This window comes from Plodia interpunctella, chromosome 2 (genome assembly GCF_027563975.2).
Source record: "Plodia interpunctella isolate USDA-ARS_2022_Savannah chromosome 2, ilPloInte3.2, whole genome shotgun sequence".
In the NCBI taxonomy this organism is placed as follows: domain Eukaryota; kingdom Metazoa; phylum Arthropoda; class Insecta; order Lepidoptera; family Pyralidae; genus Plodia; species Plodia interpunctella.
The window spans coordinates 4,938,886-5,056,691 of record NC_071295.1 but is presented as its reverse complement, the minus strand read 5'-3'; the positions used below and the strand labels follow the sequence as shown (position 1 = coordinate 5,056,691).

Genomic DNA, 117,806 nt, shown 5'->3' with positions numbered 1-117,806 from the left:
GATTCATTATGCCCGAGTCTAGAGTGGGGCGTTGTAAGAGGCAAGTTTTAATAATGTAGGGCGGTTGGCAAGACTGCGCCGTTTCCTACCATTCATCTCTCCCCTTCCGGTTGGCGCAATTAAAACGGCGGCTTGTTCCGGCACTTAAAAAACTTTGAAAGTATATATAGGCTCTAACAATTTGAGTGGTACCACACTTTTGTTGTAAGTTACGTTATGTAATCATTATTTAATGTTTTCTTTATAAGAGTTTGGGTTTGAGTGAGATGGTTCTTTTATCGCTGTCAAGCACTATATTTACAACAGTTAATTTCTCAATTTGAAAAAAAAAAATCAAAATAATTACAATTATGAACTGCCATGCTTTATTAGGAAAATATTAATAATGTGTCCAGAAAAATATCTAGAAAACCTGTTCATTTGTCCACGTAGTTGTTTATAATATGGTTCAATTAAGATATATGCCAAATAATATGCTACATTTGTACTAAGAAACAGGAAATGACTGCTATTCAGTTGGTTACGTAAACTATTTTTAGTGAAATTTTATTTGTAATTATTCCACCTATCCCAATCCCAACTAATATTATAAATGCGAAAGTAAGTTTGTTTGTTTGTAAACTCTTTATTGCACGAAGAAAACACATACAAAGAAAGCAGTGAAATAAAGAAAGAACGCGTACAAAGGCGGACTTATCCCAGAAAGGGATTTCTTCCAGTCAACCAAGTATTTGAAAGGAAAAAATTCAACGCACAAAGTAAGGTAGCGTAAGATAAACGTGCAAAGTGAAGAAAAAAGAAGTACACGAAACATCAAGTAACAACAAGCAATGAAAACTTAAATAAGTATACTATATTAAAACTACACACAATAAGTACAAAAACAAAATAATAAAAATATAATAAAACCTTATATAAATACTAATATAAATATCTGAGGCCTGTTCATAGTGTCCCTTCAGCTGGGATTTAAAAGAGGCAAGTGAAGGAGCCACCTTTATTTCAAGAGACAGAAGACTGTTCCAAAGTTTCGCAGCAGGCACAGAGAATGAGAGAGCAAAGGTCCGAGATGCACAAGAAGGAATTTGTAACTTAGAAACATTACATGACCGTAAGCGACTATCAACATCACGGAAAGAGAATTTTTCATGAAGGTATTCAGGGAAAGACGGGTTAAAAAAACATTGTACAGAAGAGAAAGAATATGTAAGTTATGACGAAGACGGATGGGCAGCCAATTTAACTGACGACGAAAGTCAGAAACATGGTCAAATTTGCGAAGACCGAAAATAAAGCGAATGCCTTGATTTTGCAATCGTTCCAGCCTATCATACTGCTCCTCCGTTACATCCAAGACGGCAACATCAGAGTTGTCAAGAAGAGGAATAAGAAGACATTGAGTAAGAAGAGTTTTAGTGACAGTGGGAAGAAAAATCTACAACCGACGAAGAGCATGAAGTGAAGCAAAAATTTTGCGGCTAATCTCATCAATGTGCTGGGTCCAAGAAAGCGTCTCGTCCATGATGATGCCAAGATTCTTAACAAAAGGAGATAAAGGAATGGTTTTGTTGTCAAGAACAAGATCGGGCACCACCAGTTCTTTAAATTTATTAATATAAAAAGGACTACCTATAACAATGGCCTGAATGCCCGAACTGATTCTCATCAGTCGCAATTTTATTCAAGTCCGAATTAATGTTGGAGAAAGCGTCCTGGATGTTTTCTAACGGGGCAGCTGAGTATACTTGAAGGTCATCAGCGTATAAATGAAATTTTGAGGAGAGAGATGCCATTAATAAAAATCGAGAAAAGAACAGGAGAAAGTATGCCACCCTGAGGAACACCGGCAGAGAGATCATACCAGTCCGATAAACAGTCATTAAGTAGAACACATTGACGACGTCCGGTCAAATAAGACTTAACTAATTAGTGGGTACTAAGGGATAAAGGATAAAAAATCAGCTTATTCAAAAGGGCGATAAGAATGTCGAAATCTACAGTGTTGAATGCACTGGTAAAGTCTAAAAGAACAAGAACAGTCAGAAATCTCTTATCAATATTTGCCCGAATATCATCCGTGATCTTAACAGCGCAGTAGTGGTGCTATGACCATTCTTAAAACCAGATTGAAAGGCGCTCAAGTGGTTGAAGTAAGAAGATGGGAACTCAGTTGCTTGAACATGATGCTCGATGATTTTGGAAAGTAAAGGAAGGATGGAGATAGGACGAAGGTTACAAGGGCTAGATGGATTAAGTTTTTTAGGAAGGGGAATTATATGGCCGAGCTTCCAGGCGGATGGGAAAACACCAGAAGAAATTGAACAAAATCCAATTCCAATTGAAATAATTCCACAAAATATCCAGGTGAATTAACATTTGAATTTCGAAACTTTTTCAAAATATTGGATGTGATTCGTTTAAATAAATAAGCAGTTATCTATCACTTAACCCGCCAATCAGTAGGACGGATGGACGAATTAGTCTGGGAGCTGTTTGGTCTATAGGTCTGTAGCTTTTTTAATCATTGAAAAATCACAATTAAAACCGTTGCTTAGAATTGGGACGGTATGTAGTGTAACTAAGTCATATGTAAATAGGTATGTAAATTATATTGAAAACCATTAAACCTCCGACAATACTAATAAGTATGTATAGTTTTCTTATTTTAATTAATAGAACAATTGAATAAGTGCCTTTTTAGAGTTGGTGAGTTGGTTAATCACTTTGTTTATTTTCAGTATACGTATTCCAAATATTGAAATTTAGATATCAAATATTGAAAATTGGGTCCTAATAATTGACATATTTATCTGTGGCAAACCAAATTAGCTTCGATAATAGGATGATGTAATAAATGACTACGTTAAGTGACTTAATTAGATGAGTTATATTTAGATAACCCATCTAATTAAGCATTAAGCATTCTAACAGTAACTAGGTACTAGTTACTGTTAGAATGCATAATACTATTAGAATTAATTAATTAAGAATTAATTTGGATTCAAATAGGTATTGAATCTTAGGTAAATACGTTATAACCAACCAAATGTTATACCTAAATTAATACAGACTATTTAATTATATATTTAGTTTTGAAATGTAAAAATAATAATTATTTTATATCGTTGAGCATGTTCATGTGGTTTATTTTCCGTGCACCACAGATATACAATATTTCCAGTATTAATTTTTGTTATTACAGTATAAAACAATACTAGCGACCCATATTATAAATACTTACAGGCTAACCCTATTATTCATAAAATAATACTTTAAGCTTAAGTATGCTTTATATTTTTTATGAATAACAGGGTTAGATACTTAATTATAATATACCAAAAACTACAGAGTACTAGGTTGGTCACATGTAATCCTAAATTTTAATAAAAAAATTAGAATTCTTTTTTAATATTTTGATTTCAAACAACGAACGTTCACTTTATATTTAAAAAAAAACAGTTCAAATATTTTCATTGTTAATTTAATAGGAATAAGAAAACTCAACGGCTTTCAGGGACTTGAAGTTTGAGTTGAGACCAACTTGAGGCACAAGTGGCGCCATCAGTAGAAAAAGTCACGAATCTCTAGTATCCGGGGATTTAGTGGTTACCTCGGTTTCCGAGTTAAGAGGCAAATTGTTACTAACCTTCCAAGTTTGTAAGTAAACTGTTTATCTCTTTAGAATAGTTGTATTAGTAGTTAATATAGATGAGTATAAATATAGATATATATCTCCACTACCAATAGAACTAGAGTCACGTATGTGGAGTGGACACACACAACCTTTGTTGCTTAAATGGTGACCGTGCTGGACTGCTACGTCGCAAGTCCCAGATTCGATTCCGTTCAAGATGGTAAATTACGTTTCAAATCGAATTGGATATAGGAAATTTCTCTATATCTTCTTCATAGTCGTATTCCTCATGGCTTAGGGTCTAGTGTCTCTTAGTGGTTATTACGTGGAATCAAACACACACAACAACTTTCTTGGCATTATTAATGGAGTGGTTTGCAATTGTCTTCTCCATTTCACACACAAGTTAATAAGAATCAACCAGTGTGCAGGTTTCCTCACGATATTTTCCTTCTCCGGAAGCAAGTGGTGGTCGATGAAAACTACTATACATGAGTCAGATTGCTATGCAAACTCATGTGGCACGAGTAGGATTCGAACCTGGGACCTTTCGATCAACAGGCGGGCGTATTTACCATTACACCATCACCGCTTCTCTATATATGTATATTCTGTGATAAATAGTATCGTTGAAAATATACTTTATAATATAATACTTTAACTTACTTTAGAGCGAAATCATTCTGTATGATTTATCCTTATATATTCATGTCATTATCACTCATCGCTATATATATAATAATATATATTTTATAATAATGATAATTTATTAATTTAAAAAATCCAATATTAATATATACAAACTATGTATAAATGTTTAAATCAAAAGTAAGCAATAAAATAAAAGAACTGGAATAAATAAACGTTAATATACTATAAATATAATATATACTTAATCTAAATCTATCTAAATGAAAAACAACTGAAAACGTCGTATCACAGTCGACAAAATAACAATCGCATATCACATTGTATGCACCGTTAACAATGGCAACCCCATCCTATTGTTAAAACGTTAAAAACTTCGCGCCACCCGGCACAATGCGTTCCGTTACACGCAACAAACAATAGGTAATCGCCGTGAAACTTACTAATTGCACCCTCCAAAATAGTTTCGCTAACATTGTTTATAAAAGGCGGAATAAACGGGCCCCGTATTACCGTAGCCGCCTTATTACATGGCACGAGTACCTTTACAAAGCCTTTGGCCAGGAAATCTAACTCCGAACATTAGGTATGGCCGCCCGAACCCACGAGGGGTATTCGGGTCCAGTAGGGTTGCCGATGCCTTGTTAATATATATGCTAGGTGACACGGGACGCGAGAGAATAGAATATAAACTTTGTTCGTAAAACACAGGCATAAATATATATAAATATTAATAAAGAAACAAACTATACCTAACAATAAAATATAGAAAAAAGATATAAGCGAGTTTTACAAATAGGTGACGTTATCTCACGTCCGTGCCTTGTGCTTGTAATAAGCATCAAGCAAATACAGAGATATGTCTTATATTGCCATTTCTCTAACAGTCGATGCATAGGAGAATGGAGTAGGTAGCATCGGGAGTAGGTACAGCGTACGTTTAGTATGATTATATTTGGTCCATGGAAATAATCATAACATTAATAATTAGCAACCTCAACGTTTGAAATCCACCCGATAGTTTGTATCAGAGTGATCCTTCTGTATTGAGTAATATTATTTATTCTCTGCCCAGGCGTGCCTTATCTGTGGTAACGAGAGAGCCTCATAAGCCCAGTTGTTACCTCAGAACACATTGTAACACATTATGCGTCGAGGCGCTGTCGACCTAACACCCTCATCCGCACGTAATAAGAATGTGTAGTCTTATGAATATTTTGCTACACAATGCGATTACAGATTAAGGTTGTATACGCCATAAACCGGGGATAGAAGCAGATAACCTAGATAGCTTAGGTGAATTTTTGGGTAGATGTTAAAACCATTTCACTCGGCATTCTTTTCTATTTTCCTTGGCCACAAAATGTCATGTCAGAGCCCAGGATCTTCTTTTATACTTTTTCTCTTTCACTTTGCTCGGTTTGCATTCACGCATACATTGGCAGTTGGTACACATCATAACTATACTATTGCAGGTGTGAGATTAGTCATTTAACATAAAATGGTTAATATCATATCAAATAAACCTATATTTTAAGATTTTATTTACTATAATAGGATACATATATATTATTTCGACGAGTTAATAATCTTTAAACATAGCAATAAATAATTACTGAAAAATAATCATAGTACATAATCAAATACTGGGACAAACCGTTATTATATAAATAAACAAATAAAAAATAATAAGAGAAATAAAGAGACAATTTATTTGCAAATTTAGACAAAAAGAATAAAAACCCACAATTGGTTTTTGTATTTCTCCTCGCTATATAGTTACAAGTTAAATTCAATTTTGTATCATTTGAATCTATTATTCGATTCTCACTTCGAACTGAAAAGTTGAGTAAGCAAACTGAGTTTCAGCGTGTGCGATCCATAACAGACCCTGCACACGTTTAGGTACTTCTAACAACTTCGCCTTAACGACATCCTTTGATAGCAATATTCTACTCGTACAATGCATGCATGACAAGAAAATAGGAAGGCTAAACTAAAGATGTGGAGCAAGCTACTATGAATAGAAGCTGATATAAAAGAAAAATATTGTAATAAGTTCTTTTTTCAATTTTGAGTCGTTTGTTAGTTTAAAATGAATAATACAAATAGTAATAGAAAAGAAAAGAAACTTTTGATACTATATATATTATATTATATAAAAGAGTAAAAAAAATACCTTAAAATTATGAAGTTACGGCTTTAATTTTGTTACCTGCCAGACATTAACCCTATTTGGGAATGCTATTATTATCTGTTAGCTACCTGGGCTGCTAGGGCTATATGACCCTTAGTCACCTCGTATGACATCCACGGCGTTATATGGAGTGGTTCTATTCCAGACACGCATCATTGAGCTTGTAAACATTTAATTTAGTAACCCGATGATTTTTCATGAAATTTTTCAAACACAAACTAGGTCGCGGACACAAAGCAACCCATTCTGAAAGTGTGCGGTCGTAATCTGGGCTCTTTCGAATGCCACAGTAATCGTGGCTTGACGTCAATCACACAGGGCAGCGCCAAGGATGGAACTGAAGGGGTGGATTATAAGGGTCTGCCCTGCGAGGCAACAGGATTATTAATATTCAGGGTCGCGGATGATGGTCCTAATTTACTTTTATTTAATATTCAATTACAGGTTGGTTTCTGTAAGCCTATCAAGGATTAAATTATGCAGGATTACAGTATTGTTCTTGTATGTTTTTCTTTGTGAATATGGTAAAAGGTATCTTTAGAATGTTTGCAAAGGCATATCATGGTATATTTATTTAATTCATGCTATATTATATCGTCCTCGTTTGTATTACATGCTTATTATGTATAAGTATTATGGTTAAATGCTTTATAAACTAAACGTCTAAGTAAAGAAGGCCTCAAGATAAATTTAAAATATTCTAAGCAGTAAGGAGAATAATACTTGCTACTAACCGCTCCACACAGATTGTAAAAGTCAATCAAGGGAAAGGGTTACAAACTGGAAATGCTTCCAAGAGGCTAGCAACCTACTACTATTCGACTACAGAAATAAATGTGGCAGACGGACATCGCAAACCTCAGTTCTGTCTACCTCGTAGGGTGAAAATTTGAATCTTAAGGTGATTTGAGACTTCGTCAGATTGATATGAGTAAATTTAGATTTTTTTAGAGAGTACGAGACATGTTTATGAAAGCAAAATAAATAAAATTGCATTTAGGCCATAATGAACTGGCTCGTGTAACGTAAAGGAGACAATTAACGCCATACGCGAATTTATGTAATGAGAATTTGCAACGCGTTGCGAATATTAATGGGATGTTAGGTTTCATTATTTCTGAATTTTGGAGTAACCCGACTAAATGAAAATGTATAGCTAAATAACATGACTAGTATTCTTATATGCAATCCTAACTAATATTATAAATGCGAATGTAAGTTTGTGTATTACCTCATCACACTCTATCTATTTATCCAACCTTCTTGAAATTTTGCATACATGTAGTTTAGAAAAGGACATAGGGTACCTTATGTCTCGGAACGTATTTATTTTTTTAAACAGCTGATGATGAAGACAAAAAGTATTCATATTTCATCATTTCAAATTAATTTACATCTAATACACGATTAGCTATAAAGAAAAGTACGTCCGATGGGTATAAAAAGAATTATTTCTGCGTTCGTTATGTGAATTGCAAATCGAGCGGAAAATTGTATATTTACTTGAAATGATTCAGGGAAATTCTTCCCTAACGAATTGTTTGCTTCGCCCAAACTTGTGCAAATCGAAAATATTAAATTTTGAAACACTTTATTCAATGAATTCTTAATACTCGGACTTTCTTTTATTGAAACATTCCATTAGATCTTCCCGCATATATTAATTGTTCGAACGCTTCATAGTGTTTCCATAATTCCATTAACATGTTACATAATAAATAAACATAAATATGGATAAATCACATATATTGAGTTAGCCCCAAAGTAAATTCGAGAGTTCTGTTATGGGATATTAACTTAACGATACTATATTCTCTTATTCATATAGATAAGAAGAAATTGTTTCTATTTTGAGAATACTTTTCGTATTATATTTTTTGTGTACACATTCATGCACAATTATTATCCTAAAACGGACACCGCACAGAAGTAACCTAACTTACTTCTGTGCAGTGTCCGTTTTAGGATTCTAATTGAGGAACAATTTTTACAGGAAACGATTCAGTCAAGACTTGCATCTTGCGAGTTTTGCAAGACGCAAGTCTTGACTAAATCTTGCAATGTGCCTATTAACCATTCACGATATCGACAAAACCCAAACAAAACCAAACCAGCAAATAACAAAATCAGTCTAATCACGACTTTTATTTTACAATGCACCCCTTTTACGAGTAGGTACTGAGAAATTTTCCAGATTCTCTTTAAAGGCGCATTTCGGTGTTTATCGTAACAATCAGGCGGGAGTGTATGTCGCGCAGCTGCGGGTTAAGTTGGGAATATATAAGTAGGCCTGGAGATAGTAGAATGCTCAGTTAAAGACAAAGGAGTAGTACAAAGCTATTCCGAGCGAGTCTGTGTCTTTGGGGGTTTGCGGTTTGCGTTTGCAGAGCCGGTTTGCTTAGGGTCGCCTGTTGCAGGATGCGACTTAAATTTTCTTGTGTTATGGAACCTGTACACGTATGTACATTACCATTATACGAGAATACCTGAATATGTATTTAGGCCGCCTTTACACTAGTAAGTTATCACTTAAATTTTGTTCAAAAACTTACGAGCTGTTATATTTTTTTTTATCTTTTTAATTAAAATCACGTCAGTTTTGTACATATAGGAAGGGATATTCCAATTTTTTAGGTAAATTTTTGATATGTTGATAGTGAACTGGAATTTCTGTAACGGTTCTGTTTTTAAATTCATTAAGCACCTATTAAATTGTAGAGCTCTCTCCTTTAACACAAGTTATTTTTTACTGAAATAAAAAAGTATCTATTTCAATTTGAAAATGGGTATGGTATCCAAATATTTCGAGATTTAATTTTACAAAACGTTAAACCGCACTGCGGGCGGTCAAAGGAAATCTTAACTGCTGTAATGTTGTTCCCGTCACAAAGACTTAAATACCATATTTTGTGTACGTTTTACCTCAAAAGACATACACAACTGGCAAATGCGCGCTCTACATACACCGAGAAATATTTTAATAGGATATTAATTTATGTATACAATGAATTATTTTATAAATACATGTCTTATACCACATTGAAAAAGGCGATTTTATAATTTTATCTTTAACCAAATATATGTTTGACTTTCATAAACAAAAGATAGTCTAATCTAAATAATAGCCTATGACACAGGCTAATTCACATATGATTTTTGTTGATTCAGCCACCGTAAAACTAGTTTTAACTAGTTGGATTCACTTATTTTTGCCGCAGACGGAGCTACTACATCTAGTTATAAATATTGATACAAAAATTATTAATGAAAAACATTCACAAGCATTTTTCGTTAAAGGAGCTACAAATTTTTTCACGTTACAATTTAAACGAAAAAGTTTCTATTTGAATATTTCATAAAAGCCTGCTGTTTAACATTCTTCCATTTTTATTTTAACTGTAACACACAGTTGGAGATTGTTTTATTACAACTTTTTCGGACGTGGTTTTTCATATCTGCGCTTTGTTCCATGAATTTTCAAAATTTTAAACTCGTATATTAAGTAAATAAGAACTTACTTTGTAATTTAAGTATCTATAAAATGAAATCATCCAGAAATGTGTTTTAATTACTTTATTTGAAAGGATTTATAGTTTTCCATACAATATAGTCAAAGTTTACTAAATCGAATGGCAACCAATATTCGTGTAAGTGGAAAACATGGTATATCGGAAAAAGTCCTATACGATATTGCATTTAACATTTTCAGTACAGAGAAATCGATTCAGATCTTAGTTACTTCATAGGTATTTTGTTAAAATGTATTTTTTTTTTCATATAAATTTCCTTTGTTTCGTATTTATACTTACGAAGAATTATTTTGTTGTAAGTACGAACAAATAATAGCTCCATTCAATTTGTTATCTGTTCCCTTACACATTGTTTCATGAAAATCTAATCAAGCTGGCAAAAACACAATAGACCCAATTTCAATATCTGTTAATTAAAATCAATCCTTTCTTTATATTCGATTCGTTAACAATGAAATTTAAGCGGAACTGTGTAATGTATGTTTGTTTTAATTCATAAAAAAATCTGGAATTAATTAAGTAATTTATATACAAATGTTTGCGAGATTTTTATCTTTTGAAAAAAAGCCGTGGGTCATATCTCAATGTTTATTACGAGTTCATTTCAATTTCGAAATAAAATGTTATGTTTAAAACACTAACAATTTCCAATTATTATGATTATAACTCGCGCAATAATATTCTCTTCTATACGTATTCACCACTAAGTACTCAATCTTACTAGGCATTTTGGTAGCCGCGAACTTGTTAAATTTATAATAAAACGACAGCTAAATATCCGAACAGGAAATTAAATAGGAATCAGAACAAAACCCATTATAAAGTCTCATCAATCACTAAATTTCCCTTAAGGCTTGCTATGAAAAAGGTGTAAACGAACACGTCGACAGACGCAATGTGTCGATGGAAACGTATCCAAGTCGAAGATTGATTATTATTATTTATTTCCCGTAGTTTCACATAGATATACTACTATTAATGTGTATGTTTAAATGTAATTGTACAAAAATGAAGATGAAAATATACTCTTAGTATATATAGCCGGCTAGCATTAAATTCATGTAAATATTTGTGAATGTAATTATTGCTATTGGTGAGTTCGTCCAAAACCATTAGCAAAACCTCTATTATACCCCCCTTATAAAAGTGTTTCTACAAGTAGAACAAAAATAAAATGTTGTGAGCTGTCCAAATGACGCTGAGCTGTATCCAGTCGGCCTCGAATTGCTCATTTCGTTTGGTTTATGTAACAATTAGAAAGGAAAACAGCAGGAAAGCAGAACCCGCGCTCCCGTAATGTAACCGTTTCAGACCAAAATTAAGCCTTACTACGGCTTTCGTGTGTCGACAATTTACATTTATAGTCCGGACTTAGAGATGTACTAATTTAAATTATTAACGAATAAAATGAGACGTTACTGAAATGGGTTTAATGTATTAATTCGGCTTTATGTATGAAGTAACCAAACCATATGATCTCGCGTGTTTTGTTTTATCACAGTTTATATAGGTTTTTATCAATCTGTTTTACATGACGGATCGTTAGGCGATTTTACCACAAAAGCGTTTAAGTGTATTTAGACCATGGTCCTAATGAACCCATTTAGTACTTCAATGACTAGAATCGTGGACCCAGTTTTCTGCCATCCTAATCGCATAACGACATGACAAATTCACTTTCAAAATTCAATTTCACAAACAATGCCTTCTTAATACACTGCCCAGTGAGGGATAAAGACTTTGAGAATTTCAAATCAAAACACCAAACTTATTTCAATCGTGGCTAGCTGGAATATGCAATGGTACTATACTGCATATGTGTATTTATGAATGTGAGTATGAATACGCATGCACATTGATATGGAAATCAAGTGGTTATACAGCCGTCTGTTCAATTGCGCCAAATAGTTCGCAATTAGGCCATAGTCATTTCAATACACCCAATGTAGTCCAGTCTAATAAGTCTATTTATAGTGATTTACCATTTACAAAACCCAGAATAGATATTGAGATACCTTTTTGAAATGTTTAATATAGTTTATAAACTCCTAATACATAAATATAGGATAGTTTTTGAGCTCCTCCATCCATGCTCGCTAGATACGCTAAGCCGTTGGTCCGGACTATATTTGCAATAAGCATGGTTCATAGCTTATATTCCTTATCAATCCATGAGGATGATGAAGGTACCAGCAGTGGAGATTTTTAATTGGCTATTGATGATTATGATGATGAATTTCATCAATGAGATGAAAACATATAGGTCTCGAACCCACGCCCCTGCGTATCCAGGACAGTATTCTTAGGCGTACCTCATTATCTAATCTCATTATTTATCTATAGTATAAAGGTATCATCAGCAGTAAGGTGACATAATAATATAATATAAGAGAATAATACGAATAACTTTGTATATGCTTCCAAAAAAGGAAAATTTTCTTTCACGCAATAAAATTTATGGCCACTGTATTTTGGGCTTGATAAATAGAAATTACAAAATGATTACGGTCATTGAGAAAAATCCGAGCATATAATGGCGGAGAAAAATTGAATGTTCATTGAAAAGTCGGTGGGACACGCGTGATTAATGTGCCCGGGCTGAACTGAGACGTCGTGTTTTTATGATGCAAATCAGCGAGCCTGCGGCTGTGGCAGGTAAGGGACTTCGCACACTTCTCCGTTTTTCACTGAATTCACAACGAACTATGTTACATGAATTATGTTATAATTAAAATGGATACTAGTCAATACTTACTAATATTAATAAAAAAATGTTTCGTTGATTTTAGTTTGACTAAAAAACTACTGGACCGATTATGATGAAATTTACCACAGAGATAGATGAAACATTAAGAAGTAACATAGGCTACTTTTTTATTGTTTTACATGAGAGAACCCGGGGCGGACCACTACTATACATATCTACTATTTAAATAGGTACTAAATAAATATTTTGATTTAATTTTTGACGTGCCTAATGTATTGACTCATAATAATAACTGGGTAAGTAGGTAGGTATATTTAAATTATAATCTTCTTCTTGTGGAGTCGGAATGGCAATTTAAACGTTGTTTGACTATTATAATGCCTGCTTCTCACTGTCGTCGAACAGTTTGCCAAACTTTGTCGGATTTGGTAAAAACTTTGCGGTAAATTAAAGCACTCATATTAACTACGCAATGTTAACGCATTCGCGTTGGCATGTATCTGAGTTATGTGACAGTGTGGAGCTGACATAATAAAGACATAAATATAAATTTATTCTACGTGTCAATTTGTAGTGACACGTAGAATAAATTTATATTTTCTCAATAATTAGTATAAGTGACCGACGTCCTTTAACCACTATCGTATGTGCATTCCGAGACAAATTGTAGCGTCCCGTCGGAAACGTTCTACGCTTGAACAATCTCATATAAAATATATGTGTGGGAAACTAACAAAACAAATGAACATCCGGGAATCCTATTGTCTCCATGTCGGCATTATGATTATTTTTTCTGGCTGTATGAACATGAATTTAACATGTGTTTGTTTTATATCGAAATACTAATAGGAAGTACTGACTGGTAAGTAATGTATTATGTTAATTTTCTAAATGGTGTTCTAAATTCAAATATTTTTCCAACCCCGGTAATGAAATTCAATGCGTAATTCGAAAGTCGAGATTTTTTGTAGCCTCGATTTCAAGCCCAATGCATCCATATGCCCTGAGATAAAACCAGTGCTTTTTAGTTCTCTTTCCCACACTAGTTAGTAAATATAACTCAATTAATTAACCTTTATTTGTACAGGATTATAAATTAAACGTGTGCTAACATACCATTTATTATAAAATAATACTTTTGTTATTAAATATCTTACATATTCCTTAAAGTTACAGTTAAAGGTGTCACAAATAACAATGATACTACTAGTCTCAAGAGCTACATTGTGTACTTAATAAGTACTAGAGGCTAGTCCTGACTTCGCTTGGTTAAAACAATAGTACAAAAGTAGCCTATGCTTTTCTATGTGCCAAATTTCATCAAAGTCGGTCCCATAGTTTTTGTATTTATTAATTACAAATAAAAAAATAAAAATACTAATATTTTTTCTTTATAATACATTTCTTAACATTTTCGCTGTGTTCTGCTGTGCTTAATTGAAAATTCCTGTGTTTTTAAAAATATTGTTTGACTAAGCGTGTATTGATCTGATTGAGTTTATACTCAAAAACTACTGCCCGGATTTTCATGAAGTTTTCACCAATAAATAGTGTGACTGCTGAGCAAAGTTTAAGTGATGTGATAATATTTATTATATTTTACCCGAGTGAATCCGGGACAAGTCGCTAGTAAAATTATAATTATTAGCTATATCTTCCAATTAATCAATTCATTTTTCTAAATACCAAAGCAACAATAACTAAAGGGTAATACACCTAACTCAATTTGTCTCATAGCATTCCCCCTAAGTGTAATTGCGTTTCGTAATAAGTAATTCGGGAAATTCTCCCGGCTAAAGCTTGCTTCTACAGGGTTGCTCTGTGCATTTATCGATAGGTAGACGATAGGATAAATTCAAGATATCGATTTATCGGCTTGTTACAATATCACGTCTTCATTCGGGGTGGACATAGCCAAGAGTTGCGGGATTCGAAGGCCTCATTTAGCTATATATGACGCTTTTATTGGTGGAACTAGCTGTGCCCCAGGGCTTCGCTCCCGTGAGAATTTCGAGATTAAAAATACCTTATATGTTATTTAAAGTGTTATTCTACCCATGTACCAAATTTCATAACAAGCGGTCCAGTAGATTTTTCGTGAAAGAGTAACAAACAAACACACATTATATCTTCACAAACTTTCGCATTTATAATATCAGAAGGATTGAGATCAAAGTTACCTATATTAGTACAAGATAATGATAAACTGATCATTATGTAACGTTCTATCGATGTAAAGATATGAATAGACTTCTCAGGATTTTTCATGCAGGATAATAAATATATATCACACAAATAATAATACGAAATAAGAATATATACGTACGCAGTTTCTTAATTCTAATTATTTATTTTATTACAAGTTAATAATTAATTAATATTGCAAGAACAATTCTATTAAATCCAAAACCATAAAAAGAAAAATTGCAAGAAAAATTTCCGCTGGACTACAGTTTTCAGATATTTTACCTGTACAAATTTAGGTCGGCTGGCAACCCTGCCGACGATGGTATAATTAGATACGTCGTTAATTAGACGGCAGCTCCACAAGAGCACTCAGGGGTCGCTTTCGTTTACTTTCGTAAGCACTAGGTAGGTCTCTTTGGTGCACGAATTAAATCACCTTGCTCCCTGGATTGCTGACTTTAAAGTTATAAGAATAGAGAAGCCATGTAGGTAATGACGTCACTTCCTTTGAGATCCTTAAGATTTTTGTTTATTAATTTCAATACTCAATACTTTATTCGCAAATAGTGGAAATATTTAAGGACCCTTTCGGACAGAGCTATCGAAGAGGAGGACCAACAACATAATTTAAGTATTCATAAATAACATTTTTTACATAGTTAAAGGGTAAAGAAATGTAAAGCATTCAAAAATTCTTCGTCAGTTTATTTTCAAATGATTGTGAAGATGTTTTTGTTATTTAACAAAAACATCTTCACAATCATTTGAAAATTTCACTAATAAAACTAACAACTAACAAGAAACGAGAACGAAGTCATGTCCATTACAATTTCTTTTCTGCACACTAAATCAATACAGCGAAATGACTTACTGTCAAGCTGTACATCTCGGCAAAAGAAAAATGAGTGATATAATTTTGGTGAAACACATGGCGTCCGAGGGGAAGCCTATTCTGCTAATGGAAGCACAATGGAAAAGAAAACTCAATCAAGCGCACGAGTCGCCGAGATTTCTGCGCGTAACTACAGAAAAGATCCGCTTCTGTTGATACATTTCAATAGATCCTTACTAAATTTAAAAAAATATTATAAACAATAATATCCCGCTGCCCAGCAAAACGTGGACTTTGGGTATCGCGACTTTTGGCTTTATCTAAAGGGGTATTAAGACCGTTATGATAATATATGCCTGCATAAATAATATAACAAATATGATGTGCAATTACTGATATCCCTTTTTGATACAGCACGATTCTAGTGAAATTGACACTAGTGAAATTAAAAATTCAGTAGTGTAGTGAATAAGCAGCATCTAGTTAATTTTAAACCGCTGAGTTAGTCGCTCGGTGACCACGAGTCGTTGTAACAAAACCCGAAACGTCCGAAGCATAAAAGGTACATGGGGGTTTAATATCCCTATTATGCAATTAAGCAGTATCTTTAAGGATTTCTTATTATCTTTCAGGACAAACAGATAAATAAATATTTAGGAAAAAATGCACCAAGTGACCACCACCAGAAAACTAAAAAAGGATTGATGAATTGAGTAACTCCTCATTTTAAATTTGATCAAAAATCAAAGTAAAAAGTAAATAGGTACTGAATCTGTTTGACCATGACCTCTACAATATATATTTTAAAAAACTCGTAATAATTATGTCGTAACAGTGAAGCGAATTCTGTGGGCTAAGCAGGACTTTACTACGAAAGATATATCGTGGGACCCGGCGTCATTAGCTGGGAATGCCACATTACCCGCAAAGCGGCGGAAATTCTTCTAAATAACCTTAACGTAACTTTTCATATGTGAGCCTGATTTAGCGGCACACATTACCAGTTGAGTCCTTTTTTTACAAACGCCTGTTAATTGGATGTTAAACATCTGGTCTTTAGGCATCTAATTACGTTTTTATTGCCCGTCACTGGCTGGTTAAGAATGTATTTTTTGCATGTCTTCGTCTTCAATAGAAGAAAATGTAAACTAGTGACCTTGATATATAGGTATATTTAAAATACATTTACTAGGACATGATATATACCTACTTAAATATCGACATATGCGTGTAACATAAAAGGCAATATCACTACGTCTTTGCATTTTAAAGCCACTTTCAAACGTAAATTTTAAGTTCTAACGAAAATAAATAGTCATTATTGAAAATACTATAATTGGGTTTCAAGAACAAGAAAACTCTAATTGCAGTTTTATCGTTAAAACCATTTCGACTTCTTTACAAAAACAAGTAAAAAGGCGACTGCAAGTTCTTACGAAACTCGTAATCCTAAAATCGTCTGTTCCTAATTTCTTTTCCGATTTTAAAAGAACCATCTTTCATTTACGACGACATTTAGAACAAGAATTTCAGGCTTCGACACGAAGTTTTGGTAATTTTCGTACTTTGCGACGGCTTTTTTGTGTTCCACACTTTGTCGTTAATCTTTTGAACAAAAACATCTACTATGCTTGCGAACTTCACTTCGCTCGCTATATTTAAGACTACATCGCGACGAGTTTAAATTACCCATTTGATTTAAATTGCCCATTGAAATGAGGCGTCGATTAACTTTTTCAAGGCTATATATTATGTTAATAAAGTCATTACCGCAAATTTTGTTTGAGCAAATAACGTGCCTTTATAATTTTGTAATTAACGCAAAGTTACTCAATTATTACAAACCACAACTTGGAAAGCCATTTCATTGTTCATATTTCATCGCGTTTCCTTATTGGTGTTTCAAAAATGTTCCAAATTTTATTTATCTTAAATTTTGCAGTTGAATCTACAATGCATATTTATTTATGCCAAATTTATAATATATGCCCTGTCTGTGTTTCTGTTATTTCTAATATTTACATTTACATAACATTTTGCAGCTCCCGCACAATTTTATAATGGGACTCCACTCATATTGTCTCTTATTCAATATTGCAAAAGGGGTTTCTACTGGATTTTATATTAGGGTTATAAGGGATCGTTCAGTCTCACCATTCGAGGTTATATTCGACCCAAATTTGTCCAAATGCGGACACATTTTCGACGTCTACAGAACACTTTCCTTTTTATTGGAATGTATATTTCATAAAATTTCATCGCTACCTATGCTGTGCAACGAACCGAGTGTTATTGTAAATGAAAATATAGTAATAGCTGCTCGCTGCATCTTGTAAAACTAAATTACTTTGAAGAAAACAAAGTAAGCTTTTTTAATAGTCCATTCCCTACTTCCTTGAGTACTTTCACTGCGGAGTTGGTCGACTTTTGTTTTTTGTGGAGCATGAAGAAACGACGCCAAGGGAAAATTCAGTTAACTAAAGCTGGTAGAGATTGTAGACAGACCCGGAGGGTGCGTTCGTTTATATTTTTATATGCTAAATTTATTTAATATTGCATTTGACTTGACTAATTGGATGTTTCATTTTGTTCGAATGAATAAGCTGCGAATACATCTAGTTGTGCGGATTTTTGTTTTATTTGAGTGGGAATATAAAAAAATGTGAAAACTTATTAACGTTTACTCAATCAACACTTGTGTACGAGTAGGTAAATTCCAGGATTGATTTAAGAAAAATACGGTATTATTTGGGGGCAAATTTGATTTAAAACATACTTTTTTGTAATAAAATCTATAATATTAATTTACTTTACACGAAAATTTTTAAACACATCCCCTGATATTAAATTTTTCCCTCGGTCGCAGTTATAATTCAAGATTATCTTTCATACACGCATGCCTGTACATAATATTAAAATAAAATTCCGCACCTACGAGTTATTTAACATTATACGGCAAAAAATATCAGCGAGACATTAAGTAATATCGGCCAGCATATCGGAAATTGGTAATATATAAGGTACTGTGAATTTTATGTTCTCCGTACTTTTTATGGACTCGTATATTGAGCTTATTTGGTACTGAAACCATTTTTATAGCTTTAACGATCATAAGTAGGTGTTTTACGATGTTAAGACTTAAAACTATGTGTATTTTCTAAATAACTACAGATATGATTTATGGTATTAGTGCTGTATAAATATTTTGGTAGTTACAAGATTATAACACAATGTAATGGGGAATTTAAAAAACATTTTAAATCATAAATTATAAGATGGTGAAATATCAAAAATAATAACTACGTGACGCAGCTATTTATTTTAAAAACAATATATTTACTGGCCAGCAATGCAATTCTTTATTTCAATAAAAGTGTTAAGAAATAAAAATAAAACTTTTATATATGACTTGATTTTCTTTCAATATATTGTAACATACCGACATTTGGACATGGTGCCTAGAGATAATGCAAGTAAATGAAGCAACATAGCTGACATAGCACAGAGCCGAATACTATTGACTGGAGCCGACGACAATGCTATGCAGATGTATTGACCACACTCCGAATCATGTTAGGCAAGTCGGTGCTCTAGTATGTACAACAGGAAGAAATTATTAATATTTGCATGTAGTTATTATAAATACTGCACGCCACCGACGTTAAATCAAAATGGCATATTTTAACTGTAGGTAGGTGGGCCTAAAAATGTAAAATAGCCCCGGTTAAAAACAAGTTTGTATTTTTAGTTTATTAAATTTAAAAATGCAATAAGCAAATCAATTTTCCATCATACAGCAGAATAACATCTCATGAAACAGATATTGTTTTATCATAACCAGTAAGCCAGACAGTTCATTAAATTTCCAATGGCGGTTGTTTTTATTCAATTTGGCCGGCTAACAAGTTGGAATCGAGTTTTGGCTCAAATCTTGATTGATAGCCCAACGAGCCTCATCAATTTTCACACTAAAGCCGAATTTGCACTTTAATAGCTCAAATTATTGAGATTGGAAATAAGGTTGAGTTTTCATGAAAGCCAGAAAGAAAATTTATTGACTCTCATCTAAGAGACTGGTGGTTTCCGCCCTAGAATAGTACGACTCCATTATTTATGAATAATCTTCATATTCATTTATCATTTCGAGTTTTTATAGATTTATGTCTAAATATAAATCATTAACAATTCCATAGAATATTCTCGAAAACAATCTCAAATTCGGCACATCTATCGTTAGTGAACCCTCTTTTCAGAGATAGTTAACTGTTAACCTTTCTCCCATCAAATATGGACATAGTCGGTTTGTACCCGACATAGGTTAGAGACGGCCGTCTCCCGGGAAATGTGCCGGAATGTCTGTGACAAATGACAATCAAATAGTTCATATTCGCACAGAACACATAGCTAACGAATTTGCGGGGAAGATACCCATTACCTACGCCTGTATAAATGTAATATTAGGTACGCTTTATGACAAAATTCCGCGAAAATATCTTTACGAAGGATGTAGTTATTACATCAGATTACATTTTTAGTCATTACATTTATTACAACATACAAACATTTATTTGTCACAAAATATACGTCAATATTGGTTATTTTCTGTATTTAATCTTAAGAGCTCCATGGTTTCATTTAATGGCTGCACAATGCACACGATATTAAAACAATACAATTTAGTTACAATACACAGTAAACAATTACGCGAATTATTTTCAATCTCAGAAAACGTGTTCTATGTAAAAAGAAAGAATTCGGCAGCGCAATTTTATTGTTTTCATCGAAATACCATATTCTGCTGGATTTAAATTTTTATCGGCCAGATGTAGGTGCCGCATGTCGGCCGCACTTGTTCCGCTTAAATTATGGCCCAAGCAGACGCAAACTTGTTTTTGTTTCAAGATTAACGATGAACAACGTCCCTCGAAAAAACGTGTCACAGAAAACGGATATTGCCCGAAAGTTTACGGTATAAATTTTCTTTTGTTCACTTTTATGGCGTTTATGTAAATAATGAAGCAGCCCTTTTATGGCTTCGTTGCCTTCGCGTGGCACTCCGAGTTGAATTGTTAGATTATGAGGCGGAAGTTTACCGAGATTATGATTATGGTTGGGATATTTGGGAAAATTGAGTCTTTCGGATTTACGCCGCGGTGCCTGTTACAACTCAATAATTTATCGATCAATATATATGAAGAAACCTTATCTCACAAACACTCTTATTTATGCACTCTTGAATGCACCTATATCATTATTATTTTTTACATATTTTAAAATCACATGTGAGAATGTAGTCTTCAAATATTAGAAAATTGTTACCACCGAAATGAAATTAATTCCACCAATCTCGCAAACGGTATTGGCTAAGCTGATAATTTACTTAGAATGGCAGCCGATCTTGCGCAAACCGCAAACTGATATTAATTATAGAAGTGGATAACTGGAAATAGTTTATTGTTAATTTTAAACTAGATTCTGTATCTTTGTAACGACTTACTTTATGCATTTAAATCATAAAAATAAATAGTATTAAGTTTTTAGTACGCTAATAAATAGAAATTGGATTGGGTACTGTAAAATCAAATTTACAGATATTGAATATCTATAGTAACTTCTTGTTGTGTGTGCACTTCTGGCACAATAAAGTCATTACATACAAATTTTAACTTATATTTATTGATACATGTTTCAATAATTTTATTGATCAGTAAAGTCATTACCATAAACCGATTCCGGCTTTAAAAATGAAACTACAAAATACTGATGATACGAAGCACATACATAGGGCTGGTTATAAAAAAATAATAAAATATTTTCACCAGAAACACCGTTTTCCATCACGAGCGTTGGAATCAAAATTCGAGGGAAATATTATTGCATTTTTGTTTTCCATTTGTACGTTTTACGGTTACGGGTGCTCTGGTCTGGAAGCCTGGGGCTTGGAAGATGGCCGCCTGTTACATAGTTACGAATTCAAAAGGTGTAAAATACTTACAGACAGACGTACTTAGAACCACGAAGAATTTTTATTTTTATATAGTTTAAAAAGAAAGAAAATTCTAGCATGAAATATACTAATTAGAAATTATATTTTGCCTGCCACTTCGCCTCCGTGTTTTTCACACAGCAACTTATTCCGGTAAATAATTTTTCAATCAGTTTGTATTATTCCGATACATAAAAATATACTATGATGGATTTGAGTTGAAGTTATTTGCATTTATTTATAATTAAGCACCATAAAAAATAAAAATTAACCTGATTAATGTCTCTCGCTTTATTATTTCCTTCATTCACTCCTAACACAGTCACACCATTTAGTCACACTAGTGTGCCTCAGATTTTTTTCCTTCACAGTCACACCAAAGTCACGCAGGAAATTTTTTTATACCCGTGTAATAGAGAATGTGACGAATTGACTAATGATTATGACATTACGTTACAACACGGTGTGAGAGTCGGCTTCCAAGCAATAACAACACGGCCACGACGTCCGGTCGCGCCATTAACTACCGCATTATCTCGCTGCTTCTCTTTCCAAATATTTAACGTTTTATTCGCCATCACTGCTAACCGAATTCTGAGTGATTAAAATTTGTGCGCTCAAATATTTTAACAAAATTTTTGACGCTCGTATTTTTATGTCGAGTTTGTTAGTATAAATCAAACGATGACATCGTGTTTTAGCAGGATGATACTTGTCATACTCTCTCGTTAGCTTAATATTTGGGGATGTACTAAAATTAAAAAATCAAACACATATTTATTACGTAAATTGTGAAGTTTGCAAGTAAAATTCAAAAATGGTCATTGTTTTTTATGTTAGTTTTAAGAAGCTGACTTCGTACTTAGTGTTTATTTTTAGATTCATTTTTAAAGTTATTTTTTAACTCTAGTAGTTAGCCTTAGTATTATAACAACAGGACCCAACATATTATTCAGACTTGAAAAAAATGCAATATACTTTTAAGGAAAATACGAAGCATAAAGTATGGCAACAGGCAGCTATTCGATTACTGTCTCCTGAGAGGAAATCGGCAAGCTCGAGCCCCCTTTGAGCATCAAAGCTCTCGACCGTTCTTGACCTAAGCTTTCCTAGTCTAACAAAGTGGATAACACGATACTTAATCAATTGTTTTTATATAATTACAAGACAAGATAAAGAACACATATTTAGATAGGAGTTGTCGTATACCCTATTATTAAAAAAAATACAGTTGTTTTCAAAAGCAATGTACGCTCTTACATTAAATACAAATTTATTTCAATATACACGTATATTGTTATTGAAAAAATACTATCGATAATAGAGAAGCCAGTTCAAAAACCAACTATCAATCATCGTATCGTCACAAGCCATCCATCACTAACGCCAACTTTCGCCGGCTATTTGCTCACGTATTCGTGAAGCTACGAGTACCTTACTCTGGAAACAAATGAAATGGACTGGAATGTGTTGCGAAGTGACAGTTACACAGGACCAGTGAAGTGTCACTTTGTGGATGCAGGTACGTAACTTTGTAGACTCGATAACTACTTCGACTCGAACAACACTAGTTGAATTTGCTGCCAATGTCTAACTTCAGATGATTCACTCCCTCTTAGAAGCACACATAAAAAGTAAAACGGTAATCACCCACCAACGTGTTAAAACCCAGTTATTACCCATTTCATGTATTTATTGAACCCCAGATTCGGGTTTATTACCCATCCCATATTTAAGTAATTACCCATCACTGCAAAAAGCTGGATGTGTGTCTTTCTTTGACATTGGCACGCCAGTTATATAAAATACCAACACAGGGTGGAAAATAATCAAAAATAAATTTATGTACCGTACATTAAAATCACGTGTCCTTGAAAAAATACAAAACTACTTTGAATTATCTAAGTTCACACGGGACAAAGCACTGCTAGTAAATATAACGTATACTTGTTTAGTATATCATTAATTTGCTTTATTTATAAAATTGTTACAAATTAATATGTTAACTTTATGCCTGACGACGCAACCGGGAATACGCACAGATAAGAGAGAGTATGTTAAACTTTGATAAATTAGAAAAACGGACTCTTATTATCACAGGTAATATTATGTCTAATAAAATGTACCTAAATAGAACACTATCTACTAATACATTTAATGTAACCAAATCTTACTTCGAAGTTTAAGCCTGATAAACTGTAAAACAACAACAAACAAACAATCAATAAAACCTTGAACTTGATACCACAGCTTCAAAGTTCCGAAGAATCGCAAACAAGACTTCTTTGATCTTTATAACGATATTCACAAGTGGTACAGTCGGTAAATTAAATCAAAATTGATATAATAAACAAACATCATCATTTTAATGTTATATTAAACTTAAATGTTTTTTTTTTTCGTTTAATCTGCTATTCTATGGAACACAATAAACAATTTCTAACTTAATACGTCTAGATTGAAAATTGGAAATTTGGCAATTTCTACTCATTTTTATAGCCAGATTTCATGAGGATTTATAAATGTCCAAATTCCGTAACATGAAAACATTATATGGCGTGGTTCCGCCCTGGAATAGGACTGATCACTATCATTCCATGGATTCCATTAATTATGTTTGTAGACTTTAGACTGCTATGTAGTCATTAAACTGTATGGTTTTCAAAATAAAATAAAATAAAATAAATAAATACGGACGTGTATAGTTATTTCAAATTCATCATTTTAATCCAACTGATGACTGTACAAAGTGATCCCAGTGCTATCCCGAACTAATTATTTATTCGCCCGTCGTGTTTCGCAACAGGACGCTTGAAGTGGAAAATTGGAATTTTATACTGTCATTTTTCTGACAGGATATTAAAACCTTTGCGAAATATTTAATTTACCATCAAGAATTTCAGTCACGATTGTACGCTCTCTTCTTACCTATTCTACACATTTTAACTAGCTTTGATACTTTGTTTTGCAATTTCTAAAATACTTTATAATTTCAATCTGTAGCGCAGCAAATAAGTAAATATTGAGCTCGTTGAACCGTATAAGTATGTACGCTATAGTTATTTATCTATCTAGTTTGTACATCGGGTAGCAGTCAATAGTGATGTATCTATATGAGTGGGTATCTACCCAAGTTTATTGCAAACACACTTCTATTACCACAACATAAAGATCCACGCAGGGTGATTTAACATGTGGTCGACTTTCGAATTGCTAAGATTCATAACTAAGTAATAAACATGCTCACTTTCGTAACCATTTACAATTCACTGATATCATAGAGCCCAGTATCAGATAGTCTTATACATATTATAAAACAAAGTTCTCTGCCCTATCTGTCTTTCAGTTCACAATAAACGCAAAAACTACAACACGAATTTTCATGCGGATTTCACCAATAGATAGTGTGATTCCTAAGGAAGGTTTAGGTGTACAATTTATTATGCTTCTGCAAACGTTATTAGATGGACTGTTATTAGAAATATAATTTTATTCAAAATGTACTAGCAGAAAATAGCATTCACTTCAACAATGCCGGCTGAATACAGAACCCCGGCCCAGGAGGACACTCACAGAGGGTCGTCGGGCCGCATATGGGCTCGCAGCTAAATCTTCCACTCCTACAAACATACAGGGTGGCTTTTGAAACAATGGAGTGGACGTATGGTTATATCAGCTATAGCTATAGTGTATAAGTTAAAATATATTTCCTTTTCACTATAATTTTACATTCGTTTTCAAGGTTTGAGGCTATGATTTCATTATTACAATTGCATTTTGATGAGTGCATGAAACGGATTTGCAAATAGAGTGCTTAAAATTTCAATTGGTTTAGTTTAAAGTTAATAATAAATTACTTACTGTGGTCCAGGTGGGGGTATGTTTCCACATTTAATAGCTTGAATAATATTTTGAACATCACAAACTGTCACGTCCTCCTGCAAATAATAGATGGAAATTCATATATGAAAGTAAACACAGTATTTAAATTTGTAGTAATCTGGTCTACATTCTAATCGTTGCGTTGATGTCGGGTCAAGATCAACGCAACCGAATTTGTATGGATTTCTGAAGTACGTCGACGCACGTTAATGTCAAAACTTATGTAAAACAATGGAGCAGCAACGCGCTACGTCGATGTAATATAGCTGACGGAGCATTCAGGCCGGAGCCTTAGATATATAAAAAGTACATCTAAACCAAACATCTCATGGTTACAAACGAACATAATATTAGCCCAACATACATAATAATCATCGTCAACAACAAGGACCGGAGCGTTGGCGCAGGCGCCGGCGCACTGGACCGTGTCGACGCCGAACATGCCGTCTTCAGACAAACTCCCGGCGCAACAGCAGGTCGCCTGCTCCACAGCCTGCAGGATTATGTCGGAACCACGCAGCATACATGGCGTCGTCACACATACTTTCACGTTGTATTTGCCTCTGAAGCGCCTTGAAATTGGAATATGCGATAAACTTTACATCGAGGATTTCGTCGGCACCACAGAGCATTATATTGGTATCGTTACGAATACTTTAAACTTACCTCTTAGTCATAGTATAAAATGTGCACCATTCATACACTCTCATTCTGGGCATGCTCAAGATCTCGGCTATTTTGTGCATGGCTGAGATGGGCACCCAGCCCATCTGCCGCTGCACGATGTCGACACAGGAGCTGACGGCCGAGCGCTGGGCGCCTTCTGGATAGTTCTGGATGATTGCCGCTATTCTCTGTCAGATATATAAGTTGAGTAGCGCTTTAATAGAGCGAGAAACTTAGTTTAGATCTTTTATATTTTATTCAACTATAGTATGTTCCAAACCGGGCTTTAAACCAGAGGGGAAATAATAACAGAAAAATTCAACAACGAATATTGTTTTTTAAAATTCGTGGGAATTTTACAAAACAATATTCGTTGTTGACTATTCTCAATCGGAATTTACCTCACAATAAAATAAATTTCGCATCAGTTAAGCTCATTACAATTTAATTTCAGCCGGGCGTGCGCCACGCGTTTGCTTTTTGACCAATTAATCATAATTTTTAATTTGTGCGAAATGTTTACACATTAGCCGAATATTGTTTAGTTTGGACGCGGCCGGGCGCCGGATTGTGTTCAACTCAACACAAACACTGCAGTGAAATATTTGTTTTGCTTGGCTAATGGTAATTCGAATTAATTAATAAAATTTAAGTTTGCAAATAGCTTTTAATGACACCTGCTCGTTCACAAACGTAACTAATGCCGATATTCATCAGATATCACATTAGTCAAGATCGCGGTCTTTAGAAGTACATTGCTAATAATGTAAAGATTTGCGATCATATCAAACGTAAGGCTGACTTCTTTAAATAGCATCTGGCATGATTTTTGAGAATGGCTAAGTTGTAACTTACCATCATATTAGCTTCAGTGAATTCAAAAGGAGTATTGGCATTGTTATCTGCACTGTCTCTGTGTACAAATGATTCTTCGTGCCTCAATTGAGCAGAGGTGGAAATTCGGCGAATAAAATGCGAAATCTGTAATAATTTACATGTATCGTATATCGAACGTACAACCGACAAAATCATATTTTAAAATCACTACTTACATTTGGTAAAATAAATTGTTTTAATTTCAGCATTTTGTTAACTATATTTTTAAAGATATTATCTTATTATTTTGTATAAATATTCTTTGTATTTCTGTATTCTCCAAGAAAATGACAATTTATTTTAAAGAGTGACGTATGCTATTGTCATAGATGATAATATAAAGTTATCAACAAGTTTTTACCATATTTATTTAGTAGAATTTTAGAATTATTTTATATATTTATTTTAGAATTAGTACCTACTAATTCCATGGTTTTTACCATGGATTTAGTAAGTACTCCAATTCCATGTTTTTACTTAACTTCTCAATGATTTTCATGCTGATCTAAGAGCAAATGACAAACAAAGATTGTGCCAGCCGCTTCTTTTCCCTCGTATATTGTTATCGTCAATAAAGAGCTAAAAATAATAATTAAAGGCTCGTGATTTTTCTTAAAGTCGATAGTCCAGCAACCAATCACTATTGAATCTCAATTCTGCACAACAAGCCCGCTAAAAGTCAGTGACTTTTAGCTTTGTCTACCCCGTAAGGGATCAAAATATGTATATGTACCTAATCAAAATGTGTAAGGAATTGAATGTGGAAAGCCATAATGAATGCATTTGCACCTACGTCCTAGGAGCGCGGAACTCTCTTCACACATAAAATATATCCGAAATTTCTTTGAGAAATATATTGCAATACTTCGTACAATAATCAAAATTATTGCGAAACGTTCCCAGTGAGATAGGGAAACTGGAACAAAACGCGCACAAATAACTCACGACCCTTTCGACCCGCTCTAGGTAAACAATGAAATACGAGTGAAATATTTTAATTTGACAATGTTAATTTGTTTCGATTCAATATTTTTCGGCAGTGACCTTTATAAAATTGAAATATTCTTTAAATATTGAGAGGAGTTGATACTTATGTAAATATAATTAAATGAAGGTTTATTTGCAATTAATTAAAAACATTATACAATTTCAGAAAGATTCCTTATAATTTATGTAATATTACATAGGTACGAACTATTATCTGAATTTACTTTTATCGAAAAACTTACGAAAATTGCTAAAACGAGCTACATGTTTTCACGGATAACCTGCCAATGATCTGACTACTTGGGATGCTGAAGATCGTGCTAATAAAAATTAGGGAAGCGGGCCCCGGGATCCAACGAATTGCGGCTGAAAAAGAAACCGAGAAAACGTTCTGATGTGAGAGAGTTTAACGGTTAAGACATAAGAGAAAATTTCCTGAAATTAATAAATCAAAATTGCGCCTGGTTATCTAATATCCAAAAAGAATACAGAGGCAAAATATAAACTCCATGACAACCCGAAGCAGGTTCTATGTACGAGGAGACTCAGTGAAGTTGGATTAGAGGTAAAAAATAAGAATAAATTAATATTGCATAACCAATTCGACTCGCATAATTATTTTCACTTATATGCTATGCAAATTTCAGTTTTGTTATGACATACTAACATACAACTTTGCAAATATATTTGAATTTTCATAAAGGCATGGAAAGTGTTTGGAGCGATCTAAAAGTTGTTACCAGGCAAGCCAATATTAACGGATATTGGAAAAAGATGGCGAAAGATGGTAGTCACCGGATCAAGTTCAGTAGACACTAATATTCGCTGGGTGCAATATCGATGTTCATCGCCGTAAAATCGGTTGATATCTTGGTAGTTTTGACCTTACTACGTTTTACTAAGGAAGATGTCATAACATACAAGTTTAGCGTAATAGCGTGTAGTTCCGCTCTAGAAAAGAACCACTAACTATCCTCCCGTGGATGTCGTACGAGGTGAGTAAAGGACAGTCTTAACAGCTGATATGCAACAATAGCATTCTCAAGGACACCGGCCACCTGCTTTATATCTACATTATGAGGCAGGTGACGGTTGAAACTTCATGAAAATTTTAAGGCTTTTATTGCGTTGACTTTATAGTGTTACGTACTCGTATGTGATTAAGTAACACCGGGCATATAGGTAGCCTATAACATATTCAATAGAATTTGCAAATATGTGTCTGTTTTCTTCACCCATTTTATAAAGATGCAATAACTTCCAATTTCTTTTTCATGGAAAATTGCGAGTTAAAAATTTTTGCCGACAAATTTAATTTCTTGTTGACTGCGGCGGGCGAGCTCGTTAGATTGAAACAAACTTCAATCAGCCCGCAAAATTTATTGAACTTCGCTTTACGATAGCATACAGCAACTCTTTAATAAAAATGTGAATATAAAATTAGAACATTTCTCTCTATAAAAATAGGCAAAATCATAGATTTTATTTCGATATCCGTAAGATCATTAGAATAATTCCCTACTTCCATACTAATTATTCTATAACGCGTAAACAGGTGTGCTGAATTAAGTAAATCTGTGTAAGCTTTCTCTCTTTAAACTTAGTAATAAATTATTAGTGTTATGTATTTTAACTATACCCCAACTTATTCACAAATATTGGTAAGGACCAATATTTCCAAAGGAAAGGTCCTTCGGAGCGTTTAAGCGGAGTGATTAAGACCGTTCACCTGTGATCGAAACGTCTCAAGTTCGAATCCTACTCGTGCTACAACAATCTGTAAGTACAGTACTTTTCATAGACTATACCACTTGCTTACAGTGAAGAAAACCATCGTGAGGATAACCTGCACAATGGTTGATAGTAAGTTCACTTGTGTGTTGCGATTACTTGCCAGTAGACGCTGTAGTTAGTAGAAAAAGACACGTCAGGTGCCTTTAGGTGACTTGAATAACTTCGGACACTAGTGTTAGATATTTATAGACTCGAAAAGAAATAAATATTGGTCCTGTCTGAACCAAATAAGATTACTTAAGGTCTCACGGTCGACTATATAGTTGAATGTATAAGTATATAAACGCGGTTTAAATAACACGTGAGTTGCTTACTAAGTAACACCATTAAAATGAAGCACCCGTACCTATATAATGTCAAGTTAAGAGAAAGTTGTGAAGTACTTATAAATTAGGATCTTAGAGAAGCGCTTCAAAACAAAGTAAGAAGAAGGTCTTTCTACATTTATGCCTGCGATATTTAATATAGGTAGCATAACGGTATTCCCAAAGAGGGTTGACGTCAAGCAGGCGGCCGTTCCAAATCATCAAAATTGTATGGTTATTTTTTGTCAAATGTAATCGGGAAGACGGAAAGATGAGAGAGAGCATAACGGGATTTACATACTACAACTTACAAAAAGTTTAAAACATTGGTATTCTCTACTCATGAGTTTGAATAAGTACCAATAAAATATGACTCATGTAGTACTCTTCATAGATCATTTCCATCCAATGAACGAAAATGTCTCGAGGAAACCTGCACTCTCATTGGTGATTTATCAGTAAAATGGAAAAAAAGCAACGGCATGGCAACCGATCTAAGGAAGTCGTTGTGTGTTTTACTTATGGAGACGCGATGACATATGAGTTTCTTTGGCATTGGTTCTCCACAATGGTCGCTCCGAAATGCTATAATAATGCTCTTCTGAAGCTATGATAAATATAATTGAATTTAGGTAATACCTATATGACGGGAGAAAATGCCTGTTAAGAGCTATACTTCTAATAAAACTGTAAGTGGGCTTATGTCTGTAGTAGATATACATAATATATATAATTATACTATAATTATGGGGGTCTTTGTGGGACTGATAGAGGCAAAACATTTTTTTTTAGAATTTTGTACGTTCGCTCGCGCATCACGCAAAAACAGCTGGATGGAATTGGATGTGATTTTCCACAATTGTATAGCGGATGGTCTAACTTAAAATCTAATAATGGCATCTCGGGTTATTATATATTATAATAATCCAAGATATTGACAATAATAAATTGTGAGTGGACGCATCGAAATAAACGCGGGTGAAAGTCGCGGGCTAAATGTTATTAAAGAAATTTATGAATAAAGCATTTATTCTTTGCTGATTTCTTTGACATTGACCCTAAGGGAATCCCTACGAAAGTACCTCATCAAGAATCAAGCAGCCCTAAGCAAGAATAATTACGGAAATCCGCCATTTTAGTCAAATCCATATTTGGCTTAGTTCAGTGGAAACCGCTTTTGAACCTGAAGGAAACAATTTATATCGCGACTTTGGAATGAAAGGGAACCGTTGCAAAGGCCTTGACGTGACCCACACAATCCTTGGCAAATGAGTTTCGCGATTTGTCTCAGAGTTGAAAATTAATTTATTTAATTATTCATCATTTTATTTATAATTTATTGGACATCTTGTAATAATACAATGTATAAACAAGTTTGTAATGTTGCATTTCTTTTTAATCTGAGATTGTTCCCGATTGTATTCTAGGCCGTGTGACAATGCATTAAAGTAGGCTATAATAAACATGATTTTTTTTTGAAAATTCGGCTGTGGTTTATGACTGGCAGCCAGTCCTCTTAGGGGCATCCTTTAAACTTTTTATCCGTATTTTTAGCCATATGATAATACTGAACTATTTTGTATTACCTACATCAAGGTTCAAAGCGATTGTAGTGACGATTGAGTCAATTCCTTTAAATTTTCAAAAGATACCTATCCAAAAAACGAAGAGTAAATTTATCTTTTATAGTTATAACAAAACTGAAAGTAGCCTATCTATACATTAAAGAAAAAAATATGGCTTTCTTTTTGGGACTAACAGAAGCCAAAACATTTTTTTGTCTGTCTGTCTTTCTGTCTGTATGTTTGTTCGCGCATCACGCAAAAACTACTTGATGTAATTTGATGCAGTTTTCACGTTATATAGCGAATCGTCGAAAACTTAAAATCTGGTACAGGTTTCATTGCTCGTCGCTTGGAAGTCGAAATATAGACAGTAGTAAGAACACAAAGTAAACGGGGATGAAGCAAAAGCTAGTTACATAACAAAAGGAACATTTAAATGGCGCATTGAAATCCATCGCTTTGACTTCAGTCTACGAAGAAACAAGCTAAGCGATTTACGTCTACAAAATTAACTATCTTGCGACCCACAATTAAATCCTTTCAAAGAAGCTACAAGCATTTCAAAGAAAAACTATTGTTTCTAAGAGAAAAAAAAACTAAAACTATTTAACAGCGTGCTCTGTAAGTGTAGCCTCAAACGCGAACTTTTCCATTTAAACTTAGGGTTACTTCCTTTTCGTTGGAAACCGCTTCTAGTTTATTATTCTTGAAGACCATACAATTCATTTCCTTGGAAAAAAAATCTTATATTTATCTTTTTTTTTCTCATGTTAATAAGTAATAAGTTTATAAGAGCGCATTACTTTAACCTGCATTTTTTTTTCATTGACAAATGTAATGACGGCGTCGAATGGTGAAGTTTGTTTCATGTCTCTCTTGATTTTCCTCATGTATAGGTACCTAAATGTATGTGAACCTAAAAAGTCTAAATTAGCTTTTTTGCTAGGTTTACATAGATCTAAAAAAAAGAAAAGATAATTATCTTTTAAAAGCAACTATTAAAGGTATGCGCGTGCACAGACTAAAATAACGCTAAAACTGTTGAAATGTCTAGAAAAATAAAAGATTGCTTTTAAAAGTTTTAATCTAAATATATATCACTATCGTTACAGGTAAAATTTGCATTGTATGAAGCACTTTCCATAATAAAAGGGTTATTCTGTCCAAGAGCTATACGGTGTCCCTATCTCTTACACATTTGAATTTTTCATTTATGCACCGGGTTACGAAAACATTACGACATGTCACAAATTATAACACCCCAACATTAACGCGCTTGTTAAAAGGTTTTTGCTAAGAGTACAACCTTTTTGTGTCTTTATGTGACCCTCGTCATAAGTAATTTTGTTATGAAGCGATTAATTCTCATTTTCACAAATAACATTTCTTTTTGTCACAGCTAAATAACATATTTTTTTAAGTAGCTCCAGTAGAATAATGACCGTCAAAAACTTTCAAGTTCAATCTCATATTAAGTCCAGTTCAGACAGAAATGTGGGCGTTGTCGTCTTTTATTTTCTTTTATTTTCTTTTATTTCATTCATTTAAATATAAAATGATAGCTTAATTTTTATTCCGAATTTTTAGTTCAATGAATTTCGTTGCAATAAAATTTAATTCAATATATTATGGAAATGTAATTTCTGTAAAAACAATAAATTTCACTAGTATTCAATTTCTTTTTCCACAATAATGTTCAGTAATACCACGGTCCGGAGGTGAAGACATTAAATACCATAGGAACATATAAAAAGAAAAGTTCAGTGTCTCGAAGGAAATAAAATCATATAGGTCTTTGCACTACTTACAGCTTCATTAACCTTGATAACTCATAAGAGATAGCACCGTGCGATGTTGAAAGTGGACCCTGGTCTCGAATACTTTATGAGTTAGGAAAAATTAAAAGAAAACTAAGATGAGAAAACCACTGAAGATTGGTTTCAAAATGTCAGCGACGAACAAGGTACAAAATTAGGCTTTGGAAAATAAGCTTATCTTAGACCCTTATAATCCTAGCCCGCAACCTTGATCCTCTGAAAACGGGCAACCTTCAGAGATTGACGTTTACTACGTTATCTGTCCCACCAGACGCGTCGCTTTGAAGCCGCCCGTCTGTGAAATATGAACACGGTGTATTACCGAACTCTACACGAAATTCTCAAATTATACAAAAGAAAATTGATCACAAATTAATATATTATTTACTCTGAAACTGAAACATATTTACACAATTTTTTCACGTGTAATATTTGCTTATAGTTACAATTTTTCACTTTAGACTAACCATCTATGAAGAAGATTTATGTTCACTTTTTCGTAACTGATTATTTCCATACAAGTACATATTCCATATTATATATAATGTAAGTAAAATGAAAATTCTTAATTTATTTCTTATACCTAAATAAAACGTAAATAAGCCAGTTAATATGATTTTAAAAATAGATAACAAAATCCGAGAATAATCATACAGAGACATATCGAAACAGCCAACTTTAATGAACTATATGTCCATCCAACTAGATTTTTATAGTTGGAATTTCTATATATAAAGAGAAAGATAAATAATAGCTTCGTTATGGCCTAGGACAAGTGTCCTAGGCCATTAATATAACGAAGCATCACGATATAAGTATATCATATGGTTTTCAGAACACTTGGAAATATCATGAAAGCTACAACTAGTTTTTATTTTGAACGTTGAATAGGCTATATTTACCTACTGAGTGTTGTTCGTATAATGAAACCTGTCTGTGGTTGAAATAGCCCTATTTCGAAACCTACGCCTGTCCCAAGCTTACTACCATTGAAGAAAACAAGGTGAAGAAAACTAAACTCTAAATAGCTACTACAGCGTAGTTCCAATTTGCATTGTGCAATGGAGAAAACAATGGAAATCCACTCCATCGTTTGTGTATTGTTCCATAGTATAAATTAGACAAGAAACTAAGGGTGAGTTGCACCGTCAAATTTGACGTAATTTAAACTAGGGCGACGCTGAAGTTTAGACAAAATGACCCCAAAATGGGTTACTTTGCGTTTGTTTGCGCAAGTTAAAGTTAACGACAACGTTTACGCTGCAACCGAACCAAATTTTATCTGCCTATTACTTGAAATAAATAAACATACAATAGTACAGATATAGTATTTTTATATTAAAAAAATGGGAATCATTTGTGTTAATATACTACTATGTCTTTTAAATTTTGATAATTCAATCGAGAGTGTTTTAATCTATGTTTGCAAAATATATATTGACCGTTTGGCAACCGTTCTTTTCTAGCGGATGAGAGAATGCCAGCAACTACTTCGGTGTTAAAAAAAAGTTTCTCTAATTTTTAGTTTTATTTTTATATAATTAATATTCTAATTCTCTGAAAAAAATTATACAGATAATGAATGTTTTAGCTAGGTCAAAGTGATAAATATAAATGTTGACGTGTGTTAAAGCTAGTTTTGTGTGATATTCAATTACCGTTGCCATCCAAATGGCAGAGAAAACATGGAAACGAATCTATTTCACCGGTAGATTACACGATAGAGCTCCCTTTAATCCGCACTGTTTGTTTTGACCCAAACCAGGCTATCCCTTGTGGCTGCAGCGTTGTCTGCGCAAAAGGGCTTAATCCAAATCTACTGAGCCCTTCGCTATCATGGCTATAATAATAGTTACATTGAATAATTTATCAATCACTGATACTTGATAAAAATAGGTAGTTATCATTAATTTTTTTTGATAAACATTTTCTTGCCAACATATCTATGAATTTGTTTCTACTTAAAAAGAAACAAAGTAACTTACAATCGTAAAAGTCTTAAAAATAATGGCACTTTTAAGATTCCCGCAGAGACAACGGTTCCATTATGCCCATGCTGAACACTAAAACCGTTTTAATGGATTGCGTAGGATGACGTAAATTTACGCTAAAACATGACCACCGTACGAAAATCTCTCTTTTTATCTGTGTAACAAAACAATTTATGTTTATATAACTGAATAAAAGAGAAATAGAACCATTCTTTATAAATAAATATAATGTAAATATTATATATATATATTTACCAACGGGGTCAGCTATCAGCTATTTTTTTTCAAAAACACTCTCTTACGCTCGTGTAATCTCGGTTACCTTTGGAGCTGTTACGCCTCGAAGCCCAAGGTTCGCGTAGAAATCAACCATTAGATTTTAATTTGGCTAGGTATATGCTTTTACAACCTGATGTCAACCCTCTTTGCGGATGCTATTGTTGCTTATCAGCTGTTAATGCACCTGTTATACACCTAGTCGCCACGTATGACATCCACGGGAGAATTTGGAGTCGTCCTATTCTAGGGTGGGACCACAAGCCTGAAATGATTTCAGAAAGACTGATCAAGGTATATATATTGTGACCAAAAGGCTAGAAACTTCTTCGCCCGGTGACTAGGAATTCCTATATAAATTGCCAATACTACTTGCCTTTTGAATATGTTAGATAGAGTAAGTAGACTATTAAGAACCTTGTCCAGCAGTAACTGGACAGGTTCTTAATAGTCTATACGACTTGAGTTTTGGTCTATTTAGTTTAAATTTAAGTTAAAATAGATTAGTTTCACTTGTAAAGTTATTCCTCCTAACTAATTTAATGATGCGAAAGTAAGTTTGTTTGTTACCTTTATTCTTAAAATTACTTGTATACTTGTATGTAGTTTAAAGTACGGATAAGGACATAGGGTACCTTACATCGCGAAAAAAGAAATGTTACCGTGAGAAATTCAAGCGGGCGAAGCCGCGGACAAAATCTAGTGCTAGTAAATTCATAATTACATTTTTAAATTTTAAATACAGTATGTATCTGTTGTTTATTAAAATTCAAATATTGAATCTATACTTACTCACCTTGCTTAAATGCCAAAGTATTATGAATAAACGACAAAAGAAAATCGCTTCTAAAAGTAAGTTCATTTTTTTATGTCCACTTGAAGTGTTCAAAGTAAAAGTTCAATAAAGTCGGTAATTTTTGCCATTTACAAATCCCGTAATGGTGAAAGTCACTTAACGCTTAAAATAAAAGGGACATAGAATTGACTCTTTCCAAAATGTTTGCACTCAATAGTATACACTGTCGGAAAAATAAGATTTGTCATAAATGCTAAATTGAAGAAAAGACAGAAAAAGTCGATAACAGTATTATCTTACACGTGTAAAGCTGGGAATGAATTGCAATCAATTACCATCATTATTATTATATTATTATAATCTATCAGATAAATTAATTTGGCGACAAATTTATAAATGTCAATCAAGGGAAAGATCTATTAACTGAAACTTTGTCGTTGATGACACGCTAGCAATGTATTTTTTGTCACTATTCAATTTCAATTTAATCAAATAAGCCAACCATAAAGCTGTGTGTGTTTTTTAGTAATATATGACTCTGCTTTGTCTATAGTAGGGACTAAAATAATGAAACTGCATGAATCTGAACCAGTTTGCCAAACTTCAGAGAATTTGGAACACATTGATGATTTCTCATACAAATTAGGCAACGGTCAATTAATTGCGTCGGTATTTGTCTCAGTTTGGCGGCATTATATTTGTTCATTTATCTGTTGGATTTCGAGAATTTAGACCAGAATATGACAAATTACATTCCATTTTGCTACACTCTAAGGTTTAATTTAAATATTGATATTGATATAAAATAAGTTAAAAAAAACTAAAGTTAGAAATAGGCATTATTAATATGAATTTTCATATTCGGGTCACTCACGCTTATAGTCGACCTTTCCATCGGTAATCATACGTAAGTGAAGCGTACTTTCGTTAACAATACTTATAAATAGTACCTACCTAATTATTTCTCAATTCAGTGTGACTTCTAAAGTGGCAAGTGGAGAAGATGTGACCTAGGCAACTTCTGTACTTAATATAATTTGCGTTTAGTATTTCAACAGAGCTGCAGTAGCGACACTCCATTAACCAACGCATTATCTCGGCTGTTGCGAACGCTCTACTCTGTAAAATATATACTGTGGCATAATACTACAGTTTTTGATAGTGCTACAGTAATTCTTTTTTTTCTGTTGCTTTGGACCTGTTTAATCTAATAAAAACTATGATGGAATGAATGAGTGAATTTATTGATTTGAGACTATACACAAATACAAGTCTATATTATGTTCATTGCTACAACTATAGAATTTAAAATATGGGTTATTACCATGGACATGTAAAGAATTGGCTTCTTTACATGTCCATGGTAACAACATAATATGTATTTCAGAATTAGACTGTCCATATTCTGAAGGCTAAGTCCGTAATGGAAGTAAGTAATGGAAAAAAAAATTACGACATTAAATAGGTTAAAAAGCCGTCTACATAATTATTCTCTTTAGCGCATACATTGATACGAGTTGATACGAGTATTTATGTGGTTATATATATGTATTAAGATTTAGTATGTAAATAAAATATTTCGAATTTATAGTACAGTCGGGCGTAGATAAACCTAACCCCCATCTAAATAACTTACTACCACAGGTCAGGCTATTCTGCCCCCGACTGTACACCATATACATGTAGCGCCCGGGTAAACAATATAACTAAGAAATACATTAATAAATCACAAATGGTCTATAAGTAAGGCGATTTATACTCAAGGATGTTGCCTTCTTCTCACATCAATTAGATTCTTATCCCTTCCCAACTAGGATTATCCATCGTAGGTAGGCTTGTCATTGTTATTAATTTTGTTGTGTTACAAAGACTGATATAAAGGAAAATCTAAAATATTTTCGAATGAAATTTGAGGTTCATCATAAGCCATTGTCATTGGTTTAAATCGAAATAGTTATGTTCTTTTATACAAATTTTTGAAATAAAATCCTAACTTCCTAATATTATAAAAGCGAAAGTATGTTTGTTACCTCTTCATGCGTTATTTACTCGACCAATTATTATGAAATTTGGCATACATATAATTTGAGGTATGGAGAAGGTACTTTTACCAAGGTGCCTTACATCCCGGAAAAATAAACATTTCTGCCTGAAATTCACGCGAGCGAAGCCGCGGACAATAGCTAGTTGGTAAATATATCTATCGTTTCTAATGCGATATTAGTATTGTACTTATACCGAAATTAATATAAGTATTAACAAAGTTCAGACTACATTATAAAAGATTTCGCAAAACAGAACAGTCAAGTCCCAAGTCACCCCTGAGGTTTAACACGATCGTGCATATGCTCAGAGAAAATTGCTAGCCAGCAATATTTCTAAACTAGTCCAGTGTAACACGACCCGTACTCCGTACTACACTGTTCTGAGCCGTGTTTCAATTCACTGGCGAAAAAAAGTCGTTGCACGTGTAACAGTAGCAAAGACATAATAGGTGCCTTAAAACTGTGCACATAAATTTCAAAAGTTTTCCAATTTGAATTTAACTAACAACTTGAGGTTTTCTTGGTAGCATACTAAAAAGTTCGCGTATTTAAACTAAGCAGTCCAGGAAGAGACTATTTTGTTAACGAGATTTCCGTCGCAAAATTGTCTACGGGAAAGATTTAAACATACTTAAACAGTTGTGAAACTAGACAAGCAAGCAAATGTGTATTATTTTCTACTTTCTTTTTTATATAGAAATTTATTGATTCCGCTTTCGGTCAGCTCACAACAAATTTAATAAATAACGCAATCACACTTGATTGCGTTATTTATTAAATTTGTTGTAATATTCACTAATAAAATAAATATCTGAATTGAGATCAACACTAATTTCAGAAGTATTCGTTAATTAAAAATTTGCTGCCTTGCAAATTAAAACGGCTCATTTGTGTCAGGAAATTAATTCAACTTTTTCTATCGGCATATTGGAATACTTTTGGGAACATTTCGGAAAAATGTTCAGTGTAACTTTAATTTCATCTACCCTCGTCGGGAAGAATAATGTTTTTGAAGTTTCGTAAGTTATTTCATTTTACTACAAAGGTTGTAGGAGTTTCGGGAACCTTTTTCTATGAATTTCTATTTTTCAATAATTATTTTCTATTATATTGTTGCTTGACATTTCTGTCGTTACAGAGAATTTCAATATAAAAACACAAACTTCAAATATTCTTGAATGAATAGTGTGAATGTAACTTACACTGTATGTCTGTTGTGATAGGGAACGATAAGTTAAGTCAGATAGATATCCTCCATAAACGGTATATGTACGTTGGTGGACCCGTCGTTGTGGCAAATCTATACACAGCTTAGTTTGCAAACAAGGAGATATCGTTGATATAAGACAAAACCAAGCAATGTAGGTAGTGTAATATAGATACCTAGTAGTCTGGTCTAATAATGTGAATCGTATTCCAAGTTTGTTTTGAAACACAGTTCTATCACAATTTCAATGATTTCTGTATTTCTATAGCGTAACAAAAAAAATTACGAAAATATATTTGCTGAAAAAACAACAGAACCTCATGGGAATCCTAACCAAAAAGGTTGAGAAATCAAATCAATTTCAAAGTTCTCCATATTGTATTGATGTCAATTAGAACTTCATGTCTTTGAATCCCGAAAGATGAGCCTCTGTCTGCTCTTCATACCTATAAACATCAAACGTTCTTTTATTTTATGGAAAAGTTTTTAATACACTTAAATAAGTATTTTCTAGGTATGACATTTCCGTCTGGTAATGGCAGAAGGGGAAAACCAAGAAGTGCAGATATCCTTAGCTGTCAGATCATTGGCACGCATATCATTTTTACACACAGGTAAAATTGTTGCGATATGGCTTTGAAGTAATAAATTGGAAGGCGATGGAGAAGACCTTTGCCCAGTAGTGTGACAATAAAAAAAAATCATTAAAGTTTTGTTTCTTGTTTTTCTAAATACTTTTGATATTAGTAAATATACATAAAATAATAATCTATCTAAAAAGATTATCCTGATGATGTATCCTCCATGGTGATTTTAGTTAACAATCAGAATAATAAAGTGCATGAAGAGGCACCGTTAAATCAGGGAAAGGTTTACTTTGCCCTCACGGGAGGAAGCGCAATCTTCCAGCGAGGTAAGGAAACCCTTTTCTTTTTCAATGACTCTAAAATACCCTAAACAGTGGGAAAAGGAATATAAACGGCATTCGTTGAATTCGGCATTTGGTTTAAGAATATTTTAACGCATAATTTAGTTAAGAAACATTGTAAGTTGAAATTGGGAATACAGTTGTTTAATTATTGGAATGCTTTTTTGTTTGATTATCTTTTAAATGCTTGCCTCTTTTATGCTTGTTGTTCCCTTGATAGTCTTCTCCTCGGTTTTGACGCCTCATAACCGGTCGGTCCGAAAAATTAATTATTCTAAATTAACTTAAAATCGTGACCGAGACAATCGTTGCGTTGTAGTTAAATTAATTGGAAATAGTTGTCAACAAAAACTCTTATAAACCTGCTTTATCAACAAATTTCAAGAAATTAGATAAAAACAAATTTATATGTTAATCATTTCACATCACATAAATACTACGTAAAGCCGAGGGCGCGAGTCCTGAAGCATCAATTTAGGTAAGTTTATCCTCAGTAAGTAAGTTTATCCCGTTCTGTATTGGTTTAGAGGCCTCTCAGGCGGAAAATTACATCCACTCTGTGTTAAAAGATACCCAATTACTTTATAGTTTAATGAAAATTCAATATATTTCGTTGGTATTTTAAATACATCAAAATTCTATTATACATTGTTTCAATTTTATGATATAATTTTCTTTTTCCAAACCTCTAACGAACAGCCAAGTGTCCCAACTGTGCTCTCAACGGATTTCAATGAGAGGTATGGAGATAGTCTACGTTAGGTAATCTAGAACTACTTTATTTTTTCCATAAGCGGGCAGAAACTAGTTTGGCTTAGTTCGAGTTTACATTACATTACTCGCGGAGACACGTAGCCACAAATTTATAGCTAAAACAACTACCTATAGATTTTTATTCAAAACTATTTTTGACTTTCTTTGGTTGGTTTTGACTTTATATACGGTAAAACAAGTAGGTTTCATTTATCTTAACATCAACATACGTACTCATGTATTTGGCTAATAAATTTTTCTTTCTTTAAAATAAATTAATAAGTCTGGAACTAAAAACCTGCCATAAACTAGCGTTTACAATTTAGTTATACCTAGATACTACAAAAAACGCGACTGTTTTAACGCGTTGTAAAGCGACTAATGAAGCCCTTTGCAGGTTAGTAACCCTGCTAGTGCGAACACAACCCCATTAAAGCGATAAGTGAGCGCTTGTCACATTCAAGCGACATTCATTGTTCATGCCAGGAACATAGGAGCTCATAAAAGGGATCAGGACCAGCTTTACTGACTCGCGGGGCAAATGAAATATTTTCTTTACGCTCGCATGAAGCGCTGAATTTTTCCACAGGGCTCAATGAACGCGCATTCACGCTCGCACGGAAAATTTTCGAGGTGCTTATACGAAATGGTCTTTTTTCTTCCCGCTTTAAGATACAACACATTATATTGAAAATGGTGCGACACGTACTTTTTGAGAATTTCTGATTAACCCGGATCTAGGGAGCGGCAGTTGATTGTCGTACTTGTATTTTCTTTTATGTACCAGATATTGCAAACTCCATGAGTTTGTGCTTAAAATACAGTCAAAATTGCACACGTGTCACGACCGCTGCACGTAATTTTTAATACATATTTATTCGACATTACCACCAATACGTAGGTATATTTCCTGGCTGCCTCGGCACTCAGTTCACGCGGATTATAAATTCGATTTCATTGGTACGCGATCTGCTTTCTGATTCTGTGTATTTGTGCTCATACTTATGACTTGATATGGATATGTTGTTTCTATTCATGTTGAGTGTATTGTAGCTCAAAAGCAATCTTAATAAGGTAATTTGCTATTCCAACTTCAAATTTAAAGTGGTTTGGCGTAAATTTCCTAGCCTTCATACAACTTATACCTTCTAAACTTCTACTGCACTTCAACTAATGCATTATTTCACTATAAATCAAAGTGTTCAAAGTTTGCAAAAATCATTATCATACAGCACACTGCAAAACGAGTAAAGAAAAAAATAAAAAAGCCATACATTTGCATGCGTTTATATAATGACTAGTTGCGCTCCGGATCTATGTGAGAATTTAGGGTTAAAAAGTACCCTATGTGTTATTCCAGGTTATATTCTGCCCGTGTACCAAATTCCATAACAATCCACCCAGTAGATTTTGCGTGAAAGAGTAACAAACACATGCATCATCACAAATATTAGCATTTATAATATTACTAGCGACTCGCCCCGGCTTCGCTGGGGAAAAACCATAATAAAAAGTAGCCTATGTCACTCCTGACGGTTTTGCCTATCTCTGTGCTAAATTTCATTGAAATCGGCTGAGTATATTTTGAGTTTATCCATTACAAATAAAAAAAATATAAATCTTTTCTCTTTATAATATTAGTAGGAATTAGTATGGACAAGTAGGATAAGAACAGTTGATGAGGAAATTCGACTCTCACATGGCCAGTTTTTATTCCGCATGAAATAGAGAAATAGCAATCTCGCGCATCATTGGAATTCTCGGTCTAGGCGCCCATACTGCGTTCTATTCTAGCCCATTTATCACGTCACGATGAGAAAAAAATACTGATTCACTGACCCGATGCTTTCCATTCACAAACTGTTCTGGGTGATCTTGTCCGTATAATATTTAGCTACCTACCCTTATGTAAGAATTTTGACAAACTGAACTTTTAATTTTTTTTATTATTTATTTATTTAATTTAAGTATCGCAGTATACCTCATTACATTTATTAAGTATTACCGCGATACTCAAATCTCTAATAAATAAGGATGTATTTACAGGTGAGTTGCACTCATCTTTGACGTTGACTTCAGCCGATGCACGATTCTAAAATAATAAGCGCTCTTAGCTCTGTGTGCTATCTTATGGATGAAGATAAGAGCTTTTATACATTATGTGCCAGTATAAAGGGTTTAACCAGGTTCCAGGAATCCGGGATTATAATATAAGTAAATGCTGACACAGCTAAAATATTTTACTAACTGCCCACACTATTATTTTGAGTCCACACCCGTGCCTGACCTAGGATCTTCACCTAGGTGAAGCACGGGATACGATCTGTTGTTTCATTAACTTCGTCTACAATACAAGAGGATGAAGTTAGTTGAATTGACTGTTATGCCCGCTCCACATTATCGCCAAACTCGGACAGATGCCGACCCGAATGCATGATCATTGCATTGGTTTTATTTACCGCAACGAAAAATTGGTAATGTATGTGTAACGAACTGTTCGCGGATAATGTGGAGCCGGCATTACGTAATCAGTCTCGCAGAATATGTTTAAGAGCAATTCAAAATTTAAGTGTTTAGGCTTATTAAATTTAGGTTTGTACATTTACAAAAAACTCAGGTGGATGCAGATGCGAATGCACGAATACTGGCAAACTGTTTGCCGATGGAGTAGGGCCAGCAATAACGTTTCAATACACCGCCATCTTACGAAAAATTCCCGAACTTAAAAATAATGCAAAAGCGCCATCTATATTCGTATTCCGGCTACACACTAAAATGCCGACGCAAATGTATGAACGCAATCAAAACCCGTCAATGTATACCGAACAGCCAAAGTTAGGTGAAATTTTGTAGCGCCATCTAAAGTATAGTAAGATACTTAATTCGTAATTCATTGTGTTTGAAAAAACCTTTCAATTTGTTTTATCCTTGTATCATAAGATGTCACTACCTGTCTAAATTTTGTAAATCGTTGCCCTCAGTTGGAACGACGCAACACGTAGCGGATCCGTTGTGCTTCTTTGTTTTCTATAGGTTTTTACACTGACGTGCGTTGATGTAAGTCAAATCTCATTTTCGCATACGATTCTGCGTTGTTCTACGTTGTCTGTCGACGGATGTCAAAAAGACGGAGCGATTTAGACACATAGATACCTAGAGCTTCGAAGACAGCTTTTTCAAGGCTAAATCGATCATTCCCTTCTTAACTAATTAATTAAAGTTACGAAAGTGAGTTTTATTGTTTATTTAACTTTATTTGTTACTATTTAAGCTTGATGAATTACTCCACCATTATTCTTGATAATCTTCGCATAGATCCTTTTATCCGGGCAAAAAGTTTTGTTTCTGTCGGATAAACACGGTCGAAGACCCGGGCAAAAGCTAGTAGGGTGGTTCGCAGAGCGTTTCGACCGCTGCGGCTGCGTGGTTATTACAATCCGTCAATTTTCTTGACGAAGAAATCATTTCCAAAATTCATAAAATTGATATTACTACAGTATAGAGTAATGTAATGTAATGTACACCCTTATAGTGAAACACATTCTTGTATTTGTTAAAATTTGAAAAATTGTAATGACAGCGTGACCGCAGCGATCGAAACGCTCTGCGAACCACCCTGTAAATAAATAAGTACCACAGATACACAGCTATATGTTTTATATAAAAATAAAATTTGAATATGTTTCGTCATATCGTACATTATACACAAAAACTAAATTAAAAATTTAAGAAACCTATGACAAGAAACAATTTTTTAAATGGAAATATAAATAACATGGCACGAAGGAATGTTTTCGCCACGTGTTTTTTTTTTTTAAAGGATTGAAGCACGTCTGTCCACTACAGTGCCGGATGCAGTCACGTCCTCATTACCCGATGCATCATATTTCACTAGGGGTAGAGTTACTAGGTCTGGCTTCTGTAAGGAGCCACCATTGTAAACAAAGCCATTAGTAAAAAGATACTTGGACGGTTTTAATTTTCATATTAGTAGATACTTATTTAATTCACGAAGAATGAAAAGTTTTTTAACCAGTTCCGTCCCACTGATGGGAAAAGGTCCACCCAGGGCAAATGTCGTACTTAACTCGTATACCCTACCTACGTCTGACAATTCTATACACATAAAACATAATCTCCACATAACAAGGGAATCATTAATCTATACTTACTTTGTTTTACATAAAAAAGTAAAAGCACACTTTTAGTACCTAATTAAATCATACCTACTCACCTTGAAACATTTAGTTTAACACTTTACAGGACAGTACGGTTATAGCAGTGGTCTAAAAACTCTGTAGTTTGACAGTACTGGCATCGCAGTCGCTACAAAAGATATTATAAAGAGCGCTACGGTGATCACCGTGCTGGATTTATACTATCATTGTAACGAACATGATTTACTGTCTATCTACAAGTTATTCAAAGGTTTGTACTGTCAAATCTAAGAGCTATAATATATACATTACCTACATCGTATAGAAACACAAAAAGTAGTTGATATAGTAACACTACGGGTATAACCGTATAGTCCGCCTAGAGAATTCATAGAAACACCAAGTCAGTGTCGCGCTGCCTGGCACCGGTGTTGGTTGTGTCCACGTGGGTTCGCGCGCAAAAATTTGTGGCAGAAAACGTAAGTATTAAATTACTATTATTAATATAGTCTTTACTTTTATAGAAAAATATACTTTTTATAACGTTCCGCTCACGTTCACTTTTTGCCACAGATGAATAAAGACGAGGAGCGCATCAAAAAGTTATTGGAGGATGTGTCGACTCCAGAAAGTTCTGACGATGGCAGTTTTTCTGATACATCAGAACAAACGGAAACAGATCCTTTTGAGGATAACGACGGGGAATATGGCACGGATGCAGACTATGTACCAAATAGTGATTCGGATGACTCAGAAGCCTTGGATGTAGATGAGGCTAAATCAGAGAAAGATCCTAAAGATTCTAAGGTTTAGCCCAGATATGTAAGGGCCAGTGATAATAATCGCACAGATACAGTACCATCTACTTCTAGATACAGAGCTACCTTATTTGTTCCACCCTCTCCTTCGATTTCTGACCAAAACAGTCCAATACTACCTTTACGCCCTACCACGAGCACACACATATCCATAGAAAGTGCATCTGGAAGTCCTGTAATACCTCTTGGTAGTCCCATTACATTTCATAAACCTCAAGATATCGTCGAACCGTCAGGTACAATGAGTGTGACAACGGAAAATAGTTTTTCTATGGGATGTCTAAGCCTATTAGAATCAGCATTTCCATCAACTTCAGCACAAAGTTCCAGAGCTGCGTCCCCTGTAATTCCTCTTCACGAAATATCGGGCCTTGCAAGTCCGGAAGATCCTGTAGATCAAAATTTGGAAGAACAGGAATCTGAAGGAAATCCTGATCTTCAGTTATCTCTAAATGTAGAAGCAGAGACACCCGAAGAAGAATGGACTTGTACTACTGAACTAATTCCAGAGTTTGGATTTGATAATAACACTCAAGGATTGAGAATAGATATTAATGAAAATGCTACCCCATTAGATATATTTAGACGGGTATTTTCTCAAGAATTACTCGAATATTTAGTAGCCAGGACAAATGCATATGGCGATTTTTTGTCTAATTCTAATAAACCCCATACCAGAAATAGCCGAAACCAAGCTTTTAGAGTTGTAACAGTAAATGAGATGGAGATGTTCTTGGCTTTGTGTGTGTTGCAAGGTCAAGTAAAAGGACCTAGTAGGAGATCATTGTTCTCATTCTCCGATCCCTTATATTTTCACCCATTTTTTACATACATAATGTCAGGACGTCGGTTCGAACAAATATTACGATGTCTTAGTTTGTCTGAAGCTAATGCTAAAGGAGAAAAGAAAATTTCTGATTTCATGAAGGCCATATGTGAGAATTTTCGGCAAATCTACAGTCCCGGTGTGAATCTATCAATTGATGAATCGCTAATTTTGTTTAATTTTGTTTCGTGGCCGATTACATTTTCGACAATATATTAAGTCAAAAAAAGCTCGTTACGGAATTATTTTTTTTGTATTTACTACTTCTGATGGATATGTTTTAAATATATTAATGTACAAAGGTAAAAATGAAGAAATAGAATCAGACCCGGCAATCAAGAAGACAGAAAAAATTGTAATGGAATTGGTACAGCCATATCTCCTTGACTAGAGACAAGATATCGATGCAAAGGCTGTGAAAAAAAACCACCTCTTTGTCCATCCTGCTTCGAGGAATGGCACAATCGCAAAACTGATTAAGTTTAAGTTATTATCTTAAAAATACTTAACTAGTAGACTGATAGAAGAGAAATAACTAATTATTATAAACTAGAATTAGCCTAAAGTTAAAATGACGGACTGTGATTTAGGTTAACATTTTTTATACTAAAGCAATACATAGGAATAGTGATATTAGATTGATTTTTGATGCTATAAAGACTTTACTCATGTGTTGTGTACAATAATTGAAGACTGATTGATAAGTTAATTATTTTCGTGAACTTTTTGATTAGAGGGATATAGATGTTTTAGAAGAATTAGAAATTATAAAACTTTCATAGTATTGTCGACCAAAGTGCCTAGCTATGAAACGCGATGTTGAAGAATAATACTTATTTTATGTTTTTGAATTAGAATATTTGATGTTTTTGTTTGAATTTGTATTTTTTGAGTGCGTAAGCATTCGTTTTCTGTCAATAAAATTGATTTATTTTTGTTCAATGGAGTTTTTTTAATATCTTTACGGTACGGTAGAACCCGTACTGACTATCACGACGTCTTGAGTTTGCTATTCTTCATAACAGTACGGCGTTGCCCGATGTACGGTGAGCGCCGCACTGACTATCTTGGCGGTTTCACTCTGTTATTCTTCATGACAGTACGGGGTAGCCCGATGTACGGTAAATCCCGTACTGACTGCCTAAACAACTTAATTATATTAGTCGTTATGACAGTACGGCGTTGCCCGATGTACGGTAAAGCCCGTACTGACTGTCTTGACGGATTAACTTTGCTATTTATAAAAACAGTCCGGTTGTATCCGTACAGCGGTTATACCCGTAGCTACTGACGTACATTAGTATTTTAGTATTTATTTTAACAAGTACTGCTATAGACGTAGTGATTTTTTGTATGGAAAACCGGAGTGTCATCCTATGTAATTTGAGATCAGTTTTCTGTCCTGTAAAGTGTTAAAGACATCCAAGTTTTTTTTTTTGCCTAATCAGACTACGTCGTCGACCTGACTTATCAACGATCTGACTTGTCACCTGTAAATTAATCTTAAAAAAATGTTTTAAATTTAATTTTACGCTTCGATTCACAGTGGGTTGTACCAGTCAACTTTGATGTTAGACTAGAAATAACATCTGGTTTAATTGAGTTTGAAAGAGTAAACAGTTACGAATGTTCAGAACAAATTTGTTTTTAATTTTTTTTTAATATTTCATAAGTTTTGGAAATAATATTAGCAGTATAAGAAAGTTTGTTACAATGGTAGATTGCACAAACAAACATATGCCTATATAAATGCCTTCCCTTCGAACTTTTTATGAAATCCCTTTAAACAAAGCGTAGATAAAGTCTATAAAGTTAGACAGATAATCTCGATACTGTTGAAGTATATTTTTCTCAACGAAAATAATGTATGTGGTGTGGATAAAACACTTTAGCTCGTCAAAGCCATATCATGCTTTAAGTAAAAACCAAGGTACTATAACTGTCCTTCTAATCCACAAAAGCTCCTCCTGAAAGGTGTCTGTTTCAGTTTATCTCTGAACCTTGAGAGCTTTATCAAAGCTTTTTTCCATAGTATTTATTTTCCACTGCTGTGCAAAAGCCAATTATACCTATTTCCAAAATGTTCGGCACAAACCCATTTTGTATAGGATCGCTTTGGGAATTTTGTTTTTGCCTATTAGTTATGGCGTCTTTTTGGTTCCTTGGTCGCATCGTACGACATCCACAGGGGCATATTATGTGATCTAGAATGAAAAGTACATTAAATACTATTGAAAACATTACGAACTTAAAAAAAAAAGATATCTATTTATCTAATTATCGTGACTTATTGATCTCCATTGAACTAATCTGTATCAATCCCTATTTTGCAATTGTTTAATTATGATTCACAAAGGTCATTGCACCCAATCAGCTGTCTCTACCTTGACCAAGGCTGTCGGGCGCCGGCGCATACCACGCGTTCTTCGAGATCAGTATCGCCTTCCCTTTCTATCGTTGTGGGAAACCCTATACCGGATTCTTGCCCTGACATTGGCTAATGCATGCAACTATATGTAGTTATAATGCGATGGCCTATGCTTGACGAATTGGCCTCTATTTATAATCTGTGCTGTTGGTCATACCATAAATATCTTTAGCACCTTAGCAATCTCATTCCATCCCAGTTCTCATAATATTCATATTAATATTGTTTTGTTATGAAAAGAGAAAAAAAATGTTTTTTTTGTTGGTAATGAATAAACTCAAAAACTACTGGTACGATTATGATGAAATTTAGCGCACAGATAGACGAAACCTTCAGGAGTAACACAGACTTTTTATTATGGTTTTACTCGAGTGAATCCGGGGCCGCACGCCAGCAATAAAGAAAAAGAATATTAATAATATATTTGCTATTATTAACAATTAGTCTATAATTTATAATGCATCGCTAAGAACGCAGTTTCTGAGAAGGCGAAAGTTAAATTTATTAACTATACTATGCTAGACTAGAAAAAAGCTAGTTATTACTTTTCCGACGATTGTCGTTTATAGAAAGTGTAGCGGAAAGAAATTGAACTTTTTCTGATTTCACTTGTCACAGTGGAAGGTAAGACATAATTTTATTTAAAAAAAAAATTATCAACATCCATGACCCTTAAAATTATTAAATAACAAAATAAGACATGTGTACAGGAGTAACGGATTATGTATTTTATATAAAGTTTTTAGATTAGTTAGGCATTTTATTTAAAGATTTAACTTGGCACCGACTTAAGCTGCATATAGGCCTTACTTTGTTATTTCATGATTTTAAGTGTCATGGAAGTAGGTTAAATTTTCATGAAAAAAAAAGTTCACCCTTTTTAGTATAGATACCAAAGTTAATATCCTTATTTCTACGTGGTGGTTTGCTAAACGCAAATATTATGTGTTAAAGCTTTTTTACTTTTAGGTGTGTTTCTATTTTAATGTTACTACCTTTTATCCACTTTAATTCAATTTACTAACTATCGAACTATTGAAGGTTATGGAAATAAGTAGTCAAGATTGTATTTATAAATCTTTTACTGATTATGCTTTGTTACGCTCTTATTAAGTTGGCCTCAGGTGGTTTGACTTTGAATTTCTACAAAACCTTATATACACAACCTTATATCACAGTGTCTGTTTGTATATTGATTATCCATCGTTTGGCAAACAAAACAATTTTCTTAAAACAGCGATGGTACCAGGCGTTCATAAGGGTGACGAAGCTATCGCATTAGTGGGGACGATACACATGCGAGCAAGCTGACGCGTGTAACGGCTACGACACGGCTGCCGAATTGTTTGTAGCTTGCCCAACGGTGTGGAACGGGCTAGTAGCTCCATGATTTGAAGTGTATCAGGACTGTACACAATAATTACATAATAGTACAGACATATAACATAAACTTTATTAATGAAATTGTCTTCCGCATCTGCCAGTATTCAAAAAGATTCTACAAAAATATACTTATAGAATTAAAATTTAACCCTTTCACATGACGAGTAAGAATCAATCCAGTAGTATCCAGTAGTTTATCTAGGGGCTTACCATCATCTCTTATCGCGATTCACTTTACGACCTAAACTGAACTGCATCGTAAATTCGTACCATCGACTTAATTTTTAGTATGAATGCGAGTGAATCACATTCATACTAAAAATTAAGTCGATGGTATTTAGGTGCCTTAATTGAATTGAGTTTCATTGGATTCGTTCTGTAAAAGTTGATGGTAGGCCTGCTGAGCTTATTTATCTTTTTAGGATAATACTGAAGGATAATATAAAGACTTGCCTTTTCCATAGAATATAGAATAGATAAATCAAAATTGTGTTACATCCACGGTTAGCATCCGGCGACCTGGCTCTTAAATATAAAGTAGAAATAAGTGTCTGGGTTGCTATTATAATTCGTGCTATGATTATGAAGAGGCCAAATGTGAAAGCTACTTAAAATATTTTCATGATAGTTTGAATTAGTTATCCCATTTTCCAAATGCGACTTAGCCACCATACTGACAAAACTGCTTCGTAGCGCCACACCTGGGTGATAACACGTTAGTGGGTAATTTTGAACCTGCACCTAAAGGGCACTATTTCGTGTGTGCTAAACTACCCTCGGTTACCCGCCGCTACATTACTCTTAGTAGTAACAGAAATTTAACTGACGACGAAAAAGAAAGACATTCCTTATATAATTAGGACTATTCAAGAACAGAATCGATTTCGGTTTTTTATTTAGTTATATTTTGTGTTTGCTACTCTCATATTTCTTTCAATTTATTTCTGATTTTTGAGATTTCACAGAGGTCCCTTATAAATTTCATAAAAATTGAATTCGTAAAGGTCGAATCCATTGACCTTTCAACCCACTCAATATGAAAAACATAATATTGTACTAAAATACAAACTTCCAAATGGATTTTAGTGTTTCTGAAACGCTTCCCAAGAGATTGTCATAATAAAGTCTGAAAAATATTAAGTTATTTTCAACTTTTCCCTTCTACAAACACAATATCACTTACCATGTGGCCAATTGTAACGGACGCATGAATTCCTCTTGCGGGTCAGCAAGCAACCGATTACAGATGCCCCAGATATATCAGAAACATGATATTATCGGCTGACCTCCCAAAATTTATCGGATTGCATTTCGCCCAAGGTACTAACACGCCCACTGAAATTATATGTTGTTCGGCGACTGTCGGCATGATGGAGTTGTGAATCATTTTATGATGTCGAATAAGAAAATTTGGTTAGCCTTTCGGCTAATCAATTACGTCTGAAGCAAAGATTTGTGAATTTTCCTAAAATACTGAGATCACAATTCTGTGCTGTAGAATAAGTAACTAGTTACAATTTAGGTACAATGCCTACGCATGTTATGCAATTTTCCTGCTTGGCGAAGGCTGTATTGAAGTTTTAAGTTACCGACATCCCAGAAGCCATATTGAAGCGACACTCAATGTGGGGACAATATTGACACAAGTGCGGGGTTGCCGTCTGTTATGTAGACTGATCCATAGATGTACACAGTAGTTGCTGATGCTACAAATCTTGCTTTGATGTTTTGAATGGCCTATTGACGTAGCTGCTATCGGTAGAAGTTCTGTTTACAGAAAATCCTATTGAAATTCATGTGATGCTATATTTTAATCTAGCCAAGAAGAGAAATTTTAAATCTTGTTACATACACCGGACTACATACTGTAGATACTATAAAATATGGAGTTAATAATAATAGTGGTTAACCGGTATTTTTTTCTCTTCTTGGATAACGGTTTTGTGTAAAAAATATTATATAATGTGTATGGATATTCGTTTACTTTTAAGTGTTGTGTATTATTCTGGTTATGATTACGATGTTGTATAGATATTATGTGAAATTAAGAATTGTTAGATGTAATGTACTGTACGAATAAATAAATAGTATATTCTGAGGTAACGTTGAAAATCCAAGCCAATCGGAATTCAAAAGAATTTGAGATGTTACATCAAAACGAGTATACTTAAAATAATGTAATACCTCGACTTGACATGACATCAAAATTATAAGAACAGGCTGTCTCGGATCTCAAAAACCGCCGAAGCTTTGGCCATAAAGCCCTGCTGTTGAGAAATTTTATTTATGATTGTGACCTTTTTCGATTGCTCGGCTCTGCTATCAGAATACATAAGCATGAGTCAAACTCGACCCAAATAGAGGCCGTTCGATATCTAGGAGAAAGCGATGTTGCAGCAGAAGTTATGCAATGGACAACCATGGTGTGGACTGGTGACGTAAGGATCTTAATTAGCGGAATCAAAAGTTCTCAGGGCTAATTGTTTGTGGTGATATGCGAAAAATGTGGTATAATTTTGATTTGATTATTTGTCAGGGTTTTCTTCAAAATGTTTCTAGAGATTCTAAACACATTGACGACAAACTTGTATTCGATTTATTTATCATTAGAATTATACACTAGAGTTAAGAAATGGGGAAATGATTTTGAAATTATAGAAAGATATGATACAAAAACAAACTCAATCATTCAAAAACTATATACACTTACATGTAAAAACCCACCTTCAGTCAAATTCCAGTCACGTCCGAAATGAAGCACAATACAAAATTAATGATCATTTTACGTGACGTCGTAAACCGCGGAACCCTAAATAAAAGTTCTGTTACAATAAACCCAGAAACCGTAGTGGAAATGGTTGCTAATATTCAATGCGAAAAGTATCAACTAAAACCTAAAATCAGTTGATTTTTAAGACAAATAAATTATTGTCTACTTAACTATAAACTTTAAGACAAATTTAAAAACAGAATTCTAATTTTATTAATAATAATTATGTGTATTTCCTTGATGACATAAAAACACGACAATTTTCCATCTTTTACGATTCAAAGACCATCTTTCCTCTACACAAACTCAAATCTTCTATAACAGAGGTGTAAATATTTATGTTCCATAATATTTGTTTTTATTTAATTGCTTATTACCACATAGATGTTAGTAATAAAATTTATAGTTTTGCCACCACTTAGCATCGTGTTATTAGTATACCAACTAAATTATAATCCTATTCCAATGTGAACAAACCACTAATTAGATAAATCAAAAACAAAGATTTCTCACCAAAAATATTGTGAACGACATTGCATGTTATCAATTTTTACGCACCGAAAAATATTTTTTGTAATTAAAACTACATGAGAATTATTTAATTCACACGCATCAGAAACTAGGCCAGTCTGTATTATACTCTTCAATTTTTCATACAATCATGAATGGCTCTCTCGATTCTGCTCGAGTGCGCGAATTAATTCGATACTATTCGCATCGATGCATGGAGTCCTCAATCACCAGTGGAAGATAGCTCGGATGTAATTAAACTCTATTGGAAAAACGAGTAATCGAACACGAGTTTAGTTTCATTAGTCAACATGAAAGCATTCCATATAGTGGTAGTGGTGTAGTGAATTCGTGATGCCCTTTGCCTTCGCTCGGGTTACGGCTCGGTTAGTCTTCACGTTTGTAGGTACTCGGATATTTTACTAATCTCGTTAAGACACTTTATTTTCAATTCTAACTAGTTTTCGCAGTTAAAATAAAACACTTTAAATATTTTTGATTTATTAAAGAAAAAGTTATACCATTTACTAAATACACAAATATTGGGTATATGGATGTAGGTAGCTTATTCAAAGTAATGAACACAATTGGATATGCGGCGTCAGTTGGAGACCCTATAGAACATGGTTCAATAGGAATAAAAATTAACAAATTGCTAAATCAATCAGCAGCGACCAGCCGAGAAAATATTGAGGCAAGCGTTGCTTTTTGAAATAATATTATGATAAAATGAAGAATATAATTTACCTATGCTTCTTTTACCAAAATAATCCATTATTATTATTAAAATTCTAAATAAATATATACCTAATATATATTTTTAATTAAATGCAATCCAATGCCTCGCAGTTACTACTGCATAAAAAGTAAAGATGTGCTCATCAAGATCATAATGCATTAGATTAGACAATAACTAATTGCTCAGAATCCCCGACGGATCTTCAGCATCCGTGTTTTTGTTGCCCATTCTTGGCAGACTATAGCCTATTGTCCAGATCGACGCAAGGTTGATGAATAGTTTTATTAGACCACAATTTCTTCCTTTGTTCCAGAGTATTGTCTGTTTAGCATAGGTATAAAATGTATAACTGTGCTAAACTGACACTACTCTAATTTATAATATAAATTTTACCCCCGATGCCGAAGTTATAAGTTTAACGTGTCTGTGTATCTATTTGTCTGTCCGTTGTATAATAGCAGTCAAACGGTTAGCCGTTTGACTGGTATTATACAACCTTAAAGATCTAGTTTTTTTATTTGAAAAATAATTTAATCGAGAATGCTCTTAGCTATGTTTGGAAAATGTGTGTTCAGCTGTTTGGAAACCGTCAGCTCTTTTCTAGCAGGTGGGGCGGATGCCAGCAACTTCGGAGAGGGTTTCTCAAATTTTCAATTTAGGTTTTATCTCCTTTTATATTTCCACGTCATTTGATACGATAGTAGGAAAGTGGAGCTATGTACATTGTACGTACATTGCCTTCGCCAAAATACAATGTTGCATTTTATAGTTTCAGGTTCGAAGAAAAATCTAAGCATATTCTTCCGGGTTACATTACATTAAAATACTTCAAAATTTTGAAGATTCGGCTGTGATTTTACAACCGGCCGCCTGTCCGACGTCGACCCTTCTTAAGAATGCTATTGTTGCCTATCAGCTACCTGGTCTATTTGTCCCTTCGTACGACATCCACTGGAGGATATGGAGTGGTCCTATTCTAGGGCAAAACCACAAGCCACAATTTATTTTTCAATCAATATTTCAACAAAAAGAATGATAATACATCCATAATGTATCCCATCAGTCATTCGGTCACTGGAAGTCGGCATATCCATTAGATATTTTTCCCTTCAGCCTTTTCAGCCCGACAGAATCATGACCCGCGCCATATTGAATTTCATCACGGAATATGATTTTTTACTTCTTTTCATTTGCGCTTTAACGAGCTCCTCTTTACTGGAAATTTTTCATTGCATTTTTCAGTTTCATCAGCAAAAAGCTGTAATATAGTCATGTAGTAAGTTGGTTTAAAGTTTTACAGAGTGAATTTGGTATTTAACAAAATGCATAGACACTATCTCAAATCGTACGAGATGTATGTAAGATGCTTTTAAATTTATTTACTACTAGTGCAGACATTGATGGATGGTATAGAAATAATTATGCACACGATTGCTTTAGTTGCAAGTGTTGCGACACTACGTCAAACTGACACATGTTGCATTTGCTCAGCATCAAGTGAAGTGCCAGTGCCACACGCAATGAGCTGAAATTATCACCGTGTAGATTATTAAGTAATTTGTTCATAACCACAATAATCATATAAAAGTTCATATCCGCGATAATCATAAGAGGACCTAATGGTCCTTAATAATAACTTTGCCCTATTTAATGGATAAGTACTAGATGAACATCAATTATGTCTAGGAAAACAAAATTGAAAAACGTCACACTGCCTCTTCCTAGAACCACTCTGGTTTTAAGAAGAGGCGGAAAAATACTGCAGCGATTTTTGTGGCGCCCGTGCCGCTTCTCCTCTACTTGCGATTTTCTCCTCATATATTTTTATTATAACTGACTATTGTGTGTATATAGCCTCAACTAGTCCATGTGGCTTCACAAATATAAATAATTTACTAACAAATGAAATTTGTAGGAACGATTACTTTATTTGCCCGTGTCATATGTCTGCAAAGGATCTTCTAGAAAAAAGTTCTAAGGGATTCTCACCTATAGATAACACTGACGAATGAAACCCGCATCCAAATATACAATTTAAATATTTGGCAAAAAATCTAAGCCTTTTACAATTCAAACTTAAGATAGGTACTTCAAAAGAAGGAAAATTTAATATTTATCTACTTGGTAAATATTTTATCTAGCCAGACAAAGGAAGACTCACTATAAATATTTCAAAAAGGTAATCTATAAAAAATAACAATCTTTTGCCTAAATATTAATGAAAATAATACCAATAAGTATTATTATTATGATAATTAATGATTAAGGTTGACAATAATTGAATAATCAATATAAGTAGCTATTTAAAAAAATCCTAAATGTGTTTTAAATTTTGTCACAGCTACTCTTTAGGAACAATATCTATCTTTATGTACCTAATTAAAAAATATCCTCTCCCAAAAACCAAAGAATTATAACATGACAAAGCTATTCGTTCTACCCATTCGTTCTGTAGTTTTTATATTCCACTCTTCTGTGCTTTGGGCTTTTAGACCCGATGTCACCCGAATAGACCCGAACACAGACGAAACCATTGTCAGCGGCACGCCAGTCTTAAATGTAGCATCGGTGCACGGCTACGTTTCTCCAGCGATCTGAAGTTGTTCTCTAGCTTTTTGTGTAGTGAAACTTATTAATTCAGTACTTACTGAAATAAATTGTGAAAGATACACGTCAGGGAGCACCAAGCAGGAATTTTGGATTTTTCTTGCTTTGAGGACTATATAAACTTTGTTTTTGTACCGGTGCCGGCGTACTAATTGCTGTTTGCGGAGGTAAGCAAAGTTTATTTTTGTTGATATACACAGTTTTGGACGGCCAAGTTATGGTTTTGACATTATGCTTGTTCGTTCGTTATTAAAATTTGGAAATATGGGGAAATATAAGGAATGCCTTTATATTTATTATCTTTACTGAAACTCACCAAATATGTTTATATAGGCATTGTTCTCTTTGCTAAAAAAACAACTTATCAATCATCATCAATATCAAACACGATCGTTAACTATTTGTATTAATCTTTAACAAATATTTAATACCATTAATAAAACAAGTTACTTGTCGTCATTCCGACAAGCAGTGCTTTCATCCGCCAGGAACCAGTTCTTTACCAGAAACCAGATACTGGGTAATTTATTAAACAATTTATTATTATTTAAATAGTAGAGACTTTGGAATCACAAATTAGTAAATAAAATATACATTATATATCATAAATGTAATGTAATACATTCTTGGTGCAGTAATTTGAATTCAATACCTAAACAAGTCAGAGTATCATTGTTCATGTTTAGGTTGGTGAAGTGTATGTACTTGTTATTGTTTTATCATTGTCATGATCGATCATATATTTTTTGTGTATAGCGATTCGTTAATTGTTTTAATAACTTCTATTAGCAGATGACTATTCTCTTTAAGGGATGTTTTTTATTGCTTGGGTGTTTTGACGTCTGATTTCAGGTGCATTACAGTAACTATCTTTCCTACAGATTGTATCCTTTGCTTTATGTAAACTGGAATCCACTGATGACAGTTAGTTTAAAATGTGTGCAATAAGATCAACATTTGACACAAAACATAAAAACTGCAGTAGTTTTGCTATTGATATTCACAAAAAGTTCCCTTTCATGCCTGTCCCACGCACCATCCGGTGGGAACCTGTTTAGCTCCAGATGGTCTGTTATTATTTTTTTATCCATCTTACCACCTCGTCTTAATAGTGTAGTGCCTTGTAAGCTACCGCTTGTTTTGTTGTTTTTTTTTGTACTCGTATAGTTATTATTTTTTGCTTTCCGAATAAACCTTTACGTAATATTATTTAATACATATTTACCAACAAACCAGTAAATTTATATTATAAGTTATTTTTTCTTATTTTCCTTGAATGGCCTAACCTGTAAATAATCTTGATTTGTTTGATTATCTCAAATCTCAATGTTACATCACCAAAAATATCTGGAAATGTTATAAATCTACTGATTGACTCTAACGAAATATATTTCAAATTACGTCTCAACTAAAACTTTGAGCTTACGACATAGCAATCACTTGAAATTAATTAAAATTCCTTCAGCTTCAGCTTATAACAGAGATCATAAAGGTAATCGCAATGCAAATGCAAGATTTTATTGGCTATTACCAAATCAGTCGTAATAATATGATTCAGTCTAAGTTCTGGTAGAAGTTAAAACTTTAGACACAAAGTAGGTGATCGAGCCAAAACTCGAACTACTTGAAGATCCAAAATCCAAAATTCAAAATATGGGGATTTGCCTGAATAATATGTCTCTATGTAATTCTTGCTATTAAAGATTTATTGAATCAAATATGGCTTTTGTACCTTCTAGATCAAATTATCCGAAGCTACCGGAATTTACTTTTGTTTGTCCACCTAAATAATTGCTTATATCTTCCATGTATACTTGGTATCACATCCTGTCCCGTTTAGTAGAGACAGGGAAATAAACATATTAAATGACTTCGTCCTATCTTGAGGACAGAAGATAAGGCAGAGCAATGTCCTGGAGATAGCTGTAGCCAGGAGTAAGGATTCGTGAACATGATAACCAACATCATGAGCAAAATTATATATAAGATTATTCTGTCGTCCGTTTTTAACTTTATGACAAGATTTAAAATCTTTATGGCAATAATAAATTATTTTGTCGTTAAATATATGAAGGGGACTATAAAAGGTATTTCCATTTGTATCTTTGTAATTGATTTAACTTTAGGAATTACCTGTTGTAAGAAGTGAAAGTTTTAAAATAAATTATTACTACTATCTGGAAGCAAGCAAATTATTTTAAAATGTAGGAAACGAAAATTCTTGTAAAATTATCAAACGCAAAGAAGGCTTTTTATATTATTTATTAGACAAAACTTCAGGAAAACTTTTACTTCATATTATTCGAGTTACGGAAAAAATAGAAGAACTTAATGTGTTTGAAAAATGGTGAATCCCGTATCCCGCATACATTACAAGTTTGTGAATCTAAACTAAATTGTGAGGAGCCTACAGCCCGACCTCTCTCAAGTTGTGTTATTTACAGGAAGAAAATAAACTGCCTTGTCAGGGCACCAATAAGACAAAGTGAAGGGCTAATTCATTACATGTCTCTTCCACAAAATATTGTACAATTTTATGAAAAAGAAGACTCATTTATTCATGAAATAAGATATTTACGAAATAAGAAGGCGTTAGAATAAGAAAATTATATTATTATGGGAGAGCTTAGTACATTTACCCAAAAACATTCTACTTACTTACAAAATATGTACTCCATTTGAAATATGATCTACTTATTGTCAGTTTTATTATTGATAACGAAGATAAATTGTAATAGCCGAAATGTGTGTGTATTATTAGGAACTACCGAAGCAAAGCAGGTTCGGAAATAGTAAAACTGACCTACAATGCTTTAAATAAAGATACAGATCAATACTTTGTAGCTATTCGGCGGACTAAAAGCAATGAGGACAGTCGTTTTTATTCTGAAACGAAAATTACTTTGCCAAATGAGAATGGAAAATGGTGCTACAATTATTTTTACCTGTATGTCTATTACATAATTTAATATTAAATACGATAAAGATATTACAAATAAAAAAACATATAGTTAGCACAGTTCATATGAAATAAAAATACTTAAATTTTAATATAAAATCACATTTATGAAATGCTCTGAAACGTCCCCAGACGCTGTCGGATTGAAATGCCCACTTCTATAAATTGTATGAATATTTGCTTAGGATTTAACGAACAATACAATTCTAATATCTAAGCCGACACTGGTGTCAGAATAACACATCGGAACTGTACTGCGCATACCTGCAGCGCGGGGGTGGAAGTTATAAATAATGTGCTAATTCCATTCGAAACCCGGCCGATTTACTGACCAGATTAAACTTACTGAGAATACGAAACAGGGAAGTAGTACAAATAAATTTGTTATTGGATAGTTGACAAAAATCTATTTGTAACAAAAGTTTAATTGGTATTTTTGACTTTTATGTCACCACTATTGATCCATATAGTTTGAATCTCAGCCTGTCATTATACAGTTCATATATAGACGAAAATATTATTATGATATGTTCTATTGTTACCATAATAACGTAAATATTTCGAATTACTTGGAAGCAAAAAGATGCAAGAGTATCGAGGAAAATTTCGGGATCTACTTGGAATGACATACACAAGGACAACGCAGGCACACGTTGCGTTACCATCAAGCTATCTTGAATTACTCGGAAGCATAGCTATAAATTTTATAAGGATAGAACCTTGAAAATACGCAAAACGTAGTCACGACACTAAACAGGTGAAGCGTGCACTAGGGCAGTTAACATACGGTACCAGCCAAGACATTCGATGGACCGGAATTCTATCGCGAACGGTATGTGGCCAGACGAGACTATTGTGAGATATTGGATTCAAAATGTCTTATTATTCCACTTCCAAATATCATATGATATTTGAATTAATAATTATTTGAAAAGAAATGGGATATACCTACTCAAAATTATTACTTAGACCAATATTTTGTGAAGAAAGTTCAAGAATAATGAATCTATAAGAAAACCATTCCAACATTATAACGAATAAGGTTACTAGAAACGATCTTCTTGATGTACTTGCATAAGAATTTTTTTAAAAATTCTTTATTTCAGAAATCTAGTTTTATGTCCGATAAAATATCTTTGCAAAAAGAACTCAATTCTTCATGCAAGTTTATCTTTATTATTATCTTGGGAGCGCGGAAGGATCAGTGAACTTTGTTGAGCTGCTCCACACACCTGTGCTTCGCTCACACAGCGATTAGTTCCAAATGTTTATAGTTTGCACTCAACTCAAGCTTATCTCACATTATTTCGTACAATAGATATGGAAACCTTTATTTCTGGCAAATGATTGGTGGAACTCGAAATAAATGATATAAGACAATAATAAAAAATCATTTAAAATTAGGAGTTTTAGCAGTGCTTTGTTAGATTAGGAGAGCAATATAACCATAACAAAATGATGAAATATTTCGGTCGCTTCGGCTGAAAATAAAGCTTTGGCAGATAAAGATTTTAGATTTTGCATGGTTCGTGTGAAGTCTTCATTGTAAAACATTAGTTTATACATCATCATACTCAAGGATGATATCAACGTTTTTATTAATAAGGGGGTAAGAGCCTAACATAAGAAATGCTTACCTATTTACTTATGTTTATTGAACTTGTCAAAAAAAACATAAAAAGTTAATCAATTGTTAGTTATAATTATACAATACGATTTGATTCAGCAAAAAGGTTCTCTTAGTTTTATATTCAAATCCATTTTAATTGACATTAATTTTAACAACGGGCCAATGATTGGCGGGTCTATTTCTGGAGACATTACTTTTAGAGCGAACAAAATGACTATTAATAACGTCTTCTAAGACTTGACACGCCGACGTTGTGACCAAATGAGCTCTTTGTGAAGGACCGATAGCTATTAACGAATTAGTTCCCCCAATCAGTGATTTCCTTCTATTCTGATTTGGTGTCAATTGCTTTATGTTATTAAGGCCAATCTTATTTTCATACTAAGCTTTGATCCTTTTATTATTCTATTTTTATTATATGCTATACCATCGTCATCATCAAATTTAAACAACAATAGTGGAGAACAAGAAGCAGTGACTGCACATTACAGTTAGTAAAAGTATTTAATATACAACAAATCTTTGCCAACAGCTGAATTTATGTGTTCATTTTCAGAGATGGGTACGCCGTATTTTCTTGATTTCTTCTTTCCAACAAGCCCTACGCAAATTTAACTATTAGATGAGTTTTGAGATTTTTTTAATACTAATTTAGAAAATTACACATAGATGGATCGCCATCTATGTTAATTTTAGATTTACTAATCAGAACCTATATATTTTCTTAATATTCTTAAAATTGTTTTTTTTTTTTGTACATATCTTAATAATTAAATGCCGTTCTGTTAATAATACAATAATAATTACAAAATAAACAATCATAAAACAACACCTGCTCTGTTTTCTACCTAGGCTATTTAATTTAATTATTAAGATAACTAATTATTAATAATTAAATGAAGATACCCAGGATATCTTAATTTAATTATTATGATACCCTAGATAGAAAACTGAGCAGGTGTTGTTTTATTGTTTTAATTAAATGCTGTAAACGCTCATGCAGTAACGTCACACGTGGGTCTTTGCAACAAATAGCCGTCATTAGTTCCTGGTGCCCTATTATGTCTAGATTCAGCTAGTGCACACTGAGGGCCCTTGGCTAACCAACCCGTCTTTTTGAGCATTTCACTCACTAATTACAACGTATGGCCCTTCACAGTCAACGCTTTCCTGAATAGCCTTAAATTATTTAAAAATCCTGCTGCTATTTGACGAGTGTACAATTGTTTATTGTTCTGTATCTCTGGGATATCTGGTATAATAATGATAGGACAATTAATGATTCGTAAAAAATTGCACAAAGTTTTACAACAGAACAGGATACCTATGTGAGAAACAATGGAAAATATTTTTATTAATAACTAGCCACCATGCTCGACAGATACACAATTTTGACATGAAAGATCATGGGAACCTTGTCAAGCTTTTAATTACAAAGAAACAATGACATACCTAAGTCCAAATATAAAATATCAAATTTGAATATAATGTAGCACGCAATGTGGCCAGAGGTAACCTTGGTGGGTCAAGGAACTCCTGTTAATAGTTTTATATCAAGGCGTGTCGCAGTTTCTTCATAGTCATCTTTATGCCTATTAGTCCATCGGGAATGAAGCTGTTACGGCATTAAAATTGTAGATTCGAATCTCTTTGAAATACAGATTGATTTCGATTATAGGTACTCAGGCATAGCTATTCAGATTTGCAATCCACATTAGTATAAAATTTAAAATTTTATTTTATTAGTCATTTATTATTTTATTAGTTTAAAAGTTATATTATATTCAGGTTATCAAATATCATTAAATATTTATTGATCTAATTTGTGTTTTAGTTATATTTTTTATAACTTTAACTATTAAAACCATAGTAGCCTAGACAATTGAAGCGTATACCTAACAGGTGTCCAAACAATAAACCAGCACATGTCGCTGCGTGTCCATTTTTGTAACCCATAAATTAACTGAATGCTATGCTTCACGTCGTCGTTTTGGTTACATCTCACTGTTTAGATACATAATTTTGGTAAGTGATGAAAAGTCAAAATGAACATATTTTTTAAGCTGATTGATAAGAAACGATCCTGACGGTTATAGGTATTTAAAAAGTTAAAAAACGTATAATTGTACATACGAATGTCGGTATTTAAAAGTTCACATTTGACTTACTATCATTAGGAGGTTTATCTCGCCAGCTCGCCAGTATAACAAATTTCAAAGTCTGGACATGAAAATTGTATAATTTCTTTCGCAATACATCTCGATTAACTGCAACAATTTTCCATTAGAGATACCAAGTTGTACCGGAAGAGTAAGCAATCGATAGCTAATCGGATTGGTCGGTCCCTGACACTGCAGTAAGTGCCCGGTGGAACACTGAACTCAATAAGCATGATTTTCGTATAAATACCTCCATCATTAGTTAAAATAATATAGTTATAACTTAAATTCACACTGATACTTACTCGTATATATAATACATAACATTAGAGCTAATCCCACATATTCTTATTTAGGTCTTTCCAAGCATTACAAATGGTAATCCCTATCTACTTTCTTTTGCCCTTCACCTACAAAGATACTATAGATAAAAATTATTCATATATTTATCACTTGATAATGCTATTGATTAAACGACGACAAAAAACAAAGTGACATGCATTTTATGATTCCAATACCTACGTGCAATCTGTAGCAGTAGACGGTTCAAAAAATATTTTTATTATAAGCTTTCCTAAAAACAATTACACTGTATAGTAATTTAAATTGTCCTGTCCTATGTACATCACTTGTACACAGAAAATGCTGATTCGGTGGCATTGTGGTTGTCCTCACAAATTTACCCGACACGATAAGAAGAAGTATACACATTAGACAGATATATTGTTTAGTGAACACAATATTGCACACATATCCTTTGTATTTTGTTAATTAGTATCTGCTATATCACTTAAATTAATTAAATTATATCTTGAATAAATAATTACTAAATGGTTAGATAACAATATTAATGTATATTGATCTTGCACTGAATTCTGTTACGGTTTGGATATGATTCCTGCAAGGAGCTAAATATGATAATATTATGAGAAGCTCGTACTTATATAAAGTAATAATATATTTATCGTTGTTATAAAACTTAAGTACATAATACATTAATAACTAAGTAGATTATTAACTTGGTTGCTTGTTAATAATCTATTAACTTGGTCACAAATTGTGTCAAACCTCAAACAAATAAAACAAAGTCGATCCATAGATTTAATGGGGTACCTAATTATAAAAATATCACAATTATTAATTCTGACAGTACTGTTACTTTGAATATTACAAAATAAGTGATTTCACAAGTTCTTTCCAAATTCGTACAAAATTAAACTGTCAAGTACAATAAAAGTGATATGGTGCTGTTGGTCAATTTTAAAGTTAAATGTCCAACGTCCATTTATTTTCTCACAAAAGTGGCAATTCATGCAACTTTTAAACGGATTTATTAAGTTCTTATTACAGTGTACTAAGGTTTTTAATTGAGTGGAATTTGTTGTCAATGTAACAGTGTTAAACATGATAATATTTTACTGAATTAGCACGACGTAGTGTTACATTACTCGCTGTGTACAGTTGGCGTTGTTGTCTCAATATGGTTCGCTAAAAGTAAACAATCTCCATAAAACGCTTGCCACGCGAAATTGATTCGACATTTGTTCAATGCATTATATTTGTAGGTGTATTTATTATATGTATATCTTTTTGATTTTGATAATCTATAGTTATTATATATTATGTATATTAGTTATATTTAAAATTGTTTGTCTAGGTTCGCTTATACACATTATGTAAAAGAAACTTTTACTAAAATAAGAATAAATGATTATTTCTAACTTGGAAGGAAATGCCACGTTAAAAGTATAGAAATGTAAAACTCCTCGCATATCAAAATAAATAAACAAAATTGATAAAAACCCTTGGGGTGCTACGAAAATCATGTGAATTTACTTGGATATATAATCTTCCTTGAATCAAATTTTCTCACGTGCGAGAAATCCCGCCTGACAACGTATCTCCGTTTACTTTACCAAAATTTTATTTTTTCACCAATATTATATATCACGCAACATACAATGCGTAGACTTACTATTAGTAAACATAAGCGAAACCGGCAAAGAGAGCGATGGATAAGGTACGTGTTGATAATATCTCAGGTCTACCACGTACACAGCACCGCAGACGACAGACTATAAAATAACTTTAGTTCGGTCCCGAGTTTCCGCTGAAGCGAACGCCGCGTTTACTATCAAAAAAATTACAATTGCAATATCAACGATAAATGTTTGAGTGGAAATAGTTCAGTGGACTGTTTAACTACATCTGTGTTTTAAGATACTGACCTCGTAATTTACCAATCAGTGCAAGTGCAGTGTTTTGAATATTTGAACTTCATGTAACAAGCCCCAAACCCTCAAATAAGTTGTAAGGTAGGTGACTTTTGTTTTTTTAATATAAGAAAAAAAGTCTTAAGCTTTTTGTCAATTCTTCTTAAATCGATTACGGTACGATATATCTACTTATTATAATATATGTTCTTAGTTTGTATTTAAATTTTAGTGACATAATATTAATTGAATTAAGTATAATAAAAATTTAACGTAATTGGGAGTCTATTGGAGAAGCAAGGTCAGAAGTTGACCGCATCAAGCATTCTTTACAATGATTCATATCATAATACATATATCATCTACTAATGCGCCTTGCATCAATATTTTGTCACATACATCGTATAGGCTAAACTGGATCACTGCTTTTGAGTTTTGCACTGATTTTGATTTCAACACCTAAATATGATTCAATTGATAAATGTGATTCATACGAGAAGGAATAACTTTAACACGTGACATTATAACTTTCATCAGAAAACCTAATCATAAATTGAAAAGAAGTTCCGCTATTAAAAAACTATTTATATTCTTGATCGAATATGACAAATTTTAATTTGACGTAATCGATTCCGAAGTATTTTGTTGAATCAGAGTTGGAGAATGTGTCCTTTGCATTCACCTCGAGTATAAACAAGTACCTACTTATTTGTGATAAAGGTACAAGTCAATATTTTTAGTATGATGTAGTTATTCAAGTGATGCAAGAATGTATGCAATGCTTTAAAATAATATGATTTATTTCGCTGTTTCAATCACCAAGTTCTATGATTCGTGCTACAAATCTTACGCGGTTTTCTGATATTTTTACAAAATAAATATATACAAAAGTTTGATAATGAATGTTTGTTACTGAAAACACTCAAAATTTAACAAATGTTGATAATACTTGATACATAACTATAAACTTAGGTTTTATCTCAAAATTTTCCAAAGGAAGGAAACAAAAGCTAGTGTAACAGATAACAGTTCCTTAAAATCAAAGCTTGTGAAGTATCTGTGTTACAACGGAACATTTCTGTGCATAGTACATACAAATAAGCATTCGATATTCCAGTCCCCACTCCTGTGATTCAAGTATAATATTACACGTAGGCAGTAAAGATGTTTAGGTTAAGAGACATCTTAACACTAACATCCGCCATTTTCCTTGTGTTGCACAACCGAACATAAGTATAATGATCTTGCGGCCGAGCCTGTGAATTTGCATTGGAAATTGTCAGCCAATCTGGTCATTATGACTCCACCCAATTCCTCCATTGACATAATGATGATCTTCGCGTGTCACTGTTATAAAAGTGCTAATAACGATGACCTTGCTACCGCGATGGCCGTCATTTGTTATTTTTGTTTGAGTAAGATTATTTACTGTTCCAATTAGGTACAAATTGATGTGCGAATGTTTTTTTTAAATTATTTATGAAAATGTAAGAGAATATAACACGAATTACTTCAACTTCACACTGAGCCTTCACAACTGTGTTAAGGTAACGATATAAATATGTTACTTTTCAGAACCTTTAATAAAATGTTAAAATCCCCATCGATATGTCTCCGCTGGCAAATTATTTACAAGTACAATACAATACAATACTCTTTATTGCACCAAAATTACAAAAATTGATAACATAGATATTGATTACAAGTATAGTAAGTAGAAAAATTGATAACAAGTATAATATAGTTCCTAGTTTTTAAGGAGACGGTTAGGTATGTCTTCTTTCCTTAAGTTGCTATTTAACTTTCCTTATATCTAACTTTTTTAATATACAAGTATCTAGAATAGAATCACAAACGATACAATGAATTATTCTTTATGTGTAATTTATTCCTAGAGTATAATTTATGTTTTGGCAAAAACCTGCAGCCATCTTTTCATTTCGTGTCGTGGCTCGTAGTATTTTTATTAATATAAGAAAATAATACATAAATTTTACATAACATTCCTAAAAACACAGATACATAATAAATTTTAGTCCACGAAAAATATGATATTGATATTTCATAATTGACGTTAAATTATGCAAATAATTTTACATATTGCAAGCTTCCTTGTACAAATAAAATATAACTGCGACTGATTTAATTGCGTGGTCAGAAAGAGAAATAAACTCCTTTACTTCCTATTTATAAAAAGCATGTAAAACCCTGAGTATTCGTATCATGTTACCTGCATCATTACCTTTTGATAACGTCCTAGTTCCTTACATTTTAATGTTAGTATACCTTGTAATTAATTTGCAAAATCAATTTACTTTTTACGGAAAACTTTCAAGAGAATGACAAAATTACATGATATGAGCATTTCTCCTGGACTATGTAATCTGATGATTGCATACTTTCACTGCGATATGTCGTGGAATCGTGGTTAATCTTAGGACAGAACATGATACTTTTATTATCACTAAGTATCAACTGATATTTAAAGCAATACATATAGATATACATATGATTCAATATGCCCATTGTTCAAAAGAGATACAAGAAGTTGTAATTGCAAAGCAGTTGCATATCCATCAAACAATGCATCAGGAAACATGACATCAGGACGTCTATAAATCCAATAAAAGCAGTAGTTACTATCAAATTAAACGTTTTCATCTGCCAGAAAATAATTGGCAAGAAACCAAGCTTTTATTATTATGGTCAAATTTACAAAAAATTGTTCAACAAATAAAATAGAAATAATCTATTGATGATAAGTTTCATTCTGTGATACGAAAATAGAAATATTACGTTTAGTAGATATAGCCTTATGGTTACTATAGCCAGCCAAAACAGAAATACAATTGTTGAAAGAAAAGGTGTATTTTATTGGCACAAAATTACAAAAAAGTGGAATATAAGAATTTTGCACAAGTAAATATTTTGCTAATAATGTTGGATTACCAACAACACATCTTAATATCAGAGAACTTATCTATAAGTAACCCAAACCTTACATCTTACAGGAACAGCCTTCGTAGCCAATTGTATTAGATTGATCTCGGATGGAACGAGAAAGTGAACCGGCATATCACGAATTATGAAATAGATATCTGCAGACGATAATGTTTTGTTGGAGATCATGTTCTTCACTCACTTGTGCACGTTTGTTTTGTTATCGTTATTTTGATAACGTAAGAGTTATTTCAATATTGAAGTACATACATAAAATATATACTGCGTAATCGAAATGTATACCTATACATTGTTTCTCGTCATGATCGTTTTTATAATAAATATACTTATGAATTTAGACTGTCACAGGACGGACAGGACTATATATATAACATATATTTCTCTGAAATTGTTTTCCTATATATTAATACTATACGCACAACCTTTTTCACAAGCTGCGTTAAAAAAGATTACCTTAATAACCTGAGAATTTATTACTATCAATCTGAAACATGCCATCCCTAGCAGCTAAATAGAGTGCACTGAACTTTGGTGTGGATGCTCATCAGAACTCATTTGTTCCATCTCTATGGAGGCGCTATCACAAAGATACACTTTTCATATAACTACTCCATAGTTTTCATTCAAAAAACTTGTTGTTCTTCGTTTAAAAAAAAACAGTTTTCACCGCTCCCCGTGCCGTGGTCTGACTAAGAATTTCAGGATAAAAAGTACTCGCTTAATTGAATGTTAACCTGATAATAATCAGGTTTATGTGTGACTAGCAGCGTCCCGAGGCTTCGCTCCTACGGGAATTTCGGGATAAAATGTACCCTATGTATAATTCCAGGTATTCTACCCGTGTACCGAATTTCATAACAACCTGTCTAGTAGATTTTGCGTGAAAGAGTAACAAACATACGTACATACATAAATCCTCAGTAATAAACATCAACTTCCTTTATTACTTACACGAAACAACTTAAAACTTAAAGGTATGTATGTATTAAAATTATATTCTAGATTTATTTTATGTTGCAAAAAATGTTAAATAAGGTACCTTGCAAAACAGAATACATATCATACATATATACTGTTTCTAAATCACAGAAATTGATTTGAAATATACCTAACCAGGTACATGCATACCATAAATGTACAATTTGGTAGTAATTTTCGTTTGTCAGTGTCACATTTAATAACACCGCGGTCGTAATCGGTAACTAAGGCCTTTGGGTCATTAAAATTATAATGAAAATAAATTACACTTATCTGTCTGTTAGCTTATAAGCGCGAATGGCAAAATTATGCTAGTTGGCGTTAAAATCTCGGCTGTGTTTTGCATATTCATTTCCAAAAGTAGCTTGTTGTAAATTTACTAGATTTTTTAATTGTTTCAAATTAATCTTTGATGTCTAATAGGACATGTACCTATATATCTAAATACCTAATTTTGATTTTACTGAGCATGATATATGTATATGGATTAACAGCAAGTATGGCTTATTTGCACTGTGTTTGCCTGAAGCAGAAAAACCTGCTTCTTGACGCAAAAGTAATTATTTCACAAAAAAAGTTGTTTGATTTTGTCTGATTTGATTGTAACTTAAGTACCATAATAACTGATTATAGAAATTATTTCCACAATAAGTTAATTGCGTATATCAAACTAAATAAATTGAACCAAACCTTAACGTTTCAGTAACACTTTTGTTTTTCTGGTCACATTATGTTATGTCTTAACAATGTACATAATATTCATATTGAAGAAAATCTACAGATATTTTAAACTCTTTGTCTTGTAAATGTCTATGTTTGCCGTCAGATTTCACAATTTGTGGACAAAGCATCTTGTGAATATTTCATGTTTTTGTTCAAAACGACATTTCTTGGAGACGAGTACTTATTCCCTAAACAGAGACGACACACAATAATGAATATTCAATAATGTAGATACCTACTCAACACTTGTGCAGCCGTTATGGAACTAAATTGTACCTTATTATCATAAATAAACAGCAGTATTCAAAGGTCCACGAAAGAATATCACGCTAATGTATTTCTTATTGCCAAAGGGGTTTGAATACATATTTTACAAAGAAAAATCTCATTAACTTAAAAAGATCCAAGTTAGGACTTTCTCACGAACAATAATGAATAAGGCCGTCCGGCGCTACAATAGATAGGCGAAAAGAAACGTAATTAAATTTTCTCCTTTTATCTTTTCCACGACAAAAACCATTACGCAAGCTACAAACAGTAGGTACCTTGAAATAATCATAAATTGAAAAAAAAAACTTTTGTTATCATGAGAACAAACAAACAATTACATATTAGTTTAGTATATTGACGTAATCAACTTCCTTTTCGTAACAAAAACTCCAATATCGCAAATGATTATAATTAATGGTAAAAATTGGATTCATTCCCACACCTTGAAGCACAAAGTGTCGCTTTGGTACATTGAGCTTTAAAAAGAACTCCTCCCGCATACGATGAGGTCGTGGAATGAGCGTCCTGCCAAGGTTTTCCCTAGAGAATAAAACATGAAGTTCTTCAAAAAGAACGTGAAAATATTTATTCAGGACTGGCAACGCGCATGTGATACCCCTTGTGTTGCAGGAACGGTGACCACTTCCCATCAGGTAGACCGCATGTGTACTTGCTTGCTCATAAGTATTGAAAAAATTATAATGTTTACGCCATTTTTATGTGTTCTATTGAATAAACATAATTGGGCAAGTACTTAAAATCATTGGTAAAACAAAGCGTACTTCCAATAATGAAAGCAATAAACTTTTTATGATTCTCATTGATACGAGTATGCCATTCATACATTTACCCGTACAGTGTGCGTCCGGTGTTGGCAAAGGAAGCGAGAAAAAGTGTTCGCTTGAAAGCCTTCAAGTAGAAGCTCGGCTTTAGACCCTTCTGTCGTGGGGGAGCTATTGAAATATATACTCTGTTATATGTCGGTTCTGGCACTACAAGTGTCTTGGGCAACTTTTTAACGGCGCCCTTTATATTAAAAAGACGTTTTTATTTTATTTATGTAAGTACATATACAACATAACAACGTAAATGTGAAACTTAAAAATAGGTAACTAAGTATGTAGTACAAATTATTTCTATAGGATATTTTTCTAGTAACTCGCAAAATGAAAAATGGAAGAAAAGAAGCATTGGCGATTACAAAGAATAAGATAATGATACCGATAAACCTAAATAATTTATATTTTCACTAAAATAGCATACAGAATGAATATTATACAAAATGTTACACATATACATACAATAATATGGCGTACTTCTATGCTTCCAGCGTGTTATATTGTGCAAATAAAAAAATGATTTGGGAATCGGAGGCATCATTTACGTCTGTGCAACTTTAAAAAGTTAACTTGCAAACTTAAGGCGTCCCTTTATATCCAGTGCCCTGGGCGTTTGCCCAACCACGCCTTACCCCAAACGATGGTACTGCTGCCGTTTATAAACTGGCAGCGGGCGTTTAGGGGTTGATTGCGCCTTTCTTTCAAGATACTGAATAGCAGTTATTAGTGTAGAATTGTTTGTCTTCGAAATATTATTAACTACTATTTCGGCCTCGATTATGAGATTTCACTCTATGCTTTATTTATGGAAGGAGAGGGAAGGTGTGGAAGGAAGTAGGTTAAAAACCCTTCATCCAGTTTCGTAACCAAACTTACCTTACAAGTTATACATTTAAATCGTCGTTACAATTTAGTTTATGCCACTATAATTAGTTAAATAAATACACACTTAACTGTATATGAACATTTCTTGCCACAACTTTTTTTCCACAGGGCATAATCCAAGCGCACGATGCGTCACCTCTAATCTTAGCAACAAGACGTACAATGCTGACCTTACCTGACTCATGTTTCTAATCCGTACGATCACTAATTGTCTTCTAATTATAATAATGGCGTCATTATATTGTACAAATATCTTGTATTTTAAAACTTGTCCTTTTTATTGAAATTGATACTCTTCAAAAATATGATTCTTTTGTGTAACTACGGACATATACTATTAGCTAATATTGAAATGTCCATATCTTGATATTTATGTAATTACTTATGTCATCATCAGCCTACCCTTTTCCCACTTTATGTGGGGTCGGTACTTAACATAATTTTATTTAATTACTTAATACGAGTACTACTAAAACATTCAGAGTATTTTAGATGAAAATCTGTTTAACATTGAAAGAACTCTAATTTATATATTAATACAAGTTGAGTTGCCTTCAATTGCCGAACATTAGTTCGGCAAATATCAATAGTAATAAACCACATAGTTTTACTTGGCGATACCATTGTATTTTAATAAGGTTGACTTCAAAATGTGTTTTGTCAATTAAAATGACTGCGCCAAATACGATTTTAATAACCGAAAATATTAGGAATGAAGAGAGTCGAGTTCCTTTGAAATAAACCGAGTACTTTAGCTCAATATGTTTCTTTAAATATTTTACTTTGCACGAATGTCAGTTCCATGTTAATTATGTTCTGTGCCTGGTTAGAACTATGAGTAAATATTATTTGTATTTATTATTTACGTGCAATCTACGATATAGGCCTGGATCATGGCCCGGGATGATTTTAATGATATTTTAGAATATATGTATAATAACCCGAAATCAAATATAGGCTACCGGGAATGATGCTGCGGGCATCAGCTAATTGTATACGTTTGACTTTTCGTTACGTTACGATCAAGTTGCTATGAATTCTTAAAACGAAAAATGTTTCAAATAAAGAGTATTCTAACTGTAAGCAAAAAAACCTCAAAAGTAACGGATCGCATGACCAGATTGCATTGACAATATGTTACATAAACTGCTTTCCAGAGAAAACATGTTCGTCGCTTTTTGCTTTAGCTATTGTTTGTCAGCTCAATTTCCATCCGCATTTGCGACACGACCTTTAAGTTCAAATTAACTGGCATACAATAACTGTAAGTAGACATTTTATGGGTAGAGATAACAGTATTTTTGGATCTATCTCCACAGATTCAGGAGCTATGTGCTCATCATCACCGTCAGCCATTTAAATGTCCCTGAAGAATATGTAAGCAGGAATAGTCGGGAGCACAGTAAAACACGTCTGGTCACGACGGAATTTATTACGGAGACGAGTACCTTGCAAAAATAACAATCTTAAAGGCTAATTGTTACAGCTACCCACTTATACATATGTTACATCCTACCACTTAATTAATACTAAGGCCTTACATAACATTTATACAAAAGAAAATAAAATACTTCATATCTTAAATTGTTTATGAGCTAATCGATCTCAAAACCAAATCTTAGAGGTCGTTTTCTGACACGGGGTGGTTCTCGTCCGGAAGGAAGGTTCACGGGTGGTGCATTAGTGGATGTTGTCTTGTCAACCGGACGCTCCGTCGCTTGCGCACCCTCGCCTTCATATGTGACGTCACTATGACGCTCGGATGTAGTTAAAGTGTCTACTACCTGTTCAGCACTGCTATGGCACTGACCTTTTTTATCCTTGAATATAACAAAGTCCTCTGCCGCGTCTGTCTGTTCGTGATAAACTCAAAAAATACTCCACGAATTTTAATGTGGTTTTCATCAATTGGATAGTATGATTCCTGAGAAAGGTTTAGGGGTATAATTTACAATGTTTTTACCCGAGCAAAGCCGGACAGGCCCCTAGTGGATTGATTAAGGAAATAGGCCATGACCCACCATGCGTAGGTAAAGCGCATTGCTATGTGCTATTCCTGGTTATATTCTAACCGTGTCGAAACTCGTCTCCATAGGATATCAAATTACGAAAAAATATTTTTGAAAGAGAAGCGGAATACGCTCTTTGGCACGGTAGGTACTCTTTTATTACTACCGAACTCAGTGAGTAACATAATCATAGTTAACTTCTGCAAAACTCAATTAACTTTAAACCTTTGAAGCCCGTATAAGTTTTTGAACAAAATACACTATCTCAAGAGTTCTATAAACTGCAAAGAAATTGCATTTTGTATAATGTATATATGGTCAAAATGGAATTATAAACATATTTATATATCGTTTTATTATAGTATCTATTTCTCCACCCGGGAATCGCTACTTCCATGCGGATGTGGATTTTAAAATAATTTTTGAAGCCTTAATTATAATAATTAGACTTCAACGGAAATAGTAAACAAAACATCTGAATTATCCCAGCTGTTTTCTGTTTCTCTCTATCCATAAGTGCCTTCGTCTTCAACGAAAATTTAAAATAAAAAATAAGTATTAGGCATGCTGCTTCTATAGTCCTCTCTGACTCACTCATCAATTTTTAACTATTTCATTAGACTAATCTTGAATTCACATGAAAATTTATTACAGTTATATAAAAAAAACTTATATAATGTAAACTGGCGAAAAAAGATAGATATAAAATTCTAAGACTATTTTAACATAACTACTGAATTTTAGCTCTGAAAATAGGTAATAACCAATTTTCATTTGACAATTCAATTGAAATTACATCATAAATCTTAGTCTGATCGCAGTCAAGCTACAACCATTCAATTTAAATCGGTTTGATATGCTTGGTAGGTTCATGATTCGCGCCGTCCGCCGACTACGTCATAATAACTCGGGATTTTTAGTGTTGATACAGTCGTATAATTATTTAACATCGTACTTTTTTATAGCATATTTGTATATACCAGTGCTGAACAAGGGTAAAAAATGATCATGAAGATCTAGAATTATAAAACACCAAGTGAAATACCGAGTATACGATTACTTCTTAATTAAATAGTACATTATCTATAGGTTTAGGTATTATTTGTTCAAATATTGTTCAAACATTATTACCTATATAAAAACAGACTTTTTCCACCAAAGTTAGATAGTAATCAAGGAGAAAAAGTTTATATCCTGTGACACATCGATGGATAAAAGAGAAAAACATCGTCGATAGCTTTTTCAAATGCTATACAAGTGAACCCGATAGAACTTTCCAATATCTAAAAACTCTAAAATCCGAGTGCATTGTAACCTACTCCATACGTACTCGTATTTCGTATATCCTTATTTTGGTCGCGTCTGTATTCCGATACACGCTCAGCGTCGCGCCCGCAATACTGATCAGCGATCACTACATCTACTTATAGCATTTTCTCTTGAACACACGGAATCTAGCTGAATAGCAATTGCATGTCGTTATTGCTATCTTTTTAATCACCTGTTTAGTTCATCTTTGCATAATTGTGGAGCGCCGTGGGAATTCACAAATGAAGTCAATATAATTAAATTCGGAAATTAAATGTTACTTACTTCCTTACTGGTTGTAATAATGTCATTAGTTAATTTAGAATTTGACAACTGTAGGTATTTAACTCGTAAATTCATTTATTTGCACTAACTATAGATTCTACTTTTATTTATCAGACTTTAGAAAAGACATTTATTATAATCATGCACCGGGGTCGGTTTTGATCGCACGCTTTGGCGTTGTTGTACTAGAAAAACAATTTCAATAACATACATAAAAGTTATCTTGATAAATTCACTACCGTGAAGCAAGGAAAATAATACTCTTACATTCTATTGTTTCAAATTAAAATAATTTCCATGAATGCGTAACAATATAAAAGTATTTTTATATGAATATGTAATTTCGGAATGGAAAACATGTTGCTGATACAGACAAACTGTAATACGAAAAAACTGGGCTCAATGCCAAATCGTCGAAAGAAGTAATTTATATTATAATAGCATCCTTGTCAGATTTACTTTGGCTTATTACTGTACAGAACCCATTTCGTATGTTATAAGCTTCGAGACAAAAGGGACATACATAAACATGAAATGCGATTTTAGGGAAAACTATTTGTTTCGTCACTATAATGGAATGGTCTCCCAACTACATCGTTGGTATACAGCCAAATGGAGGATCTTAGTTATTTATCATAAATATCTAATTTATTCATACGAATATATGATCTTCACATTAATAGTAATGTATCACTAGCTATAGTATTAGTTATGTATTAAGTGCTGTAATGAGATTAAGGTTTATGTACATTTAGTATTATTTCACTGGTTCAAAATATTTAATATTTACCTACGTAAAATAATAATTATGACTTTACTCTTAGGTATCTACTTTTTAACTGATGATTCTTGACATTTCTAAGAAATGCTTTTAGTGTACACCTATTATAGCACACGCATCCAAAGAAGGACAACTTGTAAAATTTAACCATATATTTTCAAATCACATAAGCATCGCCAATAAAATATCTGAGTCCGGTCTCTAAGTAACCATCATCGATGTACAATATACGTGAAAAATTGTACTTGATGAATGTAACTACACTGGACATATGGATAGTTAACGTAAAAGGCGAATGAATAAAAAAAACTATTTGAATGTAAGAAATGTACGAGACGACGACGTCTATACTTCATGTGATATATATATATAACTTCACACGTTATTCTAAACATTTAATTTCTTCCCAAAATAGACTAAAAATTTGTCCGGCGATAACAGCTCTACAGTGTGAGCTAACCATAAATTAAAGCTAATAGTCGTCGGCTCGTTAGGATAGACGATGAAAAGTTGATCGACTACATTCTTATTACAACATACATACAACCTTTATTGCCTGGACAAAAAGCTTTCGTGTTGCTTGCTGCTTTTTTATGGATTTTGAACCTCGGTTGTTAGACTGGATTACACAGAAGTCATTTTTTTTTCAATGTTTTGATTCGATTTATCTCTACTTTTTTAATTAAAATGTAAGTTCTTACCAAGCCCCAAAACAGTACTCAACATACCTAGTACCAATTTTATAACTCAATCATAAATCGAGAATATCTAGGGTTGATAATTTTGGAACCTATAGGTAGTTCGGCCGGTTCGGCCCCGCAATCGCCCTTCCTTTTCTCGCCATATGGACTAATCTAGCTCTACGACCCACTCTAATATGTCAGATGATATGACAGAAAACACAACTCATTCAGCATGATTTACATATCAAAATTATTTCACTGTAAGTATCTCAAGTGATTGGCTTGCAATACGTATATTGCACAATTGCTCAATCTGCCATCCGCGTGATGTCATTTTGTCCAGACCACCAGCACAGTAACCTACGCACATATCACAATTGCAGTTAATAATCGTAAACCCTGCACAAAACGCCATAATAATAAACTATGGACTATAACTTACAAAGTATGCAACAGAACTAAATAGACTACAAAAAATGTCGATGATTTTACACATCTCACGAACTTGAATTGTTTTTGCTGCAAAGACGAAATTGATTAAAAAAAACAATTTTGTGTAAGATAGATAAAATAGAAGTGATAAGTATAGTTATTAAAAGATAGTAATCAAAATAGTAAATGAATGAATATAAGATATCAATATTTTTAACGGTCAGAAAGATTGCATCTTCATTGTCTTACGATGTTATTTCAACATTTCTTTGAAACTGACTCTAAAAAAAAATAAGATTTTTGAGTTTGCACATATTCGAAATTGACACGGTTAAAATGTAATAGTAAAATCATTCCGTGTCAATGAAATCGAAGAATTTTTAACGCTCTTACCTTTCCTAGCGGGATGTCATCTGACTCATAATGGCACAAAATGTAAACTTTACTCAGGCACTTACCAAACATCATACACTACGCCGTAAGGCAGTTGAGTGCTGTCATACTGTGACTCATTCAAATTCCCATAATACCTCATATGACTTAAGGCTGGTTTTTTGGATTAACAAAAGCTGGTAATAAGTATTTTACGATAAACAATTACATAAATTTATTTTATTAACCATTCATCAGATAAAAGTTAATTACGTTTAGTTTCCCTTAATAAAATCTTTCACCTCTTTACTTGTCATCTCTAATTCAAGGATAATTTTAGATCAAAAACCTACTACCTATGGCATTAGTATGTTAAAACAACCCGACTATTAACTTTACGAAAATCCTTACGATCATCCTAATGAATTGATTTACAAAATTGCCTATGTATTTCTTCTTTGCATGCCGATAAAAATGCAGATATTAACCTCGCAAAGCCCGGCAATCAGTTATTGAAGTAACACGGAAATGTACCTACTATATCAACCGGCAGTAAGTATGTTGACTACCATACGTTAGTACATCTTTATAGCTCTTTCTTCGATACGGGTAGTTTTATCGTTGATATTTATAGAAATACGACTGTTGCGTAAGGCTGTTACAGAGTTGATGGGAAAGTTGGAATTATGTGGTTTCCTGTTCCACCATCAATAAAACGATGGGTAGGTTGTGAGCCCATTGTTCTTAAACTATTAGAGCGAGTTATTACTCGGTATCTTCAAAGGTAGATGATTCACTCGAACACTTTTAAATGTATTACTTATATGATGCTATTCGAGCTAAAACTCGAGAATAAATTCTTTTCAATTAATAACATTTTATTTTTTATTTTCATGTTATAGCATTTAAAACAGTATGTATCTTTTTCTCATTTTAATCTGTTGTATTTCGTATTTTCATGGCGATGGAAATAAATTCATCCCAGAAAAAAATTGCGAAAATTGTATTTTTAATTCCTAAAGACATTTCTCTACCTACACTACCAATTAAGTTGGATATCATTTCAGTCATTACAAATTCTACTCGAAACCTCCTTCCGGTTTTACTAATGTAAGGATATCAGCATACAACGATGTGAAAACCTTCATAAGTGCATAATTATGCTAGTTGATGTTGCAAACCACGTCTTATACACGTCTCGCCTTTATATAACGAGTCCTCCATACGGCATCCTTATACACATATTATTTATTAGTCTTGTACCTATAAGTGTTTATAGTAGACATCCATATATATTTCTTCCAAAATAGTGGAAATATACATGGATAGACATCCACTATTTTGAAAGAATTAACTATGACACCTTTCGATATCATTGATTCATAACATTATACAATCTAAATTAAAAATAATTTGTTTGTGTTTACACGCTAGTGTCAAGAAAATACAGGTAAAATTTAAACCAAAATAAACTATTTTTATGAAAATATATTAACGCCAATAAAATCTACAGACGAGAGACTAGACTAAATATTGTCATAAAATAAAATGAGTGTCAACCTGTAAGGTCAACCATAATGCGCAAAAAAATATATTAAAAAAATATATATTTTTCAACAAGCACGTATTTATATGATTGAGACCAAGGCTAAAGTACAAATAGATTTACTTGACGAAAATGGTATGAACAAGTTACAAAATGTGGCTCAAGTTATCAATCTTTTTGAGTATTTACCGATTTTTGGATTAGGTAGGCTACCTTGGTGTATTCATTTTCATCTATCTCGATCATCTCTGACGACCTCGGTGGCGCAGTGCTAAAGTGCTTGCCTCTGAACCGGGTTCGATCCCTGGTCGGGTCATGATGGAAAATGATCTTTTTCTTATTAGCCCGGGTCTTGGATTTGGATGTTTAGGTATCTATATATGTATTTGTTATAAAATATAGGTAGTATCGTTGAGTTAGTATCCCATAACACAAGTCTCGAACTTACTTTGGGGCTAGCTCAATCTGTGTGATTTGTCCTAATATATTTATTCCTAATATATATTTATATATATATTCCTAATTTATATTGTTAATTGGAGACTGCTAATTATGGTGTCCCATCCCAGGTTAATATTTGTTTTATTAACCTAATCAGCCCCGTAGCTGGCCATTTATAAGTAAGATATTTAATGGAACAAATATTAATTTCTTTCTAAATAGTATTCTAATATTTTTATAATCTGGCATCTCAGCCTAGGAGTACTGGATATGCGCGCGTCTTACATTGAGTGGAAAAGAATAAATAAGAATGCGGACACGCTACGACGTTTAATAGCTGAGGAAGGAGCCGAGACAATGCTCAGATGAGAGAGAAGCTATCTGAAGCCTCAAGTTAATTTGCGTAATTGCCGAAGCAAAAAACGTTAGTAACGCCGACGGTCATTGATTTATGGCTAGCACCATGCTTACTAACCTACAATCATAATATTGTAAATTGCAAAATAATAAAGAGTAATTACTTACCTATTTTCATGACTATAGGTATTTTAAGTAATTACAATATATAATGTCCTTTCTTTAAAAAAATCTAATCTCGTGATTATGATGAAAAATAATTCACATTGTGTCTTAGCCCTATCACTTGATCAAGAATCTTAGAATTCAATAAATCATTAAGTGATTATTAATAAATTGCGTACGTTTCAATTGTTTGCAAAATCTTTTTAATTTACCAACTGAATTGTTATGAATTTTGACACAATTCTCCAAAATGTGTTTCAAACACAATTGCTTTTTATCACAGAGAAATTGTTCAATTTATTGCTCTTATTTTGCGTAAAGTACAACAAAAGCATAAGAATCGATTACACCACCTGTATCGAGGCAAGGTTAGTAATTGTTACGTGATCAAATCGAGTGAGGTCTCGATTCTTACGATATCGATGACGGATGTCTAGCCGTGTTAGTTTTAACAAATTAGTTACGTTGTTGTGACATGCTTATCAATGCTATCGTAGTGATGAGAATGATACATTCAAATTGTTTCGCAAGATATTTGCTGTATATCATCTTCTTAGCTGATGCCGAATGCCGGTAAACTACGTTTAATCTCGGGTCGTTAACTATTATTTTCTATGATCTATAACAAATTTCATTAAAATCGGCCCAACGGTTTATCTGGTGAAACCTGACAGAGTACAGACAGACTTTCCAATTTATAATATAGTATTTAATGCAACAGCTCAAGTAATTTATTTGATCTTTTGCATTAAATTCTTGTCTAAAATTAAGTATGTAGTGTCTAAATTTTTTTTTACTATTATATTGTGTAAATTGTAAACTATTCATTTCAAAAACAAGGTGAACTAGATGTATAGCATTAGCATTTAACTCGATTGCCCCGAGGTGGGTTATAATATAATTAAGGGTTAATATTTGAAAATAATTTCACAATGTATTCAATAATGGCAACACTTGCACAATTGCCGACAGGTTATTGTGAAGAAATTGTATTGCAAACAGATCGCATAAGGAGACGGACATGTTGAGAAACCTGTCGGGATACACACCTTCGAAGTCGTTAAGACTACGAAGGTGGTATATGTACACATATAATATAAGTAAATTAAACATAGAACTTTGCTATACCTCTACATACGTGCTTTTAAACACGAATTTAGATATAATCTGATCATCTATGATACTTAATTAGATATTAGTTCTATTTTTTATGTAATCTGGCCAGTTGGAAAAAAATAGACACATTGATATTTTTTCTTATCGAGTGTGTTATTGCTATACTCTATTTATTCGAATATTTTATTTACCTAAAGGCTGATATTACTATTACGACTACCTAATATGTTTTAGTGGCAGTTAATCGCATACACATTAGTACGAAAAGCTAAAAGTCAATCAGTGTTTTCCCAACGATGTTTTCCTACATCCAAAGCAAGTGATGGACAATGAAAAATGTTATACCCTAATTACAGATACCGTAGTTAAAGGGATTAATAACTATAAGTATTTACAGTCCAAAGAGTAATCCAAAAGGGAAAGGGCCCAGTGTGAGGTGCAGGGTTTTCCAATACGCACCACCTTCTCTAACCTAACCTATGGTTACCTAACTTATGGTTCAGAGTTCATCTATCTATCTACTTTAACCAAAACAATAGTGCAGTATAGGAATTTATATTGTATTATTTAATTATTGTTGTTCGTGTTGTTCCAGAAGAATCCAGCATGGTGTGAGCTCGGCCGAGGATGCGGTGGTTCAAGAAGGGCGAGCCGCCGCGGCTGCTTGCTGTGTCGCCCGAGACAGAGCCGAGGACCGCGCGACGCTCCCGCATTGGTAAGAACTGCAGCGTTTTAATTAAGAATTGAAAGTGACAACCGTAGTGTAGTACCTACATAAAATTTAGACATGTATATACATATTTGTTAGCAGCATCGTAGTTCGATTTATAAGTTTTATAAGTTATTTAAATGTGTTGGTCAATTGCACTTCAAAATTAATAGTCATACGAGGAATACCAGCGGTATACAAAATTCATAATTGTTGGACATTGACAAACCCATCATTATATTTGCCCCATGTTTATCCCGCACACATGAAAAGGGCCTAAGATTGTAACGTTTTAGTTCAAAAATTAATTTTCATGTCCACATTAGTATATTATCAAGTATTAACAAATTGTTTAACATCTTAGACCAACTTAACAACAGAATAACATAAAGAACACAGCTGAATTAATTGAAGACACGGGATAGAATAAAATGAAATAAATATCTGTTTAATTTTGTAAATCCAATTCATTAAGTTAATTGCGCAGTGACATGCGATGCTATTTACGTAATGTTTCTGAACCGAACTTGCCTTGAGTTACCAAAGAGGTTTGCTTTGATTCATACCTCGTGAACTGGCCATGTGACAGTTTAACTTGATTTATTTTTTTATGCAGCAGTCAACTTTGACGTTAACTTTAATCTGTGCAGAAAAATACTACATTTTGTCTTAAACGATAGTGGCGCGCAGTTTTAAGTAAACGTCAAAGCGACTGGCGCAACCCACCTAAGTACTCGTATTAAAGTTGCAATAATTTGAGTTTACGGAAAAACAAGTTTTTACTTGTTTTTGAATTCTGCTACTGCATACTTGTTTTTGAAGGAAAAAAATTGGCTTTATTGATTAATTAGTTAGTAAGTACTTATAATTTATCTGTGTGTTCTATGCACACTGCTTCCATTTTGTGTCTGTTTTAAAAGAACGACTTTCATAATCATTATATTGTAATGAAGCAACGTTAATTCTTAGCTTGTATTTCATTACAACATACTCGTAGGTCTAAAACATTCGTTTAATAAAGATTAGGGAAAGCAGTCAATGCGCTCGTGACTTAACTACCGACAGGGTTTACCTCATTTGTCTTGTTAATCTTCACTTAACTGATTGCGTATTACCTACCTTTATTGCATTCATTACAATAAAGGTATTTTTCTCCCTCTGTCTCATCTCTGAACATTTCTTTACATCCTTGGCTGTGACGACACGAAGTCCAAGTCTGCTAAGTCCTAAAATTTTTAAAATTCGCTTGTGAATTTACGATCGACCGCCTGCTTGACGACATCTCTTTGGAAACCCTTGTTGTTGTAGTATCTATTTAAAATGCGTAATCTTTTATGTACCTATCTTCTCATAATTACCACTTCAGTGTTTAGCATATAGCGTAGTGATGGTACCTAGATGGCTATTGTCCATTTATATTCAAAATAGACATGCCATACTGATATGAAACCTATTTATGCTAATGAAGTGTTCTTGCGACAATACGTATAATAGCAGCAACCTCTGGCCCTAGAGATAAGATTGATCAAAATAGACAGTCGCCTGAGTCGCCACTGTGAAACCAGGCGCCTATAATATTTGCAAAATTATTACATGCTTACTAGTACATTCTTACATGGAAGTAATATAAATATAAGCAACTAGCTTTATCCCGCGGATGCATCCGCGTGATATCCTCTGCGAAAGCGGAACAGACCCGATTTTCATACAAACTTTCACCCCCTGTTATTGTCATTTGAAGGTTGATATTTAAAAAAAAACTGCCTATGTTTGAATAGGGTTAAACTATTGACTAGTGGTTTAGCCAGACGGACAGACTTTCGCATTTATAATATTAGTATGGTCCGTGGTTTGGCACATGTGGTTTTAGTGGGGTCTAGACCAAGACGCGGTGAAGCGGGCCATTCCATGCATTAAAAAAGATGGATCTGCATACCTTCTCCTAGTGTAGTACTTACTTTTATTGTAGGGTTACCTTTACTCACTACTTACTTCAAATCTGTATAGCTACACTAAAATTTCACTAGATTATATGACATATGTCATGTATTATTTATTCTGTGATAGACGAAAATGTTTCTAGCGGTCAAAGTTAAAATATAAATTTGCTCATTTTGATCTGCGAATCGCCCACAGAGCTACAATATGGTAATGTGTCGTGCACGCACATTTCTTCGTTAATTAGTCCCTGTCACTCTATTGCATTGCATAAGCAATTTACACGCGACTTCATGTAATAGAATAAGTAGGCAGACAAATTATATTTCTTCTTATTTTCTTTCTTTCAACCGATCGCGAAATTTTGTAACTTCGCCAATTAAAAAAATATAATTTTTGGGTTATAATTGGTCTCGTATTGTATTCAAATATTATCAATAATTTATTTTATTTACAGATATGTCACCGGTTCGCTACGCTCAAAGAAAGAGTAGCGGGAGCTCGGTGGAAACGAATTTCTACAATCTCAGCGACCAGATTATAATCGTCGAAAAATCGCCACAACAAAATCGAAGTGGTGAAACTCCAGTTACACGTCGCATATCACTTCAGAACGGTTCAACCTCACCGCAGGAAAGCTATAACGCTAGTTGCAAAAACCGCGGAGCCTCTTTAGAGAAAGAGTACATGATATATCGAGAAAAGCGGAATCCGTTACTCGATAAAGTGAAAAATACCAAACTGTCATGTTTCAAATCGAGTGGGCCCTTGCGGTACAGAGACGACGCTGCTTCAACTTCTGGAAGTGATTGCAGTGGATTTGGCCACATCGAAGAAAACCAAAGTCGATATTGCATTAACTATCCAGAAACTCATATAGAATTCGAGAACCAAAATCCTTGGGTAAAAATGTCCACTTACGATAACGATGTATTTTTTCCTAAAAGTATGACCAGTCCTATAGAATCTAATTGGAGAGAAGGAAAATCGTTTACAAACAGAGGTACTAGATGCTATAGCTCTGGGTCAGAATGCGATCGTTATAACTATGGAATACCTAAATCTGGTGCAAAATTGTCAAAGTCCAGTGATCAAATTTTCAATGATGATTATGAAACTTATGATGCACCAATTGCATTGAAATCTCAAAAAAAGACTGACAAATTTAAGGGTAAAGATGAAAAAGATACCATTGGACCAAGTTCGTGTCTTTCAGCTAAACTAAGAGCTATGTCTGATAGGTACTTAAAGAGTTCAAATAAATTCCTTTCAAAATTATATAAGCAAAACGGTGAACATGAAGAAGAAATTAATGGCAGCAGTGATAACATTTTGAAAACAGCTAGCATTAATAAAAGTCGAAAGAAAAGAAGTGGTGTAAAGGCAAAATTACGCAGTTTTTCATATGGAGCTTTACCAGGTTTAGATGAATTCCAAAAAAGTCAAAATTCTGTATTCCACGATGATGTTTACCAAGTATCATGTGACGATGAAAACATATTGTTAAAAGACTGCGAGGATGCTGATTCTGGTATACTAGTCAATGAATCAACAGCATCGTCAATATTTGACAGTGATAGACTGTCATCTAGATGTGAAAGTTCAGCGTCTCATGCTCACCCTGCACCCTGCCATGGGAGAAGCATATCCGGGGATCAAAGTTATATAAAACCTCGAGCATCTGGTAGATTGAGTAGAGAAAGAAACGATTGTCCAAGGCCTAGACCTCGTCACAACCAAAGAGCATTATCATTAGATCGCAAAGAAATTCTTAGGCGAATGCCAAAGAATAATATCGAATCAGAACCTCAGTATCTTCAACTCACGGAAAAACAAAAAATGCGTCAACGTGATGTAAGCTCGGGTGACACAGGTATACCACCCATTCCTCCCTGCAGAAAGCTTTCCAGAGACGGCAAAACAGAAAAAGTTCCATCTGAATTTAAAGTAGTCAGAATTTTGAGACGAAACCCCACTGATGAATTGGGCATCTTTATAGCCAAAACAAAGCTCTCGGATGAAGGCCATATCGGATATTTAGTGGCACACGTTGTTCCAGGTGGTCTTGCTGAAAAGTAAGTTGTTATTAAGTACACATACTTTATATTTATTATTTTATTAAAGGCCGCCTGCCTGACGGCAATTCCCAAGGAGGATTGACGTCAGGCAGGCGGCTGGTTGTAAAATCACAGCCGAATCTTCAAACTTAAAATATTTTTCTATGCCGACCCCGAGCTTCGCAGCTTCACAACCCCGAACGCAACCGGGCACATGCGGAGATGAGAGAGATTTTATTAAATTTAGGATACTAAAATAACAGTAAATAAAGTAAAATATCTAAAATCAAGAAAATTACTTGATTTTCTTGATTTTAGATATTTTTCCTACTTCAAAATATTATAATGAAATATACCTATTTAACGTTACAGAGAGGGAACATTACGAATCGGCGATGAATTGGTTAATGTTAACGGCCGCAGACTCCGTGATCTGACAATGAGTGAAGCAAAAGAAGCGCTAAAATCTGGATCATCTGAAATCGATATAGTAATATGTCGACAACGTGATAAACCAGATCCCAAAAAAAGAGATTCTATGCAAAAATCTGTGACACTGATGCGGGAGAGTTCTGTTGATTATGAAAACGCGATCATATTGGGAAAGGAAAAACGCGTTGATAAATATGACGTCAGAATAGACCGGCGGGCGTCGCAGGACGAGCCGGCGTGTAATCGCAGCACGCTATCAGCTGCGGACGAGGCGAGCGACAATGCGCCGAGCGCACACACGCATTTCCTCAAAGGCCAGAACGCGAGTTACAGCAGCATGAATAACAAGCTGCTACGCCGACAAGTCGTGAGCTACGGTGGTGCCAATAAAGACGAACTCGCTCTCAGCTGTGTTAGTGATGTAGTAGACGTTGACGTGCCGGACTGTACCGATCGTATAAAAGTCAGACATGACAGTGATTGTGAAACGCAAAACCCAAATACGGCAAACTTTTGTACGCTCCCGAGAAAACCGCGAGCGCCTACGCACACCTACCACACTATTACTTTTGAGAAAGGACCTGGAAAGAAACCGCTCGGCTTCACCATTGTGGGGGGGCGTGACTCTCCTAGAGGACCTCTCGGGATCTTTATAAAAAGTATACTCCCACAAGGGCAAGCAGTCGACGATGGACGGTTAAAAGCAGGTATGTGTTTTAAATTAAAAAGTGACTATTATGGTAGGGCTCGAGGAATGCAATTTGATAAGAATAGGAAGCCGTATTGTGTTCGACAAAGTGGTATAATAACAAAGAGCATAATATCAACGCGGCCAACCATTGTGTATTGGAATTGGTACCGAGCATGATACGAATGTTTATTTTCTAGCGATAGTAATGTTTATTTACAATGATATGTGATTGCTTGAAAGTATTCGGGGAGTATAAATCGACTTTATAAAATATAAAATTTTTGTGTGAATAATGAATGCACTACAAATAAACATACGATATGTTAACTAGGAAAATAGATTAGGCCATTCTCATGAAAACACTGACAGTATTTTAATTAGCTTAATCTAAAAATATGGTACCTAATTGTTATAAATTAACTGGAGTACACGACATACATTTTATTGCAACACAGGGTACTTGAGTTGCAAATAATATTTTTTGGGAATTAATACGTCAAACGTAATTTACCAAAAAATCTCTTTTCATTTTGAAACCTTCGACTAGGTAGTCTCTCCCAATTCGTTTCCCGGTTTTGACTCTAGTTCATCATTATATAATAATATAAAATCATATAAAAAATTATATATTTAGAAAAATTGAAAATGATTTCCGATAAGTTACGATTAGATGGAACTGTGTTAATTATCTACCATAGTAATCTATTACTATGGTAGATTACTTAACATAGTTCCATTTATTTAGTAATCTATTACTATGGTAGATTACTTAACATAGTTCCATTTATACATTATTGACGACTTCCACATGTCAACCGAAATGTTTTGTATAATTCGACCGTAGACCGTATACCTGCTTATATAAAGAAAACACTGTATCAATTGGGAAAATTGAATATTTTTCAGGAGACGAGGTGCTGGCGGTGAACGGGCAGGCGTGCCACGAACTAGCCCACGTGGAAGCCCTAGGGCTCTTCAAGGCAGTCAGAGCTGGCTCCATAGAACTGAGGATCTGCAGAAGGGTTAAGAATTCTCAGTAAGTATGCACGTAGTTTCACACGTTTATTTAATAAGTTTATAAATAAAATGTAACACCTGAATGTTAGTTTTCATTTTTCTTTTTCTTATCTCATATAATCGTAAAGTATCGTATAGTAGTAGTATAAGAAATAAAAAATGGTGTCTTTTTTCTCCTCAACTTTATTACTATACGCTTACCTATAAAATTATGCATATTCGTTAATGCATGTGTTTAATGTAGAGTAATAAATTTACATAAATTATTTGTAATCGAATAGCTAATTGAAGAACATGTAGAAATTCTGTTACGGCTTAGTAATTAATCGAGTGCATTGTGAAAACTATTATTCATTTCCATGTGGAAAGTGTATGTCTGATCCAAATATAGGGTGGGAAGTGAGAAAACCCACCCGCCGTGGCGCGCAGTCTAGAAAACTAATAAACTAACTAACTAGTTTAAAAATTCATTGGTTTGATGGTGGAACATTTTTTTATTTATTTTTTAATGGTACAAAATTTATACTGAAAAAATATGCTGTTCATTTATGAACTATTTATAAAAATGCACCTACGATATTAAAAGTGTATGTATGTTTACATGTGTTTATACTTATCACAAACAAAGATGTGAAGTGAACAGAATGCACTCACTCGGTATGCGTATGCATTGCTAATGACATTATTACTTTATTTATCAGTGGTTACCCTTCATCCACTATCGTAACCAAGTTCTTTTATCTCATGTGGCTACGCTCACCGCTTGTCTATCAGATCACAGAATAAATATTGACTTTTTTTTTCAGATCAACCAAAGCAAAATCCTGCACTGATTTACTGAATGACGACGAATGAAGTACATGTAATGGAATTAAAATTATTGTAAATATTGTAATTTATTGGAATACGGCATGAACTTTAAACGCATGAATGATTTTTATAAAATTAATGGTTAATAATGTACAAATTGTTATTGAAATTGGGTTGAAATGTGATCAATTTTTTTTTAATCAGGCATGTTGATATTGTTGGAATTTGTAATTCAAATAATGTCAATAAAATTTTACAACAGCTATCCTAGATGTACCTTACAAATATTTTTTTAAAATTTAATTTAGATTACATATAATTATTTTTATTCGTCAAAGGTATATAGTGGGATGTTTCATAGAGTTGTATGTAATACATAAACTTGATGTTCGTCAATACATTAAAGCAAGACTTTTTGTAATTTAGTCAGGGACGTCAGAATAAACTTGCTACATTATAAATTTTATAATAAGTATCTTTAATTAGTCTTGTTCCTTCTATGTGCCATTTTATTATTCGAGCACTATCCTGCATCTGTCTGTTTTGTAAAGTACTATAATCTATGGTCACGTTTATAGATTTAAGAATATATGACAGTTAAGAAGCGTTTAGATTGGGATCTATTGGCGAGTTGAAGGAATATTGGATCCTATAAACTATTTCATAGTAGAATAAAATACCGATTTTATAATAATAATCCGATCATTTTCTAAGCTCATACAGAAAATCCTGTCCTTAAGTTGTACCTGAAATTTATTTTTATTAATTCTTTATAGTGGTGGTAGAGTGTGAATTTTTCTAATAAAATAATTATAAAATTCTGATTGGGATATAAAAATTATTTACATAATTTAGGAATTTCATTGCACGTTTACTATATTCCAATTTCCATTCGCAATAGTGTGACACCTACTATTTTAGTACGCTGTAGACAGTAAAATACATAATTTTCATAATTATACGCTTGAAAAAACGGTGTAATGGAATTTCGTTATCTATCGGAGATCTACGATAGGTTATAAACCTTGGGCTCCGACGCTCAACAGCTGAAAAGGAACCGGGAAAACGCTCAGATGAGAGAGTAAAAGTACTTAGTCATAGTGACTTATTGTGGCCTCTGATTATTGAGGTCTAATTTTGTAAAGCTCAAATTTGGAATAAATATTTCTTTACCTAAACTGATAAATTATTCCAAAGATAAGAATTAGGTATTTGTGTATCGTAAGGAATTCTTCAGATACCTTTCTCAATAACTGAGATAACGTATTTAGGAGATTACGGGAAAAAATATTAATAATGATATGAATTATATTTTATAATGTAAGTTTATTCCTTTTTAGGACTTTTGTTTGATATGGAACATATAATTATCTCATAGAGATATGTTATTTTTATGCAATTATAAAAATCAAATATAGTAAATTCTGTTTTAGAACATTCTTATAAAAATTCAAAAACTCTATTAGCACATACTATTTCATGTATCACTGTATCTAAGTAATTATATATTAGAAATTATGTCCTTTTTGTGCAATAAATTTGTTAAATGCAGTATACAGGGTGATTTCTTATACATGGGCATTATTTTATCTAAATACTCAGTCGATGGTACTGAACAACTTTTCGAATAGAGGAAAACCTTGAAATCGCGAAAAAGAAATCAACTGCGTTCCATAAATTTTCCACAACTTAGGTTTTTTTTTGTATACAACAGCTGACTTCTTTCTTTCGCGATTTCGGAGTTACTCCCATACTAAAAGTTGTTCAGAATCATGGACTGAGCATGTAGACAAAATATAGCCAACGTATAAAAAGTCACCTGTATATAGGTATGTTGTAATAAAATTTGAATTTGTGATTTGGCTACTGTAGATTAAATGATTAAATACAAGGAGAAAATTAATCAATTCGTGCATGGGTTTACACAAATAAATATTATATGGAAAAATGTTCCAGTGAAAATTATGTCTTACATTTATATCTTGAAAATTATAATTGTTTGCACCAAATAGCATATGAACCGAATATAAATGTTACCTAAAATTTGTTATGTTATATATTTTAGGTATAATTTATATACTGTATTAATTACTTAAAATTGATTCTCAGATCTATCTGTCAATTAACTGACTGGGTAGCAATCAACAAAGGATAGGTAGGATGCAAAATATATTTGGCATTGTACCTGGTTGCCCCTATTATACGTATACGTTACCCATTTTATGTAACTTTTCAGGTTGGACTTTAGTTACTTTATATATAAGTATATTCTTCAAAAATTACAAATTTAACCGATTTCGGTATCTACTGCCATTCTACTGCATTCAAATATTCGAGAATGTTTCGAAGCTTAGGTAAATGATAGATTGACAAAATAAAATGTAGACTTGTAGATATAGGTTGCATCATACATATCAAATTGTAGCTACACTATGATAATTACTTTCATTATTGTTCAAAATAAACTATTAAAATTAAATACACCTTTTTTTATTTTTTATGCTAACCTATAGTTTGTCGACTTTATAAAAATATTCGAGTGTTAAAACGGAGTTGGTTATTACATACCCAATTCTAGTAGAAAGTTATAGAAATGAAAATTTGGATGCATGTTCTGCTAGAAATACATTGTCACCTAAGCCGGCTCCACACTATCCTCGAACGCCGACAGAAATATTTGCCGAACTTTGTCGGATTCGGCATACATTGCTGATTTTTTATTGCGGTAAAGCTCTCATACAAACTACGCAATGTTCATGCATTCGCGTTGGCATCTGTCTGAGCCGGCAGTAATCATTCAAAAATACATGGACCAGCACTGGACATGCTGTTCAACTTATATACTAGTAATCCTCAAATCATAGTTCGTAGTGATGCCAATAGATGGCAGCTGAAACTGTAGCTGAAGCGTTGTGTGCTTCAACTTAGTAAAATAAAGTTACTAGGTGTTCTTTTAGATGACGCTAATGGTATAAATAAAACCCATTGAACTCGAAAACCTATTTGAACAAATCAAAGAATATAAAGTGAATAAAAATATAACTATTTAATCTGTAAAATAAAATAGTACATCATCATCTTGAGCTCTCCGTGTGTAATGTTTTTATATCTATGCTCTCCGTGGTGAACACATAAAAATAAATGAAGATATTTATTCTTAAAAACAAAAACGAATCGATTCCCGCTTGAATTTATTCGTCTCATTATTAAAATTTAATCATATCTTTGACATATTTTTTTGTATAATTAGTGACAAACATAATTATTTTAAATAATTATATAAAAAAACTGATGAAATTAATAAAATTAGCGTTGAAAGAGTAAAATTAGTAAAGGAAACGACTGTCGCTGCTAAAGTGAATCGTGGAATAATGTATAATCTTTAGTATCACGCGATCCGTATATTACTTGATTTATCTATGTTAATCGAGGCGGGACTCCGCACACGACGATATCCGGCCGTGCTCATGATCTAATCTTCACATTAGGTTCACATCTGCTCAAAGATAATGTAGCTTTAGTAATTAAATTGATGGTTAGATAACTAGATAAGTTACTAGAATATCGATTTTATTAATCCTATCCCATCCCACTAATATTATAAAGGCGAAAGTTTGTTTGTGTAGTGTAGTGTGAGTTTGTTACTTCTTTACGCTCAAACGCTCATATCCAATATTAATTATATTTGGTATTGAGGTAGTTATATGTTAATCGGGACAAAAGAAAACAAAATTATGCGATTCCTAGAGGATTTGATCAAAAAGTCTGATAGTCAATGGCGCTTTATAAAATAGATACTGCTCCTGTACATTAAAAACGTAAATATTAAAATTAATGATTAAAATGAACGATAAACCTCGGGTAACACCGTGGGGTGTAGCTAGTTATACTAAGATTATGTTGTCAAACAAAGTGATCAATTATAGCGTTTGGTTCCGCCCTAGAATAGGACCACAAGTTATCCTCCCGTGGATGTCGTACGAGACGACTAAAGGACGCATAGTCTTGGCAAGGAATAGGCAATAATAGTAGACCAGATTAGGGTTGACTTCAAGCAGATCGCCGGTTGTAAAATCACAGGTTTTACAACTTTTATCTTACACGATACCCCGGGCTTTACAGCGTCCTAAATGCAGCCCAGAGAAACATAATGATCAATTTATTTAATAGATTTATCTTATATATTTTGATATATTTTTATAGATAGCCAAAATGAAATGAAATGTGCGCCTATATCACTAGGGTCATGAAAATGGAATTTAAAAGTTTTCCGAGTCAGATTGAGAGGAATTTTGAAAAAGAAACAAATATAGAGTAGGTACATTTACGGGATATAACTGTTCCCCCGAACTCTCGTAACTTTTATCAGAGCCTCCTGTTATCAAGTGGGTATTGTTTGCGAAGTGACACGTGTAGAAGCTTTATCTTGTTTTTTGGTGTACCGCCTGTGGTCTCTACATCATTAGGGTTCCGTTAAGAAAAAATATATATATACAGTGAAAACACGAAAAGAAGTGTCATTAATTCAATATTACTCTGAAATTTTAATACAACATATGTGATAGTATAGTTTTGTTTTTTAAAGGTGGGTTGCACCGTTAACTTTGACGTCAACACAAAAACACAATGTACGCCATTTTGTCTAAATGTAAGCGAAGGCGCGCCAGTTAAAGTCAACGTCATTTTTGACTGTGCAACTCACACGAAAGGTTTTTCTATTTCGACTCAAAGACATTCATACCGAAATTCTGTGATGTTTGCTGATTGTTAAAAATATTTGTCGATTCCTATATCGTATCGTATCCTACACATATCGTTACCAATGCAATGCTACATTATGACGTCACTCACTCAATAATAAATACAAACTTGCTAAATTATATTATCCTTACGCTGAAATGTTATACGGAGCCTCAAAACGTGTCACAATTGTTATTTTTTATCAGGAGGCTGTTACGAGCAAGCGAGCTTTATCAGTGTAAGCTAATCGCCTTGTTTACTTCGTAGGTAGGTACGCTTACATTGTTGGTCTTGGGTGTCAACGACTTGCGTTGCCTCAGAAAACATCTTCGGAATCCTATTAAGATAGGTAAGTATAATGCATTTCATGTAAACTAGGAGTAGATTAATTTATTTAACTGGCTCGGTAGTCCATAAGCAATCTTCAATATTGCCTGCTTGCGAGGATACCGTACTGCATTAAGTAGGTAATATTCCTGATTTTTTATTGATAGTGTATGCTTCCCGCCTTGCAATAAGTCCACTCTGATAAGAAACAACAGGATTCCCAAAGTGGGTTGACTTCTTAAAATAACAGTCGAATTTCTTCTGAAAGAGTGATTTTTTCAAAGACTTCCCAGAGTACACTAATCAGAATCAACAGAATAAGAAAACAAATGAAAATTTCTATAACGTAAGTATACTACAGTTGGAGCCTGACCACCAGGCTTAAGAAAACAGAGAACTAAATATATTCTATACAAACTGACGCCATGTGGTGTCCGTGCTCACTGCTCATTACAAAATGAGTATAATGTGATTGTTTCCACTCCATCTGGCAAGCATTGCATTTCGCTGACTCACCATATGGTCCACAAAGATTGGAAGAAGTTGCAAATTGTCACATTATGAAATGAGCGTGCTCACTTGAGTGCTTTTATTTTTCATTATTATTAAATTCAAGTTTTAATTGGACAATCAGCCTCACTTCAAGTTTTACCCACTTTTAGTGGTTTTACAATAACCCTATCTATGGGCCAACGTGTAATTAAAACCACAACCAACAGAATCGATACCGATACTCCATAAATAGATAATTATAAACCCCAAAGCATGAGTTTTTAGGAGTCATCAATAATCACCTCAAAAAAAGTTAAAACCGATGATGTTAGAAAGATCCAAAATTGAATCAAATCGAATCCACTTCAAATTTATTGTAATAAATCTAGGCAAAGTAAAAGATGTTTGATGATAATTTCCAAAAGGAAATAAAGATCAAATAATAATTCGTATTACAGGAAAATTATCACGGGATGTTACCACAAACCATACTATTCCACGTCATCACAATTATGTACAATAAAATGTGCCTTCACATGTAAGAATTATAGTAAATTATGGCGATTACACGTGGATACCAATCAATCTAAGTAAAATTATGTTGCTATAGTGTTACCAACTTCATAGTAATAAGAAACTTTATTAGTACCTACTAATAAAGTCTTTATAATAATAGTGCTTTGTAATCTGTTTTATTTGCATAACTAATGCAAATAAAACAAATTACAAAGCACTGTGAGCTATATCTGTGTCAGTGCTTAGCACTATTATTGATCTGATTACTCTCCACTTAACTATTATGTTCAATAATTTCATCTCAAATGGAGTTTTCCCTGACCTCATGAAAATCAGCAAAATTATACCTCATTTCAAACAGGGCAATAAAAACGATCCCACTAATTACAGACACATTTCTATACTACCTGCGTTAAGTAAAAATTTTGAAAAGCTAATTTTCTTAAAAGTTTCTTATTTCAACGTTAATAAATTATTACACAACAGTCAATTCTAAATTATTTGATTTTGATTTTAAAAGAAAGGTAAAGCCAATTTAAATTAAATTTAAATTGCTGTGATCAAGTAATAGAATTTAAAAAAAAAGAAAAATAGACCAAGTATAAATATGATCAAAAGTAAAGTAAAAAAAAAAACAAAACTTAATTAAATCTAATTGTTTTTATTCACACTAATTCATAGGCAAAGTTACGTGTAAATGGTGATTATAATGCCTTTACGTATACAGACTTGCCTATCTCTATAACCAAACGTCCATAGCAGTAAAAATTTCCTGAAAATTATGAATTTAGGGCCACAACAGAGGAGCGTGCGTGGTGCGCATCTTGCAATGCATCTTGAAGTATCCGCACTTGGATCTAATAGCGCGTATCTAACCGCTGATGGTTCCTGTATATAAAACGCGAGGAACATAGAAAGATAGCCGCTATCCGAATCAGCATTTAATGTCTAGTGTCGAACCTATGTCATGGATAAAATTCCTACACGTATGCTTTGGATTGAAGCTTTACTTGGTGGTAGCGGTCTTTTTCTGAGTAGTTCTTGGCTTAGTAAATATGCAATTGTGTGTCCCCATTACTGTAAGGGTGAGATGCACCGTCAACTTTAACAGTACCGCTAACGTTTACACGAAATGGCGTAGATACTTTGGGTTTTTCAGCGCACTTTTAATTTAACGTCAAAGTTGACAGTGCAACTAACTCTACTCTTTCTCACTTATATATTTTAAGAATGTTCTCCACTTTAACGCCATTAGTTGCAACTCTTTGACCGCCAAATTTCACCCATATGTAAAATTTATTGCGTTAATTTTTATACTCTGTTATCATTTACACTGTCTTGCGCCGATGGATGTAACGAAAGTTTCTTTCCATTTTATAAAATGATATATATTTATATATTTATTAGTTGGTATTGATTTCATTACACATAATGTCAAACATCTAAATAATAAAATTATCTCCCCAAAAGTCTAAGTCTGTTTAAAAAAATCTCAACATTTTATTATTCAAGCTTTTACCCAAATCCTTCTAAACAAACAACATCTAGACCAAACTATGCGCTGATATTTAAGTGAGATTTATTAAATGGCACACGTTTTCAGAAATACAATATCAAGTCACATTTCCTTTTATAACGCAAGAAAAATAGGTCTGACAAAGAAAATGTGGAAATACGAGAGCCAATAAATGGAAGGGATAAGCTCATGAGCACAGTCATGCAAACTAAGTAGGTCAGTACTCGCGGGCCGCGGCCCTTCACGGATCATATCTTTCAAAGGAGCTGGTTAACTTTCCGACAAACCGAATCCATGCTATCTAAAGATATCATTTTTCGGAAAATAAGTTTCTTCCTTGTGATATTTACTTAACTTCTTTTAAAATATTTCTATTTTTCCCGCTGTAAAAATATGAGTCATCATAAAACTCCTGTGAAACATCGACATAATCTGACAAACTTAGTAACTTAGGCAAAAAAATATATACAAAAACTTTGTAATTGTCTACCTAATAAAAGTCCAAGTGGATCTAAGATTTCCTCTCGACACCACGTTTTGCAAACTTTTAATACAAAATGGGCCAATTTAAGCCAAACGCGCGCGAGGCAACTTGATTTATGTTTCGATTGCGAAAGGAATTTTTCACTGTATTTTCGAGGACTGCTATCATGAATTATTACTCCAGATAAGTTTTGCCTTTACAAATGTATGCCTGCTAGCTTTCCGTCAGATGGAATACGAAATAACACTGCTGACAATGGCTGTGAGACGTTTCCTCCATTCGTTTTATGAATTTCCTACAGAAAATGGTGTTACGGATCAATCTGAATATTTTTGCAGTTGAATGAAACGGTAAATGTACTAGTAGTTTGTTTACTTTAACATTAATAATATCCTTGAATATTTAAAAGGCATCTCGAAAATACCTATTCACATTGTATAGAAGGAAACGAAAAATAAACAGTGTTATTCCAACTTAAATTTGATGATGGAGGTGTCACCAAAATGTGTTATCGTAAGAGTTTTGAGAGGAAGTACTATGTCGTAAGACAATATAGGTTGCAAACAATAAACGCTTTTGGAAGGCTATTCTTCAACATATCTAAAAATTCATTCAGGATCACCATAGCAATTAAATTTAAAAAAATGTATATTGTTGAATTTGCTTCTATATGTTACTATATTGAAAACAAAAACATGTGTTGGGCGAAGACCTACCAACTGAATGACTGTATTTCTGTGCCAAACATACAAACTATACTACATTCAGATGAAGAGAAATTTAATTCCACAATTTTAGCATACATTTTGAAGCAGCCGAACGAAGTTTCAAACGTGCTTCCAATTGACAGGCATATTGACAGAATTTAATATCGATTAATTTCAAATGTCATAAAAGTCAAATAAAACCTTGAATAAAACTGAGTTTGACAAAAGTTTGGAGAATCGCCCTCCTTGCGTGTGTCGCGACTGTCGCAAGTCTGACAACAAAGGGTCGATTTGTCGCTGCATTGTGGCCGACACAATGGCAACCGGGTCAAGTGACGACTGACGACGAAGCCTCGCTAATTGTTGAAAACGCAGGTCACCAGCATTGAACCTTACCCATTTGGCAAATATTTCAGACGACCAGAAGACTGATTTGAAATGAAAAAACCTATAAGTTGACCTAGACTTTTGAGGAGCTGAGTTAATTTGAGTTTTCTTTCCCAGGTGTGATATCAAGGGATATTTTATTTTAAATGATATTGTAAAAAAAAAAATTTGAAATCTACGTCTTGCATGGATTTTGATACTAGTACTAATATTACTTGCCTTAATTTTACCTACAAAATATAATGAACTTGCTTCCCTATGCTGCCAGCTCCTCTATCGTTCAAAATGCTGCAAAGGTTAAACCGCAACGACATAATTATCCAGAACTTACCTCAGGAATTAGGCATGGATCATCGTCCTTTATTAAACTTTGGAAGTCAATTCTGAAGGGGAATGAGGAACTATTTAGCCATCAACGAAGTTTACTCATAAACCTTGGATAGGATTTGATTACGCGCCTCATGCGCCCTTTCTTGCGTTGCAAAGCAAATTTGGATAATCGAATTTTAATAAGCGATCAAATTCGTAAATGTTTACATATTTTTTATGAATAATTATTATGTATAATTTGATGAACAATATTATGATATAGCATATTATAAACAGAACTAGCTATGTGTAACTCCGTGATAGAATAACCTTCTCAAATATGATCAAAACGGAATTCGCAGATTAACCTCTTTAAATCTTCAAATTTCTCAGTAGGTATATCATCCACATAATATCTGCAAAATCGATTTAAAATTTACTTTAAGTACTTCTAATACCTTCAATCAAACAAAATTATGTGATAAAATATGCATCTAAGTACTTATCTAAGCAAGCGCTTTTTGCAGAATTGTAACCAATCTCAGCGGTGTAGTAAATCAGGCTGTAATATCAGTTTCCTGGTATCGGACTTGCTTCGTAAATGTTCTCAGTCATATTTTTTGCCAACGCTAATGCGTTTGATATCAGAGGAAAACGTCAGGACGGTGGGCGAAGGAAATTGTCTCGCGTTAGAGGAACATTAAGCCTTATAATAAAAGACGACTCCAATTTATTAAACAACCTTTTAATATTTCTGTCCTTGTTATTCTTAAAAAAGATAAAACATACTTTAAGCTAATTTATGTTTTAAATTCAAATTTTGTGAAGTGCTATAGTGACGAAATATACTTTTGCTTAAGGTATACTTTATCTTTTTTATGTATTACTGGGTGTGTTTATGAAAGAACTGGCGATAGATTAAATTTATTTTCTACATGAGTAAAATCTGACAGGTATTTTTGTGGCAAAAAAATTTCTTGCGATTTTAATTACTCACACATAACATAGGTACACAAAATTTATTGAATCCTATTAATTTTCAGTGAACAGATTTGAATGAATAAATAGAAGTCGGGGCGAATCAATTAAAGCCAGACATTGAGCTGAATCATACAAACACCAATGGCTTTAATTGGATTTTATTGATACAATACTACTTGGGCTATCTATATTGATTGGAAATCTAAACAGTACCTAACTTTATAATTACATTATGATAAAAGATGTAAAAGTCAAACATTTTCAATTACACATACGAGTACATCTCACTTTACTTTTGACGATCGATGTTAAAGATCAATGTGTTGCATTACCAAGAGGGTTGACGTCAGCAGCTGGCTGGATGTAAAACCAAAGCAGAATCTTCATATTTTTTTCGTGATGACACAGCTTAGAATGCGGCAATGTATACAAATACATATGTAATTTTCTAAAGAGATAAATCAAACTACATAGTAATGATAAACAACAGTACAACGTCAATGATTCTACTGCTACCTAAAATTATTTCAATACATTCGGTAATTTCAAACTATGAGCAAGTAATGAAACTTGAAAATAAGCTCAAATTCTCAGATAGCTTAAATAATGAAAATGACAATATTGTTATCAAACGAGACTATCATGAATTATAGCTGTTAATTCCTGAAATCCGAAACGTTTCATTTTCGTTGACAAGTCAAGCCCTGCGCATTTACGATCCATTTATCAGATGTTATAATTTTGGTTATGTCAGGTCTTGGCAGCCTTGAGGACTTTATCAAAATGGCCAGTTTCAGTCAATAGGTTGTAATGGGCCAAGTTCAGTTTTGGTCAGATGGTTGGTCATTTCTGAATATGCCTCGTCACTGTCTATCAAGCCCGAGTAACCTTGGACTAACGAGCGGGTGTTGAGGTTATTTTTGGAAGGATATGACATGACTTGGAATATCAGACTTGCCAGCGTACCTAATTACATAAAGGAGGAAATCGTTTTTCCATACATTAGTAGAGACTCAGGCCATTTTCTAATGGCCTGAGTCTAAATGGCCTTCTGGCCATATTACTATTTTGATCATAAATATCTTATCTAGGTGGCAGTCTCCCGGTGGCAGGATGTATGTTATCAATCGCTACCGGAAATCATTTCGTAAGATAATAATTCACTGATTGTTCAATTTTTGAAGAATCAAAACGGTAGATCAATTAACTAAATTACACAGTCTACTGCTGCGAATGTTGATTTGATATATTTTCAGGACTATGTAAAGATTGTAAAAGCAACTGTAATTGTCATTTAAGCTAAAGAAAGTATTTCTAAAATAGAATCACACAATCTGTTTACGGCAAAAATAGACCAGACTGGGTCAATAATATTATCTGGACAAAATAACTGACATACTTTCCAATGGGAGCGAGCATTGCATAACTATATACCGAGCAATATGGGATTGGATCATTGTGTTATCATCTGAGTGGATTGGAATCAGCCAGAGTATTCGCGAACTCCGGAACGATTATGTATATTACCACATTGACCTGATTAGGATAAATGATTTCGACAGTTAAAGTAGGCGAGGACCCTTGAAACGCGAAATCGTTTTGAAGTTTGTTTATAAAACGAGAATTATGTGCTGTTCAATATTTACACGATCTCAGCGCCATAATGTTGCCTATTAACAAAAAAGTAAATTAAGTGAAACTAAATGGAAAATCAACTTCTACTCTACATATATAAACTTTCATACTTTTGAAGTCTGTTAGTTTTGCAATCTGATGAATTTGCTCGGACAACTTTATGTTCATTATTGGATAAATTTCCGTGTTTGCATGTCGAACTAACAGTGCATATCGTTTCGATGTCATCACTGTATCGTAATATTTCGTTACGCGTGCTTGATTGCTGTCGCATATTTATGCACCAACGGAAATACCAAGACGCAATGCCGAAACAGCTGATGATGGAACCAATACTGCAATATAAAATTATACATATAAATATAAAACGGACAATTATTCAATGGCAGACGTTTAATGTGAATAGATTTTTGAAAGATCGTTCATGTAATTGCTCATCCGTATTGAGGAATACGAGTTTAACGTCGACTGGACTGGCATACAAAGGCCTTTAGGAATTTATTAATTTAACATAGAGATAAATATAAAACTGGTATGTTTTAACAAATTCGATTCATAGTAGCATTTTTGTCACCAATAATTCAATGTGGAAATAAAACCAAATTTTGTAAATTAGCCGAGCCTGACGGAGTGCTCCAGTTAAATGGAACTTTGGCGGCACACAATTGACTACCTATAGTTCTATGTGCAAATTGGGTGATTACTTTTCTTAGTGATTTATTGAGATCCAAGTCTATTTATTCCGAGCATTTATCAGTTAAATTGAAATAAATATTTAAGAGACAATCAACAAGATTATTTAGACGATAATTAAGTACTTTCCAACAATAATATTTAATTTTTTTTTGTCATGTTTCGTTTCATTTGGAAGCCATAAATTCCATACAAAATATCTAATTAGTAGAAATTGTGCAAAACAGCGTAATAACGGCGGACGGTTAGCCACTTTTAATTAATTTATGGCAGTTCTTCCCTCTCGCTTTGTTTCCCTAATTGCGACCCTCTCTGGGGAGTTGGTATGGTACCATAAACGCAAGAGAATGTTGGAAAGGTGTGGACATGTGACTTTTATGGTTATAGTTAGCGATATATTACTAAAAATTATCTCTTCTCTGAAATTTCCTCCCTCGAGAATTCGGGCAAATCAATATAAATTCTCATCGGAAAAGTCACGGAAGCGATTTGAAGAGAATTCACGGGAATTTCCGAGAATATTTCCATGCATTCATAATTTTGAGAGCTGGCCATCTCTAGTAACATTGTTCAATATTGAAACTCCGAATAACTGTTTCTTGTTAACTAGTTCATTTACTTTTAAGATGAAATAAAATCAATGTTGATTTGAATAATAAAATCATCCATCTCTGTGTTAAGCCATGTGGTTAGTTATAATAAACTATGGTAGGTTAAAGGCTAAAATTCATAATATTTTCAAAAAATGTTTTTGGTTTCATCTATTTTTGAAATGATGCGCGCAGCAGGCGCGTGGCGTCAAACAAAATATTATTATTTAGCGTTTCCGGTTCTATAACGTTATAAACGGACTGTTAAAATTATATCATTAATTATAACTTCCTGTTAACCACAGAATTATTATATTTAAAAACTAGTTTTTAATACCAAGCATTTGCTTTTACATTACACTAGCGGCCCGTCCCGGCTTCGGTCGGGTAAAACCTTTATAAATTATAGACCTAAACCTTTCTCTTTAATTACTCTATCTATTTAAAAAAATCCACATCAAAATCCGTTGCGTAGTTTTAAAGATCTAAGCATACAGGCTGACAGCGGGAAGCTACTTTGTTTTATCTATGTAGTAAAGTTCTACTCAGTTACTTACACAGGAGTGAATATTTATTAAACGAGTGGGGTTGAGATGCCTGGGGGTGCCAATGTCAATACCTTATTACGGAGATGTGGCTACGTTCGCACTTTGCGACCCGCGTGGGAATCTTTTGAGGCAAGTTATATTTTAACCTACTTTCAGAGTAAATCAGTATTTTCGTATACTACGTAACATTTTCAGTGTGTTTTTCTAATGTTAACTAACTACGTTACTACTAACGTTTGTGATTTTCGGAACAGCTCTGAGCAACAGCAATAAGTGCAACAACAGCATTTCTAAAAAGGGTTGACGCCAGGCAGGCGGATGACCGTAAAATCACAGCCAAATTTACAAAATCTCAGTTTTTTTTACGTAAACATTGTGGCGTAGCAGCCAGGTATAAGACCAACACAGAGCAAGACGTACCTACATTGAAAAATAACTATAACCGTAACTTGTCAGGTTATATTCTACCTGTATACCAAATTTAATAATAATCCGTCGAGTAAAAAACATACACCTCACAAACTTTCGCGTTTATTATATTAGTAGGATTTAAGAGACTCCGGTCTCTGTTGACAACACTTGTTTAAATGTCAATAAGTAACTATAGCAAATTACGCTTACTTCTATAGTCTTCCAGATCGTGATGGCATTTAGCCAGTGGTATTCAGCGGTGAGAGGTGTCCGTGTCGCAATGTACGACCCTTTCAACCGGTGCCTTTGTCGACCACAGTTCTAGACCATCAATTAATTTGCCACAATAAGGGTTTTCACTACATAAGTTTATTTTATTACTAAATTCGGGATAAAAAGTACCCCATCTGTTATATCAAGTTATATTCTACCCGTGTATCAAATTTCATAACAACGGTCCAGTAGATTTTACGTGAAAAAGTAACAAATATACATACACACGTACATCCTCACAAGCTTTCGCATTTATAATATTAGTAGGATTGTCTAGTAGTTTAATTTTAAGCTATTGGTTCTCCTTGAATATATAAAAATAATTACCTAATAAAACCTAGGCTTGAATAAGATTTTTATGACCAAAGAGAACTTACAAAAGCGCTCTACTTATTTCTATTAGTTATTGAAATAAATTAAAGTTTAGTGTTATTTTTTCTTTTCATAAAGCTTTATATTGAATCAAAAATAAACTAAACCCCATAGTACCGTATAGGCATACCCGCAATATTCTGTGATTATAGAAAGTGATTATAAAATGATATAGACGTGTGATAACAATCTAGTTTGCGGCCATCAATACGTGTCCAATAACTCTTGACGTGGAACGCAACAATCTAACGCGTAACCAATTATTCAATCCACAACCATGTATGTTCTACCTGAATGTACATCTGGTACCAAAGTAGCTATTAGCTTACACGTCGTAATAATTTCAAAATGCTCCTTTGAGTGTTATATACATTCAACCAACATCAACATAGACCATTAAAAACTGTGAAATTATAACACATGTCGTGTTGAAGTGAGAAAAGGGAGCTTGCTATGATTTATACAAAATTACCTTATTTATTACAATGCCTAAAATAAATCGCTATTCTTATATTATGTAGTTGACGTTAACTCCGCGCATGAAAATAAATGGATTCTTCTTACTTCTTTATATGATAAAGGGCAAGTTAAACATTGAAGCTTGATTCAGGTCTGATAATTCTACCATATCAAATTAACACCTTCGATTATTTTCATAAAATTACCTAGCCAGCATTATAGCCGTCCTGAATAGCACCTAAATTTCCTCACAATGCTATCATTTGGCAGATCAATTGGCAAACATACCGCAGAGACCACGCCTCGGGCGGACGATGATATTTCGATTCGCCGTCGTTCACTATCCCCGAACTCGGGCAGAAGCCGATGCGAATGTACGTACATTGCATTGTTTGTATGAGAGCTTTTATTTACCGCAATGAAAAACCAGCAATGTATACCGAATTCGCAAAGTTCGAACGGCTCTAGATGTGGGAACTCCTCAACGGTTTGCTGCACGGACATGATTTTTTGTCACACATTGAATGCATAAGATGTCTGTGAAAACAATAAAAGCTTATGTCAAAAATGTTATTTTTGTAAAAACCTTATTATCGAAAACCGGATTGAATGAATACGAAATAACCTGATTAGATGTATAATGTATTTAATTAAAATGTTATTTCTGTACTCCTCTAATTAATGTATTCCTCTAATTACCGATGATTTTATGAAACTAATTTCCCCTTCAACGCGATTTGCCTCTTTTACGATTTACCACACAACTAGTGTTGATTACGTGCAATAATTTGATATTAACAAAATTAATTATAATAAATATGAGACCTAATAAGCAACGCACTGGGAAGGATATTATTACTTATAGTAGGAAATTAGCCTGAACGAGTGAGATCGTAATATTTTATAATAATTTTACTTTTCACTTTTCCGTTCAAAGTACCAATTTTTGTAAATAAATTAAAGTACCACAAAGACATTCATTATTTTCAGATGTGCGTTGTAATTTTTACTTACATCATTATATTTCATAGTCATGTAATACTTGAATAATATTATACTAGTTTCCGTCCTCACGTTTGTGGTCCAAAAAATGTGTAATAAATAAATAGTAATAATGAAAAAAGGAAACCGCAAAAATACTGCTCTCGTAGATTAATGGTACAAAATGGTGGAAGTATAGGATAGTTAGTATTCATAATTGGCATTATAATTATAAAACTCTGTTGTAGGATTTAAAGCAACTCGTATTAATAATAATTTAACTTATATGTTTTAAATTATTAAACTGTTTCATCTACTGGTCTTACCTACCACTGTATGAAAATTATTTATTTCAGTAAAAAAAATATTTATTTCAGTAATACAAATCAATATGAAACGTCGAAAGTCAAAGACTTTTACCTAAATAGCAATTTCCCGCCAGATTTTTCTTTTCTAATTATGGGGCTTTCAAAACAAATTACAAAGTTGTAAACATCAAAGATGAGTATGGATTTTCAAATACATTTTATTTTACATTGGACCGTAAATCACTTTGTCAGTACTTAAAAATATAATCACAATAAATATATAATGAAAAAAGTTAGCTTAAAAAAAGATTAATTTTATTTTTCTCAATCGCTGCCCCTCTGTTCCCTCGAGTCAGATATATAAAAATGCAAAACAGTGTAGACAACTGTCGAATGCAAATTCAGTTTTCTCTGCGCTGCAAAATAAAGGATCCGGGACATTTTAGTCTGATATTTTTGCCAAATCACTATTTAGAATTTTGTGGTTTGCAGGAACCTTTTATAACCTGATCTTTAACGATTTACTATTTCAACAGTAGTTATTATGAAAGTTTTTAAGAAAAAGTTTTTGAAAGATGATTTTTTAATTTTTCCTAACTGTTTATAAAATAAGATTTTATTTCCATTTTCATAGTGAAACTTTTGGAGCATATTGAAAAATAGATAAAACTTTGTTATTTCTTCTTTTGAGTGTGAACAAAACAGATTTGAGAATTATAAAACTGTTTATTTATGCTACTCGTATTCATTCTAGACATGATCACGTTTCGGAGCCATAAACAATCACTGCTAACACAGACTGATACAAGACTTTTGTCTTGAGGTATGTACTCAGGAATTTATTTCGAAAAGCTATGGTCATTTTCCCAAACGCTCGATATAATTACAACTCTGTAAATGTTTTGTAATTAACAGAACTAACAAAACATACTTCTGCGAACTAGAACAGGTATAGTACTACCGTACATAAATAGCGAGAAACATTAAAAGCCACAGACAATCGGACATTTATTTTTTTAGCGCATCTCTTATTGCTGCAGTAACGGAATGTTTCCTAGTCGTGAAATGCCACCGGACAATGTACTTAAACGTTTATTTATATAGTTTTTACTTTAACTAATTACGACTCGTTAAAGTGTACACGCCACGACATTTAATGTGGCAGGTCTGTTAATACTTGAAAAACATTCGATACAAAATGATAATTATCACCACCTATTAAATAAAATACGTAATATAATTAAACTGTACGAACTCTATTTAAATATACTGTATTATTTACATTCAATGTGATAATGCTGACAGCCAGCTGGATACGTTTCCGCAAGTTTGCTTCCCTTTCTAGACTTTACTATTTTCGTGTTAACGAAAAGTTATTCCAAATAAAACAAATCGCAAATCAAATCTACAAGATAGGTTAGCGTTTCGTAAATAAATTGGGCGTAAATAAAACGAAAGGAATTCCTTCTATTATTTATATCAGGATATTACTTGTTAGAGGTGTCGCATCGTGCGTGTTTGGCATAGTCCCGCGGATAATGACCGACGCCGCATCGATGGCTATTTCAGTAAGCCTATGTTTGTACGAAGCAAATTGCTTACGCATTTGTGCACTGCAAGCCAAATATAGCGATGACGACAGAAGTCATCGTGGAACTCGGTTAAAAATCTTGCCCCGACTTTTTTTGAAAAGATAGAAAAGTGTTAAATTTTTTATCGAACTAATGCTTGACGACTCATAATTGAGATCTAATGACGTTGTCTTGCCAAATAAAAATTAAGGGAGCATTTAACTTATCTATTCGTGGGGGTGGGAAGGTCAAAGCAGATCCTGGGCTCCCGTTGCGGAAGAAACTGGAAAAATGCTATGCATGAAAGATAAAGAACTGAGAAAATATCTCAATAGAATAGAAGAAGACTAGAATATTGGTTTTGGTCTTCTCACAAAATCAATAATCTAGCCCTTTTTTTTAATGCACACCTACGTTTAAATGATATTGTTAGAAAGTTACTCTAGGTAAATTATGCAGAGCAAGTATGGCATTTCCTTCGGTTACATTGAGGGCATTTGCCAAAGGAGCACACCTGCTTTTGCAATCTTCTATTACCAGTAACATAGAGTAAATAAACCAATAGTTAAAGCCTTATAATATAAGGAAAAAATATCGTTTCAACTTTTGAATTTAGTGAAATTCTGGTTAAACAAATATTTATATTAAAGCATGTATTTTATGAAATAGCTTTCAAGATAGTTTAATTTATACTAAATTTAAAGCACCGTGTCAGTTTGCAATTTAGCTTATAATATTTGCTCGCCTATTACGATCTAGGTAATCTGATTAATATAGACCAGTTTGACGGGATCTGGCCACTGTAATTACATCCACCAAACAAATAAACAACCTTGCTAAGTGATGACAGGATTGTGGTCTGCATGGCTCTAATCCAAAGTAATTCGCATCAAGACACGATAATGCGAGGTCGTTCAATTAATAAGTTAATAATTAGTTGCTGTCATGAATGTTTGGTGGAATTAGAAAAATAGACAGGGTATTAAGATATTTTAGCATAAATAATTAAAATATTTTAGCACAATTTGGTATCAGGATTTAATCTTAAATGAAATACATATTTAATTATCATTTATATGTTATGATCAGGTAGTTAGATGCGTTTATTAAATTTTTAAAAGATTTAGGTTAATGTAAGCATATAACCGATAAAAGGCCTTATTTTATTAATTTTTACACATTTTCATTTAGCAAAGCGTCAAGACGTGCAGCCCTGAATAGGACCACTCTATATCCCCCGTGTATATTGTACGAGATGATTAAGGGACACGTAACCATAGCAGATTTATTTTTAAGCTGACTCCAAGCTTCAAGACGACGTCACAGCCCCGAATACATGCCCTCATATACACGCGAATATGTCAGACAAATAATAAATTAAATATATTTTTTGCGCTGATATAAAGCTCACATACAAACTTATTGTCGTCCACATACATCAACCCGAAAGTGTATGCAGCCAGAAAAAGAAACCTTTAAGTATATCGACAGTGTATTGTGAGGTTCAACCCCAAAGTGTGACTACATCTAAGCCAGCTATACATAGGTGCAGTCGGTCTCATTTGGTGTAGCCTGCTTATGTTCAATAACTGTAAAATTACTAGTATGTAAAATAAATAAACCCTAGAGCTTAGCCGTACCTAAGCCGTAACATGTAGATACAGTTAATTTGGATTCATGTATAAATTGTGCAGTTTCGTCTGCACTGAGCACGAGACTAGCCGAGACGGATCGATGGCATGGACCAGCCACCACAGGCACCGCCTGCATTGCTAGGGTCACAAGCTTTGCATTGTTATTCGACATTTACAACGTATTATAGGTATGTCCGTTTTTTGCACTTTCACTAATTAGGTTGCAAATGCTTCACTCGTTTCTCGTATAAAGTAGACACGTACAATTAAACTGAATCCCTATATGCCTGAATTTAAATCATGATTTTCAACAATAAATTTAGTAAACGTAAAAGTGATAAACTAGAGCCTTACGAATTCTTAATAGAAAAAATTTTTTTTTGAAAGTAATAGAAGTGGTGACCCTACTACATTGATATCAGTCCGCCCTTTTACTCCATCCCGAGATATGAGAAACGGTCTAATTTATCGGGAGGAAAGTAGTCGAATATTAATAATATTATAACGAGAAAATATTGATACGGATCCTATATCTATAAGAACGATTACTTACTGGAAAAAGTAACTGACGTAACAACATTTGAACAGGATAAATAAGTTATGCTTTAAGAGATTCCTCACAACTCAGATTTCGCTGGACTTTCTTAGATACAAATAAAACTGTATCCGAAGACAACCTTTACCCACCTATCCCATGAGTTTTATGAAAGTTCAAGCCAACTTGATCAAGTTAAGGATCTGGAAGTTTAGGCTCTTTCTGACACGTGATGGAATTATTAATTTGACGAGAATGAAATGTTGTAAATAGAAATAGTTTTTGTACTGGACTAGAGTATTCTCAAAGGTTTTCTCTATTTTATTTATTTTCGAGGGTTTCATATTTATTACTTGAATTGTATTATTTAAATGTAGTAATAAATACTTAACAGATTAGAATATATATCGTTCTAAAAGTGTATTGAGGTATTTTGATACAATTCCAAGAGTTAATTTCCCTTAGTTTACCGTAGTTTGTCAGGCACGTCCTAGATATATCTCAAAACTGTAATCCCTTGCCATAAAACCGCCACTAACGTCAGATGCTCCCTTTATGGCGTCACACGTGTCACCTCCAGAAACTAAATGAGGTATCTTGTCCCTTACTTTGAAAATATATTCGATATCGTTATATCGAGTCGACGAATTCAAATTAATTATAATAATAATGAATAACCATAGTGTACGTAACCGAGATCGAAGACCGTGCAAAGTGGAGGAAATAGCATAGTGGGCCGTGGATTCCGACGTGTCTAAGGAAGAAACCGGGGAAAAAACTTTGATTCGATAAAGTAGAAATACATAAATTGTAATTTAGGCAGAGACATCTTCACATAAACTTACGCAACTACGTAGCTACATCGTTCGTGTTTCAATAGTAGGAGCTACAACATAAGATGGGGTATCAGGTGGCAAGGATAAAGCCGGCCATTGATCTCTATTTGCCGAGGCCGCTGGCGGCTAGACGGGGCTCTAATATTCGTCTTATCTTTCCCTTTGCTTGTTTAGAAGGGGCAGGTGCCTCGCAAATTAATCCCCTTTAGCTAAATACATATTTTTTCTTCATTACATTATTCATTAGTAATATATTTTTTGTTCATAAATATAAAGCTATACTTTCGTGTTCATTAAATATGAGCACAGTAAAATAACATTGAATCATACATTTAATAACAATATAGAACAATATTATAACTAGCACATTAAAAATATGACAGACAGCAATATTGTAGTGTAGGTAACATACCACGCCATGCTGAGCTTCTAACGTGTTTATATCAATTTGGCTTTATAAAATCCCTTTACAAGATCACCAAAAGAAAACTCAGAAAATACAAATTACATTGTGAGAGTTGGTGTTCTTTATTCTGCATTTAACTTTTTATTGGGTCATTTGCATTTCGATGCGGGAATACAAAAGTATTGTTATTGCCTGCCGCGTAAAGGTTCACGCAACTTTGTTATTTGAGGTTTTCATTTGTCACTAGAAATGTGATTGGATATATTATGTTACGGCTAAACCTCGTAGTGCATGTAGGTTTGGCCAGCTAGACCTAAGAGCAGCCGGTCTCAGTTGGCTATACCTAGGTGTAACCTACTTATGACCTCACTATCACCTAGACATACTGACGAAAACAAAGTACTCGATTACTTTTTTCTTCTATGAATATCCCAACTCTTTCAATCACTTCTCAACTGATATCCGAATACAAATGCCGGCTGAACTTTATATGTTATGATAATAATCAGTATTGACACGAAATAAATCGAATTCGAAAGCAACAGAATGAGAGATACAGTAACAGGAAATAGCAAACGTGATTTCCGGAGTCAGGTTGTGGACTCGCAAAATCAATCGGATATGAACTGGAAGCGAGCATTGAGGATGTGCACAGGTGTGCTCGAAGACCGAGAATTGATTAAATTTAAACTCAAAGTTTGCGAAGATTTATTTATTTGATACTTTATTGAAAACACAAAGACACAAGAAATTATAGAAGAAATAGTAATAGCAACGGTGAACTTATCCCATTTTATTTACTTTTTTATATTTATATGGAACAAGACAATAACAATTTCGATGAGAATTAAAAACAGTTGATCTGTTTGAGTAGGTCCCTTCAGTTGATCACTGTAGTTGGTCGTCCAGATGATCGGAATGGGATGACAGATATCTGGGGTAATATAAGATTCTTAAATTTTCAATCAATTTATAAAAACAATTCTCTACTAAAACCAATCATATACAAGCATGAATTGCAGGACGTGCATGTAAGCTGGACGTCCTTCCAAACCTAGTTTTTTTTTGTTCTTTTGTTACTGAAGTTTTGAGGTGTTATCATGTAAATGATATCACGATTGAAATTATCGACGAACCAAATTTTCAAAAAAATATTGTGTGAATATTTCTACCACTTGCACCAAACAGAAATACAAATAAGAAAATAAGTAGGTATATGCTTTATTAACAAATTTTAATTTCCAGACTACTGAACCATTCAACAGGCTGGTTAAAAGTTATCTCGAAACAAATAATATTTAAAAAAATATATTTTGATACAGGAACGAATTTTCGGGCGACAACTAGTTATAAGTATATGTTTTCATTGTAATGCATAAAATAGCAGACGGCATGGCGCCAACAGAATGAATTTGAGAATGAACATTTGTCAAACCAACGCTTAACTTGTTGGCTAGACTCCACCGATCGATTGATAAGACAAGATGGCCCGAAAACAAAAAAAAAATCTGATTAGTGCGAGTTGTCTCACGCACCGACGGTACCAACTAGTAGATATGTCTATGATATAGTTATGTGATAGTTATAAAAATGGATCAACTTAAAAAAGACGTTAGATAAACTTTTAGTATAGACTTGTCTAATACAATGTGCCTAAAACTAGACTAGTGATAATTACCTATCGCTAATATAATATTCACACGCTAATACATGTTATTTTTATTTAGTCAAAGTTACACGCTTTTTATTTACGAAATAAATCAATATAATTAAGTAGTTAATTATTTCCAAATCCAGTTTTTCAATTTCGCTAACAACTCTAATTAGTTAAAGGTGTTTTAAGAAATACGTTGGTTGATTTAAGTTTCTTATACAGCTTGTTTCCCACTAAATGAAAAAAAAATAGAATATAATATAGGTACGAGTAGCTATTATTGCATTCTGACTAAATTAAAGCATTTGGTATCATAGGTGACGTAAAATTGTTCGTTTTTTCATCTGTATCGATTATATGTTATTTGTATAGTGTAATTTTAGTATGTATTAATTGAATCTTCTGATGTAGATACTAAATTAGATTTAATGTTTCACAAAACTCACTTTCGAAATGAAAATCCTCTATATCGGCATCCAACGAAATTGCATTAAAGAGAGGTCTGTAACATGAGGCTTGCTCACACAAACACTTTTTATTTCAGTGTTCTATTCCCGGTAGAGTTATTCCTATAAATATACAAAAGCTATATATTACATGTGGGGTGTGTTTCCGACTTTAGGCAATATTGACGCATAAACAACTTGAAGCACACCTTTGGTAACACATCGTAATATGTTATCATAACATTTTTGTACCGTAAGTTAAATTATCACATTCAAAGTGGCATTCTCACCACTATTTTTATCACTCTATCTCTTTTGGTAAATAGACGAATACGAAACTTTTATCATGTCATGTGATGAAACCCAGTTTCAAGGATTAATTTGAAAACGTTTCCATTACTTATATTATTTCTTATTATTAATTATGATTTCTTTACAAAAAAGTTCTTCAAAAGCCAATTAAAATTACCAAAATGTATAGTATTTTAAGGTATTCCATGCTTCGGATAATCACAGCCGTGTTTTCGTGAACTTATCCCTTTTATAATAAGCAAAAAGAAATAAGTACTTACTAATGTAAAACTGTATTATCCTTTTCAAACATGCCTCATCTGCTTACATCGTGATATTTTCTCATGTTATTTTGAGTCCTCTTTTATGCCATGCCTTTACCTAGCCGATTCAAATCACTATCTCCTTCACAAAGTTGTGTCTTTCAAGATATCAATTGAGTGTGTGATCTGAAGTAATCCATTGTAGCAGTTGCTGTGCTCAATTTTGATTAACCTATTTCTATTAATTACATTTTATTTATGCTGTTTACTAACTTCTTTCGATCCTGGAGGTAATAGAAACAATTGAACAACAATAGGATCGCATTCCGATCGGGCCGCTCGAGAACTGAAAGGTTACTCACAAAACCAACGACAACTAGCCAAACAAGAATCTGTAATTGTTAAAAAATCGCAAAAAAAAAGTTGGACTGGAATTTGCCATTCATAAGAATTTCCGGCCTTATGACGTAACTTTACAAATGGAATAAGTATGAATAGTTGGTTGGAAGAGTGATTGATATTTCACTTTCAAAGTACATTTATTTACTAAAACGTCAAGAGAGTTGACTGGTTGCTTGATTATAATATATTTAAACCGCAAACTGCTTTCCACAGCACATTACACAATAAATCAATATCTATTGAATACTTTTGAAAATCATGACTCAATCATCGTTATTCCAAGAAATAAACGCTGATTGGTAACAGGAATTACTGCCATAACTACTTATGAACTGTGGCTTCAAATTGACATTAATCACACTGAAAAGAAATATTGTATTAGTGGTTGTGAAGCCGCGAAGCGGGGAGTCGGCGAAAAAAAAATTTTTATTACACTGTGCTAGTACTTGTACACCGTAGTTGCTTTAAGGAATACATTTGTATGATAACTGTGGTGCGCCTGCGCCTACTATGGTAGAGTTCCCGGAACTTATACTTCTCCAGCCGAATAACAATTGACATACGTACTTAATATCATAATCCTTTATCATTTTTAGATTTGTGACTAGTGACAGTTAAAATTTAATTTATATTAACAATGGATACTACCTACTAAAGGTAAAGCTACGTTAAGACTATTACAGTACAGATTCTTTTGATGTACTGGCATTAATCAACCCTTAAAACCTTATTGGTAGACCCAAAGGATCTTTATACACTATGTATCAAGATCCTTTGGGTATCAAGTTATGCGACTAAAAGGTCGCATAACTTTCAAAAAATATAACATGAAGCAATTGACACATAAATATCCGAACGCTAAACAAGCCCTCAATAACGGTGATGTATTTAAAAGAACTAACGGAACATCAGTGAAGTTCGAAGGAACTTGGATCCACGTCTTTTCTTTATATGTCCATCACGTACCGTCCAAACGCGGGCGTTTGAAGCTGTAGGTGATACAGGAGTCGGCACTATTAGGAACTTTTTAATACAAAGTAAATATATTGCTAACCCTTTCATCTGTAGCCCGACCTCTCATTCTTGTGCGAAGGAAGGTATAACTATACGATTTACCAATTTACCGCCTTTACATTATACCCATTTAAATACCTCGCGATACATAAGAGAGGTTGGGCCATAGATGAAGGAGATAGTGATATGTACGTTGCATCAAAAACTTCTTAGAAGTGTTGGTTCCAGTATTAGCTTCATCCTCACGAGTTGCTTGACAAAATTATGCGTTTGCTAATCTGCCGGTGCCTTGTTCTGTACAACCAATTAGATTTTACGCGTCCATGACTCCTTTTCTAAGCAAATATTTATTAAACTGATACATTAAGATGTTGATTGAATGATAAACTTGTTGAAATAATAAAATTATATTCGGAAAGTTACACTCAATAATTGGTAAACAGGTAATTTGATGACGTATGAAAATGAGTAACGCGCGGCGCTCTTGATGACCGATTGCGAACTGAATATAAAATTAAATAGGAATACTAAATTATGTGAATATGTTGACACTGTACGATGCTGGCTCGTACAATATACCTATGTAGTTAATATAATAAGCTTTAACTCTGGAAGTAATATTAAAATCGTGCTACTACGCATCTTGCCAATAACATTTGTTTTACGTTCGATGTCGTTAGTATGATCATATCGTTAACAAATAGGAATCCTACATTTCATCGGGCCAATAAAAATCTATAAGAGTGTCGATAATAATGTTATTGGTTTCTCAGTAACCCTCCATTACATAAATTTGTAGTAGAAATTTAAATTCATTTAATAAACATCCACGATGATACTTGGTGTAACTGTAACATTTGCCAAATTGAGTCCAAATAATCGTAAGATTAAAAACCTTCTTTAGAGATGCGTGTGATTGGCATTTAAGTAAGTGGAACCTTAAATTTAATCATAATTAAAAGGCTCTTAAAATGTTCTTTACAATGTTGCACTTATTGTATCTGCATGATGTTTGCGCTAAAGGGCTTCTTGTCCATAAACAAAATTACTTTGATATAAATTGAAACTTCCACTGCTTTTTTATTCGTTTCGTTTTGTGGTCAAGTAGGTACTATGGCAGACTTTGCAACATACAAAAAGTTAATGCATCCTTACTTTAATCGAGGAGCGATCTAATATATATAAATCTTTTCCGATTCTTTTCTGATATTTTTTCCGATATGCGAATATGTATTGCTATGAGTTGCCAAGACGATATCGTCTAAAAATTATTCATATTATTATTACACTATAAACCTTTCAACGCTACCTGATATGCGCTGCAAAAAGCTGCTTGCCTATTATTCAGTAATAAAATGTCAATAAATCATTATTTTATATAAACTTATACAAATCTCCACTATTATTTAAGA

At 33.4% G+C, this 117,806-nt stretch overlaps 2 protein-coding genes across 5 annotated transcripts; one reads left to right on the top strand and one right to left on the bottom strand.

Moving 5' to 3' along the window:
* Positions 1-23,800: 23,800 nt before the first annotated feature.
* LOC128677000 (NADH dehydrogenase [ubiquinone] flavoprotein 2, mitochondrial-like) lies at positions 23,801-27,445 on the bottom strand. The gene is made up of 6 exons (XM_053757511.2): positions 27,322-27,445; positions 27,125-27,250; positions 26,270-26,457; positions 25,968-26,175; positions 25,583-25,659; positions 23,801-25,341 (listed from the first exon to the last, which is right to left on the bottom strand). The coding sequence occupies exons 1-6, from the start codon at positions 27,352-27,354 to the stop codon at positions 25,242-25,244; spliced, it is 732 nt and encodes a 243-aa protein (XP_053613486.1). The 5' UTR covers positions 27,355-27,445; the 3' UTR covers positions 23,801-25,241.
* A 30,342-nt stretch (positions 27,446-57,787) lies between these two features.
* On the top strand, positions 57,788-93,092 carry LOC128677345 (uncharacterized). Of its 4 annotated transcripts, none has more exons than XM_053758110.2 (6): positions 57,788-58,014; positions 83,555-83,674; positions 86,064-87,681; positions 88,036-88,802; positions 89,693-89,822; positions 90,610-93,092. In XM_053758110.2, the coding sequence occupies exons 2-6, from the start codon at positions 83,587-83,589 to the stop codon at positions 90,656-90,658; spliced, it is 2,652 nt and encodes an 883-aa protein (XP_053614085.1). In that variant the 5' UTR covers positions 57,788-58,014; positions 83,555-83,586; the 3' UTR covers positions 90,659-93,092. The 4 variants fall into 4 exon arrangements, with proteins under 4 accessions (XP_053614085.1, XP_053614111.1, XP_053614094.1 ...); XM_053758136.2 differs by having other exon boundaries at positions 57,903-58,014; positions 83,558-83,674; XM_053758119.2 differs by lacking the exon at positions 57,788-58,014 and adding an exon at positions 66,688-66,910 and having other exon boundaries at positions 83,558-83,674.
* Positions 93,093-117,806: the final 24,714 nt, after the last annotated feature.

Excerpts from the sequence above, each read along its gene's own strand:
- LOC128677345 (XM_053758110.2), top strand. The coding sequence starts at position 83,587 with ATGCGGTGGTTCAAGAAGGGCGAGCCGCCGCGGCTGCTTGCTGTGTCG. Across the intron at positions 87,682-88,035 it reads CCAGGTGGTCTTGCTGAAAA|AGAGGGAACATTACGAATCG; the intron begins GTAAGTTGTTAT and ends TTAACGTTACAG. Across the intron at positions 88,803-89,692 it reads CGATGGACGGTTAAAAGCAG|GAGACGAGGTGCTGGCGGTG; the intron begins GTATGTGTTTTA and ends AATATTTTTCAG.
- LOC128677000 (XM_053757511.2), bottom strand. The coding sequence starts at position 27,354 with ATGCTGAAATTAAAACAATTTATTTTACCAAAT. Across the intron at positions 27,251-27,321 it reads AACAATTTATTTTACCAAAT|ATTTCGCATTTTATTCGCCG; the intron begins GTAAGTAGTGAT and ends AAATTATTACAG. Across the intron at positions 26,176-26,269 it reads TTTTATACTATGACTAAGAG|GCGCTTCAGAGGCAAATACA; the intron begins GTAAGTTTAAAG and ends TCCAATTTCAAG.